Source organism: Dreissena polymorpha, chromosome 12, assembly GCF_020536995.1.
Source record: "Dreissena polymorpha isolate Duluth1 chromosome 12, UMN_Dpol_1.0, whole genome shotgun sequence".
Taxonomy (NCBI): domain Eukaryota; kingdom Metazoa; phylum Mollusca; class Bivalvia; order Myida; family Dreissenidae; genus Dreissena; species Dreissena polymorpha.
Genome location: NC_068366.1, coordinates 50,896,053 through 51,019,178, shown reverse-complemented (window position 1 = coordinate 51,019,178; position 123,126 = coordinate 50,896,053). Strand labels below are relative to the sequence as shown.

The 123,126-nt window shown below is 36.1% G+C and overlaps 4 protein-coding genes across 7 annotated transcripts; 2 read left to right on the top strand and 2 right to left on the bottom strand.

Moving 5' to 3' along the window:
• Positions 1 to 6,560: 6,560 nt before the first annotated feature.
• On the bottom strand, positions 6,561 to 23,917 carry LOC127853405 (molluscan insulin-related peptide 3-like). Its single transcript, XM_052387928.1, has 3 exons — positions 23,672 to 23,917; positions 9,378 to 9,600; positions 6,561 to 6,926 (listed from the first exon to the last, which is right to left on the bottom strand). Exons 2-3 carry the CDS (start codon positions 9,586 to 9,588, stop codon positions 6,700 to 6,702), a joined length of 438 nt encoding a protein of 145 aa, XP_052243888.1. The 5' UTR covers positions 9,589 to 9,600; positions 23,672 to 23,917; the 3' UTR covers positions 6,561 to 6,699.
• A 6,645-nt stretch (positions 23,918 to 30,562) lies between these two features.
• On the bottom strand, positions 30,563 to 41,367 carry LOC127854314 (uncharacterized). Of its 2 annotated transcripts, none has more exons than XM_052389421.1 (3): positions 41,050 to 41,367; positions 36,327 to 36,388; positions 30,563 to 35,655 (listed from the first exon to the last, which is right to left on the bottom strand). In XM_052389421.1, coding segments are annotated over exons 1-3 (2,583 nt in total). In that variant the 5' UTR covers positions 41,052 to 41,367; the 3' UTR covers positions 30,563 to 33,136. The 2 variants fall into 2 exon arrangements, with proteins under 2 accessions (XP_052245381.1, XP_052245382.1); XM_052389422.1 differs by lacking the exon at positions 41,050 to 41,367 and adding an exon at positions 39,257 to 39,402.
• Positions 41,368 to 42,699: 1,332 nt separating this feature from the next.
• Positions 42,700 to 55,007, top strand: LOC127854131 (putative neutral sphingomyelinase). 2 transcript variants are annotated; one of them, XM_052389134.1, is made up of 9 exons: positions 42,700 to 42,848; positions 43,403 to 43,495; positions 45,701 to 45,803; positions 47,137 to 47,213; positions 49,208 to 49,391; positions 50,130 to 50,333; positions 51,072 to 51,192; positions 53,992 to 54,114; positions 54,644 to 55,007. In XM_052389134.1, exons 3-9 carry the CDS (start codon positions 45,792 to 45,794, stop codon positions 54,961 to 54,963), a joined length of 1,041 nt encoding a protein of 346 aa, XP_052245094.1. In that variant the 5' UTR covers positions 42,700 to 42,848; positions 43,403 to 43,495; positions 45,701 to 45,791; the 3' UTR covers positions 54,964 to 55,007. The 2 variants fall into 2 exon arrangements, with proteins under 2 accessions (XP_052245094.1, XP_052245093.1); XM_052389133.1 differs by having other exon boundaries at positions 43,403 to 43,620.
• Positions 55,008 to 73,375: 18,368 nt separating this feature from the next.
• Positions 73,376 to 84,864, top strand: LOC127854264 (otolith matrix protein OMM-64-like). 2 transcript variants are annotated; one of them, XM_052389331.1, is made up of 6 exons: positions 73,376 to 73,574; positions 74,165 to 74,313; positions 75,879 to 76,022; positions 80,176 to 80,286; positions 81,138 to 81,996; positions 83,199 to 84,864. In XM_052389331.1, the coding sequence occupies exons 2-6, from the start codon at positions 74,197 to 74,199 to the stop codon at positions 83,762 to 83,764; spliced, it is 1,797 nt and encodes a 598-aa protein (XP_052245291.1). In that variant the 5' UTR covers positions 73,376 to 73,574; positions 74,165 to 74,196; the 3' UTR covers positions 83,765 to 84,864. The 2 variants fall into 2 exon arrangements, with proteins under 2 accessions (XP_052245291.1, XP_052245292.1); XM_052389332.1 differs by having other exon boundaries at positions 81,138 to 82,277; positions 83,199 to 83,361.
• The last annotated feature ends 38,262 nt before the right edge of the window (positions 84,865 to 123,126 follow it).

Here is a 123,126-nt window from a genome sequence, read left to right as displayed (position 1 = left end):
TTGTTTGTTAATATTCCTCAAAAGCGTATATTCTTTGTACAAAACCCATCAAATTAAAATTACATGTAACTACCGTCATGCACTTCGCTTTTAATAGGGCTTTGTAGTACGTTTATTTTCAATGCACCCCCTTACACTTTCTATCGCTCATTTGTTTATCACACTAGCGTACTCATGCCATTGATAATTATATTTTTATAATTATATGTATTATTATTGTAATTTATTGAAGCTTTTCTGCAAAAAAAAAATAATACGGCTTATGCATAGAGCTCTTTGTTGTGTCAAATTGTCGGCCTTTCAGTCTTCAGATCATCTTAACTTTGATGCTAATGCCCCGTTTTTTTTAAGAGGCAAATAAATGTATTAATAAATTCGTTATGCACTAAATAATATAATTTTGAAATATTATTAAGGTGTTTTTTTCGGAGTGTTTTTCGATTAATTGACTAAACAAGTGTCGTTATCAATATGTTTTGCGTTACTGCAAAGACCTATTTAATACATTTTTTAGTATTTTTAGCTGTATAGCTGTTAAATGATTCCAAGATGAAAATCTATTCAACAAGATATATTCACATCCTCTTTATATTCCGTATAATAACCTAAAAGATCGTCAAGATCAATATCACTCTCTCGTGATAAAAAGTTCGGTCTTTACGTGACATAATTCCAGCTCACAAAATAAAATTTAAATCCAAACAACAATTTTTTTTATCTCTGATATAAATTAGAACAAGAAAAATAATGGAAGGCGTATCAAAAATATCATACTTAATATAATATGTTATGATTTTAGAATTTAGAGTTTTACCAATTAAAACCAATTACAAACAAATAGCGGTAATTAATTTCGCGAGAATCTTTAATAAGTATTAATTAAAATATAATCTGCTTGATGTTGCGGCTATTAAAATCAATACAACAATACATTCATTAATTTTTTGTAACAAGTTAAGGTTAAAAGTCTAATCAAAAACATAATATGAGCGACTGAACCGGCAAATTTTCGCCGATGATTACCACTTGATTACACACACACAAACGAATACACGAAAGCATTTTAAACATTTTATTTGTTACAATCAATCTCAACTTCATACAATAATTTAACAACAAAAATGTGATAATCGCCTGAAAATAATTTATTAAGTAATTTATTTATCCGACATCGGCGAAGCGGGCATTCTCTACGTCTTTGGCTTTTGGAATCGCAGACTCGCACAAGTTAGCAGAAGTGTAATGGCGGACAGTCACGTGACTGACAATATGGCGGCGGTCAATTTATCGATTCTGGAAAGGTCTATATGAAAGAGCAGGAGAATACTGGATGGAGGTCAGCGCGGAGAAGTCGACGATCATGGTGAACACAAGTGCAGACATCACCATGAACGGCGAGAAGCTAGAGAAAGTGACCAATTTTTTGAACACTTCGGCGCAACCCTCTCCAAGGACGGTACCAGTACCGCTTAGGTCTCTATAAAGTTGCCATGGCGACCGTAGCGATTACAAGACTGAGCAAGTTGTGGACATGCAGTTTCATCGGCGTCCCTAGCAAGAACAGGCTCTACAAATCCCTCATAGTATCAATCCTACTCTACGGCCGCGAGACCTGGACGAAAATCGAAATAATTTCTGAATAAGAGTTGATGTTGTTTTTAAAATAATAACCAACATTTTTCTGTTTCTACGCATTTAATAAAACCTGACTCGAGCTATCGCCCTTGTGGCTTTTTTCCTTCACAATCAAAACTTGAAACCGTTGATTATTACACGAATAACCAACTCTTAGTCAGAAATTATTTCTTTATCAAAACGATATGATAATAATGTTTTATTACTACTATGTGTTATGTGAGGGATAATGTGATTTTCTTCTTGCCTTATTACGGTATCAATCTTCTAGTGTTAATCTTGTTTTATTTGCATTGGCTTATTGGTTGATATGTCTCCAAATCTTCTTCAATGTGGCACTTGCCTTATATACACGATTTTCAGGCGGTGTCGAGTGTTTTTATATTGCTGATGGATTCGGGTTGTAAATACTCCTCCCATTTCAGTATGTGGACATGCATCGTGGTAGGTGTAGTCCATTTTTGTTAAATATAGTAGAATATAAGAAACGAGATTTCAAACTTTTGAACGGGATAAACTTGACTTCATGCGCAATCAATAATTAACGTCAAATATCACGTGCTATTGTCTCACTGACTTTGTCTAAAGATCGATCAGTAAACATAATGTTTGAATCGCCAATATTTTTCGGGAATGCTAAATGATAATATACTATTAAAAATACATTTTAGCTTTAGTGCCGTGTGCAGTTCAAGATTAGGAAAATGCAAATGCTACTTCACTTTAATTGCCACTAAAGTATTTTTTTCATTGCCATGACTGGTCAGAATCTACTTCTGTTCTGTGTACGTGATCTTCGAATATGTACCCGCTAATCAACTTTGCTTTCCAAAAGTTTGATGATAACATTGCTTTCAAAAATGTCAAACTTTCAAGACCAAACTTCACAACACAGTTGCAATTCCATTTTAACGATACAAATCTATTTCAGTTGGGTCAACGCTTCATTTTATATTTTTGATAACGCAAAATTTATGACATTATTTTGATTCGATATTAAATGAACACTTCATAACAAGAGCACCGCCTTGCGGGTGCAGACCGCTCATCTATTTTTCTTTTTAAAGGTGAAGGGACTCTCATTTTCAATCACAAAGAAGGGAGGGGTGGAGTGAAGAGGGGTGTATAGTGTGGGGGTGTGGACATTTATTACATTATCTTCCAAAAATGCGAAAAAAATGCAAAAAAGAATCGGGGAGGGGGTGGAAGGGGGTGGGGAGGGATTGTGCGAAGGGTTGACGGTATTTCAAACATAAACTAATAAAAATAAATATTTGTGTTTTTTAACCGTTTCCAAAAAAATAATTTGGGGGGGGGGGGGGTAGGGGGGTGGGGGGGGGGGGGTATAGTGTGAGGGTGTGGTGGTCATTTGCAAGACGATTTAAAAAAAATGGGGGGGAATTCGGGTGGGGGGAGGGGGGGAAGTGGGGGGGATTCTTTCGTGCGATGGTTGGACGGTATTTCATAAATAAAATAATAAAAATAAATATTATTTTTTTTAACCATTTCCAAAAAAAAATTGGGGGTGGGGTGGGGGGGTATAGTGTGAGGGTGTGGTGGTCATTTGTGAGATGATCTTAAAAAAAAAAAATTAGGGGGGGGGGAATTCGGGGGGGGGGGGGGATTCGGGGGGGGAGGGGGGGGGAGGACACGGGGGATGGTTTGGGTTGAGTCTATTGTGGTATGTCAGGTAAGAGTAGTTTTGTCAAAGTATCAATCAAATCTAATCATAAATAAAGAAGTTATGGCAATTTTAGCAAAATTTAATAATTTGACCTTGAGAGTCAAGGTCATTCAAAGGTCAAGGTAAAATTCAACTTGCCAGGTGCAGTAACCCCATGATAGCATGAAAGTATTTGAAGTTTGAAAGCAATAGCCTTGATACTTAAGAAGTAAAGTGGATCGAACCACAAAATTCAACCATATATTCAAAGTTACTAAGTCAAAAAAGGGCCATAATTCCGTAAAAATGACAACCAGAGTTATGCAACTTGTCCTTTTACTGTACCCTTATGATAGTTTGCGAGTGTTCCAAGTATGAAAGCAATATCTATGATACTTTGGGGGTAAAGTGGACCAAAACACAAAACTTAACCAAATTTTCAATTTTCTAAGTATAAAGGGCCCATAAATCCGTCCAAATGCCAGTCAGAGTTACATAACTTTGCCTGCACAGTCCCCTTATGATAGTTAATAAGTGTTGCAAGTATGAAAGCAATAGCTTTGATACTGTAGGAATAAAGGGGACCTAAACACAAAACTTAACCAAATTTTCAATTTTCTAAGTATAAAAAGGGCACATAATTCTGTCCAAATGCCAGTCAGAGTTACATTACTTTGTCTGCACAGTCCCCTTATGATAGTTAGTAAGTGTTGCAAGTATGAAAGCAATAGCTTTGATACTTACGGAATAAAATGGACCTAAACACAAAACTTAACCAAAATTTTCAATTTTCTAAGTATAAAAAGGGCACATAATTATGTCAAACTGCACGCCAGAGTTATCTAACTTTGCCTGCCCAGTTCCCTCATGATAGTAAGTAAGTGTACCAAGTTTGAATGCAATAGCATTGATACTTTCTGAGAAAAGTGGACCTAAACGCAAAACTTAACCAAAATTTTCAATTTTCTAAGTATAAAAAGGGCACATAATTCTGTCAAAATGCACGCCAGAGTTATCTAACTTTGCCTGCCCAGTCCTCTCATGATAGTAAGTAAGTGTACCAAGTTTGAATGCAATAGCATTGATACTTTCTGAGAAAAGTGGACCTAAACGCAAAACTTAACCGGACGCCGACGCCAACGCCAACGCCGACGCCAAGGTGATGACAATAGCTCATAATTTTTTTTTTCAAAAAATAGATGAGCTAAAAACAAAATGTTAATTATGGGTGTATCGCATGATACGATTCGAATTTAGAAAAACGCGGTGTAATAACTGCCAATGTTCATAATTTCTTGTTAACATGACACGTTTGTTATATTGCATGCGAAATATGCAATACACGAATTGTTTTCGAAATCGCTATGGCAATGTGGTTGTTATGGTTATAGATGACATGGTTAAATATATAATTGAAAAATAAATTATCGATCCTGCGATCCCTAAACACGTGTATTTACTAAGTTTGCTAAGCTGGGTTATGTGTAAAGAACGCCATATATGGCACGTGCATTCTCTTTCAGTTTTGTCGATCTACCCATCTGTTTGACCGAAAAACAATCTAGATCTTTCGATGACTCTAGAGTACGTAAGTAAGGTTGATGAAACTTGGTTTTGGATAGATATTCATATAAGGAATGTGCATGTGATGTCAATTCGTTTGTCAGACAACGTAGAGATGGTAATGGAAATAATTGGAAACTCTAATCTGTATCATCCGATAACTAAAAAGCACTCAAGCTAAGCTGGTCAAACTGTGTATCTTAAAATGATTTTGATTTTAAAAAAGCAACATAAAATATGCATATGTACAACACCATAAACACCATCAACTAAACAAACAAATACGATGCTATTAAATAAGCTACTTCAGTAACATATTTTGTATGCAGACCTAAGACTTTTTAAGATATCGGAGTCTGGACACCTGATACGTTGAGCCATGTTGCTAAGACGCAACGTCATTTTGTCGCATATTGGCATAGCATATATGTGTTCAATCATAGGAATGCTTTATACTACGGAAATAACATGTGAATTGTAGCATAGGTGACGATTGTGCATTTCACGCATAATACTTTGAGTGTTTTCTATGAATTTGAATGGAAAACAATCCAAATATTATGTATCAAATGTGTGTATAATATAGGTATATAAGTATGTTTCAGCCGAGTTCCTTATATGATGACGCATCTATATATTTCTAAGCAAGGCTTCATGATTTAATGTTGCTATAAATCTAAAGAAGTGTTTACTTAGTGTCAATAACCAATAATTTGGAAATCTAAACAACATCCTTGTACCGATTAACAAATCACGCAAATGTCGGTTATCAAGGTTTAATACTTATTGATATAATATCAAAAATGAGATTCTTCGTTATTATTACAAACCAACTTATGTACTTTTCACAAATATTTATCGTAGTGTATTTAAATTATTGATTGGATTTCATTATTTATCTTGCATGACTTGCATGAATGAGTTAAACGTCTTTAAATGGAGTATGGCCTTTGTTCAATAAAAATACATTTACTTGATAACGTCGACACTAAAAAGTTCCAATACAATAACAAGCACAGACTTAAACACGGATTGCCGAAAAAAATAATTAAGTTACCCCAAAGGGCACTCGAACCGATATTCTTTGGTTCATACGTCGATCGCCTTAACTAACGACCATATTGACTATAGAACGAATTTGTGCCCTCTTTACACATTAAAAACAGAACCATTCGATGTAGCATAATTTAGCAAAAATAACAAAAACATTCAAAATGAGTCAATCGTTTGTGTACGTAACGCTTTATAAGTTATTTTCAAATGATTTCTAATGAATATTAGTATATGTTTCGCCTGTGTCTGCGGCTGGATATTGTTTATATATATAAGATATTTCACTTGACCGACCAAACACATAATATAATTTTGTCGGAATGAAGAATTAAACGTCAAATGACGTCACGTAAGTGAACGTGTGATACACGTTTTATCATACTGTCGTTTACGTTGAAGTGATAAATTATTTAAAAATCATATGTTTATCAATCTTACACTTAGCAGAAGCTCTATTGCAAACAAAATCCCATAACTTGTTATATAAATATTGCATAAAACGACAACTCGTGTCTGATCCAAAGTATTGTATGATGTTTAATTGTTCTTTTAAAATTGAAATATAGGCATCCGTAATTTGCACACAGATTCCGTTTATTATTTACTTTAATTGCTGCCGTGTCAATTACAAGGGTACCACAAAACCAAAACATGATTAATTTAATGCTGAAAATCAGTCAAAAACAGATTAAACGGCTGTCAATGAAATAATGCAAAATTAAAGAATAATGCACAATAAATCACATACAATAATAAACTGAGCGCTAATCTCTCCTCCTTTGCCTCTACTGTCGATTTCGTTTAGTCAACTGCCGGTCTATGCTTCTTTTAAACAGCCAAAAGTGATCCGGTTCATTCCTACAGTATGACCTCAATTCTGATACGCTACAACTGTTGATGCAACATTCGCAGACGATGCCTTGAAACATGAACGCGGAACGTTTTTCGCGGCCAAGATAAGAGTTTGCTTCCGATTGAGGTATCAGTATGTTTTGTAAACTTCCAGAAGTATCTGAAATATAAAGATTAACGAATTTGAAGTTATCCCGAAAAAAGATGTTTATCAAACAACACTGTTGAATGCCATTTGACATTGTGTAATCATGCACAATGATTAATAGGCACACGTGGTTCATTGTATAATGTACATGATGTAATAAAGGGGTAATCTACATGCGTTAAAAACTGCTAGGTCAATAGCATAAAATCATCTCCAGTCTGAAGCTTCTATTAATTCCGCTATAACGTTCAGATAATCTTTCAATAACAATTAAATAGCCCCTGAAATAAGTCGTTGGTTACATTGAATGTTCACTCAGTAAAAATGAATACCAAACGTCATAACATAACGAGCTATTTGATTGGCTAAAAAGCGGGCACATGCAATTTAATTGTAAGAGCAACTGAATATGAAATCTTATGAGATACAGTCAGATTTCACATTCGAAAAATAACTGAACGTACACTAGGACATGATTTTGATGAGATTGCTAAAACAGGTATACTTTACTTAAAAGTATTTACATTTCGTTCTAGTATGCATCATAACGAGTGACAGTATATAAATATTACATGTCTGACAGGGTGACAGTAAATTTGTCAACTTGAGGAAATACTGTCAACCAAGGCAAAGCCAAGGTTGACAGTATTTTTCCGAAAGTTCACAAATTTACTGTTACCCTGTCAGACATGTACTATTTATTTTATTATACCGAACAAACTATTCAAACATGAACAATTTATATGAACCATGAACACTTGTAATATTCAATAGTTGTTTTTTATTTCAGCAATGAATTAACCATTAAAAGGTTGAGTGGTTCAGATTTTCGGGCCGAGCAAAAAGAACTTCGCTTTAATCGGCACCGACCTTCTAATCGATTTATTCCATCAATTTTCTTAGTCGTCAATTATTTTTCTTTAAAAATATATTACCGAACCAGCTTTCCGCATTTTATTTTCATCACTTAATTACGCAATTTATGACGTGTCGTGTGACGTCATTTCGTTGACGAAACATTTTGGGACAACAATATGGACGTGGTGGTTTTTTAACATTAAAATATTTGTTTAAAGCAACGAACGAATCCAAAACTTATTTCGGATTGTGTGTTTGTCATGCATAGCACCTTAAGACACTGGAAGTGTATATGGTATCGTTGTAACTGTATTGTTATGAGCATTGGATTAAAGTTGCCATTGAGGTAAACGTGTCGTTAATACTAAATTGATTTTATATGACTCCTGTCAAAGCTTAAATAATGGCATTAATCTATTTTACAGCACAGTTTCAGCTGCAATCGATATCTTAATTATCCAAATACAACGGAAATGCAAAACTGCGCATGCGCGAATGGGACAGTATAATTGTTTTACCATTCCGCACGTGATTGCTATGGTAGCGGGCGACAGTATTTTTGGACAGTAAATATTTTCCCGCTGGTGGCACGTGATTGCTAAGGTAGCGGGCGACAGTATTTTTTGGACAGTAATTTTGTTCCCGCTGGGTCTGACAGTATTTCTATGTCACGATGGCCTATGGGAGTTTAGAATTGGTAATAAAAGTGACGTATAATATTATAAACTGCGAACTGCTGAAGATTAGTAACAGGTAAACAACATGATACTGGTGGTGCAGTTATCACGTAAAGATGGTATGTAGTCATAGTACGCTTAAATTACAATCCATGGTTCACATATGTCGCTTGATACATAAAGATATATAAAATTCTCAAAAGGCGCTCTAATAGTCCATTATGAAATACATGATGATTTATAATTCATTGTCCTTAACATGTTTGTTGATTTCAACACGACATCACGCTAGAACTACAAATTCACGCGCCGATATTTCGATTATTATATTAGCTTGTTTGAAGGGAGCCAGTATGACAACCTTTTCAGGGACCCAGTGCGACAACACCTCATATCATATCGTGCAATGTGTAGTTATTTCGTTGTTCACGTTAAAGAGCGTTTGTAAGACATCCAAACGACGAAAAGCAAACACGAACGACGGGAAAACGACAAAGTTAAAAATTATCGTATCGGTGTGTGTTTGTATCGTTATTGAGTGTTTGCTTGTTTTACGGGTGTTGAGGACGCCAAGACCCCATAAAAAAGAACTCAATATGTCACAGTTGTAAATTAGTTGCCCTCCTGAACTGCTGACTAACCAACACACACTCAAAACATGTCGTATATGCGCGTATATTTCTCCTCAAAACATGTCGTATATGCGCGTATATTTGTCCTCTGGCACTTTGTCATGTTTGTGCCTTGCATCCTGGCAAACAAGCCAAAATTGAAGAGCAAAATTCATGCAATATGATTTAATTACCACTTATATGTATACAAAAAAACGAACCGAAGGAATTTTTATGATTTCTATGAATTTAATAAGTTGTTATAGGTAAAAGATAAACCTTTCACAAACACACTAAGTGCTCGTCGTGTCCAATACCTGGCTCGGCTTCGCGCCGCCTTCTGCCTTGCCAGTTGTATCCAAATATGCACATGGATTCTAGAAGTTCGTCAAGTTGACTTCCGCAGACGCCTTTTCTATGATTGAAGAGGGAGCAAGAATGTGACCAGTCTGCTGAAACGGAGTCTATCATCGTCATGGTGATGGACAGCGAGAGAAGAAACCAGGTCGTTTGGTTTTCATAGAACATGATAAATCAAACCTGAAAATGAATAGGGTCATTTAAGTAATAACAAAACACTCTTAATGATTCATCTTAAGGCCAACTTGAAGAGAAGCAAAAATTGATAACAAATTTGTTTATGAAAATGGTTAAAAGAAATCTGAAATCAAACATGACAATGAGTGGAAAACGATTCAAAGTGCATGAATCCCAAATTATCGAAAACTGAATGTATTATATATGCCACAGGTAAACAGTTCACCTTAAATCAAACTAGTAAACAAATGAAAACAATTTTAATTTGTAACATAAATTTGTAATGTGTGAATTTTAAATCAAAATTGAATTGATCGGAGAGTGCCAGTTTATTTTAAACTGAAAAATACGAAGGCAATCATTGCACACTAAAACATTGATAAGACATAGTCAAGATAAACATTCTGACCAAGTTCTATCCGATTTGATATCATGGAAAACCATAGCAAAGTGTAGAAAATCATTTCAAAGCGTAGCAAAATGTTACAAAGCGTCGCGAAGCGTTGCAAAATGTAGCAAAGCGTAGCTTAGTATGGTTTGGCATGGCATGGTATAGCATTGCATGGTATAGCATTAAATAGAATAGCATTACATACAATAACAGATCATAGCATAGCATAGCACAGCATAACATAAACATTATATAGCATAACATAGTATTACATAGCATAACATAGCATAGTGCAACATAACAGAACATAGCATAGCATGGCATGGCATGACATGGTATGGCATGGTATGGCATGAAACGGCCACGGCACGGCCCGACATAGCATAGCGGAGCATGGCATGAAAATGCATTACATGGCAAGGTATTGCATTTTATTGTATTGCAATGTATTGTACTGTATTGTTTTGTTGTCGATGTCCGTATAAATAGTTTTGTTGCGTTTCCCATCCTTATCGATTTGATATTCATATCAATTATATATTGTGTGATCTTATCATAAAAAGAAATAAAAATCGAGAAAGATATGTTAAATACTATCGCAACATTTATGACATGTCATGGCTATATGTCATATGAAGATGCACAAATCATGCGAAAGCACTAACGGAAGGTTGTCGCATCTGTTAATGTACATTTAGTACATCAAATTATTTAATTAGCTACTAAATAATGCTGCATTAAATTATTTCATTATCCAACTGTTTATGAGACAATCAATAAATCCGCGTAAGTGTCATACATAAATTGTATGATAAATTCCTTCAATGTTTAACAAAAATCAGTCCTTAATTATAAGAACCCCTACCTGTTATACACCACAGAATATGGTTTCCAGAGCTAAAATAATTCATACAAAGATCAATATTTCCGTTTTTAATGAAAAGTATCCATCTTGAAACACGTTGCATAAGTCAAATTCAACTTGGAAAAAAAATCCGAATGTAGCACTTCAAAAATAATAATGCATAATTTTCCACTTCTAAGATTCCGATTGAACAGGATCCAACTTCTTTTATTGTACCGCATATAAAACTGAGTGCAAGTTTCAATCTAAAGCAGTTTACAGCAGAGATGTGCAAGTTTCAATCTAAAGCAGTTAACAGCAGAGATTATTTCATAATTTCATGCGCTTTGTCTGCAAGGATTAATCCACGGAACGTTGATATTACACAGCACAGGTGCTTTGAAGTACATTCATGTATGCCAAGATTAATTTGAAATCCAGAAATGTTTGCAAAAACCACAAAATCCACATCAAAAGCGAGCGTATGGCATACACGGAAACTCTGAAGCCTGTTTTCCTTGATGTTAATATTTTCCTTAATTTACTAAACGATAAAGAATTTTCAAACATTCCAATATAACCCGCAATCAAATCATTTAATTATTTGCGAATTTCACTCTTATTTATAAACATAAATATTGATCAAGTGATAAGACCTAGCTATGAGTTATTAGCGTGTGCTTTTGCCCCACTGTTAAGTATGAATTACTCAATGACATATTTGCAATAAATTTGAAATAATTTCATCGTGTTTGATGTTGTTTCCCAGAAAGGTATGCCAAGAGTGTAGTTTTACTACAGAATAAATAGATCAATTGAAGTATTTTTTTTAATTCGCACGAAAACACACTGTGGATATAATTGTGATTTCGTTGTGTTCTCACACATAACAATATGTCGCACACAAAATGATTTATATTTTGTCACACTAAAACAGTAGTATTCAGCTTTAGATGATTCATTTATGATTTAACATTATAAAGAAAAAACTTATTGTCATAATCTAATTAATGTGCATGTTACTAAATGACATCATACAGTGAAATTATGCGTACCAAAATACAGCGCAAGCAATATAAAAGAACTTGTTTCATTACTGTGATCTTCTTTATCAATTATCGGGTGAAGCCGTCGTGAATCACATGTGGTTAGCGTGTGACTATTATATTAACAAGAGCTGTTTGTAAAACATGCATGCCCCCATATGGGATGTCAGTTGTAGTGGCAGCCATTGTGTGAATACGTTTTTTGTCACTGTGACCTTAACCTTTGACCTAGTGACCAGAAAATCAATGGGGGTCATTGGCCAGTCATGATCTATGTACCTATGAAGTTTCATGATCCTAGGCGTAAGCTTGCTTGAGTTATCCTCCGAAAACCATTTTACTGTGTCAAGTCACTGTGACCTTGATCTTTGACCAAGTGACCTGAAAATCAATAGAGATCATCTGCGAGTCAAAATCAATGTCCCTATGAAGTTTCATGATCCTAGGGCGTTAGCTTTCTTGAGTTATCATCCGGAAACCATTTTACTGTGTCGAGTCACCGTGACCTTTGACCTAGTGATCTGAAAATCAATAGGGGTCATCTGCGAGTCATGATCAATGTACCTATGAAGTTTCATGATTCTAGAAGAAAGCGTTCTTGAGTTATCATCCGGAAACCATTAGGACGGGCCGACCGACAGACCGACATGAGCAAAACAATATACCCCCTCTTCTTCGAACGTGGGCATAATTAGTAAAAACATCATTTTCAATCAAACATTATCACATCATAACGAACAATTAATGTTTCTGAAAAACCAGCAAAACTTTATATTACAAGGTATTCAACTCTAAATGAACCGACTATAAGGTGCATCTATTTGAACAGCCATTACTTCATCAATTGTGCAGCGATTTTCATTAACTCGGTTCTTTTAAACGCAAAAAAAATGAATTTCCTTTCTGGGAATGTAACTATCTTGCAATATTTTTACAACTGATGTTGATATTTCGTCATAATTTGATTATTTTTATTCAAAATGACGTTTTACTAATTAATATCATAGCCACACGCTAACCACCTGTGTTGTGAATGGCATACAAGCCTATAAATACAAACATCGCAAATGTTAAGGTCCAATTACTTCTACATTCATCAGCCAGGTTGTATGGCCGTCATCAGGTTGTAAAACACATTTTTAATGTGACACAGGATTAACGGATACATGTCGATTTGTGACAAAATGGAACTATCCGAAAACGCATTCAATTGAAAGATACAGTCTGAGAGTCCGAAAAAATGGAGTAACAAAATGTATTACTTTGGCTAAAAATAGGTTGTATTAACACTTCATAGTGCCCAAACAATAAGAGAAATTGTGCAATTTTGAAATAAATATACACATAGACGTTGATTGATTCGTGTGTAGTAAAATTATCATTATGTGTATATCCCACAACTGTTTGATAGTCAATGAAGCATGCGACGTTAAATATAGATTGCTATTTTTAGCGTTGTCATCTGTATGCAGATGGCAATCTTATGGACAAAATGTGGGGACAGGTGGAGAGACTCGCACAGAACCGAGACGCCTGGAGGAAGCTGGTCTGCAGCCTTTACATGTCCGAGACGGAACCTCAGGCGAAGGTGGTGTGGACAGGTCAGCTGGTAAATTAACTATATCAGTTGAACATTAACGTATAAGGAAAGATACATTCATAATTATGCGAATTGTATTTCCTTTTACCCGACCGATCCTTTTTTTGTTACCATCAGTAATTTCTGGGGAAGAGGACAAATACAACGAGCGAGGCATGGTATGGGGGAGATAACGCTGGGTTATGGTTAGGTTAGGGTTAGTGTTAGGGGTCGGGTTAGGGTTAAGGTATGGGTTAAGGCTAATCCTAACCCTAACCCGACCCCTAACACTAACCCTAACCATAACCCTAACCCTCTTACCCCCCAATACCATGCCACGCTTGTTGTCGTTGTCCGATTCCCTAATTTAAGTAGGTATACTAGATTGAGTTTTCGACCATTTTGCTACATTTGATCATATTTGCAAAATTAACTTTATATAACCAAGTAACACCTTAATTAGTTTGAACCTATTTATTTTAGCTCGATTGCATCGAAAGCCTAAGGCTTTTATAAACGCTCTCGAGTCCATTTTCTGGGCCTAGAACCAGTACTTGGTGTCTATGGGGGAGATCTAAAAAACGCTCCCACGGTGGGGATCGAACCAGTGACCTCCCGGTCGCTAGGCGGAAACCATATCCATTACACCACGGCGACCTCTAACACCTTAATTGAATGTAAAATAGAGATTTGAAATATTTTTGCAAAGCATAGCATATTCTTTTTAAGTGGGACACATTGTAAAAATTAATAGTTATGAATATGAAGTAATAATGTTCAGCCGACCAACGTATCCTAATTTATTGAGCGATGATAATGCAAACAAACGATAAACCTCATATAGACAGATTTTTTTTTTATCAACGGCCATTTCTTTTATTTCAGACAAATCGCCAAAACCCCAAACAATATTTGCATTGTATTAAGCATTAAGATGACGCGAGTATGCTTTATATGTATTTCATTTTCCGAAATATAGGCCAATCATAAAGTAAAGAACTGATAATACATCGTCGAACTGTTAACGTCAATATGCCCAGACAAACATGTCCCTCACATGACTTTCACATGTTGAAATTCCATGTATCCATTCTTGCATAATTTAAATAATTTTAACATGCCATGACGTTTGACCGTAATATACCCCGATCAATATATGATTGTTATTAAAACAAGACGTATAGAAAAATTATTCCCGGTCATTGCAGTGGTTATGCGCGCGCTTTTAAACTCCCCCCCCCCCCCAAAAAAAAAATAAATAAATAAATAATAAAAATAACATACACACACACGTCCCCTTCCCACAGCTCAAGACCACCCCAACATTAAATATGTAAAACCTGAATATCTGGAAGTTTCAGGTTCGTGCGTGAAGTAAGTTAATTAGATAGGAGAGCTAGGTCATACTCTGGTCCTCGTTTAATGCAGCATCAGGAGCGAAACGACTTGCATAATTTTAAATATTTTAATATGACATGACGTCGGAACGTTATATTACGGAATGCCGTTAGTGCCATCGTGGTTACAAATTAAAATCCAGTGGGCGACAATGCGATACTACGACGGCGACAATGCGATAGTACGATGACGACAGTGCGACAATACAATGGCGACAGTGAGATAGTACGATGGCGACAATGCGATAATACGATGACGACAGTACGATAACGCGATAGTACGATGGCGACAATGCGATAATACGATGACGACAATGCGACAATATGATGGCGACAGTGCGATAGTTTGATAGCGACAATATGACAATGCGATAGTGCGATAATACGATGGCGACAGTGCGACAATACGATGGCAACTGTGCGATAATACGATGGCGACAATGCGATAGTACGATGGCGACAATGCGATAGTACGATGACGAAACTGCGACAATACGATGGCGACAGTGCGATAGTACGATGGCGACAATGCGATCGTACGATGACGACAGTACGACAACGCGATAGTACGATGGCGACAATGCGATACTACGATGGCTACAGTACGATATGACTATCGCATTGTCGCCATCGTACTATCACAATGTCGCCATCGGATTGTCGCATTGTCGTCATCGTACTATCGCATTGTCGCCATCGTTCTATCGCATTGTCGCCATCGTGCCATCCAATCGTCGCCATCGCACTATCGCATTGTCGCCCCCTGGATTTTAATGTGTAACCACGATGGCCCTCACGGTATTCCGTATAATATACCCCGATTAAGCTACGAGTGTTATTCAAACACGCCCTGCACATGCTACCATACTTATACAGAAGGAAATAACCCGTTATTCTGCAATAATTATGAAATAACCCGTTATTCTGCAATAATTATTGGCGGAGATTAATACATTCCAAGCGCGCGCTAAAAACACACTGACTGACCACAATAGCTCACCACGAAGAGTTCGTGCTCAGATTTTATTATTACCCTTTAAGAGTTATACAGGTCGACGTCGCTCTCATCGGTTTACAATAGGTACTATGCCCATCAACTGCCTATGATAGTTTTGCGTATTATGATATACGTTTGGCGAGTAATTTAAAACAAAGGCATCGAGTCCGAATATATATACTAGAAAGCTTTTTATAATAACTGTTTTAACATTTTTGGCGATGAGCTTGGAAACAAAGAACTTTTCTGGCGAAGTTCGTGGAAATTAAAAAGTTTTTTATATAATTTTTCCTTGTTTAGTTTATGGGCAGATCTGCGTCTATCAAGTAAGTATTGTCGATAAATTTCGGACTGTCTATCTAAGTTGCTACAAAAAAAACATATAATAGAAATACACATATACCTTAATCTGCCCCTGCAAACAATAAAACATTCTATAATGCACGGAATGATAAAACTTTTAACAGGGAAAGTCTAAAACACAACAAATACAAGTAGGGATCGAAGTAACGAATTGGATCAAAACGAAACAAGATGTTGTGTTCAATAAACGGGAAAGCCGTGTCAGGATTTATATATTGGCCCATTAAAATAGGTTTAAGTCCAAAAGTAAGTCGATGTAAAGGTGACCACGATATAAGCGGATAGTTGTGTGTTGAATGTTGAATGAAAGTACAAGAGCGTTTGGGAGCAAGTATTGATGTTCATTAAACAGTCAATTTAGTTTGCAAGAATTTTGGCCGTCTGAATAAGTCCAAAGGTAGGGCAATGTCAAAGTAAAAGCGAGGGCAGCTGGTGTGGGTTTCTTGTGGTGTGCATAATTAATACAAGCAAACAACAAAGCTACGTAGACAACACTATACGTGTTAGACGAATCGCGTAATTTTATGTTAACCAAGAATTTGTACCGTATTAATTAGTCCAAAAGTGGGTCAAGGTCAAACAACATATGGTCAGGTCATGTGGGTTGGTTGATCGTAATCAAAGACATCATCCAAAAGTATCAATGTACCAAACAGCAATGGCCAAAGAAGACATGCGTCATGCAATCTTCCTAATACGTCCAAAAGGAGACCAAAAGAAGGTATCGTTGTCAATCAAGATCAATAAATGAGGTAAATTTGATATAGGAACGTTGACACTATCAAAACTTTGTAAAAAGTATAATTGACTGTACACGGATTTTGTCATTTTGGGATAACCTGATGCGGAAAAAAAGAAACGACAGGCCAGTTTCTTTACGACCCTCGACATCAGAAGATGCTATGGGGGGCAGGAAATGGCAAACCAACTGTGCTACAGAGCTTGGTAAGACGTTTAAACTATGGTTATAGTGGTTATAGAGCAATTTACTAAACAATAAAGACAAAGAAAAACAAAAACATGTCAAATTCCAAACAAAACAATCAAGAAACATATTATGCATTTTTTTATAAGTGCATCTGTATGCGTTATGTATGCACTGATTAAACTCTTTGCTATGTATGTATTTACATTTTAATCTCATATGTGTTTAAGCACATATTGTCACGTTCAGGCCATATCAAAATATATTATTTTTCATGAAATAGGTGTGCTGATTGCAAAATGTATTGAGTTATTCGCGGGCTTCTCAACTCCCCCCCCCCTCGAAAAAACACGCACATTCACACACACGTCCCTTCCCCACAGCTCAAGACCACGCTAACATGAAATAAGCATAAGAAACCCTTACTATTGGGAAAGCGAAAAGACTTGACAAACTGGGAAATGCATCATGCTCGCGGCCTGATACAGTTGTTTTCTGCTGTTGCTTTTCTTGATGAATTTGTATGGTTCAGAAGCGGATAGATTTACTTTGTTTTGTTTTACAATTAAGCTATCAAGGTTCCGTTAGGAAATAAAACAATCAAGCTAGAATAGTGCAATGTTCAGTGTATGAGCGAATAGTTTACGATAAATCGGGTATCACAAGATCAAACAGCTGAGCGTTATATCACCCATAGCCAGTAATGTGGACTGAAATAGATCCGTACCGCGGACGATATTTTATCGCTATTGTGGACTTTTAAAAATTATCTTGATATCATAGATATACTACTTGTCAAGTGGGTAACACTTACATCTTGACAAATATGTACTGATTAGAATCATGAGTTAAATGCGATAAAGTTACTTGTTTTTAGATGGCCCTGTTGGACATGTTTTCCTGCATAGATTATTCATGTTTCATAGAAGGTGTGCAGGCCCGTTTGGCCCGGCCCCTCCCCCCCCCCCCCCCCCTCATATGGCTGTCGAGTTAAGAATGTTTTATTTATGGGCCTACTGCACTTTTTTCTATCATAAATAGCCCACTTTACACTTTACCACTCTACCCCAAAACAAAAGAGCAGGTGTTTTATAGTCTCTCATGGTGGGATTTGTGCTTATATACTCGTCAGTGGAGATTAGCCACTAGGCAATATGTGTAAGTCAGAGATTATTTACAGGTCATCTCAATGTTTTCGCGACTGTCTTATTAGCTGATCTAATCCTTTGAACTTTAAGGATACAACATTAATATGAGCCAACGTATGTCAAATTTACCCTGCTGCCCGTGTATTCGCCCAAACAGCAATTTTTATCCGGTCCAGATCCAAAGAGACCAGTGCACGGTAGCCAATGACTGCCCGTGTATTCGCCCAAACAGCAATTTTTATCCGGTCCAGATCCAAAGAGACCAGTGCACGGTAGCCAATGACTGCCCGTGTATTCGCCCAAACAGCAATTTTTATCCGGTCCAGATCCAAAGAGACACGTGCACGGTAACCAATGAGATCAAAGTGTGCCCTGGTAGAAGAGTTCATTTCTGGTAGTCGCGTCCTCGAACGGGCAAGGCTGCTTCGCAAAAGAAGTGTTGACAGTCTTCAAATACATCTTCTTTCCGCTCCTAAGGCCCTACGCCGCCTTTCTGACCGCCAACAGTCATCGCCTAAATCCCAGAATGATTTTGTCAGCACGTTAAGCATACTGGTTACCGAGGCAAAAATCTTTATAAGGCTACCCCCCACCCCCGTCGAAGTCCTGTTATGCATCGCTGCTCAAGTCCGCCGCCCGCTGCTCTCATTCCTTTTTCAACGAAGTAGTGAAATTGCTATCCGCCTACGGACCATGAGCATTCTGCTCAGTGATAATTTTCCGAGTTCTGGGAGTCAGCAAGTCAGAGGGAGAGAACGTCCGACTCGATGGATTACGATGCTGGCTGGATAGGCACAGCCGCCCGTTGAAGCTATCCACCTAGGGATCAATAGCATTCCGCTTGGCGATGCTTCCGAGAAGTCTTAAAGAAAACCTTCTGCGGGTGGCTCTCACCCCGGTCGCGTCGTGCACGCTAGAGCTGCTGACCTAGTAGCCCCGGGGCAATGTTTTCTATAGATTTGTATAAACATCCTCGTTCAGTCAATGACCGCCTGCACCTATATGCTTCATCGATCGATGGTTGGTGCAACACGTCGGAAACATTATGTGAATGTGAGAGAAGCAACAGTGCTCTAGGGTTGGTACAAATTGACATAAACACCAAGCCGTTGTGAGTGAATTTACTAAGAAGAATCAGAGAAAGATGGCACTTCCTGACCAGATGTCGGAGCTGTAGATGATTGTGATATCTGTGTTCATGGTTGGGAAAAGTGTAACTGTGTAGTAGATAACAGTTGGAGGTGAACCGTGTGCTTATGAATTCATAAATGTAGTTATGTTCTTATACTAGAAACATACAACGTAACGGTTGCGTTCGTTATTCATTAAACAGTATACATGTATACATGTTTAAAGCGTTAGAATGACGCATTAAAGGGGAATTTTCTCAGATTTCGGAGTGTATTAAAGTTTGTCATTAAATGCTTTATATTGATAAATGTAAACATTCGATCTAAAAAGCTCCAGCAAAAAAAGTAACTCTCAACTTGGCTCGAACCACTCACCCCTGAAGGCCTGGAGTAAAAGTCCATTGCTTAGACCACTCGGCCATCCGCCCTCATGCAATAAGTGATGTATTTTGTACTAAGTATAAGCAATTCTCGCAGTATTACAAAAAATAACGACAACAACAGAACTCTCCAAATTATTCAATCGTTTCGCGTTACAACGCTTTATAATTTTCAGGTTTTTAAATCGTCAAACGATGCATACAAAAGATATTTTAGAGCATTGTATATGTTAAGTATTACTATTTCCTCACAAATATCATAACTGCAACGAAAATGTGCGATTCTAAAACATTTTTTTTAATTTTGTCAATTTACCAAAACGTGAATAGGCCCCTTTAAATGAGAGGGCTTGACTAGGCGAATACTGTCATACCGTAGTAGAACGTTGCTATAGTGTGCATCTTTTTTTTCAACCAAAAAATAAAGGCATTACTTAAAAAATAGACCTAAATCCACACATACTTTATTCAACATAAAATAAAGGGTAAGGACAAGCATAATCTTTAAAAGCTCGATAAGTTGAAAAATAAGTTCGTTTCAATAATTGTTTCTGTACTACGGTAATTCCAATGCCTGTGTCTATATGTTTTTAATTTCGTTGATATATGGTTAGTCCGTAACACATATTGCTGAGACGTTTTAGGACATATGAACGTAGACAACTTCTTTTCTTTTTCTTTCATTATACCAAGTTACATTTTCTGTGCACAGTTTTTAGGTCTAGGCAATACGTCACTAATAAACCATTGAAAATAAACATGTTTTTTGTTTAAGCTATAGTGTTGAACCAGATTTAAAAAATACACAAATAAATAATACGAAATATAGAACATCCACACTAAAAAGCGTTTTGAAAACAACATCCGCGAAGATTATTCTCTCTTAGGGGTATACGGTACATGATTATTCCTAATCAAATATCAAGGCCAGCGATTGTACTAGTCACTGTCAGATTTTGCAGATGCGGTTGTACAGAATGTTTCCACATTTCCATCATCTGGAAATCCGATTAAGCGCTTTACATGAACCGACTCCACTCGTGTAGTATACTTCCGTTTCTTGACCTTTAAGCACTTGTTATGTTGATGTGTTCAACATTGTGTTCAAATGCATATATTTCTATATTTTTGTCATAAACGTGTTTATTTCGTTATTTGGTCCATATGTGAGATACATCTGCTTGTAAAAGAGTAGTGCTGTTTGTGTTCACATTAAACATTAACTCTCATATACTGTATATTGGTTGTTGTTTTTGTATCGTTTCGATATATACTTTCAACATCTATTTTCAAATGAATACCTCTTTATGCTATGCGTTCTATGCGTTTAACGAATACGTTATACTTGTTCCTTCTTTAAAAAACGTACACAATCTGTAAAAAGCCCTCGCCCATATGATGTATTGAACGCAGAGTTTTTACAGTTTGCACTTCAATAGCTTTAATCAAGAATAAAAATATGTGTGTTGGTTGAATCTGTTGATACATCCGACAATACTTTTTGAAATTCATCTTCAACGTGTATAATAGATACAGAAAGTAAAACGGAGGTACAATGTTTCAAAATGTGTGTTCGAACCGAACTAAGTTCACCAATATTAAGTTAGCGTGTTTCCGTTTTTTTTAAGTAAAGCAAGACGGCAATTGTTCCACGGTAAGTTTCATTACACATGTACGTAATAATTATCGCACCAGTGCTGTTACATAAACATAATCAGTAGTGTTGTTACATTATTTTGATATGGCGTCGTCCTCTACATACAATTTAAGTTATCAGCCGTTCCTGTAAAAAACGATTAATAAATCGATGTTATAGTATTTGTATAATAATGGGCTTACATTTGAAAAATTTGTTAAATATATGTCGTTGTTTACAATGTGTTACTTTGTATGGAAGATGTCTTATAATTAGATCGTGTGATGACACAAATCACTTACAGCATGTTAGTGTCACTGTGTACATATGATGTGTAGACGGTTGTGGTATGTTGTTTCTTTTTGGAGTGTTGTTGATATTGATCATGAAATTGTTGTTGTTGTTGTTAATGATTTATATATTTATAAATTTAAAATATTAATAGGTTGGTTTTATTTTCATTGTATCTTTTACGTATTGTTATCGCTTAAACCACAACGAAGTCATTCGCAATAATCCAGAGAGGTAATCACGTGACAAACAAGATGGCGACGTCCATGCCGATATATTTAGTTTTCGCCGTTTTATACCCTTTATTGTTTAAATGCCGCTCACTTTCCAGCCATAACAGCATGAAAGAGATAAGCGTCTATTTCATACTAATATTCGCTCTTTATCTCGACTTTACTCGTTGCGAATTTTCTTAACGGGAGCTGTAATGTGAGATCTCGGAGAAAGTTCGCAGCGAGTAAAGTCCAGATATAGAGCGAATATTTATACGATAAAAACGCTAATCACTTACCTGCCGATATTGCTGGAAAGTGAGCGGCATATTTCAACAATTAATAAAAGTAATAAAGGGTATAACACGAAAAAAATACCTGTCGCGGCATGGATGTCGCCATCTTGTTTGTCACACGATTGCCTCCTCTGTAATCTACGGTCGCATACGAGGCATTTTCCTGTGCACTACAATATTTAATCCGTTTGTGTTGCAATATATATTTGTTACAAACAAAACTCTGCAGCATGCTCTTACGCTGCCGTTCAATATTTCAACAGTAACACCAACTTGTTTACGCCCGCAAATTAGACGAGGATTAAAATGCTAGGTTAAATGACGGTAAGAAATGCGTACAAAACTTTAGCGTAAACCGAAATCATAGTTTAAAGAGTGGCAATAAATTATATAATAAATTAGTCTACATACACACGGAGAATTCACTAGCAATGAGCTGTATTATGTGAGCATGAATTTTATTAGTGACACCACAATGCCATCAGTAACAGTTGTACCAACAGCCGATCAACAATATAAAATCAGTCGTAATTAACAATAAACGCAACAGTACTGTAGTTATAACTTTATAAGTTTGTCTGAGCCATTCATTATAAAAGGCGATTAAAAGCAATGTAAAAGATCCACAAATTATAGAACATCGCATATAAGAGTTTTATTGTGTTAATTTCAAGCAAAACATCTAGATTGCTGTTAATTCGTATTTATTCATACGAAATTTTGATTCAAAAGACGGTTTATCGAAAAAGTCGTTTTAGCCATGCATTAGTTCAGCCAACATATTAAAAGTGACAAGTGAATTTCGTGTTGGTTATGTCACAGATACAAATTGACAAAAAGCACTCAACACAAGGCATTGCTTTAATTTGCTAATGTTTTGAATAGGTCAGCAAAACATACCATATATATATCGATATAGTTGTCAACACATGCTCTACCGGACATTAACGCGGTAATGACAATAAGAGGAAGAATTAATACCTGTGAAAGTGTCGCCGAATTGAAACATTTGATTTCCTTACTAGTTTTGTTGAAACGTAATTTGAAAGTAAATACATTTCAACATTACACAATTTATTAGTATTATTGAAATCTACACTAAAAACTTTACACAATTATCAGCAAAATGCATGTGCTAGCTTGGACGATTAACACTCGTCAAACGACCGGACATGACACATAGTGGTCATGCTGTGATTGAATGTATTATATTTTATAAGAACTAGTTTTTTTGGAGGTTGTTAATAGGGTCGTTAAATAATAAGATCATTTTAATTAACTAATAGTTATACCACGTAAAAATAGTAGCATGCTACTTTTAATTGGTCGTGATTCAATCTTGCGTCAATTACGTTAAAACCACCCATTAATTCATGAAAATCGTTTTGAGTGTAAAATTCGTCCGGAATCTTATATGCCTGGACAAGAACTGCACTAACCTTACGCGCATATATAAATCCAAAAGTCCAATGTCGATATTTGACCATCACCGCCAAAATGATACTTCGTAAGCTAAGGTTTAGGGCCCTTTTTAGCTCACGCCCAAGGGCCCACGTCCATTCTTTCAAACTAAACAGTCTAACAACAAACAGACGACTGCTGTGTAGCGTACTCCAGCACTTGCAGCCCGGTGGAATGCCCCCGGTTACTAGACTACTATCCCGGTCACGGTTTGGTATTATACAAAAGTTGGACCGCTATCTAATCGCATCCACGGGTGCAAACGAACAGAATGTATCGGGGAGCCATACGAATGATAATTTGACGTCGAGATTACCGGTACATACTACGCTGGCTCAGGTTTCGGTTTGTGTACATTTATAACCAAAAGCCGGTCAGTTGGTAGTCGGTCAACGTGGTCAGCAAGATTGACTCCCCGAGATAATACCCTCTTGTTTATACATGCATGCTCTTACCGGGTGGATGGCATACATCAATTATCGTCGCAGAGATTACCCTGGCGAATAATGCGCTATTGCAAAAAGCGCCGTTAATTATTTGGTGGAATCGATATCTCCACATCTGATCAAAGCCGAGGTTGATTAAGATAAGACCAAAATCAAGAGGCTGGAAAACAAAAATGTCGGGAATGTAAATGTACATGCACTTTATATTATTAGTTGTATTTAATCATCATCATCATCATCATCATCATCATCATCATCATCATCATCATCATCATCATCATCATCATCATCATCATCATCATCATCATCATCATCATCATCATCATCACCAGTATCATTATCATCATCATCATCATCATCATCATTATCACCACCACCACCATCACCACCACCATCATCATTATCATCACCATCATCATTATCATCATCATCTTCAGATGTAGCAGTAGAAGCATCAGCATTCCCATTACCATCTTTATTCCCCTCCTCGTAATTATGATCATTTTCTTTATTAATGCTAGCATCAGCAACAGCAGCACTATTTTACTATCGTCAGCGTCATCTCTTATATGCGTGGTGGAAGAACACCACATTTACTGTCATCATAATCAGCAGCAGAAGAATCATCAACGGCATCATCACCACGATCACCACAACAACAACGAAGCCAGTGAGAACACACGTTATCATAATCCCGTCAACATCATCGTCGTATTCATGACCATTAACGATAAAGGCGTTTGACCATATTTAAAGATTAAGATCATAATGATATAATTGGCTTTTTGAGCAAGAAAAGTATCTGAAACATACAATCGGCTTTGAAATTTATATTAAGACTGTATGCGTTTAACAAAGTACTGAGAGAATGAGATGTTTAGTAATATAATTTTTAAATACTTTATACCGGTACACTACATGTTTTGCAAATAGTGTATTCATGTTACGCAAATTAAGACATGTAACGGGAATAGGTTCTGTCGTAATAACGGAACTCCATTTACTGTATATTTTATATGCTCAAAGATGTTGAAATGATTTGTTTTTTATATATTTAAAAAACGGAGGTTATGGTGAAATCATTTAAACCATCGTCCATTCTTAATAAATGAAACAACAAATCAAATATGAATGATAGTTGACAGTACGAGTATGCGATTAAAATTTCCCATATGTTGAATGAGTGGGTTTATGATTCTTTCTTCGCTAATTGATGCGTGTTTATACGTATGATGTTTACAAATGTAAAAGTATTTCCTCGCGCTATAACAAAATCAAAGCGCTAAAGGCACTGAAGTTGTTCGTTTTTGAATAATTTAAGACGAAACTCATTTTTCAAAAGTAATCGCAAATTTGAAATGAACACAAGCCATTCAAATTTATAAAGAGTGTGTCATAACGCACTAGTCGAGAGGTTTAACCACTTTTTATCATCCTATTTATTTTATAGAGATAACTTATACACACTAACAACAACATGACCCTTTTGGGACGTTCTGAAAGCATATAAATTATGATGAAAGTGGTAATGAAAACTGAATATAAAGCAAATTTGCAATCACCATCATATTAAATGAATATAGTTGGAATATCGAATACCTATCTCACTAAGAATATCATTTCATGATGATAATTCCCTGTACAAAACTTTTGATTTTTGACACCATGTACAAATTCAAAATATACAATAAGATAATTGATTAAAATATGTAAAAAATAAATATGCGAGCAATACTTTTTACTAATATATTTGGTAGTCATAAAGACAGCCCTGCTGACCCGTACTTAGTTGTTTATGCATTAGTTGTTACCCTAGCAGTTCACACGTTGTCAACAACTCTGACCTAAACATAGGTATGGGGCACGTATGCGCTTTTTCGGCGAAGCTGTTTTACCCAGCTTTTCACCTTAAATAACTTTCACTAAACGCCAGCAGACACGCATGAATATTTTCAAATATTGCATAGGCTGATTCGAGATAAAACCTCTGAACTTCGGCTAGATCACTGTGTCTGTGCTCAGCGCAAAGGATGTCTGTTCAATGTTAGGAATTCCGGACTACTATCTGCATGTTCAAACGACACAAATTGTGGCCCAGTTACAATTTAGCGTTAAAATCCATCTCGCAGAGTTTCAAGGTCAGAACTCGTTTACCAAATCGTTCGGGGAATATAATTGACTATCGATAAACACAATTTTGCTTTCAAGATGAGAAAACAAACATTACCGAAATAGTTTGCCGTTCTCGGTCAGCGCGTCTGGAAATCGTTCCTGAAAGCCTGGATAGGCTGCCCTTATTTACAAGTTTGCCTTTTTGAATTCAATTTTGTATCGAAAAGCATTGTTCTAAAATATGCCATTTACAATTCGCAATGAGATTTTAAATGACCCTCTTTATGCGAAAATGGGTCTTATTCCACATGCGCCCATCATATATATAGCCCACTCAGCTTGCGCATCTCTCAGTCTGGTCAGGAGATACATAATGAGACCAAAACACATTGAATGATTTTATAGCGAACAGCATCGCCTCTGATCAGACTACGCAAATGCACATGTTGGGTTTAACCCCCCGTTCTCCTAGAGCTTAGACTTTACGACGATCATACGGATCAAGCTACGATCTGGAAAGGGTTTGGATCGGGGCGAATCGAGGCCGATCGGAGTCTAAATCGAGCAATTTGGCAAATAATGGTCTTCGACTTTTTTTTTTTCTTGTTACTTGTTGGACACGATCCCGCTACGCTTGTTTTGAGCATGTTCAAAATAAGCGGGGCGAGAGCTAGAGCTCTCCAATCATGAAGACTCTACCGCCATCATACTGCGCTTATGAAGACTCTACTTCGTTTATACTGCGATTTGTCACGATCGACCACGTTTCCGGCCACGCTTTGATCTTAGTAGAAGCGGCGTTTATGTGTGAACGGGGGGTAAGATACGCTGGCCGAAACGCATAAGACCCATTTTCGCATGACGCGGCTATGAAAGTGTGATTAAATGTGTCGAAAGAAAACTGCGTTTAAATCAAATATTAACATACGATATTTTTCGATAGTGAAGAAATACACTCATAATAAGGCATGTGAGGACACATATGATGTGCACTCCCGTAGTATAATTTTTATCTACTTACACTAATGTGTGGTTTGACAATGATAACACACATTTCATGCGGTGAATATTCGACTTACAAGTGGAAAAAAAACACAATAGTTAAACTTATGTTTTCAATTTATTTATTTAGAAACGTAAATTGCAAACTTTATTTCAAAGTCAGAATTTACGAAGACTACATTCTTCAAGACTACATATTTCTTGTTATATTTAGTTGTTTTTTATATTCGAGACAATACTTTAAAAACATTATAAGGGCGGAAAGTGTTGCCCCTAATAAGACACGCGCATTCAGCACGATTTTCATATAATTATGCTGTTATTTTTAATTGTTGAAATTTTATTTATTAAATTCATTTAATGAAAATTTCAAAATAAAGATAAATTCTTACAAATCCCTTTGAAACATACGGTTGTATATAAAAAGGACCTATCAATCGTGATACATCGACTATCTCCGGAATCCTCCGTAAGATGGGCAGATTTAAGCAATAAATCGTCTGCAGGTCCAGAGTGAAGGACATATGTGTTCACTCTGGACCCAACCGGCTTTTTATTGCATAAATCTACTCTTTACGGAGACTCCGAAGAAGGACGAATGGTTACGATGCAGCACCATTATCACTACAGTTTACACTATAATAAAAGAAGTCCATAACAAATATCATGTGAAAGCCATAACTTAAACATCGAATACAGTCAAACTTTTGCGCATAGAGACCCTCATGGCCCAATGTTTAATTTTTTAAACTATAAAACAGTTCATGCACTTGTAAGAAAAACTTCTACGCGAATCAATTAATGTTATCACATTAAAATGCTGAATACAACGAATAGACTTAATAAATTAGCCAAATTGTAAGAGAACGTCTGATTTTAAGAAAAAATAATACTAATGTTTTCATTTAACTTCAAATAGTACTCCTCCACATATACAATATTTTACCTAGCCTTTTCGTAACCGTGTACGATGCTGCTTATGTTTATTGGAATACTATGTTTATCTCTGTGACATAATTGTTTGTGAAATATCTAGTGTTTAGACGATGTATACTGTGCAAGTTTAAATAAATGAGTCGCGTTCTGAGAAAACTGGACATAATGCTTGTGCGTAAAGTGTCGTCCCAGATTAGCCTGTGCAGTCTGCACCGGCTAATCAGGGACGACACTTTCCGCTTCTTGACATTTTTTGTTTAAATGAAGTCTCTTCTTAGCAAAACTCCAATTTAGGCGGAAAGTGTCGTCCCTGATTAGACTGTGCGGACTGCACAGGCTTATCTTGGACAACATTTTACGCACATGCATTAAACCCTCTTTTATCAGAACCCGACTCAAATATTTGTCGTGTCTTTCAAAGTTCACTGTTTTACATCCATCTGTTTACCGGCTACTGTCAAGTTGATGAAGGTTTCTTGCCAACTGTCTTCAACCTTGATAGTCATGGTACACGCGCTACTCACCAATGCGACCCGGATCCAATCCCCGTTCCCGGAAGCATGTGAGTTTGTGGGAGGGGGGGGGGGGCGGGTTGGTGGTCACCATACCGGACAGGTGGGATTTTCTCCGGGTACTTTCAAAGGCATGGCATATTGATTTCAGGCAAAATCATAAACAACTTACATCGTATAAAGTCCGGAATTACGACATGGGATAATGTCGAAATGAGATAATTGGGTGGTACGGTGGTCGAGTGGTAACACTCTGGTCTACCATTCCAGAGGTCCCCGGTTCGATTTCCGGTCGGGGCACCGGAAATTTAAGAAATGCTTCAAGTGTTTCCCACCCAACTAGAGATGTACTGGTATGAAACCCAGGTAATTCTCGCGTGTAACGGTGCTATACACTGAGCACGTAAAAGAACCGAGGAATCTATTCGCAAAGAGCTAGGGTATCGCACCCGGTTTCTTTGTATCCCAAAACTGTCTCTTCTACTTGATGTTTCTTCAGCAAAAACCAAAAAAGGACCCATTGGAAATAAGTGCTTGCACTTTCATGGGTTATCATTGACTGCAAGGTCTTAAGAAATACATACATACAATGTATGAAATCTCTGTATTCATATGAAGATTAATGTGTATATCTCAATGCTTTTCCACTAACAAAATGTGCATATCGTGTGTGTGAACATTTACTACTGTCTTTGAAGTTATACGAAAATGAGTAGTCGATTGCGCATTCTTACTGTTTGTTGAAATCTTCCAAACAACTATCGCCAATAAAGAGAAAACTAATGAAACTTATAAGATGTCGAAGCCGCTTTTGAAATTTTAAAATAGCATCGTAACGGTCGATATACGGGTACAGTACTAGAACTGTATATGGGGATATTTTATGCAAAGTTATGTACAGAAAACATACAACTATCACATCCTTCACACAAGATAGGAGAGAACAACGTTTCATCTCCTGATGTGCATGATTATGCCGTTCAATGTGTATCATCTACATCGTAAAAACCGTTCATTATAAAGTTGCATAATGTTATGTTTTCTTCCATTAGACTATTTCTAACAATTCAAGGCATGCATGTGTATGCAGTTGCCATAAAATATCAATATGCCGGAAATAACTCTCATTGGACGCGAAAAGCATGCAGATGAAAAAATTAAGCTAATACAGTATTCTAATTAGATTGGGTTTAGTTCCAAATGGTTTGTTATAGTTGCTTATTAACAACAATAGTACAGGAAGGAAAACTAAACAACTACGCGGAAAGCATGTATTAACAAATAAGCAAATACTTTATGCTGATTAGATAAGGTTTTTTATGTTCTAGTTTTTTTTTATCTTTGCAAATACATATTTATCCTCCGAAATATAATAGCAAGCAAAAGGGCAAAAACTCGTATATGACACTTATAAAATAATTATAAGTAGGTGCGTTGAGTTATTTCCACTGACTAATAAATTAAAACATTATATAATTTCATACTTCAACTTTAATTCAAAATCAATCTGATTATGGGTATGAACGTTTGTCGATTATATGTACTACGTTGAAAATTTATCTCATAATTTGCATAATTGTTTTGACATCACTATTAGAGTTTCAACAAAAGCATTGTGAAATATGCTTACATATTACTCAAGCTCAAAACAGTGGAATAAACGTATATTTCTTGATATTCAAGTGTGTGTTATTTTAAACATGTATAAGTATTTAAAAAAAAAACAGAAATAATTTAAATCTCCGTGTAACTCGAAGCGGTTTATTTATTTATGATATGAACATATATAATATCGTAATTTGCAAAAACCAAGTTGTTCTGCGATGTTAAAACATATCACATACAATATAATAGTGTGTGACCATAAATACATAAATAAATTGTTTACAAGCGTAAATATCAATCGATCTACAAAGATTCAACACTTAGATAAATAACTTGTTTACAAATATGAACACCTTTGAATTAACAATTCCAATATGATCGCACCCAACATGTGATTGTAAAAATGATGATGTCTTATCATTAAAGAGTCTATATACGATTCAAATGTAAAATTTCATTTGCTCATACTTTGAACAACACCAGTAAAAGGACAAATTTGATCGAGACAAATTTAACTTAAATCAAAAGCGTACTTATTTAAATCAAAAACCAAATGTTAAATCAAATTTATTATTACACATTCATTCTTAACTCTAGGTCAATCTCAATAAATCTTGTCCATGTAGCGTATGAACGAATCTCGTCCATGTTGCGTATGAACAAATCTCGTCCATGTCGCGTATGAACAAAGCCTGTCCATGTAGCGTATGAACTAATCTCGTCCATGTCGCGTATGAACAAAGCCTGTCCATGTGGCGTATGAACAAATCTCGCCAATGTGGCGTATGAACAAATCTTGTTGATGTGGCGTATGAACAAAGCCTGTCCATGTGGCGTATGTACAAATCTTATCAATGTGGCGTATGAACAAATCTTGTCGATGTTGCGTATGAACAAAGACTGCCCATGTGGTGTATGAACAAATCTTGCCAATGTGGCGTATGAACAAATCTTGTCAATGTAGCGTATGAACAAAGCCTGTCAACGTGGCGTATGAACAAATTTCGCCCATTTTGCGTATGAACAAATCTTGTCAATGTGGCGTATGAACAAATCTTGTCAATGTGGCGTAAGAACAAAGCCTGACCATGTGGCGCATGAACAAATCTTGTCAATGTGGCGTATGAACAAATCTTGTCAATGTGGCGTATGAACAAAGCCTGTCCATGTGGTGTATGAACAAATCTTGTCAATGTGGCGTATGAACAAATCTTGTCAATCTGGCGTATGAAGAAAGCCTGTCCATGTGGCGTATGAACAAATCTTGTCAATGTGGCGTATGAACAAAGCCTTACCATGTGGCGTATGAACAAATCTTGTCAATGTGGCGTATGAACAAATCTTGTCAATGTGGCGTATGAACAACTCTTGTCAATGTGGCGTACGAACAAAGCCTGACCATGTGGCGTATTGACAAATATTGTCAATGTGGCGTATGAACAAAGCCTGACCATGTGGCGTAAGAACAAATCTTGTCTAGGTGGCGTATGAACAAATCTTGTCAATGTGGCGTATGAACAAAGCCTGTGATTGTGGCGTATGAACAAATCTTGTCAATGTGGCGTATGAACAAATCTTTACACAAACCACGCAAGCCGTAGAAAGTTATCAATATTTTGGAAATGAATATATGACTAAAATACTTATGTCTAATACTGAACGAAAACCTATAATTTTACGGCTTGAAGATATACCTTCTTCTTGACTTAAACGAACATTCTTATTTGCTATTTTAGTTTTATTTACTTCTAGAAATATTTTTTTTTAAGAAACCAATATTAAGCTGGCATGTTCTTAATAAGAAAGAGACGATTAGTGTCATTTTTCGGACACAACATAATTACCATGGGCAATACAGTAATGGTGCTGCAAATATAAAGAAAAGTGGCATTCTTACAATTCGAATGTAAAACGAGACTTCTGCGGCCTATATTACATTGTATTGTATATGCAGAAAGATGTGAAATACGGATTGGAAATTGTTATACCATGTCACATCTATTCAAGAAGTTGACAGACAAGTGCGGTTATATTTAATTTTAATGAATTTCAGTCGTAATTCAAATATAAAATAACATTAACAGTTGTTAAAAGTCTTAATTGAGTGAAGTCATCGAGTGATAGATGTGCACGCGTTTGTTAACAAAACGTTAACGCGCGATAATTTTAAAAACTTGAATCATTAGGCCTCCAAGGTGCTAATCCGGCACTGTATATGAGTCATATTAACAAATCTGCAAGGTATAGTGGGAATATCGAAACCGTTCATACTATTGAATATTACTCATGCGGTGTTTCTCTTCAACAACTAACAAATACCGAACACAGCGAAACCATATGTTGTGTTAGCTGAAAAACATGAACACGTGCAGACGATGCCTTCTTGTTGTAACAAATAATAGCTTATGTCCGACAGGAAGACTTTTTGTATGGAACATAAATCTTTACTCATAAAAAATAAAAAAAATATGCTTTTCAAATCTTATAATATGAACAACAAAGATAACACAACGTGCAAACTGTTATTTTTAGCAAATACAATTCTAATCGCTCAAAACTTTGAAACTGCCTTTTATGGACTTGTTTTGCAAGATTTGTATACATGTTACAGCATTTGTTTTGAACTGTTGAAGGTTAATGACTGTACATTTGTCAAACCACATTCCTACTATGTCTATTTAGTCAGAGAAAACCCGTTAATGAACGCAGTACTTGTCTCTTTCATGTAATAAAAAAATATACATTCCATTTCTCAGTACCATACACATGGATAGTGCATTTTCTCAAGCATTTAATGAAAGATGGCATTTAACTTAAATGATTTAAGGGATCACACACTGTGATTGGATTTCAATCGACTCGATAGTTCTATTTCCATCGCTTCCTCGCCATCGCTTGTCAAACTTTCTCCGTCATTGTTTTCTACAATATAATCGCTTAGTCCTGAGCAACTTCTGGGCTCAGAAAGATCTTCAGCGCTTTGACGTCGCTCTGACGTGTGTTCTGAGAGTCTTTGTGACGCCTTTTCCGAACCTATTATATCTGTTTCCATCGCTGCATCGCGTTTATACGATATTGCTTTAGAGTCCGTTTGATTTTTTGTTGCGGTAGAGTAACCATGGTGACGTATTGTCGCTTCATTGCCGATGACGAGCATATCATTTTGCGCGGTTTCTTCAGGTCTTGGTGACGTTGAGTCTAGGCTACCGTCAACGGCACGGCTTTCAAATCGCCTAAGATCTGATTTGTATGCACCCAATTTTGTGCTCATCGTTGCCATAGAATGCCCGTCTTTAAACTCTTCTTTGAATCTCGAGTCTTTCCTTGATAGATGTTCTTTGCTGTGACTGTGTATTTTGCCATAAATGACCCGCGCTCGTTCGCTTGATCTTGAGTATAGGAACGTTTGGTTGGCATTACTGCGAGTAATGTGCACCTCGCCCGGTTCAAAACGAAAGACGACTTCCGGTTTTCGATCATTTACTGGGATGTTTATCTCATCACGTATCACGCCCGTGGTTGAATGCGGTTGTGTCTGATACCGAGTATCTAACTTCAACGATTGTGGTAAATTTACATTTCTAAGCGCGTCAGAACTGCGCACCTTAAACTCCTTGAAATTATTCCTCTGTTGCAGAGTGTTTGCCATTTTACCGTGTTCAGCGAACACTTCAAGCTTGTTAAATTTCTTCAGCGCTTCTTTATTACTCAAAATTGACGAGGATGTGGACTTCGATTCGGAGGTTCTCGATGACTGTGCGGTCGGAATTTTTGTTATTACGGGGCCTGGTTTATCGGAATCTTGATTTTCACCCTTGTCATCTTCAAAGTGTTCAAATGTTTCTTCATTTTCATTGATTTCATTGTCTTCTTTTACCTCATCATTTTCAGCTTTTTGCGCATTTTCAGATTCTTTCAATATAGTTTTCTTAATATGGTGAGGCTTTCGAATCTTTGGTGCTGAATTTGGCAGAGCTAAATTAACAATTGTCGCGGTTTTAGTGCCATCCTTATCACAATGTACCTCATCACCGTCATCATTAAGAGAATAAACTGGCGAATTCGATCTGATATTATAAAACTCACTTGCTTCCCTCATCATGTTTAATCTCTCGGTGTACTCTTCGTAGTTGCTGGTCCCGAGTCTATGCTTAAACCGTTGCTCCCTTTCCGAATAATCAAAATTGTCATTCATGTACACAGTGTTAAGTCCCTTTGCGGTCGGGATTTCAATATAATCCCTTTTCCGTTTGCTCTGTTTTTCGCCATCGCCTTTTTGCTTAGCTTTTGTAAGGGCTAAGGTAGTAAGAGAACGATGCTGTAGAGCAATACGAGGAAGATTCTCGTCCCTGTGAACGTTCCGTTCTGGGTCACTAAAGTCTTTGGTCTTCAAGTGATGCATTGACTTCTGGTGAAGTCCGTATTTCCTAAGTTTATCATGACTGTATTCAGTCTGCAAATGTTTCCCAAATGAATCGACGCGTAACTCCAAATACGTGTTAGGCACACGTTTCATTTTTGACCCTAAGCACACGTTTAGACTTTGATTTGGAAAGTTAATCTTACGATGTCGCTTCCGTTGAAATTCCTGTAACCTCTCTCTGATGCTATCTTCAAATATGGCACGTTGCGCTTTGTCGAACTCCTCATTGGGCATCTCCGAGAACCACTTATCAAGTTTGGAATCTGACCCCGACAGTTCTTCTCTGATTTGTATTAACCGGTTATTCGGCGCCTCATGGCTATTACCGTAATCTTGCCCTCGTTCTTCTGAAATGTGCCTTGGCTCCTGTAAAGACGGGAGCTCAAGTGTTTCTGACTCTCTTTCGCCTTTCTGATGCCTGGTCTGTCGGGAAAGTCGCGGTAAGTTCACAGTTCTCGCGTGGTATTTTCTATCTGAGGTACGTCTGAAATCGTCGACACTCGTTCTATGTCTGTTTAATAAAATCACGTCTAGTCTCTGATCGACATTGCGCATTGCTGAAACATTTAACACCTTGTGATTTATCCTGTCGCCTGACGTTTTGTCAATATCATTCATACTACGAGTTCTTGATAAGCTTGGAAGCGTTCCAGTTAATTGACCGGCTTTGGCTAACTCCTGCTTAAACTTCGCGGCTATATCTTCAATGGATTTCGTCTTATGGGATAACATGTTGTACATTTCACGCGGATTTGTGAGGTCATGGCCCGTCTTCTCTCGGTCGGCGGCAAACAAGGCGGGATTACTGCGCGACATAAGTTGCCGTGGAGTTATGCCCATGTTTTGACGTTCTTTATCAGACATAATGGTGTTTTCGACTCGCGTTACCAGCAAGTCGAAGTCTATATCGGGTTTCTGCCTGCCTCCTAATAAAAATATAGTTATTGCAAGATATTGCGAACAAAGATCTAACTGGATCTAACTCCAAACGTTTGTAGCTAATCAAAAATGCTGGAATCTAAAAGTGATCAGCAAAATAACAAATGTAATTTAAAATTGAAAACATGCTACAACTAACATTCCGAATACCAATACAATAGAAAATTTCGAATTAAGGGAATATGTCTTTCGCACGCAATTAGTAAAGATTTGTTATTAACAAAAAGTCATCCTATTTAAACATGCGTGTTTGCAAAATTGATCACTTATGAAACAAATGACGACGACGCTAATAATACAAAAAAGTAAGAGGTAAGGAGGCCGCTTAAATATTGTTTGTTTCATGTTATGTGACCACAAATAAAGGAGTGAAGTCATAAATATGTTCTGTTATGTATGAAGGAAATGATCCACATAAATATTATAAAACTGAAAAAGATCTCAACATGTTACGAATTTGAGTCAAAGTGTATACTATTTTGCGTTTAATTACAGAAACGACATAAATAAAACAGACATACAATGTCTTGAAACCCATTAACAGATGTCATATAAGAGGGTTCAGCGGAGTCCTTTAAACCAGAAATGAACATGATAACCGCGTATTTTATTAACATTTGTCTGGTACTAAATACGGGAAGGCTTATGATGGCATTACCTTTTGCGTCGATGGACGACTGTGTCCGGGAAGGACTGATTTTAATACCGATGGCCAACGCCCTGAAAATTAAAACAGACCCATAGTCATTGTACACGTCACGTGATAATATGTAGTTATTGCATAATTGTTATACATGTAATTGCATTCATGTAATTATTGTATCTATGTATCCATTCTATATCTTGTTATCGTAACATAATGTTACGCGCTGACACCTCGTAAAATATACTAGCTGTGCTCTGTGAAAAGGGGGTTTAATGCATGTGCGTAAAGTGTCGTCCCACATTATCCTGTGCAGTCCGCACAGGCTTATTAGGGACGACACTTTCCGCTGTTATGATATTTTCTGTTTAGAGAGAGTCTCTTCTAAGCAAAAACAAGTTTAAGCTGAAAGTGTCGTCCCTGATTAAAATCAAATATTAAAGAACATTTAAAAGATTGAATTAATATGTATGCAATAACTGACATTATCTTAACATATGGACTGACGCTTATCTGATTATAGTTTCTTATTCATAAATTGTAATGCAATTTAAATTTTCTTTGCGTTGTTTTATAAACTTGGTCATGATGCTTAGAAATTAAAACACATGAAATTATATGTTCCCAAAGTAAAGTAATGATGTGAAATATAAAATTCGAAATCTCTCGATACGGGTTGTAAAAATGGCAATTTTGTTGACGGTGTTGTCACGGAATCAAAAAAATATATCGCGAAATACCAATTATGAGTAGGATTTATGCTGAAAATAACGCTTCGTTATGACTTCTATCATTTGGAATTAATAAAATTATAAATGGTTGCGAACGCGATAAGATTTATTAATTTTGAATGATTCTTTTGTGTTCGTTAGATTTTGTAACAATTCGTGGATCGTGGAAGTTTTACAAGGTCCGGATGGCCTAGTGGTATATGCTGTAGCCTCTTTGAATCCAAATGATACTGGTTTGAGTCCAGCTGGTGTCCAACTTTTTTGTTTCTTTTCATGTCCCCGAAGGAGGGCATATAGTGATCGGACCGTCCGTCTGTCTGTCCGTCTGTCCTTTCGTTACACTTTGCGTTTAGGTTTCGCGTTTAGGTTTCGAAAAATGCTCATAACTTCTATGTCGCTTCAGATAGCAACTTAATATTTGGCATGCATGTGCATCTCATGGAGCTGCACATTTTGAGTGGTGAAAGGTAAAGGTCAAGGTCATCCTTCAAGGTCAAAGGTCAAATATATGGCTTCAAAGCGGCGCAGAATGGGGCATTGTGTTTCTGACAAACACATCTCTTGTTTAATTGTATTCTTGTACATGAAATTATAAAGACGCTCTATAGTTAGTTCGTTGTTAAAATCTAGCAATTTAAGGTATCTACTGACACACTTCGGAAGATGCCCCATTCTGTGAACAATACCCCATCATTTTCGAAAAGTTTCTTGTGTTGTTTTGATGTACTTAAAATCCGATAGCTGTATTATTCGTCTACATTAAGTTATGCACGCATCATGCTCGTAAACTCAAATTCATGTTTCAAAATCTGTAATTTTGTTGTCACTTTACGTGAAACAAACAAATCGTTTACGCTTAATTAAGTACCGCGCAAACATTCATCGTTATCGATTTATACAAGGAGTAATTTAAAGATTACGAGGATTTTGTAAACGGTTATACTTTAACAATTAAATACCATTGCACCACGGTTCACTCTACAGATCGTGCGGTATTCAAACACGACACATGTTTATATTTTAAACGATTCAAATATTGTTTGCGTTTGAAGATTTTATTTCGTTTGTAATGCTTAAGGTGCTCACTTTAATTACTACCCCAGTATTAGTTATCACTTTAGCATTTCATATTTGTTAAGTGCGGAGTTAAATCAAAGCGCGTGTCACATATAAAGTCGATATTCTTGGTTTTATGTTTTAGATTCGGCGCAGTTTAGTTTACTTGAACCCTGGTGGCAACTTAACAATTGAGTCGAAAAGGTGCAATTGAAACGTATTACAATAAAACAAATTAGTTAAAAAACTACAAGGTGAACAGTATTTTGATGCAATATTACATTATCACACAATAACCACATGTGTTCCTGTGTTGTCTATGATTGAGTTTTATGTATTTATTTCGGATAGCAAATCAACAAATTTAGCAACAGTTGAGAAATTAAAAAAGGGATTAAATTGGTAGACCTTCATATCGTGCGTTCTTTTATATGAATATATCATTATAATTTAATACTAGTGATGATATAGACACGTCCGAAAAGTGCTTTTTCATGTTGTCTTTTCTCGACTTGTGATATGTTGTTGATAATGGTATCTAGATTTCGGAACAGTTGCATTTATATATATATTACAATAAATAATAAATAAATAATAGTTTGAGGTTTGAGTCAAATTTAGCATAGATTGATCGGACTAAATATATACTAACATATATTTTGCTATGAAAATGAACAGTGTTTCATAATCCGGAGTAATTTTGATCGACTTACCATTATTTTGCTTCTTGCTTAGCGAGTATGGTGGTTTAGTTCTTTTATGAGTACATATGAACCTTTCCTTTGTAAATCGGTGACATACTTTTGACATGTTTAATGAGTAAGTGTGTGAATTAGTTACTTTAAACGATTCAACCGGGTCGAAAGGTAACCGATAGACTTTAATTTAGGTCTGTCGTGTGCATACTAATGATCATAATATCCACTTATCAACTTATCGTGTCTGCTAAAAGTCACACGATTGAATGATTATTTCCGCAGTTAAGTTGCATAAACCTGGCGCGAGCTAATGAACATTAATAATTTTAGCAGATTCAAATTCATAACCGGATGAGTACACGTTTGTCCATACATATTCATACTTCTAATTGATAATTAATAATGATCATCAAACATCGCAAATACTATAATTATAATTTGAGTAATAAAATTTCTTTACTTTTACCGTCGTTTTCTAAATGTATTCCATCTTTTCCAGTAATTGTCGCAATAGCGCTTGATATGAGTAAAACTTAAGTAACATAATATCACAAAATGGTCTACATCTTAAATCCGACCAAAAACAATCTATGCACAGGAATGCCTGCGCAGATTGTAAAGGATAGCTATATGAGTTTTCTTTACGCCACTTACAATTTACGTGTGACAACTCATATAATTGATTTTTGATTCCTAACTTAAGATAAAGTGCTGCATTCATTGTGGACAAGACTTTAATCCGGAGTTTGGAAAATGTAATTGACTTCAAGAGTGGTTGTCTGAATTTTTTTATCAATGCTTTAGCCCTAAGATTCAATTATGTCCTATTGTTAAAGATTTTTTATTGGCAGCGGGAAATGGAAATTAAAAAAAACAGCCGAAACATGGTTCACAATGGGTTTGAAATGAAAAGGTGTTCGATTATTGACTATGAAGCATTCAATTACAAGGGCACCACAGTGGATTAATAGAAATTCGGATATCGTTAAATCCCACAATATGTGTCAACGTTTGCCGGGTTGAATGCGAAGAATCAACAATATGTAAGAATGTCTATGAATGTTAATGAAAGTGTGCAAATATTGATACGATTCTCATATTGCCATTGATTGTAAAAGGAACATGATCGGGTAGTTAACGTTGAGTTTGAGGCGAATAACAACATAAGCCGCGTTCTGGGAAAACTGGGCTTAATGCATGTGCGTAAAGTGTCGTCCCAGATTAGCCTGTGTAGTCCGCACAGACTAATCAGGGACAGCACTTTCCGCCTAAACTTGATTTTCGGTAAGGAGGGAATTCATTGAAACTAAAAATACCATTAAAGCGGAAAGTGTCGTCCCTGATTAGCCTGTGCGGACTGCACAGGCTAATCGGGGACGACACTTTACGCACATGCATTTTGCCCAATTTGTACACAGCAAGACACATATGTTTACTATACGACTGCTTTTAACGCGTCCCATATTCACATCAGCTGAGCACCTTTGAAGGTGCCGTTAAATACGACACCAATTACATCACTATGGAGGAACCATTAACTTGTATCGAATTTTAGACTAAAAAGGGCGTTCCGACCATAGGCCTACATAAACTTCGATTAAAGGACCATTGGATTTACTAAGCATCCCTTATTGAGTTATTTCGGTGAAACTATAAGTATCTCTAGTGTTGGGATTGACCGGCATACCCGTTTCTTACGCAACACGTATGCCTATCCCCAATGCCACTTACTGTGTCAAACATGGAAAGGAGCGCATAATTTACATTAAGATTACAATGAAGCTTATAAAATGTGAATATGCTCTGTCCTCGATCATACGGATCGAACCCACAAAATTGCTTGCTCATTAATAACTACTTTGTATGATGTCGTGAAAGTAAGGAAACGACGATAAACATAGTAAAGTTCATAATTTATTAATTTTGATATTGTAATAAGTCATGAGTTTTGTTTACTTTCCGGAATCTATGGCATTTTTAATTTCCATTTGTCAAATCTTTGGGCAGGTCCTTTTAACTACAGTACTAGTCTAACCACAGAGTACCAGTCTTACAATAGTAGCAGTCTAATCATAGTACCAGGCTAAAAAAATCCAAGAAAATAATCAGTTTCAATAGTAAACATCATATTAAGCAGAGTGAGTTCGAGACGTAGAATTAAATTTACCATTTTGCGCGTTTGAAAAGAAAATACATTTGCGGTGTAATCACTGCCTCCATGTTCATGTTTCAAGTTTAATAAGAAATACCTACATGTCTAATTAATCCGCTCCGGCTGTTTAAAGACAGGTGTTTCTTCCTATATCATGCAAGAAATTCAAAATTCACTCGATATGAGCACTCCACAATAAATTAATGCACGTTAATCCACGTGATTGCATTCCCTATTAAGTGATACGTAAATTTAATGCACACCGTTTCAACGTCTTAAAGAAAAGTGATAGCCAAATCACTGATAACAAATTGTGCTATTACAAAGGAAAACTAAAAACGGTTTTTAAATGATTTAGATATCGAAGTCGTCTTAACATATTTACCATTCATGAATTAAATTAACTAAACGCCAGTTGTTCTTTTAACCATTGCGCTCGAACAAAAGCATGTACAACGACCAGCTCTTAATGTGAAAGTGATACCGTGTTTTTTGTTTTGTTTAGACAATAGATTCAATAAACGTGTTGGTATAAGCCATTGACTATAGCAACAATAGCATAAAAGGAAATATAGAAATATAAAGTGTTATCTATATTATGCTAATGGTATGATTATAAGTGTTATGAACATACTGTTATGAATGCAATCATTGACAACGTATAGATCTTTCATGAAAGACTTGTTATCATGCAACGTTTTTTTATAATGATGCGCGATGAAAAAAAACACAACCGTGTTGGCAAGCATATCCAGGACACATCCATACTTCCACTCATTATGTATTTCCTTTATTTATACGATTTCTGATTCTTTTTTCTCTATTGTGTTCTTAATTGGTTTCCTTCAATAATTTAGCGATTGATTGATTGTGATTGCTTGTGTATGGGGCAAGAAGAAGCGACCGCGAAAGCATGGTCCAGATTGAGCTTCTTTATTGAGACAGCTTGTTTTTTATAGTAAATTTTATATATGTAAAAGAGTGGAAATCCCACTCCCATGGATACATTACTCTCAGCAGCACACAATAGATCTGACTGGAAGAGGATTACATTTCTGTATCGTCGTCCCTCATCCCCCCCCCCCCCAATGGCCAAACCGGTTACGGGTATGGTGATATTTAATTGTTTTGGCTTTGTATATAAGGTGATACATCCTTTATTCGATTTCCCTTGCGCACAATTTAAAAATCCCTTTATAGACAATTAATTAACCGGTCTTTTCTTTTGGGCCGGACTGGACAGTATCTCATAAACTTAAGGCAAGAAAAAAAACACTCATTTATCTTGAATGCTAAACAGGTATCGACTGAATTGTTTTGTTCTGTAAGATTTACCGGTATTAAAATTATATAATATACATGACCACGTAAAGTGCAAAGTTAAGCGCTTGTAAAACACTTAAAATGGAGACTTTGTGTCAGCTCGGGATGTCAATGGGCTAATAATTTGTTTTATCTTGAGCTAGCCACTCGAGATAAGTGAGCAACGTTTGATTTACATACGTCTAGAGATCGCTGTCAGTATGTGAATTAACCCATTTATGCCTAGTGGACTCTCCCATCCTTCTTAATTGGATCAATTTATTTCCCAAATAAGGGATGTCTGGTATTTTTTATTTCTATATTTAGAATATTTCTTACAGAAATTCCTTTATGCAAACAGCGCAGACCCTGATGAGACGCCGCATCATGCGGTGTCTCATCTCGGTCTACGCTGTTTGCCAAGGCCGTTTTTTCTAGACGCTAGGCATAAATGTGTAAACATATACTGGTACATGTATGGTGTTTGAAGAGCTCTTTTAAATTGTATTCAGTTACACCGTAACCTTGAGGGGATGCTCATAGCTCATTGATTGTGCTCGGTTAGAATTCGACATCAGTGGTTATTCACTCTCGCAAGGTACATGTATTATCGAATGGTTAATTTGATGTAGTTTTTAATATTCCATGACTGAAGGCGAATTGATTGAATTGCGACTATTTTAAGATAAAACCTATGTTTAGATCTATGTAATTTTTAAAATAAACTCCATGTAAAGTATGTTACGCCCTTCATTGGCTTCGCCAAATAATCAGTTTGAACATTTAATTAGGTAAAGCTTGAAGATTTTACTTTGAAGTCTTTAATGTCACAGAATGGGGAAGCGGACAACGACAACGAGCGAGGCATGGTATTGTAATGCACATGGGGGGGGGGGGGGGGGGGGGGTAGAGGGTTAGGGTAAGGGGTAGGGTTAGGGTTAGGGGTCGGGTTTGGTTTAGGATTAGCCTTAACCCTAACCTTAACCCTAACCTTAACCCTAACCCGACCCCTAACCGTAACCATAGCCCTAACCATAACCCAGTGTTATCTCCCCTATACCATGACTCGCTCGTTGTCGTTGTCCCCTTCCCCACAGAATGTGGTTCCTTGGCCAATGATGTACAACGATTCTCTGGATTAATTGGTTGCAGTACACGAGAAAAACCTGCAACCTCGTTTTTGCGGGACGACGCAACGAACGAGTTGCTGCAATCGTGATACATCGACTTTCATCGGAATCCGCCGTAAGATCGATGTGCAAACGTCTGATGATCCAGAGTGAAGCAGCCGGCGACTTTGATCAATAAATTAACACTTAATTAACTATGTCGACGAAATCAGTTATAAATGTGCTAACGCTGAATTGCTGGTAAATGTGTCTATTTCAGCATAGTATATCATGATATGCTTAACCGATTATTTCTTATTGATTGTGTTGTTTTCATTCTACATTGATTAATTTCTGATTTAAGAAACTGGTATACAATTCGGATAAATTTATTCGGACATTATCATTATGTTTAAAGTGATTATTAATATATGTAATCTGTACACATGTTTAATTTTTTCAATATGTTTATTCATATGGCAAATGAACAAGCAAGTGTGAAAGTATGTTTTAAAAACATGTTTAAGCTCTGTATCGTGTAAGTACCTGTTATCGAACAGCACCTAATATCGGACGTTTTGTTTTGGTTCTGTATGCACATGGGCAAAAGTGCGCATGACGTCACATTGATAAACAAATGGTCACACATGAAGTCCATGACCTACTTGCCTACTTAGCTTGAAACAAATGCGCCAAAAACAGGTTAAAGGAATGCATTTATTGTTATTTACACCGTTTTGTGTGTTTTTTGCTATTACTTTTTTAATGCATTTATCAAAACGTGCATTTACACACCAAAAATCATATTTCCGTTTGCAATTTTTATTTTAGCAGACGCAGATTTGTTCGCCGAGTCCGGGTCACGTGATAGTCATGTGACTTTGTATATACTGGAGTAGTATTTATGAAGTGTCGGGTAATAGGTCATGTTTACATCGGCCGCCATTTTGTTTTGTCTGCTAGAGGTGACAATAATCAGGGAATCATTGTTATGAATTCTTGAAGGTAGTTTGCTGGAAAACTTTACAGATAAATCATTCAATGATTGAACTGTTAGTCATTAGTTAAAACAAAATGTTTTTGTCATTTTAAGTGTTGCAATTTTAAGGTAATTGAACGTAATTTCTTAGGTGTTCGATAACTGGTTCGTCCACCATACAACATTATGTTTTAATAATATTACAAAAGTATGTTCTTTGCAGAAAATGGTCACTTATTTGACTATTTGTTCTAATTAACAATAAAAATACCAAACAAATTATGCATAATACTGTGTTAGAATCAAACAAATTCACAAATTAGTGTCTTATAACAGGGTTTTTTCAGCACTGTCTGCGCCTCCGGGAAACAGAGGCATTCCCAAAGCAAACGGACCCGTTCCCAATAGAATTTTGATTGCATTTTTTCCCAATTCCAAAAAATAAAATCTTCCAAAATCGTAAAAAGTAAACATAATTTTTATCGAAATAGTGACTTCCCTTCATTCGCGACATAATAAAGCCTTTAGTGACACAGATTTTTTGGTGTATTTGCCGGATGCATTTACTCTCAGCGATGACGTTCGAACTGTTCCGCATTATACAAGAGTATATAGAGCTGCACAATACACATTCTATACCATATCTGTAGACGCTTATTTTCAATCATGGCTTCGCACAATAGTAAATATTACATTAAAAAAAAAAAAAAAAAATAGACGCTAAAGGACGATATCATTGATGTTTTCGAAACGCTCAGAATCTTCCAAAATTACTGCCGCGAGTAACCCTGAACAGACAGGCTCGGACGATACGCAGCAAAATGTAACAGCAACAGAAATAATGCCAGGGCCGTCAATCACAAAATCAGCAACTGAATGCTCAGAGCTTTGTAAGAAAGTTGTAGTTCAATCGTCATTTAATAAATTAAAGTATGAAATATAAAACACATGACTCTATTTAAGCTCGGCCAAAAATGTTGCTGTAACTTGTGTTTGGGCAGTGTTTGTTTTGCATGTGTTTATATAAAGAAAATTGTTAAACCACAGACTTATTTAAGCATGATTTATTCATTTTTTTTCCCAAAATGAGCCGTTTCACGAAACAAAAATTCCCAAAATGGGCATTTTTGTCGATATAAAATTCCCAATTTGGTCAGACTCCTTTTCCCAAAGTAGGCAGAAAAAACCCTGTATAACAGTTGTTCATATGTTTCTGATTGCAATCTTGGCTTCATACTATAGTTCCCAGCCATCAGAAATACATGCTTGTTTAATTATAACACAGAAGTATCTATCCATCTGATCAAGACCAAGCTGTTGGTTATAATTTCGTATATCTGTAAACAATAATTTTCTTCTTAGGGGTGTACCAGTTCCATTTGCATGTCAAAAGCGCAGTGAAAGGATTCCAGCTATTGGTGATACTGTGGCAAAGTCAAGCTATGATGTTGTCATGTTCCAAGAGGTAAAAACAATTGTTGATACTCTGAGTAAAACTGTTGTGACTGCTTTACATTTGTACACTTGAAGATTTTTCTAATGCAACACTTTTCAAACTTGAATAACAATTGGACGCTTTAGCATGTGGGGTATGAATAGTTTTGTCATTTTGCATGTGGAAATGATGAAGCGCATAATTATTATAAATTTGTCAAAATGGGCGGTTGTGCTCTTAAATATTCATATGAGTCATACATTTTAAAAACTAGTTTTATGTATTCTGATATAAGAACCCACCTAAAATGATGAAATTGAAATACATTTAGAATAATATTGCACTTCGCCATTTCCACATGCAAACAGATGAAACCATACATACTACAGTTGTGAAAGCATCCGATCATCAAGGATGAATGATTTTATCGTGAGCTTGCTCAGAATGTAGTTTAATGATCTCATGTTCATTTTTTAATCAACATCTTAACTAATACCTCAGAAATTCAAGTTAGAAAAGTCTCAAAGTGTATATCAGTTACACTGGTGTATAGCCTAATTCTCAAAATATGTTATCGTGTAACAACAATACTTTATGTCTAATCTATAGGTTTTAGTCAAGATATCCAATATTTATAACATTGATAAATTCATATAAAAACAGTGCTATATTTTGCCAAGCTTGTCTGAATTCTTATTTGAGTTCAAGCCAATTATAAATCTAAATATCTGTGCAAACCTGCTTTGCTAATTTCCTTTAACAAATGCAGGGTGAAAAAATCCTTTTTGTGGGTGGTTTGGTCAGTTCTTCTTTCCGTCCGACTATATGTCAGTTTGTCCGTCTGTGAGCCTATCTATGTCATTGTGTCGGTGGGTCCCTTGGACACATATATACTCAGTGTTCCAGCTAGGCCTCAATGCAAGGGCGCCAGGCCCTGCCCTCCCGAAGCCTCGCCCTGCCCTTCTGATGCCTTGCCCTGCCCTTTTATTATTCAAAAAGACATTTTAGACATTTTATTTGCATGTTTTAATGATAATGGCAATACTATTCCTACAATTATGAATAACATAAAAATAAATATGCAACAGGGAGCATTCCAGATACGACTGCGTGCTCGAAAGTGCCCTTTGGACAAAATTATGCGCGTTGAAAGTGCCCTATCGACAAAATAGCCCCCCCAGCCCTTTTCAAATCCCAGCTGGAGCACTGTGTACTTATGCAGGGCTTAATAGCTTTCAACTATTTCATAATTTTCAACACAATTCAATGTTATTAAATGTAACAGTAATAATAATATATCTTATCCTATTATTTGTTTTCTTCTGAAATTTACATTTGATGTTTTTTGTTTTGTATCCAACAGATATGGCACAAAGGTGACTTTGAAATATTGAAGACAAAGCTGGTCAATAAGTTTCCATATTCTCACTATTACTACAGGTATGTATAGTATGTAAATGTAAAAAATAGTTCACATATCGTGTGCTTAAGGAGATGGGATCTTGAAGTGAATGATTTTATGTTCCTTCCATAGTCAAATACTAAAAATCACTTAACAGGGATTTCAGTAGATTTTGAAAACCAATGGTCAAAATGACCCAAGGTCTCAAAATAATGAGGGGTCCAAATAAAATTGATAATGGTCAAAATACTGAAGTTACTTGAAATGTTCCTAAATGCTTGTTTAAAGTTTTGTTATATTTTATTTACCATATTAATGAATAAAACATTTTCACAAAAGCTTTATTATTTCCATAAATGATCATTTCTGGTCCTATTTTCAAGTTGGATTGTGGAAAACAAATGCGTCAAAATGATTCAAGGCTAAGTTTTTGCTGGAGTCAAAAATGAGAAAATTGCAACTTGCTTGCATCAAAATGCAGGATTCTGCTTCAATTGAAATCACTGATATAAAACCAGGACTTATAGATTTTATTATTAGGACTTGCCAAATTTAAAGCCACACACCTTGAAATGAACTACATGGCAAATTAAATTTAAGTATACATAAAGATACTTATCTATGCCAATTAGAATATATCTGGTAGTTGCAAGGTAGAAATCTGTCTTTTTTGCGCTTTAAAACTTAAAAATAATCGCGTTTGTCTAAATGAACATATACGTCTAGAAATCCTACTTTCGGTTTTAAAAGCGGTACCGTTTGAAAAATCATGAATTACTTGCTAACTAGGCTATAGATTTAATTTTATCTATGCCAATTAGAATATATCTGGTGGTTACAAGGTAGAAATCTGTCTATTTTGCGCTTTAAAGGGATCTTTTCACAATTTGGTAAATTGACAAAATTGAAAAAAGTTGTTTCATATTCGCACATTTTTGTTTTAGTTATGATATTTGTGAAGAAACAGTATTACTGAACATTTACCATAGTCCAATATAGCCATTATATGTATCTTTTGACGATTTGAAAACCTAAAAATTATAAAGCGATGCAACGCGAAACGATTGAATAATTTGGAGAGTTCTGTTGTTGTCGTTTAAATTTACGAAACTACGAAGATTGCTTATAAAAGGTATAAAATACTTATTCTGTGTATACTCGGCGGAATAGCCGAGAGGGCTAATGCGTTTTTACTTCAGACTAACTCCAGGACTCCGGGGGTCACTGGTTCGAGCCCTGGTACCGGCTACTTTTTCTTCCTTGTTTTAATTTTATTCTTGATTTTTTACTGGAGCTTTTAAGATCCAATGTTTACATTTATAAATATAAAGCATTTAATAACAAACTTCAAAATATGCCAAAATCTGTGAAAAGGCCCCTTTAAAAAGTTAAAATAATCGCGTTTGTCAAAATATACGTATACATATAGAAATCCTACTTTTGGCTTTAAAATTAAAAAAAAAAAAAATTACTTGCTAACAAGGCTATAGATTTAATGACAATTTTGCATACTTTCAAATTGCATCTATATGTATTGATTAACATGTTACTTGTTTTTAATTTCAAGGTGTTTGGCTTTAAGGCTTGTAAGTCAAGACTTCAATCTTTTTAAAGATCGTTTAAGCACTCTTATAATTTATTTAAAACTTTTGAAGGTGAACTCTTCTTTATAGTTTGTTGTTTTGAAAATTCATTGTTGACCCAGCTACTAGATAGATGTTGAAGCAAAACATAATTCATAGCATACAAGAGTTAATTTATTACTTGTACATGGTTTTAACTTGTGTAAATTCAAAGTTCTGGTAAAGTGAATTCCTTTTATCAATGAAACAAAAATATTTTCACAATTACTTTTTTTTTTATCTTATTCTTCTTTGTCATCTTGAAATGCTGACACATAAATAAAAAGTCTGACTTTGACCTACTGGTATACAAAATCTTTTGTGGGCTATATAATTTTAAGGATAAAGTTTTGCATAAAGAATGATCCAATTAAATCATAATAGTTAAAATACATTTGTGTTGTTTTCAGTGGGAGTATAGGAAGTGGGCTCTGCCTGTTTTCCAAGTGGCCAATCCAGCAGACGTTCTATCACAAGTTTGATCCCAACGGTTACGCCCACAAGGTGCAGCATGGGGACTGGTTTGGTGGGAAAGGTGTTGGTATGGCAACCATTAATGTGGATGGTCTACATGTGCATGTATATGTCACACATGTAAGTGGTGCATCTCACAGAGTTTTTAATATTAATATTATTGAACTTGTAATTAACTACAGATAATTAAAATGCTAACGTCTTTCAGCATCATTTTTTCTTTCTTCAAATATAAATCCTTACATTTTAGATAACTATATTGAATAGTAAAGTACACAGTAGAAAGATAATTTGAGTATTTAGTTTGGTATGGCAAATCGGTTGTTTAATGTTAATGTAATAAACAGTGTAACTGGCTGGCAAATAACTGCAGTTTTTTTATCTCTGCTTTTTTTGTATGTAATGCTTTTAAAATCACAAAAAAAACGTTGTTTCTGAAAAATGTCAATGAACAATCATGCGTTTTTGTCTGATGCAATTGTAAGTAAAAAACAGGCAAATTTACCAAACAAGTAAATCATCATTCATGTTTAACTCTTGTAACATGGACAAGTATTGTCATTATGAGCCAAAGTTTGCTGTTGTACTGTTGTTTTTTGTCATGGTAATATTTGACTTTAAATACTTGTGACCCATTGGTTTCTTTAAAAAACACAGAACAACACATTGTCCAAAAAAATATGCATCCTCATGACCCATCATTTGAAACCATAAAAATAATGTTTCCCCAGATTAAAAAAATGATAGAGGATGTCTACTGCAACATCTCAGGACAATCTTTAATAATCCTTTAAATATTGCTGTCCCAGATTAATGTAGGATACAGGATTTCTACTGCAACATCGACTTCTGCTTCAGATTCATGCTGAATACGATCGTGAGAATGATGAATACTTGGCCCACAGAGTGGCGCAGTCCTTCTCACTGAGTCAGCTGGTGAAGCTCACGAGCCAGAGTGCCGACCTGACCTTGGTGTGTGGAGACTTGAACCTCGAACCTGTGGACCTTGGGTACTCGTTAATACGGTGCAATGCATGTTTGAATGACGCCTGGTTGGAAAAGGTACCCTTGCTTTTGTCAAGTTTGTGTTCTTTACCTGTATAAAAAGTTAATTACTACATGTAGCATCTTCCATTGCAGGTTTGAATCTTACCTGGCTCAAAAATATAACTTAAATGTGATTTGATAGTTTGTAAAAAAGATTGTCTTTCTGTGGAATACAGGTCAGTTTATTTAGGCTTAGAGGCTTGGCAAGTGTTTAATTTATTTTCCAAGGAAATTTAATAAATTACCATTTGTCCATGTTTAATTAACCTGAGTATGATGTGCTCGTTGGTCTATTGTTATAGGTAGCTCTCTGCCGGTGACTGTTATCCATGACTGTCCTTATTTGGATGTTATAGCTGTTTTTGTTAGTGTCAAATGGATTTTTGTAGTGCTTATTTCATATGTTTCAATACCTGTTTAAGTGCTCCGTTTTTATTGGATATATTTCATTAGAGATTAACATCAGAAGGGGAGCTGCTGTGTATTATCTATGTGCCATTATCAATCTTTGGAGTGAATGCTGGTGTTTGGTAGAGTTAGACCCAGACTACCATTACTACTGATAACAAAAGCTTTTCTCAAATTTGATTGGTAGGTGCTAATATTAAAAAATGTACTTGATCTCACTGTTGTCATTATGGGAACGTTTTAAATAGTTGTTAAATTGTTATAATCAAATCAAGTATAAATAAATTATATATAATTTTATATTTATAATCTTCAAATAATTTGATTAATTTATTTTCATTTCAGAAATCCTCATCCACTTCCAACAAGGAAGGTTTGACCTGTGATTGCAGAAGTAACAACTTCTGTAAGAACAAGGTATCTGCTGGGAAGCGCATTGACTACATTCTCTACAGGGCAGGTAAAGGTAAGTAACCCAGTGCTGGTAAGAATGAAATCAGATTCATCTCCCTTTGGTGGCAATGGAATTTTTAGAGATTAACTTTATTGTTTCATATACATGTATATTTGAACAACAAAGAAGCAATTGTACAGGATGCTTCATTATACCCCCACAAACGAAGTTTAGGGGGTATATAGGAGTGAACTTGTCTGTGGGTCGGTCTGTCTGTCGGTCCGTATTAAGTGTCCGCTCTCTAATTCAATTAGTTTTCATCTGATCTTCACCAAACTTGGTCAGAAGTTGTATCTACATGATGTCTAGGCCAAGTTCGAACATGGGCCTTTCCGGTTTAAAAACTAGGTCACGGGGTCACTTAGTGCATTTTAAACATTCAGCATGTTGTCTGCTCTCTGATTCAAGTAGTTTTCATCTGATCTTCACCAAACTTGGTCAGAAGTTGTATCTTGATGATCTTAAGGCCAAGTTCGACCATGGGCCTTGCCAGGTCAAAAACTAGGCCATGGGGTCACTTAGTGCGTTTTTTAACATTCAGCATGGTGTCTTCTCTCTTATTCAAGTAGTTTTCATCCGATCTTCACCAAACTTGGTCAGAAGTTTTAGCTAGATGATCTGAAGGCCAAGTTCGAACATGGGCCATGCCAGATCAAAAACTAGGTCACAGGGTCACTTAGTACGTTTTACACATTGAGCATGGTGTCCGCTCTTTATTTCAAGTAGTTTAAATCCGATCTTTACCACACTTGGTCAGAAGTTGTAACTAGATGATGTGTAGGTCAAGTTCGACCATGGGCCATGCTGGGTCAAAAACTAGGTCACAGGGTCACTTAGTGTGTTTTAAACCTTACCATGTTGTCTGCTCTCTAATTCAAGTAGTTTTTATCCAGTCTTCACAAAAATTGGTCAGAAGTTGTGTCTTGATTATGTCTAGGGCAAGTTTGAATATGGGTCATGTCTGGTCAAAAACTAGGTCACGGTGTCACTCAGTGCGTTATAAACATCACAATGTTGTCCGCTCACTAATTCAAGTTGTTTTCATCCAATCTTTTTCATTAAACTTGGTCAGAAGTTGTATCTAGATGATGTCGTGGTCAAGTTTGAATATGGGTCATGCCGGGTCAAAAACTAGGTCACGGGGTATCTTAGTGCGTTTTAAACCTCACCATATTGTCCGCTCTCTAATTAAAGTAGTTTTCATCCAATCCTCACCAAACTTGGTCACAAGTTTTATTTAAATTATCTCTAGGAAAAGTTTGAACAAGGCCCAATTCGGGTCTAAAACTAGGTCACGGGGTTACTTAGTGCGTTTTTTAACATTCAGCATGGTGTCCGCTCTCTAATTCAAGTAGTTTACATCCGATCTTCACCAAACTTGGTCAGAAGTTTTATGGTGATGATCTTAAGGCAAAGTTAGAACATGGGCCTTTCTGGGTCAAAAACTAGGTCAAGGAGTCACTTAGTGCGTTTTAAAAATTGAGCATGGTGTCCGCTGTTTTTTGTGAAGACTACATGCAAAATAATATGTGTCAATGCGGCATGTGGGGGTATTCGTCACGTCTGTGACAAAGCTCTAGTTAAGTGTTTTGTTGTCAAGTGAACAGATTTGGTAAAACAGAGTGCATATAACAGCATGAATATTTACATTACTTTTGTTTGTGTGTGAGTTATTTTTAATACAATATTAGAAATGAACGTGTTGATTTGTTTGTTTGTGTGTGAGTTATTTGGAATACAATATTAGAAATGAACATGTTGATGTGTATAATGGTCTTGGCATTCATTATTTTCTAGCCGGCTTTATGAAAAGCTCGATATAGCAGTCCGAATTGTAGCTAAGTCATTTAAAAGGCATTTTCCATAAAATTACCACAAATGATCACCATGAGGAGACAGCGTGTTGCAAGTAAAAACATCTCTCTACCTCTAAGGGAAACATCACTTTCAAAGGTCAAAGATCAAATGTGCCCATAAAGCAGGTGGGGACTTTAACTTTGTCATTTATCACACATAAATGACCAGTCTTTCTGCCTCAAAAATAAGTAATAGTTATAGATCCAAGGTCAAAATTTGCATTCAAACATCTTGCATGGACTGTTGCATTGTCATTTTACATGCAATTAAAAAACCACAAATGACTACCATGAGGAGATGGCATTTTGCGTCTACCCACCTTAATAAAAGGTCAAGTTCACACTTTAAGGTCAAATATCCAATTTTGCCACAAAACCTCTTGTCCAGACTCTCTCTTTGTAATTCATCATGCAATTGAAATAAAATACTACCAATAAATACTCAAAGGTGCTTGAATTGTGCGTGTAACACCCATCACTCAATCTCAATATCAAGGTCACTCTTAGAAGTCAAAGATAAAATTGGCCATAAAGCCACTAGTCCTGACTTTAAAATTGTCATTCAACATGCAATTTTATAATAACTTACCATAAATGACCACCATAAGGGACCGGCGTGTCACATGTATCATTCATGTCCCTACCTCAAAGGTTTTGGTCAGCTTTGGAGGTTTAATTTTGCCAACCAACAGCTTGCCCTGACTTTAACATCATTATTTATCATATTTGATCAAGTTTTATTACTTTTACTGTGAAAGATTAAGGCACTTTTGTGTTGCACAAAGTTAGGGTGACAATTGTTACAAGATCAAAATTAAGTCGAAATGTTTTACTTAATTTTTACGATATGTATGTAACATTAAATTGGAATTTATCAATATGTACTGAGACACATAACATGTATAAATAATAAAATTATTTAAATATGTCACTTTTGCGATTGTTATCATCGCAGATTGTGTCGTGTCTGTGGAGGAGTGTAACGTTACTATGGGAACCATACCTGGTAAGGACTTCAACTATTCTGACCACGAGGGGGTGGAGGCAGTGATTGTGATGGAGAAGAGACAAGGGGCAGGTAGATGAGTTAGATCAACATATCTTACTTTAAAACTGCGAACTATGTTTAAAACAAGAAAATTAGAGTCTATAAATTGGTCAGTCTGGGTAAAAAAAATTAAATTGCAGTTTTATTTAACCTGATTTAATCTTGCAATGTGCTATTTGTTACACAAAACTTATCACGGATAGCATGATTTTGGAACAAACTGTACACGCCTTTAATTTGTTTTGGATTTTTTTCTAAAGATAATTGGATTTTCTTTTCATTTATCCCCGATTGGGAGTGTGTTTACACATACTTTTTAAGGAAGGAAAAAATGGCTGGAAGCACCCTTACTGTTGATCTGCAAGTAACAAACATACTTAATGGTTAACTGCAAGTGACCAACATACTAATTCCAATGACAAATTGACCCACTTACTGTTTAGTTAATTAAAATTCTTAAGTTGAGTTTGCTGTCTAGAATTTTCTTGGTCCTGGCATAGGGAGTCTTAATCATAAAAATTCGGAATATGAGTTCAAACATTCCACTCATCTATTACAGGGCAGTGCCAGAAACCCAAGGGGTTGAGCCCTCTGTTAGAAGACTCACTTCAGGTGATCAACAAGGGGCTTAACAAGACGCAGGCCAATCGGCGATTCTTTATCATATTTGCAGTTATTTCCTGCATCTTGGCTTATTTAGTCACAATTGTTCACATTCCATATCCGCTGGATTTCTTTGTGACATTCTTCAAGGTTGCATTGGTGCTTGCGACAGGGTTTGGCGTCTTGCAGTCCCTGATCATGATCCGCTCCGAGGTTCACGGCTTGGAGGCGGCAAGAGAGGATATAAAGAAACTGCTGGAGAGTTCACGTGACTAGTTCATAGTGTGTATCTGAGCTGCGTTCTGAGAAAACTGGGCATAATGCATGTGCATACAGTTTCGTCCCAGATCAACCTGTGCAGTCCGCACAGGCTAGTTAGGGACGACACTTTCATCTTTTAAGACATTTTTTGTTTAAATGAAGTCTCTTCTTAGCAAAAATCCAATTTAGGCAGAAAGTGTCGTCCCTGATTAGGCTGTGCGGACTGCACAGGTTGATCAGGGACGAAACTGTATGCACATGCATTATGCCCAGTTTTCTCAGAACATGACTCATATTATCTTATATTTAAGATACATGTCTGGCACGCAACTACGAACATTCTGATTCATGAGTTCAATCTAAGCCTTAATATAAAATATTTGACCAATGGGAATGAAGTCCTGACGATTAAAAAAATTACAATTGGTCAATATTTTGAGTTGAGACCTTGTTTGAGACAAAGAGGGCTCATAGGCTTGGGCCTGGAACTTACGAATGAGGTTGGGTACTTCAGACGTTCTTAATTGTGAAGCCAGTAGATAGCAAAATATTTGTTGACTTTTTGTTTTACAAGCTTATTGCATAATTAACCTAATTAGCTGCATAAAGGATAGTACCTTGCTTTCATAAGATAAAATTTAAGGGATTTATGTTTGTATTCTTTATTTTTATGCCCCCTTTCGAAGAAAAGGGGGTGTATAGTGATCGGACTGTCCGTCTTTCCGTCACACTTTGCGTTTAGGTTTCGAAAAATGCTCATAACTTCTATGTCCCTTGAGATATAACCGTCATATTTGATATGCATGTGTATATGGACAAGGCCTTGCCATATGCACAAAAATGTTTACCCCTGTGACCTTGACCTTGAACTTAGGGTCCGCATTTAGGTTTCGAAATCTGCGTTTAGGTTTCGAAAAATGCTCATAACTTCTATGTCCCTTGAGATATAACCTTCATATTTGGTATGCATGTGTATATGGACAAGGTTTTTCCATACGCACACAAATTTTGACCCCTGTGATCTTGACCTTGACGTTAGGATCCGCGTTTAGGTTTCGAAATCTGCGTTTAGGTTTTGAAAAATGCTCATAACTTTTATGACCCTTGAGATATAACCTTCATATTTGGTATGCATGTGTATATGGACAAGGCCTTTCCATACGCACACAAATTTTTGACCCCTGTGATCTTGACCTTTAACTTAGGGTCCGCGTTTAGGTTTCGAAATCTTTGTTTAGGTTTCGAAAAAAGCTAATAACTTCTATCAAGCGTTTATACGGGGCATAAGTCATCCTATGGTGACAGCTCTTGTTTCAGCTGGCACTTTGGTCCTTTAAGTCGGGAGGAAGCAAATGAAAAGTTGGTTGATGTCAGAACTAATGGTGTATTTTTAGTACGAGAAAGCCAGTCCATAAAGGGCGATAATGTACTTGTTGTAAGGTATGTATAAAATGTTCAGTTTATAAGTTTATAGTAAGGCTGGAACGGTTAAAACAATTTCTTGTGATTTGTGTTAATGGGTTAAATTGTATAACCTTAGTAAAAAAGTTAAACAACATGTGATAGTATTTATATGCCCCTGGTAGGGTGGCATATAACAGTCGCTTTGTCTGCTGGTCTGTCCAAACATCTGTATGTTTCCAGAGTTTTTTCCTTAACACTTTCATATACTGATCTTATTTTTGGTGTGTAAGTCTATGTACATGATCAAGTTTGCATTTTGTTCCAGTCCATTGATGTTTTTATGATGTTTTAGGATTTAACAATTTTCTCTAAAACAAAACTTGCAAGATTGTTTTAGCCTGAAATGAAAATTTTGCTGCATGTGTATTTATGAGTTAACCCTTAAAGTTAGTAAATACAATCTCTTTTTTATGCCCCCTTTCGAAGAAAAGGGGGTATATAGTTTCCACACTGTCCGTCAGTCTGTCTGTCTGCCAGTCTGTCACACTTTTCGTGTTCGCTCTTTAATTCAAATAGTTTTCATCCGATCTTTACCAAACTTGGTCAGAAGTTGTATCTAGACAATATCTAGGTCAAGTTCGAATATGGGTCATGCCGGGTCAAAAGGTAGGTCATGGGGTCACTTAGTGCATTTCAAGGATTAAGCATGGTGTCCGCTTTCAAGTTTATGTGGCTCTTTGATTTATTTTGATATTCTAAGACATTTTTATGCCTCTGAAGGAGGGCATATAGTGATCGGACCGTCCGTCCATCCATCTGTCTGTCACACTTTGCGTTTAGATTTCGAAAAGTACTCATAACTACTATGTCTCTGCAGAAAGCAATTTCATATTTGGCATGCATGTGTATATGGACAAGGCCTTTCCATACGCACACAAATTTTGACCCCTGTGACCTTTACCTTGAACTTAGGGTTCGCGTTTAGGTTTGAACAAAAAGGCTCATACCAAGCGTTTATAGAGGGCATAAGTCATCCTATGGTGACAGCTCTTGTTTTTTTACTAAAACAGCAACATTTCACAAAATGGCAACATCTTGGCAATGAAGTTGATCCAAGTATTGTTGTGAAGCAGAAATTCATATTTTCTAGTTCTTAAATAAATTTATTTATTATATCCCCACAGAAGAAGTTTAGGGGGGTATATAGGAGTGAACTTGTCTGTCAGTCGGTCGGTCTGTCGGTCTGTCTGTCGGTCAGTATTGAGTGTCCGTTCTCTAAATAAAGTAGTTTTCATCCAATCTTCACCAAACATAGTCAGAAGTTGTATCTACATGATGTCTAGGCCAAGTTCGAACATGGGCCTTGCCGGGTCAAAAACTAGGTCACGGGGTCACTTAGTGCGTTTTAAACATTCAGCATGTTGTCCGCTCTCTAATTCAAGTGGTTTTCATCCGATCTTCACCAAACTTGGTCAGAGGTTGTATCTAGATGAATTTAAGGCCAAGTTCGAACATGGTCCTTTCCGGGTCAAAAACTAGGTCACAGAGTCACTTAGTGGGATTTTTAACATTGAGCATGGTGTCCTCTCTCTTATTCAAGCAGTTTTCATCCGATCTTCACCAAACTTGGTCAGAAGTTTTATCTAGATGATCTGAAAGCCAAGTTCGAACATGGGCCATGCCAGATCAAAAACTAGGTCACAGGGCACTTAGCACGTTTTACACATTGAGCATGGTGGCCGCTCTCTATTTCAAGTAGTTTAAATCCGATCTTCACCACACTTGGTCAGAAGTTGTAACTAGATGATGTGTAGGTCAAGTTCGAACATGGGCCATGCCAGGTCAAAAACTAGGTCCTGGGGTCACTCAGTGCGTTTTAAACATCACAATGTTGTCCGCTCTCTATTTCAAGTAGTTTTCATCCAATCTTCACCGAACTTGGTCAGAAATTGTATCTAGATGATGTCTAGGTCAAGTTTGAATATGGGTCATGCAGGGTCAAAAACTAGGTCACGGGGTATCTTATTGCGTTTTAAACCTCACCATGTTGTCCGCTCTCTAATTCGAGTAGTTTTCATCCAATCCTTACCAAACTTGGTCACAAGTTTTATCTAAATGATCTCTAGGACAAGGATGAACATGGGCCATTCCGGGCCTAAAACTAGGTCACGGGGTCACTTAGTGCGTTTTTTAACATTCAGCATGGTGTCCGCTCTCTAATTCAAGTAGTTTATATCCGATCTTCACCAAACTTGGTCAGAAGTTTAATGGAGATGATCTTAAGGCCAAGTTAGAACATGGGCCTTTCTGGGTCAAAAACTAGGTCAAGGGGTCACTTAGTGCGTTTTAAAAATTGAGCATGGTGTCCACTGTTTTTTGTGAAGACGAAATGCAAAATATTATGTGTCAATGCGGCATGTGGGGGTATTCGTCATGTCTGTGACAAAGCTCTAGTTTATTTCTGAGATCAAAGAGATGTGATTAGATTGTCTGTATTTCTAAATGTTTAAGATTTACATGTATTATGTTACACTTAATTACCTGCAATTTAGTTTTACATACAGACACTCGATATATCTTCTTTAATATGTCTTATTTAGTGAAGCTAAATGATATATAAGGATACAACCGATATTACGTCCGCCCTCTGCGTCGTGCTAAAACCATAACATTTTGTTAATGTTTTCAACATTGCCTCTAAAATCAAAATGCTTCAACTTACAACTTTGAAACTTCATATGTAGCTTCATCTTCATGCCGCACCCATTTTTGGATCCCTAGGTCAAAGGTCAAGGTCACTGTGACCTTTAAAAAAAATTCTGACAAGCTTTCATTTTTTTTCAAAACTGCACCCACAGCCAAGCGTGGCACCGGTAATGCGGTGCTCTTGTTAATAATTCTTATTATAGCTAGTATGTGTATTTTTAGACATGTGACTTTTTTTTCAATTGCTTTGTCTTATTGGTTTTTAAAGCAATTTTGATGAGCCTCATATTGTAAAAATGTTTACCACATAATTTCTTGCAGTCTTAAATTTTGTAGATTTGTTCACAATGTTATGACCACACTCTAATATGCAAATCAAGCTGTATATTTTTCAGTTTCTTAAGGATATAGCTTTTTGAATTCATAGTTATTTATCATGGTTAACAGTTAATTAATAATATGATTGAGAAAATCACAATGTGTATGTTAAAAGAACATTTACAATATTTATTGAAATACATTAAATATTTTTTATGTTTTTCTTAATGTTGAAGATTAACATGTATTATGTAACAAGATTAACATGCATTATGTAACACATATTAATTATAATAATAATAGTGAGCGCACTGTTCGTCTGTCTGTCCGTCTGTCTATCTATCTGTCACACTTTGGGTTTTGATTTTGAAAAATGCTCATAACTTCTATATCCCTTCAGATGTAACCTTCCTATTTGGTATGCATGTGTATATGGACAAGGCCTTTCCATACGCACACAAATTTTGAGCCCTGTGACCTTGAACTTAGGGTCTGTGTTTAGGTTTCGAAATGTGCGTTTAGGTTTCGAAAAAATGCTCATAACTTCTATCAAAGCCTTTTTCGGGGGCATATGTCATCCTATGGAGACAGCTCTTGTTTGATAATTCAAAACATATTGTTTAGATATTTACAAAATGATATTTAAAAAAAATTGTCAAGGATTCAACAAATAATGTAAACGATATATTAAAAAAAGTGATGTAACGTTCAAGAGTAAGACAAATATTTTACATGTGTATATGTAAATATAAAGTTGTCAATGTAAAATGACAAAATAATATGTAGTTTGTAACAATTTTCATCCATAGTTTTGAAAATATGTGTATAAAAAATAACATTGCATTTAAACACTATTCAGCTCTAAAGCCTTAACGACCCAGTGGGAGCTCTTTAGATTTTGCTCCTATAGGTACCAGGTTTAAAACCGGGTGAAGGAAATTATTTTATTGAACTCTTGATACTGTTATTATTTAAGAGAAATAGTGTAGTCATATCTAGTTAATACATTCAATCACTTATTTTAATCCTTTCCCACTCAGAAGCTAAGTAAAAATAGCAATGAGCAAACAGCATAAAACCAGAACAGCCTGCAAGTAACTCGCAGTCTGTTCAGGTTTTATGCTATTTGCTGCTCATCAATATCTAAGGGTAGGAAAGAAGCCTTTAAATTTCTAATCTAGTAAGAAAAGAATTTAATTAAATTTAACTTTCTAAGTGACTACAAGTGCGTCAAAATAAGTATTTAAGGGTGTTAAAAGGTTAAGTATGGAAATCTTTGAACCATGCCCTTTAATTATTTATCAATAATCATTGCTTTTACCTAAGACACGGTTTTTCTTTCATTGACAATTTTTTCTGTGATTGTTGCAACTGTGTGTTCAGTATATTTTAAAAAATTGTATCTTCTTTTTGTAAAGGTATCATATATAATACCAGTTATTATGTTGTACATGCTATACAATATGTATTGACCAATTTCAAATTTTCCTTAGGAGTATGAATTTAACTTGTATTATGTTTAATACATTTGATTTCAAATGTAACATGTTTTTGTTGGTGAATTTAATAACATGAAAAAAAACATTTGTTGATGTTGTATTACACTCTGATTGCTGTTCAAATTCATTAACCCATTTATGCCAAGCGTCTATCTAAAAAAAAGGCCTTGGCAAACAGCGTAGACCCAGATGAGACGCCGCATGATGCGGCGTCTCATCAGGGTTTGCGCTGTTTGCTTAAAGGAATTTCTGTAATAAATATTCTAAAGATAGAAATAAATATACTAGACATCTCTAATTTTAGAAATAAATTGATCCAATATAGAAGGATGGGAGAGTCCATTAGACATAAATCGGTTAACTAAACTACTGTGACATGCCATATGTACGCTCTCAGCATCAACGTTTTAAGATATATGCATGCTCCTGTTAATTGCACGTATATGTTACAGAACATCTGTAAAACTAGGAATTTCACGAAATTCCTAATCGATTCAGGATTTTCGTGAAATGATTGTTTCACTTAGGGACTTCACGAGATGCCTGATTTCTTCAGGAATTTCACGAAATGACTGAAAAATGCCTTCAGTCATTTCATGAAATTCCTGAAACGATTTCAGCTTTATTCACAATTGTTAACTGCTTTATAGAATTAATGGGACTGAAATTAAAACAGTTATTTATTCAAAAAAGTGTACATCTATGAAAGCCTTCATCAATATGAACTCTACCAAGATATTTCACGCTGTTTTCTTTTTCACATATTGAGACAGAAGATGAAAATGTTTTCTCATATAAATCAATCTCATCTCTACTCAAAAAATAAAATGTACATATTTGATAGTGCCCATTATAATAGATCAATCTCATTTTACTTCTCAATTTCGAAATGGACACATGTCAGTAAAACAGAAATCGAACACTTGTAAATGAATGTTTGTTACATATTTTGTATCATCTAGGAATTATTAAAACGTGTATGTGTTTAAGTACACTCTTGTGAAATACCACATGTCAATCACTTGGTACATTTATTTGTTTTTACAAGTCATACTGTTATGGCATCATCTATTACAAGTCTCTTGGCCTTAAAACACTCGCATCTCTTAGTCTGGCACTGTCTCTTCCCACGGCTACAGTCGCAATAAAAGAATTCTTGACTCTGTCTTCCTGACAGCTTCACGAAGTGTTTCAGTTTTTTCTATGTCTATATCCCAATCGGTAAGAAGGCGTTGCAGGCAGAGGTCAAATTGGTTCCTGGAATATCTTGTACTTAAAACACCTGACTTCACGGCAATTATGTACATATCATTTTCATCCCTTTTAGTTTATTGAATAACGTATTAAAATAACGATTCACATTTGGTGCGCGAATTCTTCACCCAATTTGTCAACTTATGAATTCTTAAATTAACGTTACCAAACATTTATACAAACATAAAGATTTTTTTTATCCTGTACTACAAAGCTTTTTAATTAAATTAAAAACGCCCACTCCATGCGGAGAACGCAATGTTTTACTTGTCAGCAATGTTTTTGGATTTTTTGTTTTTACGCGATTGAAACTAAACTACAATTAACGTTTGTTTTTGTTTTGCACTTTAAATAGAATATGTAAAATCCAAAGATAACCGCTTAATTAATGTTAACATTGAAAAAGATGGACATTTGAAGAACTAAGAACTCCTGTACATGGATGGATGAAGTGTACCCTGACAATTGACTAATGGTAAGTTCGGTCATACATTGGTTAAGCGTGCTGTCAACAATGGTGATGTTACTTTGATTTTTCTTGGTTGATAATTTGAAGCAATTTTCATTAACATAAGAACTCGTATTTTGAGCCTGAAAGATTACTTTCATATACTAGTTATGAAATTGTATTTCAAGCAGTTTTGTAAGTGAATGCAAGCAAACCTACAAATTATAATAACTTTATAAATTGCTGAAACAAAATGATTTCCATATTCATATTTTAATAGCCCAGGAAATCAATTTGTATTGTTATCAAGTCACATATACAGACAAAACAATATGACCCGTGTCATGCAAAAATGTTTCTTATGACATGAGGCCAGATTAGCTCCAGACAAGCCTGCACATCCGCGCAGTCTGGTAAAGAGCTACCATGTCCGCCAAGGAGACCACGAAACCTTGCGTGACTTTATAGCGGACAGCATAGCTCCAGACTGCGCGACTGCACAGGCTGGTCTGGAGCTACACTGGCCGCGTAGGGCATACAGCCCATTTTCGCATGACGCGGCTTATATGTCAATAATTATAAGATGATAAAAAACTTAAAAAAAAAAACAAAAAACAAAAAACAAACTTATCAATATGTGTTCACAATGGTATCATTTTAACTACTAACTCCACTATTAAACAGAAAGCAATGTATTTATGTAATCATTTAAATCAAACAAGGACAGTTCACACATTTCCTGAATCCTCTTGAATGCCTTTAGTAAAACTGTGTAAAATTGTGTCACCATTTTCAATCATTTCGCGAAATTCCTGTGAAAATAAGGCATTTCGTTAAGTCCCTAAGTGAAACAGTCATTTCACGAAAATCCTGAATCGTTTAGGAATTTCATGAAATTCTTAGTTGCACAGATTTACTGTAACATATAAACCGTTCGTGGGCCTAGATATGACAGGTTCATTTTTGTATTTATGTCATTCCCACGACTTAGTATCTTGTTCCCTCGACTTATTAAGTCCAGGAAATGTGATATATACCTGTAGGGAACGATGTATTAAGTCGTGCGATCTAATTAGTTAGTCGTTTTAATGAAAAACAACAATTCAAATACACATTGTTTTATACATGTTTCAAACAGCTGACACGAGGAAGACAAAATAATTTTGGCTAATATAAAACTCGCGCTATAAATCTCTTTCAAACGGTGTGTATTCTGATTGATTGAATATGGTATTCACACGAGTAAGTTATATCGTTTCCACGAGTAACTAAACTTTTCCCTCGAGATGGCTATGTTGTTACCACGAAATGAGATGGTTATTCCCACGCCGTAGTAAATCGTTTACGACCTGCTTAGTCGCTCTCACAAGTTACTTACACATTCCCTTAAGTAAGTCATCTTGTTTGAGTTACTTTATTGTGGGAAAGAGTTAATAAGTTTTTGGACGACATAACTTTAAACAAGCAAATTCGTTGAATTGATATCCCCCCCACCAATAAATTGTGTTTATATATGGGTGTTTTTTTTCCAAGCTTTGAACGCGAAACTCTACACAATTACCTGTACTTTTACAATTATTCATTAATATACTTTAATAAAGGTTTAATGAAACCTATAAAAGCAGTTATAAAAAAAGCTCCTCATTAACAAATCCGAAATAAAGTAAAATTGTTTAAGTAACACAGGATTCAATAAAAAAAAAAGTGGTGCTATGTAAAAGTACTTAACTATTTCTTCACCTTTTTCTCAGTTATAACCCTTTAAGGTTATTTCATTGTCCGTTGCATAACTCCGTTGTTTTAAAGCATCTATATTGGCATTAGACTGTGAAAAGCAGCACAAAATACAAGAACCGTATAGATTTTGTTATTTTAGGAACTGAATAATTGTCGTTCAAAAATTTGTAAAGCATTTCACTCCACCTAATAAGACGAATCAGTTTAAATTTCATACATAGGCGATGGTTGTTCAGAAGTGTCGTGTGCATTAACATGTTCTATTTGTTTGTACTTTTTTTTAACTCTACTGAATAAGTTAGATTCAACTGTTCGTTTTCGGCTAAAGTCCCTGGGTACTCTTGAGTATCCTACAATTAACCCCGGTTATGAAAAACACGCTCAAAGGCAACCGGCCATACTCCAGGGTACTTGTTAGTCGCGTTTGTCTCTCTTGGTCGATGTCGGCTAAGGTACTACTTGCAAGTACCCTGGGTACTCTTTAAGCATACTTCAATGCACCCCGGGTTCAGACAATAGGCTTAAAGGCCGCGGGCTATAATCCTTGTGTTTTTAGTATATATTCCGTATCCCGGTTATTTCCCCTACCGGTTTCTCCGGAGGGAACTTATGGTTTGCGCTCTGTGCGTCCGTCAGTCCGTCAGTCTGTGAGTCTGTCACACTTTTCTGGATCCTGCGATAACTTTAAAAGTTCTTAATATTTTTTTCATGAAACTTGAAACATGGATAAATGGCAATATGGACATTATGCACGTCATTCCATTGTGTTCCTACGTAAAAAAATCTGGTTGCTATGGCAACAAATAAAAAAATAATCTGACAATGGTGGAGCCGGTAGGGGACATATATTGCTTGGCAATAGTCTTGTTTTGTACTATACTTGAGAGTATACTTTTAAGTACTACCTTAGCCGACAACGTCTAACACATAATAATTCCTTTCTAATGAGTCGATAAGTCGTTCCCACGACTTATCGAAATCATCCACACGAAATTATCAGTCTTTGGACGGAGTTATTAAGTCGTGGAAACGACATACCGATATAAATACAAACATTAACATATCACACCAGTAAAAGCTGTATATTACAGGCGATAGGAATTATTGTTATTTACCCATTTATACGGAAGGCATGAATGGAAGTCATGTTTGTGCGCGCATCCATTTTTCCGAGTTTGTCTTAGACGTCAAATTCGTGTGAGCGGTTGAATGCAGGTTCGTTTCCTTGTTTCTAACAAATACGTTACGTGACGATTTATGATATTCAATGAAGCGTTTATGTTATTACTATGTTATTAAAGGGATCTTTTCACGCTTTGGTAAATTGACAAAATTGAAAAAAGTTGTTTCAGATTCGCAAATTTTCGTTTTAGTTATGCTATTTGTGAGGAAACAGTAATACTGAACATTTACCATGGTCTAATATAGCCATTATATGCATCTTTTGACGATTTTAAAACCTAAAAATTATAAAGCGTTGCAACGCGAAACGATTGAATAATTTGGAGAGTTCTGTTTTTGTCGTTAAATTTTGTGAAACTACGAAGATTGCTTATATAAGGTATAAAATACTTCAAGTATATGTACTCGGCGGAATAGCTCAGTAGGCTAAAGCGTTTTTACTTCAGGACTCTGGCAGGACTCCAGGGGTCACTGGTTCGAAACCTGGTCCGGGCAATGTTCTTTTCCTTTTTTTAATTTTATTCTTGATTTTTTACTGGAGCTTTTACGATCCAATGTTTACATTTATCGATATAAAGCATTAAATGAATAAGTTAAAAAATGCCAAAATCTGTGAAAAGGCCCCTTTAAAGATGTTATGTGGCATATGTGATTGAATACGGTATTTGTTCTCATTAATGTTGTGTTATGTAGACAATAAAACCATTTTTATTGGTACAAAATATACAATTTCATGTTCGACGATTAAGGTTTACGCATATCCTCATATTCAAGACATTCTACTTCGCATTTAGGTATGTTTATAGTGATTGCATGTGTGTTTTCGATGTGATTGATTCTTATACATCGCAAGAAACAAATATGAAATCATTATTGAATTTTAACATATCATCGCTAGATACAATCATGCAATCATAATTGAATGTTAACATATCACTGCTAGATACAATCATGCAATCATAATTGGATGTTAACATATCGCTAGATACAATCATGCAATCATAATTGAATGTTAACATATCATCGCTATATTCAATCATGCAATCATAATTGAATGTTAACATATCATCGCTAGATACAATCATGCAACCATAATTGAATGTTAACATATCACCGCTAGATACAATCATGCAATCATAATTGCATGTCAACATATCATCGCTATATGCAATCATGCAATCATAAATGAATGTCAACATATCATCTCTAGATACAATCATGCAATCATAATTGAATGTGAAAATATTACCGCTAGATACAATCATGCAATCATAATAAAATGTTTACATATCATCGCTATATTCAATCATGCAATCATAATTGAATGCTAACATATCACCGCTAGATACAATCATAATTGAATGTTAACATATCACCGCTAGATATAATCATGCAATCATAATTGCATGTTAACATATCACCGCTAGAAACAATCATGCAATCATAATTGAATGTTAACATATCATCGCTAGATACAATCATGCAATCATAATTGAATGTTAACATATTATCACTAGATACAATCATGCAATCATAATTGAATGTTAATATATCATCGCTAGATACAATCATGCAATCATAATTGGATGTTAACATATTATCGCTAGATACAATCATGCAATCATAATTGAATGTTAACATATCATCGCTAGATACAATCATGCAATCATAATTGGATGTTAACATATCATCGCTAGATACAATCATGCAATCATAATTGAATGTTAACATATTATCGCTAGATACAATCATGCAATCATAATTGAATGTTAACATATCATCGCTAGATACAATCATGCAACCATAATTTAATGTTAACATATCATCGCTAGATACAATAATGCAAACATAATTGAATGTTAACATATTATCACTAGATACAATCATGCAATCATAATTGAATGTTAATATATCATCGCTAAATAAAATCATGCAATCATAATTGGATGTTAACATATTATCGCTAGATACAATCATGCAATCATAATTGAATGGTAACATATCACCGCTAGGTACAATCATGCAATCATAATTGGATGTTAACATATCATCGCTAGATACAATCATGCAATCATAATTGAATGTTAACATATTATCGCTAGATACAATCATGCAATCATAATTGAATGTTAACATATCATCGCTAGATACAATCATGAAACCGTTATTGAATGTTAACATATCATCGCTAGATACACTCATGCAATCATAATTGAATGTTAACATATTATCACTAGATACAATCATGCAATCATAATTGAATGTTAATATATCATCGCTAGATAAAATCCTGCAATCATAATTGGATGTTAACATAGTATCGCTAGATACAATCATGCAATCATAATTGAATGTTAACATATCATCGATAGATACAATCATGCAAGCATAATTGAATGTAAACATATTATCGCTAGATACAATCATGCAATCATAATTGAAGGTTAACATATCATCGCTAGATACAATAATGCAATCATAATTGAATGTTAACATATCATCGCTAGATACAATAATGCAACCATAATTGAATGTTAACATATCATCGCTTGATACAATCATGCAATCATAATTGGATGTTAACATATCATCGCTAGATACAATCATGCAATCATAATTGAATGTTAACATATCACCGCTAGATACAATCATGCAATCATAATTGAATGTTAACATATCATCGCTAGATACAATCATGCAATCATAATTGAGTGTTAATATATCATCGCTAGATACAATCATGCAATCATAATTGAATGTTAATAATCATCGCTAGATACACTCATGCAATCATAATTGAATGTTAACATACCGTGATAAATACATTTTGTGTAAAATCATCAATAAAGTAACACGATTATTAAAGCAACATATTTAAAGACGCTATACAACTAATACACATAAACTATCGGTCTGTTGTTTTCTATATGAAAAGAGATGTAAATTCACTTTATTTTTGCATTTTGCATTTCCCTCGTTTCTGAAGTTAGTGTAAAGAATACATTTGTCATTTTGTGACGCTTTCACCTGCCCAAATAACTGTGCATACTTTCTCACGACCTAAGCAAATGCAAATGTGAATCGTGTGACATTTCATCTAATTTTAATGTCCAAATGTGCACGATTACCTCGAACACGCGGATTTTCATGACCACAAATACTAGTTCATATCTTTACATGAAACGTTGGTTAATACCATATAATGTTATGACTGCAAATCTGCGTAGACATAATTCAAAACTTTGTTCCTACTTACACATACTTAAGTGCAATCTGATGTTGACAAATTTATACCGACGTAAACATTTAACACATAGTTTGCCTCAACATTTGTGTCAACGTGCCCTAGCATTAGAAGTTTATCAAGTTACCCTTTTCCAAATCAGAATAATGTTGCAGATTGTGCAGCTGTTCTTACCTGTCCTCATATTGGTATCTACATATTCTTTGTATGTACTATCCACATCGTTGAATATGTCATGGCTTATGTAAATCTACAGAAAATGAAGGAAATAAGCACATAATAATTACTGAGTATTTGAAAAAAAAGTCGTGCTGGATTTGGCTGTAGTGTGGAAAATACATGGATCATACGTTTCCGGTATGCCGACGGGACCTCGCGTTGTTTTCCATTTACTAGTAACCCTTTGCATGCTGGGAAATTTGTCGTCTGCTAAAATGTCGTCTGCTGAATTTCTTAAATTAGCATTTTCCTCGATTTTTTCAAAGAATACTATCAGAATAGCAAACAGTTTGGATCCTGATGAGACGCCACGTTCTGTGGCGTCTCATCTGAAATCAAACTGTTTGCAAAGGCCTGCAAAATTCGGTTCCAGCACTGAAAAAGTTAAACTGTATTATGCTGTCTTCTTCTTGAAACAGGTGACGGAAGTCTAATCAGTACTTACGCACGTGTAAGATCAACGCTTCGTCAAAATGGTCTTTTTTTTCTAATTGATGAACGCTAAACAAAGAACTTACTTGTCAGACTAGCACGGTTTAATTAATATTCATGAGCTCAAACGTCAGTTTTTACTTTATTAAAAGGTTCCTTATATAGTCAATCATCGAATGTAAATTATAGTGTAAATAATCGACCGCAAACATTAATAGTCAGTACTGCGTGATTTGTTTTGGCAATCAAGCTAGCTTAGATGTAAGTTGTTACACCGGCTCACCTATCAAGCAGGTGTTCGAATTCGGTCCCAGTGCATGTCATCTTAGATCTGATACGTCTTTGATGTATGCTTACCGGACAAAGGAGGCTTCCTACGGAAAGTCTGGTTTCCGGCACAGCACGATACATTTCCATTTTTTTACTAAACGCATAGAATGAACTTATTATGTTTTTTTTTGGACACCTGTCGCCGGTAAGGTTTGGTAAAAGGCACTCTCGAGTATAATTCATTTGTTTCGATGGTGTTGTCGTTTTTGCGCTCTTCGAAGCTTTGTCGTCCTCACCGTCCTCACGTGTTGGTGGGTCGGAATAGCGGAAATCGGCCATCGGAAAACACGTTCGATAAATAAGTTAAGAAGCACGAACAATACTTTCTCCGAAAGTACCTTAAAATGACGTTAGATATGAGAAGACCCGTATGCAGCTAAAGAGGAGAAATTTGGATAGTCGTCCCGGTTATTGTGTCCACGGATCACGTAGACATTGTGGTAGGTGGCACTCTGGATCAGCAGACGATTTATTGCTTAAACAATTTACAGAGGATTCCGGAGATAGTCGATGTATCACGATTGTGGTAGGTGGCTGTCCGGCCTCCGTTGTTGTTTGCCGTGTTTCGGCAACTATAAGCCAGTGGCCCAGATAATTATTTGGGAAATAGGGTTTTCACCCTTTGATTTTGAAAAATAGGGTGATTTCATTCTTGAAATAGGGTGAACTGAGTTATAAAACGACGGATTAAGTCAGATTGAAAACGCATGTATGTCGTCGTAAATTATTTGGTCAGACGCTTTATTTTACTACGAAATCTAGTCCGCAGAGCGTTTTATTTACTTTGACTGTTTCTTGCTCCAACATCCAGGTGCTTGCTGAATGAAAGCATCGCCTCGTTACGATAATACTTCACAAGAGAAATACCGAAAATGAGAAAAGTATTTTCGATCGAAGCCATTGTATAATGCGCATCCCATTTGACGAGTTTGCGTCAAATTGGTTGCGTTTTCAATACGCATGATATTGTATTTCTTTGCGTTTTTAAACATTTTAATAGGGTAAAAGACGCAGATACGCAGCTTATCTGGGTCACTGTATAAGCTTGAAACGTCGTCTCCTTCTTAACCGAAGTGCGGATTGTAACACACATTATCAGTAATAATCAGTTGATGGCACTCTTCCTTAGTTGATATGCTCGTTCACTAGGCTGCGTGTTGGTCAACAGATAATAGCTTTTAATATGGAAAATTATAAACAATATTTGCGTCTCTTCAAAAGCTAGGCCTCAGAGTCAAATGTTTAGTTGTCATCTAAAAAGGTGCTTGAAATCCTTTCCCTGTGGTCGGAAGAGCTCACATGCCCCAAATGAAAACTTAATTACGCAATTAAAAACACACACAATGAAATCGCAAGGCAAAGGCAGTATGGAAGCAGACATGACCCTTACCTGAACGTATACAGTGAACGCTTAAAAATTCTCCATTAAACCACAAGCTTCAGAGGTTTGGATTTTGTCACGTAACATCGTTTGGTTATCCTCAAAATAATGTGTTCAAATCATGTCCGTGGTGTCAAAATTTGCCCCTCCCGCGAGGACACTTGTGTCCTTTATATGTATACATTTATAGTGAACCTTTTATACCGCACGGACCAGATGTTTGGTATTTGGCATGTATCGCCATATGATGGTCCTTAAAACATCATAGGACTTAAGTAAGATTGACCCTGCCCTGGTTGTAACTGTTTCTATTAGATGTATTTAATAAATATTGTTCCACATATTGTAACGAATTAAAGTCGCATGCGGGTCGCAACCTGGCTCCGATGGGCTGACATTATATACTTGGTTGCGGCCTTTGTTTGATATTTTAAATAAAAACTATAAAAATGCATATATTTAATTACAATTATTTTAATTAAATGACCTCTTAGCATTGAAACGATTTATTTCCTACTAATGCAACTGAAGTTTCACTATTTGTAAATTGTCTTACGAACGTTTAGACATTTGAATTACATATTAGTATTTGTAACACCTGGAGTTCATCCATCAAATTGTTCTTTATATCTACGTGATTTTTTTTAAACATAAATCGTGTTTGGTATAACTTGGTAAACATGTTTGCGGCTAATTCAGTGAATGCATTGCGCGTAACCATCGCAATAAATCACTTCATTTTTTGTTTACAAAATATATCTTAACTTGCGAATAACATTGCATTTCACCTTGCTTCGTCACTCGCGGAAATAGATGTGACCACTTATTAAATGATTACCCGATCGCACACTAAGTCAACAAAACATCATAACCTATACGCCATCAATGTTGTCCATTTTCATTTAATTGCATGTATATTCAAATGAATTTCTGAACGTCTGAGATCAATTCCACTTATTCGTTTCTCTTGATGGACGTGCTAAATTTACATAATATATGCAAAACACTGTTTTTTTAAGCGTACACGAATGTTTAAGCCCTCGGTAGGGTGGCATATAGCAGTCGCATTGTCGTCCGTCTGTCCGTCCGTCCGGCATTCTGTTTTCCGGAGGTTTTTTAAGCATAATTTTCAGATATTTTGATCTAAATTAATGCCAAGGGAAGAAGTAAGCTTTAAATGGAGATAATTTGTATTTGGCAGGTACAATATCTGTTTGTGACAAGGATATTAATATTTTGTTGAAGGACATAATCTAAATAAGGAGCTTCTATTAATAGAAAGTAAATGGCATGGGGATTTGACACACCAGTGGACTGAGGGGGGCATCTGAGCCCAATGGACACATGTCGTGTTTTTGTATATTCTTAATACATTTTGCATGGTTTCAAAATTACGGTGGGTATTTAGAAATTCTTTTAGTGTAAATAGGCAGTTGGTAACTCAACTAAAATAAACATTCAGTTAAAGTAAAATAAGGGTTCATCTTCAATGTCGTGTCTTCTTATATTTCCAACAATAGCATTAATATTCTGAGAAAATTAGAAATGTAAATGTCATATTGTCGTCTTATATCGAAGCAAAATGCATGACTACCACCGAGGATTACAACAGCAACATATTTCAATCTGAACACTAAGTTATAAGTATATAAGTATACTGATAATAAAGTATCAATTTAATACGCGTTCTAATAAAAATAAAGAAACGACTTAATGTACACTTAATGTCTGGAGTATGCAATATAATTTGCTTTTAATTAAACATGCTCCTTTCATTTTTTAAGAAAGTTTATCTTGTCATTTATTATTTAAATAATCATTCCGTCCATTTACTTAATGATGCATAATAACGTCATCAACTAGAAATTAAAATATTAAATTACTTTAATCGGTTTGTTTTAGTTTATGTTTAAACTTGTGGTTTGGTAAACATGTTGTTTTCCAAATTTGCAAAGGCAGCAATCAACAACAGAAAAAACAAAGCGTGTATTATCTCAATACTAGCCACGCGAATATAATAGCGATGTGTTAGTTTTCTTTTCGCTGTAGTCATGAAACGTGAAACTTGAGACGAAAATTAACAACTGCGATGTCTAAGCTATTTTGCATAGTTTTAAGTGTGAAAAAACGATATTTTTTGCATAATTATCCTATTCATAGCTACTTTTCTGCGAAACGTTCTGCCTAACATATCTTTCTAAGCGCGTCTCCACATCATGATCTGTCAGGTGGTTATGACTAACTTACATAACGTTGCGCTTGAACATAGGCCCTCTGTGCGTCCCATATTGTCCCTGCAGTCATAAAGACATCTATTGTCTTACGTCACTGCGTGATGCGCGTATATGAACGTTTTCATGATAAACGATCTTATACGTGCGTTTTTACGTTAGAGAACTTCACCAATTCGCAGGGGGCGGATGGATCTTTGTTGCTGAGCTTCCGGATTTTAAACAGTTCTATATTTGTTTGGTAATTTGAATTGAATTCAATCTGGATTATTAAAAATCGGATCGGGTTTAAAACTTTTAAGCTTGTATTGTTGATAAAAGCGCTTCCTACTTTATTTTTTTATCACGATTAATAATTTAAAAAGGCTCTCAACAGTGATAGCATAAATTGCGCAATTTATTTGTAGAGCTTTCACGTCAGACATGCCTAGTGGAATACATTTTAGCTCTAATGTCTTCTTAATTTGAAAGCAAAGAAGTTTAAATAGATATAAACAAATATTATCACTGCAAACACGCTTGCATTACTTTCACATCATACACTGCAGGGCATACATATTACAAAGTTTTAAATTTTAGAATTCTGACAATATTCATATATATTAAACATTATGACAATGATTTGAACCGCACATCTGTCAAGTTTTTAACGTCGGAACTCAACTTGTCACTGTTTATGTCAAACAATCTGCAATATAAATTAACCGTTATTTCACGTCGCCCACTGAATACGTCAACACACTTTTTAAAAAACTAATAATAGCAATCGGCATTCGCATGTTTCCCTTTTCTACATGATTTTCCTTTTATGCTTCTTACGCGTTTACACAGCCCATCCGATCCGCGATACATAAAGCGCAAACATGCTGGGCAATGATGACTTCGGACAGAGCGCTTTAAGTGGCATCAGTAACATGACGTATGAGAAAGGAACATTACCTCGCACGTCGCCTGACGCCGAGAAAGGATTTAACTTCTACGTAAGCAGAGCTTAATTGGTGTTTTATTTGATTTAACTTCTATATACGCATTTGAATGTGCTTTGTCGACCAATTTTAAAACAGGTTCATATGTATTTTTGTTTACTTTCTGATTGTAGTCCAAATGGATCCTGACCAATCTTTAGTAACTATTTTTTAGACTTGCCCCAGTGATTTTTGTAAAATAATTATTATTAGCAGGTCATTATGTTTTCTTTGATTTAGAAGGTTAACCGTCCACCGAATTTACCAAAAAATACGTCGGAAAAAATCCGACTCAAATTCTTCATTTTTTCCAAAATCAGAAATCCACTAATTTACGTATACACGAAAATGTCATTTTTAAAATAAAAACACCAGCTCATGTCTTTGTATATCAATAATTTTACAGTCTTGAATAAACGTAAGGTCCGATTTACTTTTATACGAGACATCTGTTTATTGTTGATAGGATTAGAATGGTGACTAAAAGAGAAGGGAGTATCACTTATTACATTTTTAACATAATGCAATCTGTTTTACAGTGTAAATAGTGATATTGACTATGAAATGACCAGCATTGAAAGTATAATTTAAAGTTATAAATCTAATACTAGTAAAGCCGAGATCTAGAACATTCCCGGAATTTTTAGTTGACTATTTGCAATGTTGTCACTCAAACTTTGCTAATTAATATGCTTCAGATTGTGTTCTTTGTTCTATCATGTACTGTATAAGTTAAGAGTCAATTGCCTTAAATAAAAAGACCAGCGGATGTTAGCACAATTTTTTCATGATGATATTCCTGGAGTTGTGTTATTCCTTGGTTTCATTTTTCGACCACATCAGGGTGCAGGATCACGTGACTTTGTGGGGTTCTCAATCAAACGTTATTGCATGAACACACGCCGGCAATTGGGGTCTTTTTTTTAAATAACTTTTAAAACATTTTTTCTGAAGAAGTTCAAATGATGCATAAAAGATTTTTATGCTGCTTATGGCGGTGTGAAATACATCACAATTTCTATATTTAATAAGCCTGCGTTCTTTAAAAAAAAATCGGTATCTTCTGCATTTATTGTACACGGTTAGTGCATACAAGAAGTGTTTCTTGCAGTGTGTGCCGATATCTTAGGGTTTAAGAATAAATCCTTAATACGTCTGAAAACGGTGACACAATTTCACGCTGAAGGAAGCATAACCGTGCAGTACTGCTCATCGAATTTTCGAACAAAAACACAGACTTATCAAATGAAGTAATTATGATGTATTTCAAATTGCCATAAGCAGCATAAAAACCTGTCTAGTATGCACGAGTTGAAATTAAAAAAACAAACTGTTTTAAACAGTTATTTGACTAAAGCACCCCTTTCTGGGTGATCCTGCACCTTGGTTAAACTATAATACATTACGATTAAAAAAATATTGATGTCTTGAACAATCATGGAGTATACCTGCAAACAATTTATTGACCGCAGCGCTCGTAATTACATTGTTTATCGGGTTTTGGACGGGGTGATCGATCATTCAGATTATATTCGTTTCTTTTCCATTCTAACTTCTGATTAATATAACTTTTCTTTCAGGACGCAGTCTTGAAAGCGAACGCTCAAACTAAGAAATGGATTGCCTACTCCGTCGTTGTCGGGAGCGTGATTGTACTGGCGCTGTCGGGAGTACTCGTCGGTCTCTACTTGTCGGGAAATCTGAAGAACAAGGATCCCTTGCTGGTTGGTTTAGCTGTTTTTGTTGATTGAAAGAATTTATAGGTCGGAATCAGGTTTGTCTGACCATTTTGGGCAAAATGCCAGTTCGAGATGGATTTTTTGGAAAAAAGGCCACTGATTTGGAAAAAAAAATAATTAAATGTAACTTTTTACAATATTTCAAATAATCATAAGACACTTCTGTTATACATTTTTTTGTCGAAATTGGGGATTTCTTTTTACCATCATCATCATCATCATCATCATCATCATCATCATCATCATCATCATCATCATCATCATCATCATCATCATCATCATCATCATCATCAACATCATCATCATCATCATCATCATCATCATCATCATCATCATCATCATCATCATCTTCTTCTTCTTCTTCTTCTTCTGCTTTTGCTTATTCTTCCTCTTCCATTTCTTCCTCCTCTTCGAGATTATATTATTCTCCATTATCATTGGCAATTCAATGTATGATTTGTCAAATTCAAAGTCAATTTGTATGAAAAAACGATGAGACTTATTATTAATTATTTGATTGCTGTAGCTGTGTTTGACAAAGATGATTTACCTGTCTGGAAAACGTGCACGTATAAGTACGTACATGCACTTCTTTACCTTAGCAATACATCATGCCCGCATACAGAGTTCATCTTGATGGACACTGTCTCTGCAAGCGAGACCTTAATTGACCGTAAAATTACGGTTGAACAGTATGCGGTAATTATTTGTGCTGTTGCGGTTTGTCCATTCTGACCACCAACAACAAAAGAAGCAACGCAACGCAAAAAGTGTTCACTTAAATGCCTCATCAATTGCAATGTTGAAGATATCAACATCTATCAACGTGTTTAACATAGCAATACATACTAGATATTTATATTTTCGTTTGTAATGAAAAAAACAAAGTTATAAATAAATCATTTTGTGTTTTTGACAAAATTTTGACAATTAAATTAAAGATTTAGTTTTGAAAAGGCGCGTGAAGGCGACGAAATTAGTACTCATCAATAGGAACATATACATTTGAATAAGAATATATTCAGTAGGGGTAAACACAGTATTTTACCAATTGGTATCTTGGTCAGAGAACTATGAACATTACATGCAAGTAAAGTGACTTTTGCGCATGCGATGTATTTTATTCTGCAAAAATGATATTTTAAGTAGAAAAGTGTTATATGCGAGTAAAATCCTTTTGGTAAATGAGTGAACGTTTTAAAACAAAAGCAAAAACCATTTCAAAAACCGTGGCAGTAGCAGCAGCGACAACTAAATTAAAGAAGCGAAAAAAGCACAACAACCGTCAAACGCCATCATAAATTATTTGGCACATATCTGTCTTTCTTGTGGCCAAATAATGATACATTGTTATTTGGCTTATTCAATTTTTGTTCATCCTTGTACGTCTGTGTCACATGTTGACCGTACGTCATACGCCTTTCTAAATCATGGTTTGTCATTAATTGGATGTTCATTATATGCGTTTACCGACCCGCCGACCTAAGACAAATACACTATAAAGCATACGTGCAACGATTATTTTCTTGTTTGCCATTCAGTGATTATGAACTACATGACAGCCTACGACCATAAAACTGACGCCTGTCCAACGAAATCGCTAATTATATTATTGGACATTTGTTCTGTCAATCATGATCAATGTAATGCGTGTATTGCCGTCGTCAATCATCTTGCTTTGTTCTAATAGATAAATGTTTTTATCGTTTTATTGTCATCTATTAAGGGCGGTAGATGGTAGTGTTTGGTTAAACATGTTTTTTTTTTAATAATCTACGTCTTGGGTTAGCGTTCTTCGTTAATCTTTCAATTATGTGTTTTATTAATTTTTACAAACATCATGACTTTTTTATGTGTGGCGATTTTGCACGAAAATCAACTTAAATTAAAAAAGCTGTTAATTGTTTGTTTCGTTGTAAACGTATTTCAAACATATGTATATATTATCATCGATCGAACCGCAGGACTTAAATTTGCATAATTAAACCGATTTATTAGCATAGAACTTTTGCTTAGACTTCATTGGTAATTTACCAACACGATTATACAAAGAATCATTTAAATAATTGTCGACATCGCTGCATTTATTTTTAAATATAAACAAGCCAGTTTCTTTGTTACAAATATCAACAGTATTTTCAAAGTATAAGTGCGTAAAGATTGCCTTTTAGGTATTGTTCGCAAATAAACTGAACGTAGAGTTAACTATCATCTAACCACAATATTTACATAATTTAATGTTATTTTTCAACATAAAAATTTGAGTATAAACCATAAAAACATAAATGCTGTCATTTTAAACGAGACAATATACACTTGTTACACATACACCTCTTCTGACATTCTGAAATGTATTAAAATATGATGGATCGCCAGTGAATAGAAACATGTGATTAACAAGCAACTGACAGTAATATTTAACCGCTTTTATTGCGGCAATTAATCAACCACTTAAATCAAGTACACTTGTCAAATAACATCACGAATTTCTAGCATGAGGCGTCGAACGTGATCGGACTTTTTACGCAGAATATATGCGGAAACCATTTTTTTGCTGACATATATTCACTCGCTGACACAAGCGTGGACACCCATTAAAAATATTTCGTTGTTACCGCATTATATGCAATTGTAGAACTGAATGCCACAAATTTTACTGAATTATTATTGATGACATAACGTTTGGGCCATTAAAAATACACCTATCTTCTAAAAAATCAAATCGATTGTGGGTTAGAAAACATCGATATTTAAGTCGGATAGCAGTAATTACGACCAGACCGGACAAATAATGGTAAATATTACAAGGCGGTACACTTACTATTCAAATAACGCCACGTGATTACCTCCTCTGAATAAGAAAGCATATCGCGTTCGATTGAACGTTGGTTCCGACGATGGTTGAAACATCCGATAATTAAAACCTATCGGAAAACTTATAATTTACTGCCCGGAAAATTCGTTCAGTCTGACAAATTTGCAAACAGGAATCAATGTACATGAAGATGAAATTAAAATAATCAGGTCTATACAGAATTGAAACCTCTAAAAAGAATGGGTCGTTGTTATAAATCCTAACATTTTTATGAATCGATTGTTTGTCAGATCAACACAAACCTATTTATGATACTTATCAAGTCCGTTAAATATGCAAAAAATAATACACAGGGACAGGGACGACACTGTTTAATTTGTAGAACAAACGATATTGAAGATGAATATCATTTTATATGTTTGTGCCCAAGATACGAAACAATAAAAAAATATATCAAACATAAACAATATAACGCAATTAGTAAATACATATTAATTTTTATATTATAACTACTAAAATCAAGTACAAGAGCAGAAGAATTTCTAAAATCAAGTGACAGATATTTGATGTTTTAGGGGTGTTTGTACATTCATTTTACTAAATGAGTTGTCGTAAATATCATTTGAACGAGTGGCGGATGTACGGTAAAAAATATCAGCAGTATTTGACAATAACTAAAAGTAATCAATATCTTTCGCTAAATATATTGTTTGTTTAAAAAACATAACACGATTCATTCTTTATCAATTATTGACTTAAACGGCGTCATGATAGAAGTTCCGAATTATGTTTCGTTATTTAATTTTTCGATTTTGTTTTCACACTTGCTGGACTATTTGTAATGACGTAATCAAAGCGTAGCATACGAAATATCTAGTTGCTTGCGCGATCATCGTTATTAACATTATCTAAATCTCCCCCCCTCCTCCTCCTCTTTCTCCTCCTCCTCATCACGATTATCATCATCATCATCATCATCATCATCATCATCATCATCATCATCATCATCATCATCATCATCATCATCATCATCATCATCATCATCATCATCATCATCATCCATCATCATCATCATCATCATCATCATCATCATCATCATCATCATCATCATCATCATCATCATCATCATCATCGTGATTATTTTGATCACGACCACCACTATCATCATCATCAGCAGCAGTATTATCAACAGCGCTGCAGCATGTTCGTTATTACTATTGTCTGGTATTAAATACACTGTTAAATATTACACACAACAGTGAAAACATATCGCGTATACCAATTGTAGCATATTTATTACGCTGAATATGTGTATACTTTCAGAAAGTAGTGAACGACCCTGCCGCCTCCGCGGGTGACCGGAACGCTCTGACAGGGGGCGCCATGGGAGGCTTGAACGGCAAGAAGAGTCTTGATGGCAGTCTGAACAGCCTGGTAATTAACCAAGCAGGAGTGGAATATTAATTTTATTTATTTTATGCTTTCCGGTGGTTTATAGAGAAATATCAGTGGAATAAAACTGGTATTTCACTGTTATAAACAGTGAAAAATAACAGTGAAAAATATTGATATTTTTCACTGTTTGACTGTGAAATTACGTCATTTTTTCTAGGAAATGACGTCATAAAACCAGCGAAATTATCCGGTTTAACTCTTTTACCATGTAAATTAACGGTGAAAAGAGCATAAAATAAAAAGACAATTTGTTGGATTCGATTGAATATCGATTTTACTTCACTCGTTATCATAAAAAAATACATATTTTCACTCGTGGCTGCGCCACTCGTGAAATTATTATTTTATATGATCACTCGTGAAATAAAATCGATATTCCATCGAATACAACAAATATCTTCTATATAATAGAGATACTTGGTTTGACTAAAAATAAAAGAATGTGTGCTTTTTTCGTTTTCACCTGAAATCAGATGAACTACAAGCACAACATTAAGAACAACGGCTAGTATGTGGTCCCCTTACCAGGAGGTGCGCTAATAATATTTGGATGTTTCAGCCTGTTGACTTCTTTTTATGACCGTTCTTATTGAATATAAACAACACAATTCAAATCTCAATGAGGTATACTTTTTATAAGAACTTACATAATTATTTTACGTAAACATTTGTATAATGTGATGTCGTTATATATATATTGCTTACATGCACTTCGTGTTGTCTGATAAAGGTGATATTTTGTGCCATGTAGTTAAACATCCATAACGATTAAATTTTCATTTAAGTCTATCATCACTGTCATAGGTTGTTCATTTTGTTTTGTATGTTAGGGTGGTATAGCTCCATCCACTCCGGCACCGATCGACCCAGTGCTTCTGATGGCAGCCGCAGGCAGTGATGTTGTTGACAACGTACAAGATGCAGTCAGCAACATTGTTGGAACTCCCAAGGAAGTCGTGTCTAATGTGGTTGATAAAGTTAGCGATTTAGTTGAAACTCCTCGCGAAATTCTGTCCGATGTTGTAGATAACATCGGCGATGCTTTAGAGGCTCCTAGAGAAATGATTGAAGACACCATTGACACAATATCCGATGTATTAGAAGGACCATCAGAGGTTTTGTCGGACGTGGCCGATTCTGTAGGTGATATCTTGGAAAACGCACAAGATGCCGTAAGCGATGCGTCCGAAACACTGAACGACAGAGTAGAGGAAGTTGCCGATAATATTGGCGACATATTGGAGGACGGTCCATCATCTGTTTTGGAAAACGTAATAGAAAATGTATCAGACAATATTGAAGATTCTATTGAAGGCGCGTCAGATGCTACTGAAGAGATTGCAGACAATATCGAAGATACATTGGAAAATATTGTAGAACCAGACAGCATGGATGATGCTTTTGAAAAAATATTTGGCGATGTTGACACAAATAAGAATGCAAACTATAACACGATTGATGATGATAATGATGATAACACAGATGATGAAGATGATGATAATGATAATGACGACGAAACGGACGAGGAAGATGATGATAACGACAGTGATGATGATAACACTAATGACAATGACAAAAGCGTGTTACAACTAGGAGACGACGATAGAACTGATGATACTGACGATGACGATAATGAATTTGACGAAATTTTCGATGGCCTATTAAAAACCAAGTCTCTTCCATCATTGGGTAAATTGGTTACAAATAATGATGATTTAACAGATGATTTGGCTGATCAGTTTGAGCAAATATCTGACAGTGTTGAGACAGTAAAAGATGGCTTAGGCGATGCGTTAGAAAACGGCGCAGACACATTGAATGACATTGCTGGTGATTTAACCGATAATGTTGTAGATGGTGTGGAAAAAATTGTACAAACCATTACTAATCCAGGGGAGGTTTTGAGAGATTCTATTGGAGAAAGTGTTGACAATGTAATGGAAAACGCAGAAGATATGTCGAGTAGTTTGGTAAGCTCGGTAAATATTGGCATGGAAAATGTATTAGCATTGAATTCACTTAACGGCATATTAAATCCATCTCAAGATGTAGCTTCAGACGTTTCCGGAAGCATGCCTCAAATCCCTGGATTTGAAGGTGTTAGCTCGTATTCAAGCAGCTTCTTTGATAATAATGCATGGCATGAACCAATTTCTAATGTCAGAGAAAGCATGTCTCAAAGCGTCGGGGCTTCTTACACAGATGATGACTCAGACGATGATTAATTGAAGTGGAACTTTTAATGATCGCGTACGGTAGGTTTGAACCCTAGGTCACCAGAAAATGCTATTCTGTTCATACACCACGTTCTCATAGCACATCAACATGTATCTGAAGCAGCACTATGCACTTTGCATTCGTTACACTAAACGTTTTAAAATAACAGTAGTTCATCGATATGCATGTTTGTCAGCATTCCATTGGCATGGGTGGAATGAGGTTATATATCAAACTTACAAATGTGTTTGAGCATGTTTTTGGTGCTTGCTGTAAGCCTGAGGGGCATGCGGAAGTCTTATTTACGCTAAGCTTCATTTGTTGTCTGAACACTGTCATCGCATGCGCCGAATCGTTGATTGCACTGACGTTTGTTGCATGTCTTATCAGCGCTATGTTTTACGAGTCCATATTGTTACTGAAAATATGAATGTTGATTTTTATGAATGAACATAATGGCTAATTATATGCTTAAATGTATTTCTATCGCTGTACAGTTTTCGAGACGTATTCATTTATTTGATTATTTTGTATTACTTTAAAATAATTTGTTTATTTGTTTATTCGTTTATTATAAATAGTTTATATGTAATCCAAAACATGTTCGTCCATATGCATAGTAATTTGTTTATCTTAATTAATTTTTTTTTATGTTTCATGTTTGGCTTTTTCAGACAAAAATGTTGCTGATAAGTTAAGTCAATCAACATCGCTTACTGGTAACGACGAGCTAACGACTGATGAAGACAATGGGCCATTTTCCTCACATAATGTTGCAAACAGAGCGTCTCTACTGTCGATTCAAGCGGGCAGCGTTCCAGCTGACACAAGTTTTAATAGTGCTAACTTGGACTCGAGTACATCATTAGGCTTACGAGGAATGTTTGGAGACAGTCAAACTGGTAAAATGCGGTACCAAGCAGCTGTAACCAATCGGGCTTTATTTGCTTCGCAACCGGTCACAAATCAAAATATCAACATAGACATTCCGATGCCAGACTTTGGCCTTTCTGACACGACTGGTTTCCCCTCTTCTTCTGAGTGGGTGTTCAATGATAGGTCATTAGTAAATAGATTTAACTCACTTTTTTCATTTTTTGATACTGAACACACGACAACAGAGCAACCAATTGCTAGAACCGGACATTGGCAAACATCGTTTCCAACTCATTCTTTTGACCCGTTCAGTTCTTTGATGACGCATACGGCCCCAATATTTGATATGAGGCCTTTCACGTAAGTTCTCTTCAAGGATGTGTATTGTGATTGGAGAAAAGTAATATTTTACGATCTTGGTGAGGTGTAGCCGTTTGCAAACGGATTATGCAGTCGGGAAAGCCAATGGCATCGCAATAACGAACCTAAACATGTTTAAAAATGGTCTCCTCATAAACTTGTTAACTACGATCATTATTCACTGTCTTTCATCAGAACACAGTTACCAGTTGAGTTAAAATATATGCACGATGGTTTTTACTATAATTGTCCGAATAGTTAATGTTAACATGTAACATTTTCTAAGGTTAAAAGAGGATAATGATCCACTGCTCCAAAGTCGCTCTTGATACGATATGAATTGTACACTATTTCCGCAATGTTATATAATGTGCTTAATATATACACCGTTGTATTACAGAACCGTTCTTTATAACCTGTTTTATTTTCATCGAATGTTCCAGAATGTTGTATAATGTTTATTTAACAAAACCATTATTAAAATATCTCTAAAATCATAGTGGTTTCATTGCAGTATTGAATATAAGTGCTTTGTACACAGAGTTAATATCTGCAACGTTATTACTTTTGGAACAAAATAAGAAGCAATAAAGTCCTAACAACATGAGTTTTAATCGGGGTTTTAAGTCATATTTGTATAGAGTTTTAGCATTATTTGAATAATGTATGCATTTTGTGCTGCTCAATAATGTGAGCACATTAACCCAATGAATGAATGTTTATTCACAGTAATGATTGTTTATTTAAAAAAAACAGAATAATCAAAGAAAACATATTGCATTAAATAAATATAATGCTAGTATTCCTTCATTAGAATATTAAATCTAGTTGTCGCATAACTGTTATAAGCATGTGAAAATATTGTTTGTATGTGGATATCATTGATTTAATGCGCTCTGATTCATTCCGCATGCTTGAAATAACGGAAGAACACATAGTGCATGCTCAAAAACCTTTTTTTTTATTATAGTTGTCGTTGTTTTTGCTCGTATAACTATATTTTTGAGAATGTTATTTCTGTTGATTGCATCTTGCTACAATGTTACATCAAGCTTTGCGCGTGTGTTATTAATTGTCTCAAAATACAAACCTATGTTATTATTATATGGAATTGAAATGTTTATATGGTAAAGACATATTTCGATTTAAAGAGATACATTATAATTTTAGTGAAATATAGAGCTTTTTATATACTGTTATATATACAAATAAAAAGTGCTGGTCACTTGTTTGTTAATGGCATTGTTCTGCTTCTGACACTGATCACATTCATATAAGCATACATGGTTTTTGATGGAAATTTTGCCGATCAAAAAACTGTAGTTTCTGAGCGCAATCTCTCGTTGGTGGAGAATTATTTAAAAAAAAGCCAACATTATGTCCGACATCATATTGTAAAGACCTTTACTTTAACACATTTTGACGACGCGTATAAGGAATCTGGCTTTGTTTTGCGATTCAGAGACATGTAATTCATTAACAAATGTACAGATAAATAAATAAAAATATATGTATATATCAAATCGAGACGTGAAGCCCAATATAAGTTGTTACCTGGTAGAATGTAAACTGGCTTAATGATACGCAATTATATAAGTAGTTCCATTCGATTTTAAACAAATAGCTACTTACGTTGAACGTATTGTTTATCTATTATATGTTACTTAAGCAGGAGGTGTAGCTATTCAAGTTATCATTTTCAATATCAATGTTCCTTATACGTCTTGTGATTAAGGTTATCGTTTTATATATCAGTTAAAGTATAATTCCCTAAAATAAATTATAAATCTTCGCACTCACGTTCTTATATCCGACAACCGATAACGAGCTTTCGATCCCTTCTTTAGAGGCGCTAGGAAGATTTTTTATTAAAAATGACATTTCGTCCTTGAGTTACCCAAGGAAGGGGCTAGACAGGTTGTCATTACTTCTCCACAAAAATTCGAAACAAATACCCGCACAGCAAAACTAGTATTATGTTTCAAATCTTACACTTATCTCATCTTATTTTATGTGCAAACATTACAGAAAAACCTAAAACTTACTTTATGTTTGAAATTTATGAAAACATTCCAAAGGAGCAAAAAAATGAAACATTTGGATATAAACAAGACATGCATTGGATTAGACAATCGGCGTTGAAATTAATACTGTAATGTCCTAAATATTATACAAGAGGACCAATATTTAGCGGTTACCTGACTACTCCTACCCTATGCTATACTTAACTTACTAATAGTAATGTAAATGTTTTATTCATCCTAGACAAATGATGTAAAAGTAACACGAATACAATTTTCACGAATTGCGAGACATTTGTTTATTTCATTTTTTATTTTAAAATATGGAACATGGTCTTCTGAAGAAATTGATAGAAAATTCAATATCCAGATGATCAATCTGAGTTTCAACACTTAAGCAGTTATTTTTACCAACTTCACAACAATTCAACACAACACAGACAGGCAACATATACAGATGCATATACCTAGGGTCACAGCCTTGAACTATTTAATCTAACCGTAGATTAAACCGTTCTAAGTCTTTAACCTCACATGTCATCAAACATGATTAACACTCCATAGAGTGTAAATAAAATGACCCAATACAATCGAATTCTAAATCAAACTGAAATCATGTTAATAAATATGAAAAGATAACAGTTTAATTACCATGTAACTACCCACTAGTTGGGTGTAAAAGCGAGCATAATAATGGTTTTTCGAGTTTTAACAAAATCGTAGGAGCCAAACAAAACGAGTGTCAGCAACATTTTTTGTTCTATCATGAAAACAAACATGATTCTTCACATCGTATGATTAAATGTACAGAGCATCATAATGCAATGTTGGAACATGTCGCAGCGATGTTTGTTAACACCCAGTTTTGGTGTGTACATTGCTTTTTGGCTGAGTAAAAGTAATATATCAAAATGTGTGTTGAATAAATACTTCATAATGTTACTATACATATTAACAAATTGAAATCACGATCCGGCCGTGATTTGTTTCTGTAATATAGTCATATCAATCGATGGTCTATATATGGAAATAGTCCGATCGCGTGTCCGTTAACATATCATAATGGCGTCAACTCTCTGTCTTAGGCAATGATCAACAAACTTAAGCTACAAATAATCGACTGATCGAAAAAAAGGAGTTTAATGTATCACACAATAGCAATAATGGAACTATCGATTACAACTGAACCTGTGGTTAAGATCGATTACAAAATTGGAGCTTCAAAAGGAGTCATCTAACCACATTTAATAACTGATACGCTCACCAAAGTAGAAGTTTCAAATAATGCTAGACAAGCACACACTCCCGACATATGTATAAGATGCGTTCGCTGCTCATTTCTGAAACTTTGTTTCTAAACCTATATATATATTTTCCTATACCAAACAAACTTGTGAGAATTGTGGTCCCGAATAACTAGAGAGTATAGCTTAAACTGATGTGTTGCGTCAAAAATATGTGTAATGAGATAAATAATAAATTACGTATTCAGTTGAATGAAACCAAACGTACGGAATCTGGTTAAGTTTTAATGATAGTGACGTAACAGAATAGGTACTAAACATGATAGCATACAGCCAAAGGCCCTGGGACCGTTGTATCAGCAGAGGACCGATTATGACGTCCGGCCCAGATCTTACGGGTGTTTTGTCTATAACTAAAACTCAACATACAGATAGAAAATCAAAACAAAGAACGAGTATGAAGGAGTTGCCGCACCGACAACAGAAAACCAGAGCGAAGTGAACAGTATCAGCCATACCTATGCTAAGGGAAGGTACTGGTGCGGTGTCAATTGTCATTATACGCAGAGATTACGCCACTTAGTCGGTGAACCTATTGCAACATCTACCTATCAATACGAGGCGTTCGTCTACAGATATTGAGGGACTATAGAGCAAGTTTGAAGGCTTTTGTATATTTATGCAAATCATAATATTTATGAAGAAAGCCTGGTCTTTACATATACGGCAATTTTTTCGTATAAAATAATTCGATCGCTTTAATAGTGAAATATAGATTTTAGTTGACAACGTTTTTTCTACTTTGCGTGGGCTGTCAACATCGTTTGGTCTGACACGGGATTTTGAGTGAGGTAGGGTTGTCCCGTTGTTTACGTACTCGGATATTTTTCAGTCTATGAGTTAATGAGTGTGGGTGATCTACGTAAGTGTTTTCCTAGGATGATACGGTCGTTGTTGTCAAACATATTAATATGTGTAGTTCCTCACAGAGGTCGACACCAAGTACTACTTCTATGCCCAGGAAACGGACTCGATAGCTTTTCAATATATCTGAGGATTTCCATGCAATGGATCTAAAATGAATAGGTTTAAACTAAACAGCTTAATACATTCATATACTAAGACTGACTGCTGAATTCAGGTTTGACTGTATGTTACTTGGTTTCTAATCTATTACTTGAATGAAATGCTTGCCATTTCGATCGTCATTAAAAAAATAACAGGAATATTATCTCTTTGGAAAACATAACTGTAATAAAACTTTATTTTTGTATTCAGTTTTGTCTTCTTTTAATTGTGTCACTTAAATAAAATACTAGTGGAATGTAACACGAATTTCTCTATCGTGCTGTTTATGGATTTTCCTCGTTGTAGCTAAATGTTGCTCTTTAAAGTTTTATTGCATTTTGTTAAACTTGAATTTTCATTTGTATATTTAGACTGAAACCATATATTAATTGTTTAATTGTTTAATTATCTTAACTTTATCTTAAGAAGATGTACTCTCGAGGACCAATCCGAACAATTACATGCAATCTACAGTATCTTAGAATGCCAGCTCTGATTTGAGCTTCGTGACCTTCTTAAACTGGCAGTAAGAGTGTCCGTGAACTCTTTTTCGCACTTTTATTCACGCGTCATTTAGTATAGACCGAATTCTCCCATTTATAATAAATATCTTTCGAGTTTTTTTCTCTCTCAAACGAATTCACGGTGCCTATACCACGTGACTTTTTCGGATCTGTGTTAGGAGAATAAAGCTCGACCAAGTTTTTATTTTTAAGGATCTCTTTTGAAATATTTCACCATTTTTAATGGGATAAAGTGGAGAGCCCGCTCATTCGTAAGAGTTTTCTATAGGTATCTTGATCTTTTTAAACAAATAAGTATTGTTTCAGTAAAGTGCAACCGCGCGTTTGAACGGTTAGAAAAATGTCGGATCAGTGTGGGGACTTCATATTCCAAACGCGCGGTTGCACTTTACTGAAACAAATACTTATTTGTTTAAAAATATCATGATACCTATAGAAAGCTTTCACGAATGAGCGGGCTCTCCACTTTATCCCATTAAAAATTGTGAAAATTTTAAAAAGGCACCATTAAAAATGATAAGTGGGTCGCGCTTTATTCTCCTAACACAGATCTTAAAAAGTCACGTGGTATAGGCACCGTGGAATTGAAATATATGAAAACAAACACACAACAAAAGCATCCAAAATATACTTCTTTGTTTTTTATTAGACAAAATATGACAAAATGTGTCAAAGAACTTTCGAAATAAAACACATTTTTTTCAGTTTCATATCAATCCCCAAAACTAGTGTGACTTAATTGCATGATAAGATAATTAATAGTAAACGTGAATGTGACAATGCTGATAATTTTGAATCAATTCTTCAATATGAAGGCAATTTAACATCAACACACAATGCCTTTATGTTCACACGAATATAATATAAACAGGAAGCGAATCATCGATTTACATTTTAGATGATCAGAAGTATGCTATTATATTCACTACATTCTAAAATCGTAGATTACAAGCAAAACAGACGTGTAATCGTATTTGTCGAAGATATGAAACACATTTAAGTATATGTATGTATGCTTTAAAGGTTCATGATTAACACAGACACTCATGAATGAAATAAACAAATTTGAATCCAATTCAATACATATCCATGAAAATGTGACAAAAATGCACACATATATTCACAATCATAATGCAGTTTATGAAACACCAACTCGAAAATATCAATATGTATATTGATATACATATTGTTTGTATATGAAACAAAGAATAAACCGACAACCTGAAACACGATTCGCTGTTCTTCAATGCATCGCTAATTGTCAGTTGCAATTTTGCATAATAAATAAGAAATTTGTTTAAAAAGACAAACGACGAAATACCGCACATTGATTCTTCGAACAGTCTTAAAAACCTGAACAGGCCAAAATCATATTTTTCATAATCTCAGACATTCATTTCTGTACCGGGAGTTAAACGAACGTACACTGACCAAGATTTTACCATTAGAAACTTAATATTAATTATTCACGGCAATAAACTTGCAAAGAAACTAGTAAATGAATTCGTCAGGAACTTAATTTAAATTTAAACAACAACAATTAACATTCGCAATATAGTTCAATCCAAATTCAAATATAAATGTACATAGAAAGAAAGTGTATACATACAATTTCACTATTTTTTAAAACTATCGAAAGGAAGCCCGGAGGCGAGCTCGACATGCATTTTGTAGTTGGTCGAAATGGATCCAGTGAATAAAACTTTCTTTACAGTTTTTAAGTAGGCTAAATGAAACAGCTTTCGCATTATTTGAATAATTATACTATTCTATTAGTGACAAATAATTATTTTTTCATTTTTGTGTCGAGACGAATATTTACAACTTTACTTTCCCTCTGTATCAAGAAATCTAGCAGATGGGGTAATCACGTGATAGTCAAGATGGCAACGTCCATGCCGAGTCAGGGTCCGGTTTAATGAGAGCGACCATGGTCGGGCGACTATAGTTGTACCAGCGAATAATCGTCGTGCGACGATTACCGGGTTTAATAGAGAGCGACGATCGTCAGTTGACCGCGCGTTGTTCGACATACTGTCGAGCGACCGCAGTCCACCCCTAACACCACGACTGCTCGTGATTTGACGCTTTGTCGGCACCCAAACCCCGTGCCAGGGTCCGGTTTAATGAAAAACTACAAAACCCAACTCTAGTCGGTTGACTGTGTGGTGGACCGAAGCTCGTCGGCCGCCAACTGACCACTCGTCGCGTTCAAGAAGAAAGTTGTCGCGATTGTGGTCGCACGACGGTGTGGTCAGTCGACTGCGGTCGTGGTAGTCGCTATTTTTAGGAAAATCACCACTTCCGCCATCAACATCCGACGGCGAAAATACACGCAAAAACTTGAAAACGAAGACAGCACTGATTCGGGTCAGTGCCATTCGTGGTCCAAAAAAGAGATTGATATCCTTTTCGAGCTTTTTATCGAGAACAAAAACCTGCTGGAGGGAAAGCACGGGCCATTGGTGATCGAGGAAAACAAGCGGAAAAAACGGCAGGAGATTGTGGCAGCCATAAACGCGTGTGGGTGGAGTTGATGACAGCAGACACATGTAAAAAAGCTACGGGACATTAAGAGGAATGCACTTGACTGACCACTCGTCGCGTTCAAGATACCACCAGGCAACTCCCAGACAGTCTGCGACGATGCAAGACAGTTTCCCAGACCGGCGGAGCACCAGCAGGAGACTCCAAGACAGTCTGCGACGGTGCCAAGACCGTATGGGTACCTGCAGGAAACTTCCATAAAGTCTGCGACGGTGCCAGACAGGCTCACAGACCGGCAAGGCACCTTCAGGAGACACCCAGACAGTCTGCGACGGTTCGAAGACAGTCTCACAGACCGGCGAGGCACCTGCAAGAGACCCCTAGACAGTCTGCGACGGTGCCAAGACCAGCTGGGCACCTGCAGGAGACCCCTAGACAGTCTGCGACGGTTTCAGAAAGTCTAACATACCGGCGATGCACATGCAGGAGACTCCTAGACGATCTGTGACGATGCCCAAACCGTCTAGGCACCTGCAGGAGACTCCCAGACAGTCTACAACGATATCATGACCGTCTGGGCACCTGTAGGATACTCCCAGACAGTCTGCGACGGTGCCAGACAGTCTTTTAAACAGGCGAGGCACCTGCAGGAGACTCCGAGACATTGTGCGACGGTGCCAAGACCGTCTGGGCACTAGAAGGAGACTCACAGACAGTCTTTGACGGACCAATGCCGTCTGAGCACCTACAGGAGACTCCCAGACAGTCTGCGACGCTGCCAGAAAATCTCCCAGACCTGTGATGCACCCGCAGGAGACTACTAGACAGTCTTCGACGGTGGCAGGACCGTCTGGGCAGCTGCAGTGGACTCCAAGACAGTGCAAAAAGTCTCCCAGCTCGTCAGGGCACCTTCAGGAGAATCACAGACAGTCTGCGACGGTGCGAAGACCACCAGCAGGTGCGCACCGGCATGGTACTCAAAGACGGTCTGCGACGGTGCCAATAACGTCTCGGCACCTTCAGGAGACTTTCAGACAGTTTTTGACGGTGCCAGACAGTCTCGTAGACCGGCGGGGCACCTGCAGCAGACTCCCAGACAGTCTGCGACGTTGCCAGACAGTCTCTCAGACCGGAGGGGCACCGGCAGTTGACTCCCAGACAGTCTGCGACGGTGTAAAGACCGAACAGATACAGGAGATTTCCTTTATGACCGGCGAGGCACCTGCAGGAGACTCCCAGGCAGTGTGCGACGGTGATAGTCTCCAAGACCGGCGGCGCACCTGCAGGACACTACCAGACAGTCTACGATGGGGCCAAGACCGGCCGGGCACCTGCAGAAAAATTCCAGACTGTGCTAGACAGTCTCCCAGACCTCCGGGGCACCTGCAAGATACTCTCAGACAATCGGCGACGATGCCAAGACCGTCTTGGTACCTGAAGACGATCTGCCAGACCGTCGGGGCACCGGCAGGAGACTTCCAGACAGTCAGTGACTGTGGAAAGACCGTCTGGGCAGCTGCAGGAGACTCCCAGACAGTCTGCGATGTTGCCAAGTACGTCTGGGCACCTGCAATAGACTCCCAGACAGTCTGCGATGGTGCATAGACCGTCAGGGCACCTGCAGAAGACTCCCAGACGGTGTCAGACAGTCTCCCAGACCGCAAGGGCATCTGCAGGAGACTCCCAGACGGTGCAAGAAATTCTCCCAGATTGTCGGGGCAACTGCAAGAGACTCTCAGACAGACGGCGACGATGCCAAGACTGTATTGGTACCTGCAGGCGACTCCCAGACGGTGCAAGGCGGTCACCCTAACTGTCAGGGCACCGGCAGGAGACTCTCAGACAGTCTGCGACGATGCCAATACTGTCTGGGTACCAGCCGGAGACTCACAGACAGTCTCCAAGACCGGTGGGACACCTGCAGGGACTTTAAGACAGTCTGCGTCGGTGCCAAGACCGTCTGGGCAGCTTCAGGAGACTCCCAGACACTCTGCGATGTTGCCAAGTACGTCTGGGCACCTGCAATAGACTCCTAGACAGTCTGCAACGGTGCCAAGACCGTCCAGGCACCTGCAGAAGACTCCCAGAAGGTGTCAGACAGTCTCCCAGACCGTCGGGGCACTCGCAGGAGACTCCAACACAGTCTGCAACGGTGCAAAGACCGTCTGGGTACCTGCGGGAGATTCCAAAACAGTCTTTGACAGAGTGAGAGACTGTCTGGCACTGTTACAGACTGTCTTGGAGTCTCCTTAGATTGCCCAGACGGTCTTGGCACGTCGCAGAATGTATGGGAGTCTCTTGCATGTGCCCCGCCGGTTTGGGAGACTGTCTGGCACCATCGCAGACAGTCTGGGAATCTCCTGTATGTGTTCTTACGGTCTTGACACCGTCGCAGATTGTCTGGGAGTCTCCTGCAGGTGCCCCTCCGGTCTGAGAGACTGTCTGGCACCGTCAAAGACTGTCTGAAAGTCTCCTGCAGGTGACGATACGGTATTGGCACCGTCGCAGACCGTCTTTGTGTATCTTGCTGGTGACCAGACGATCTTCGCACCGTAGCAGACTTCTGGGATTCTCCTGAAGGTTCCCTGACAGTCTAGGAGACTTTTGGCACCGTCTGAGAGTCTCCTGCAGCTGCTCAGACGGTCCTGGCACCGTCGAAGACCGTAAAGGAATCTCTTGCGGATGCCTCGCCGGACTGGGAGATTTTCTGGCAGCGTCGCAGACTGTCTGGGAGTCTCCTGCATGTGGCCAGAGGGCATTGGCACCGTCACAGACTATCTGGGAGTCTCCTACTGGTGCCCAGACGGTCTTGGCTTCGTCGCACACTATCTCGGAGTTTCCTGCAGGTGCCCCGCCGGTTTAAAAGACTGTCTGGCACCGTTGCAGACTGTCTGGAGTCTCCTCCAGGTGCCCAGACGGTTTTGGCACCGTCGCAGATCGTCTAGGAGTCTCCTGCAGGTGCATCGCCGGTCTGGTAGACTTTCTGGCACCGTCGCAGACTGTCTAGGGGTCTCCTGCAGGTGCCCAGATGGCTTGGCACCGTCGCAGACTGTTTAGGAGTCTCTTGCAGGTGCCTCGCCGGTCTTGGAGACTATCTTTGCACCGTCGCAGACTGTCTGGGAGTCTCCTGCAGGTGCCCGCCTGTCTGAGAGACTGTCTGGCACCGTCGCAGACTGTATAGACGTTTACTGCAGGTACCCAGGCGGTCTTGGCACCGTCGCAGACTGTCTGGCAGTCATCTGCTGGTGCTCCGCTTGTCTTGGAGACTGTCTTGCACCGTTGCAGACTGTCTGGGAGTCTGCTTCAGGTGACAATGCGGTCTTGGCACCGTCTCAGACTGTCTTTGCGTTTATGGCTGCCATAATCTCCTGACACTTTTTCCGCTTGTTTTCCTCGGTCACCAATGGCCCGTGCATTCCCTCCAGCAGGTTCTTGTTCTTGATAACAAGCTATAAAAGGATATCTATCTCTTTTTATGGACCACGAATGGCACTTACTCGAATTGTGCTGTCTTCGTCTTTCATTTTTCGCGTGTATTTTCGCCGTCGGATGTTAATGGCTGAAGTGGTAATTTTCAGAAAAATAGCCACTACCACGACCGCAGTCGACTGACCACACCGTCGTGCGACCACAGTCGCGGCAACTTGCTCCTTAAACGCTACGAGCGGTCAGTTGGCGGCCGACGAGCGTCGGTCGACCACACAGTCAACCGACTACAGTCGGGTTTTGTAGTTTTTCATTTAACCGGACCCAGGTATTTTTTACCGTGTAATACCCTTTATTACTTGTATTCATTGTTTAAATGCCGCTCACTTTCCAGCCATCATGTCGTGATATAAAGCGAAATAAAAGCTAATCACCTTTTAACTGATAAGACTGCAAAGTGAGCGTCATTTAAAAATTAAACAAACGTAGTAAAAGGTATAAAACGGCGAAAAACCACTGTGTCGAAATAGACGTTGCCATCTTGACAATCATGTGGTTGCCCCCTATGTATAGGTAAAACCCAACTTTAAGTTTGTCAGCTGCGCCCAGAAATTGTAAAAATAAAAGAGATCACGAAATATTGGAAGTGGAACATAAGTTAGTTGGTCGAAACGTGAACGAATCACTCTCACTGAATTAAAAATGACCATCTGTCCAACCTATTACTCTAATCATTGTTATCATCAAATAGTAATACAACAATCTGTCATGTGTTTCCCTGCTAATATTTCATTTGCACTAATACATGATCTGTCATTTGTAAACGCAAATCCATATTTACCAAGAAACGTGGTATAGTAATGATCTGTATGTAAACAGTAATACATTGTGCGTGCAGCATTTCACACTTGATTTAAACACTAAAAACCATTTATTGTCGCAAATATAGCAAGTCACAGCGTCACTTATCAATGTGTTTACACAGGAGAAAGGAAGCATAGAACATGCTAACGGTTTCGGGCTAAGCCGTATATCACTTACATTAAATAAGAACTTACAACATTATAAAATTTATGAGTTTGTCTCTGAAAGCATGGGCATTTTTACAACATGACTTATAATTGTTTCAAATTAACATTACAATGACCTTTATCAGTTTAAAATATTAGTTAAGACACATGGAAGCGTCCAAAAGTATCATTTGCCGGAAAAAAATGTATTCAATTATTTTAATAGCGGACTGGTAAAATGAACATAATATTTTAATGAACTTAATATCCCGAATGTAAAATTAGACACTGAATAACGATAACCTTTTGTTCAACTCTACAGATCTGGTAGAGGTTCGTCTACATAGGCGGTGAAGATATATAACAACAACAACATGGCCGCAAAAAACTGTTATTGTTGACGTCAAATAAATCACTTTCAATAGCCTAAAATAGCTTTCTATTACATAATTAACAGATGAGGAAAACACTCATACTTCCTTTGTAATGTGTATACAAAAGAAAATCCACTTAAGCCCAAGTCTCACTTTTGCCGGTAGAGCCCCGGTCCATCTCGGTTTGCTAACGCCGGTCGACCGGCGAGGACCGGGATGATTCGTAGACATTTTTTTAACGCAGTCACACTATTTCCCGATGCCGCCCCGGTTGAAGCCGTTCAACAGCCCGGCAGAGTCCCGGTCAACCCGGACTGGCTACGGTTTATCCCGGTGAAGCCCGGAAGAGCCCCTGTTGTCGCCGGTAGTGCCCCGGTGAAGCAAGAAGCGTCCCGGCATAGCCCATGTTATCGCCGGTATTGCCCCGGTTGAGCCCCGGTGAAAGCCGGCAGAGCCCCGGTATACCGTAACGCCGCCGGCACTCACCGTGTCTATACCGGCATCAGACCCCGGCAGAGCTACGGCAACGCCCCGGTTTACCCCGGTCGTCGCCGTAAATGCCCCGGCGGAGCCCCGGTGAATGCCGGTGGCGTTCCGGCACAGTGCCTGTTTTCTTATATACCGTAGCTATACCGGGACTCTAACGGCATTCACCGGGGCGTTGCCGTAGCTCTGCCGGTGTCTTATGGGCCCCGGATGAGCTACGGTGCAGTCCCGGTTGTTCCCGGTGCCGCGCCGGTCGTTGCCGGTCCTTCCCGGTGACTCCCGGTTCAGCACGGAGGTATTAAATATTTTAATACTTTCCCGGTGGAGCCACGGTTTTCCCCGGTTCATCCCGGTAAAGCCCCGGTTCATCCCGGTAGATCCCGGATCACGCAAAGGGGCTCGGCCGGCATCATAGTGAGACTGGGCCTTTACCCTGATAAAGAACGGTGTACAGATTGTGTACGTTGTCTTACGTAGAACTCTTCGCGCTCGATTTGCGCGCTCGATCTGCGCAGTGAAATATCATATCCGGTAACTTCGTATATTTCCGAGAATGATCATGAATATTTGTTGTTGTTATTTTCATTTTCTTTTTTCTTGAATGTCTCGTTAACACAAAATAAAATAACAATATCTTAAAATAATATGTTTATAAATACCAAATGTAATGTCTTCAAAAAAATGTATCAGAAAAAAAATCTTCTTACTGTCTCCGTAGACACACGTATCTTTTGGGCCTAAACCGTCAAGTGAGGAACTTATTCTCGCATGAATATGCAAACAATAATAAAAACTATGTCGTAGCCTATGCTTAGCAATTTTGCTTCAATAATATTTTTTACACGTTTCATGACACTGTCATGTTATATAGTGATGTTCTGTATTTACAAGGCGGGTTATTGAGATCTGCGAAGAACTTCTTTGATTGCGCATGAATTACCGCCAAGTGGTGAATCGGACTTTTGGGAATTTATTCATTCGTGGGTTTTGGCAGCCAGCCAATTCTGACTGTCTCAGAAATTTGTATCATTGCTATGGCCTAAGGGCTACGCCCCAGGCCAAAAACCGATTCAGACAAATCCGTTTATCGATCATTAGACATGGTGGATAACATTTATGTCTTTCCGAGCTAACGTTAGATTTTGTGAGCATAAAGTGTTTCTTGTGGAACATTGTTTTGATGAGAAAGCACGTAATCCTCGTGAAACGCGCAGTACAATGATACAATGATTAAACAATACACTAACAAACGCGAAGTTAATACGGGCAGTTTGAAAAAGCCGGACTGTCTATTAATTTGACATGTGTTCAAAATAAAATAAACAGCCAGTGAGCGAAATTGTGTGTGTGAATTGGTACATTTTATTATTCAGTATCTTAAGAAGAGATTCTTATGATAAATCTTAAACATGTGGAAGTTTCAGGGTGATATTAGCTAATTTAAACAATCGTGCATATGTGTTAGTTTCAAATCCGATATTAAATTGTAAATAAGTTTTGTATTAAATATAGCATATCAGAAGAATAAAGTAACTCAAGTTAATTTCACAAACTGTCAAAACCTGTGTAGAAACGTCACTCATTACATATAAAACGAAATCATACCCGCATGTACACGTATATAAATACTGCACTAAAATAATGTAAACAAATGCACGTTGCGTAACTTTTGAAACGAGTTGAAAATATACTTCACTCAGCGGTCTTATTGATGTATTTTTTAATAGCATTTAGGCAGTAAGTAATAATTACAAACGATAATAATAAATGAGAACGTGGGAACATAGCTTGTATGTTGGAAACACTAATCATTTAATATATAAGGTTGTATATATTAATGTGTTTAATAAAATGTATAATGATCTTAAGGTGTAGGGCGTCGAACAACTACACATAAAAGGCTTTGTGCACACTTAGTCCAATACTAGTTCGGACGGCTCGATGCATGTGCGACGTGTTCGGAAGTCGTAAGGGCAGAAACCACTTTTAGGTAGTTTTTGTTCTAAATACTAGTGCAAAAACAATTGGCTTAAAATAAATGTCTAATCATTCTTTAAATTTTAGTATTTGTATGATTTTCGAATTTATTATTCCATTGCCTTGCATTGAAAAACAAACGCATCTATTTACTTCCTTAAATATTATTATTATCATATTCAGTTGAAATCATCGTTCTTAAAGCACTAGCCATCGATCACTAACATACATTTAAATAAATTGTTTGCACGACTTATATATCGAACTGCGTCAAAGCACCGACATAGTTGTCTTATTAACATTTTGTCCTTCATATGTAATTTACATTACGTTGTACATGCTATTCACAATATTAAGACGTAGCGGATTGCTATCAGCCTGCACGCTTGTGGATATCATGGCAGTGTAAGTTATACACACCGATTTTGATTATTTGTTTATATGCGATAGTCTAATTGCATTCTGCCGCCTTTCATTTACAACTATCAACATAAAGTACGGCATGGGCATCGGTCTAACCTACCCAATTTTCAAATGCATTTCTTATAATACCATTACCATACAATACCATACATGTATCTCCGTAAAATACTTTTATATGACCCCGCTAGCCATTCCAATTAGTCGACGTTGTATGAATGCTATATCAGGTGTCTTAATGTTTTTCCAACGACTGGCTTGTTTCCGAAACACGTATGCCAAAATGAAGAGAACACATGATGATTGGGAACTGCTTAACCATGAAATATTATTAAAAACGCGTGAATACTCACATACAAGTGCCCATGATACAGATACAATAAGTTCATGCGAGAATTTGCATCAATTGTAAACAATACCAAAATGACACACGACATGAGAAAAATATACACATAATGCTCGTACGATATTATTTTTAAAGATTTCGTCACCCGCTGCATAAACTCACTGGAAACCTTTTAAGGCGCATCTAGGTATCACAGATGATCAATAGTGCTTGCAATGTGCGCTTCATACATTTGTTTGTAGCTTATGTGACGATCTGCTCGTTTCTATTTAGTAAACTGTTCGAGCGTAAGCATTTTAATCGGTTATTTATACGGCAATTTAACATTGATAAATAAGCATATATAATTTATTCATGTTTTGATAATCATTCTATAAAAGTTAATGCATGTTAATTTTATTCTGGTTGCTCTTAGGAGGAGCGCCTTTCGATATATTGGTTAAGTACTGTTTAATCCCCAAGGAACGGACCAACACTTTTTGTCAAACACGATACATCATGCATAACAGCTATTGTATGTATTTCACAAATGCACGTAAATATGGTTTTGCGTTAATTGTACATGAACATGCATAAACATAAGCTTCTTTAAAAAAAATAATAACATCTCAACGTTGAATTCTTTTTCGCAAAACACGACGATTGCTATATAACTAAAACGAAATCTATATGTTAAATAACTGTGATTCAAAAACAGTGTTGTTTTCAAAATTGTACATTTATCATCCGAATTATTTATATTTTGGCAACCATTTTTTCTTTGTTTTGACATTGAACCAATTGTATTCCCATCAATTCGGATACAGTAACGTTAAATGTCCTGAAGTTCAAACATGCGTGCCAGAAATAACATTGCTTTAAAAATATTTATTTAGTTATTCGTGAACAATATAAGCAATATAGTAAAAATTTACATACTTCTTTAAAAAAAATATGCTTATCGGTATTACTTAAAAGCACAATTAAACAGACTTGAGAAAGAACCTTGCGGGTTATACTATGTATCTCTTTTGTCAGTTGGAATGCTGCTTATATGGTTTTAACTATGAAACTTTTAACCACCAAATACAGAACGTCTTGACTTAAGTATAGTAATGTGAAAATGGTAAAAAATATAATGCAAAATGGGCCACAGATTAATGAATATTGCGAAAAAAGATCAATTTGTAATATGCTATGACGAAAGTGGTAGAGTGTTAGAAATAAGGGAATTGCGAGAAGACAAGGAGGAGTTTTAGACCAGGTCATCGTGAGCGGAATAAGGTCTATTATTGAGATGCAAAAATGCTTAAATATATGCCTTTGACAGATGAACGACTGGAAATGCTATAATATCAATCCGTTTTTACATTGAATAGAAGGAGTTGCAAAGTAATGAGTTTAGCACTTGACATATTGTTAAATTGGCTTTTTCATTATAAATTAACAAGTGAAGAAAAGCATATATTGTTGATGGTAATAAGAACCGTGAAAGCCTTGATGCATACACGGAATGCATCAAAGATCGTTAGAACTATGACGTTAATAAGCCGTTCTTTCACCCACGCTATAGGGAAACAGTTTGCACAAATACGGACTTGTGTATCCCAAATCAGCGAAGGGTATTTAACCTTATGCCCAGTGTAAACGCGTATCTCAAATAAGCGAAGTTCTTTTCACCTCACACCCAGTGTTAAAGTGTATCCGAAATCAGGTAAGGGTATTTGACCTTATGCCCAGTGTTAAAGTGTATCCCAAATCAGCGAAGGGTTTTTGACCTCATGCCCAGTGCTAAAGTGTATCCCAAATCAGCGAAGGGTATTTGAACTCATGCCCAGTGATAAAGTGTATCTCAAATCAGTGAAGAGCTTTTGACCCCATGCCTAGTATTGAGGTATACCCCAAATCAATGAAGTTTTTTTTTACTGTATGACGTTATAATTAACAACTTATCTATATAGACTATCATGTCATTCTATCGAATGTAAATTTAACTTAGTCCTACCCTGTTGCTTTACGCAAATTCTATAAAAGGCCTTATACCATCTCACTTTTAGCCCAAAATAGTTTAGTTTATTATGTTCACATTTTTACTTCTACATGCAATTTAAAAATAATATGTTTTCCATATCAAAGGTCAAGAGTTGCATAGGAACGGTGATATTGAGTAGTACACTACTATAGCATTCTTAAATGTTAAAATGCTTATGGACAACTTAATATATAACAATTTTACTGTTTGATAGATAATAGAACAGTTTTCATTCTTGATCATGAGGCACATTTTTAGAAAAACAAATATCAAATATGCGCGAATAAAACATGGTTTTGTATTTTCAAATGATACGTAACAGAGAGCAATCAGCAAAAAAATTGTCTCACACATTTAATACGCCATACAACTAAACATTCTGACCTAGTTGGCAGCTTTGATGCCACTATTGGCGTTATTTAACATTATTATTTGAAATATGGATTAATACTGTAACGTGCCGAGCGGTTCTTTTTTTTTCCTTATTGCAATGTGATAGCGGGCCTACTCTTGGTGTCAAACCAACTTTTCTTTCATTAAGTTGTATTTAAACATTTTAAATAAAATGGACTCTGTTAAAATAAACTGAAGATAATAGTCTGAGTCATTTAAAGACTCTCAAATAATAATTATAATAAACAACCAAATAAAGTTCAACAAATTTTTATTCTTAACTAACTTGCATCAATAGTACATCAATTCATTCAACAGTTTATCATAAATAATACAATTCTCAAACTCACATTTACAATGCTCCATCAGTCTTAAAACTGTAGGATAAAATATCCCTATACCTTAGTCTTTAATCTTATTAAAAAACTATATTATATGCAAAAATATGTCAAATGTTTCTAACTTACTTTTAATGAAAATGCCTAAAAAAAATTTATTAATTAGAGAAAAATTTAGTAATGAGAATGTGCCTTTAATTCCCAAAAAAATCAGAGTCCTTGACTGTGAAATTAACAGGGTTTATATACTCAGGCTCTGAGCAGGTCCGAGCCTTGCGCGGTCCTAACATTAATCCGAGCAACAACTCAACCGCGCACCATCCGCGCATCTTCCGAGCGTAACCGATCACCTCAAAATAAACAAGAGTTACCGCCTAAAGTTTAAACATTAAAAACTTTGTTAAAATGACTGGACATGTTTCTTTAAGTATAATAATAAAGTTTAGAACATATAAATAAATACACATGACTGTAATTATTTGATAAAAATCAAACCTCCGCATGATGAAGAAAATGTACTGCGAAAATGAAAGATTAAACCGTCTGCTGACAAGTTTGACAGAGGTCGTCAATAAACACTACCCATAATTAAACAAAAAGGTCAAAAGTCTCTTCCTTTAAATATGGCGTCTATCCAAACATGTGATTGTAATCACCAACAAAAATGGATTTTACATGGATATGAACCGTACAAATGGTAAATTAAGCATAGTAGATATTGATAATAAGATGTTTAGTTTTGCATGCAATAAGAAATTACACTTGACATAGAGTTAAAATGTCAAACATGGTCATACAAACAAACATGCACTCGTGACCTATTTAATAAAAATGTCAACATGGGGTCATGACATTACCCCCTCCTTAACATTAAAGGTCCCTCTTTAATGCCTCAAATCATTTAAACTCATGGTTACACACAAACACATGTATAACAATCTTTAAACTTTAACAACAAAGTTCAACATCTTTAATATATTTACAAAAATGTCAGCACCAACTTTGTGCACTTAAAGAACTAGATTTTCATTTGAGCATCGTTAAATTCACAATACAATTATAATACTTATTATCTTCTAGATATATAGAAGATCATTTATTAATGCACAGGATACAAATACATTAGATATTAGTGTAGTATATAGCAATGTCTGTGATAAAATTTACAAAGTTAAGTTTTATTATTATTTATAAATTACTGTGATACTATGTAACTATTTAATTGTGCCCTTACACTGACTGTGATAAAACAATAAACTCTGTAATAAATGTTCATTAACATCATTTTATAATCTTCTATTTCCGGTGCAATGGACTGCGATCCCGGCGGTGGTAGTGGTTGCTGTTCTCCTTGTGCCACTGTGGCCGTCTGTTTTCTTTGTGGTCTTGATGGCGACCGCGCTCCCTGATTCCTTCTTCTACTCTCCGTTGTGGGGCCTATGTCTGCATTGTAGGCTGTGTCACGGGAACGGCAGGAGGCATCTGGGCAGGCTGTGTCCGCATAGAGGTGATGGCTCCCGCGAGATTGGCCTTGGTGTTTCCAGCCTTGCTGCTGATGTTTTAGGGTTGTAAGGTCCTTGTATACATTGCTGTGTCTCCATCATGTTGTCCAGAAAGTCCAATTCGTCTGGGAATGTGATTTCCACTGCCCGTGACAGCGTGTCTTCAACCACTGGAGCAACATCCCTTTGTCCCACGGTGTATGGGTTCGGATTCCTTACAAGGTAGCTTTCGCTATCCTCCACCCCCTTCTCTCGCAGCAACATCCTTAGCCGAGGAAAATTGGTGACAATCCTCAAGCTGGAAGCAGCGGAACAGGTACAGCTTGCAATGGAAAGGCGCCTGATCCAGCGAAAGGTGCTGGCGTAGAAAATGGTCCATGATCCGGTACCAAGGACCAACTATCTCCTCACCAGTCACATGGTAGCAGCGTAGACACTGATACCGTTTCCGGTCGCTCCACTCATTGCCTGACTTCGTCTGCTCTTCCATGATTCTAAAACAAAAGATTGAATTTACTCTAACCCCTGTATACTAACATTTTGCATTAAGTCTGTTTCATATGCAGTATCTGGACGGAATAGTTGCTCGCTCTTCAAGTCCTCTCTCTTCCCTCTTCTCTCTCTCTCTCTGTACTCCTTCCAATTTTCTCACACCGTTTGCACCAGCAAACATCCTGTCTGCTACTTCTTATAATATTAATACCCAAACTGTATTACTCTCATACTGCTCTCCGCCATACTTTACTTTTTCCCAAACATATACAATTTCCTATTTATCTCGCCAAATATCATTGTATCACAGGATTCTTGTTTTTCTACTTTTCACAAGTGCCTTCATAACAGCTTCACATTAGTTATATTTTGAAGTACTGATCCCTTATATGCAAGTTATAACATCTGATTGAGCATTATTTACAGCAGTAAAATACATAATCAATAACACAATATAGTCGCAGCAAACACATATCTCCTCAAGTAGGCATCAAAATATGAAATGACATTTCCATCACAAACTGGTATTTATCAATGTCTGCACGTGTTTGTGGAGAAACTTCATTGTAAATGACATCCATGAAACGGCAAGTTGAAAAATCTTGTACATATCGCATCTGTAAACTCACATGAATTTTGTAGGACCAATATCCATATACAATACAAAAATGTCAAGTTATTGAACATCAAGTTGATATAAGACTTTACTACACAAAGTAATGAACTTTCAAAACCACACTATTCCTTATTCATCTTGAGTTTTCTTCTTTCAGTTTGCAGCCACTTTGCTGCGTTGGTGCCCTCATACGGCTTCAACTTGTTGTGATTGACGACTTTTTCTTTTCCATGGCGATCCAACAGTATTCTGAAGTTGACGTTCGACAGCGACTGCATTACAACAAAAGGACCTTCGTAAGACAGCTCCAGTTTATGTGTAATCCCAGGTTTCCTTGACTCTTCAAGCAGTCATACAAAGTCTCCAGGCTCGTATGAATGCATACATTGTCTTTTGTTGTATATTTCTTTCTGGCTATTTGTTGCTACAGATAAATGTTCCCTTGCCACCTGGTGGGCGTGGTGCATCTTCTCTTTAAGTGCCGCAACATAGTCACCATATGACGTGGTTTCTTCGCTGTTGGGGTTACTGCTGAATACTAGCTCGGACGGGATTCTTACATCTCTTCCCATCATCAAAAGGTTTGGTGTCATGCCAGTTGATTCATGGGGTGTTGACCGTTAGGCTGCAGCTAGACATCCTAAGTTTTTGTCCCACTGGTCCTGCTCACCACAGAGGTATGCCTGTATCATTCTTACCAGAGTTTTGTTGAACCTTTCTGCTTGTCCGTTGCACTTGGGGTTCTTTGGGCTGGTTCGTATCTTCCTTATCTCGAGGATTTTGCACAACTCTCTGAAAACTGAACTTTCGTAGTTCCACCCCTGGTCACTAAGTATTGATAATGGGCATCCCCACCTAGAAATAAAATTATTGAGTATCCTTGATGCACAAGTTTCTGCTGTTTGATCAGGAACAGCTAAAATTTCTACGTACTTAGAGAAATGATCTGTCAAAACCAGAATATATCGGTTTCCCTGACTTGTCTGTGGAAAAGGACCGAGATAGTCTGTTGCTATAATATCCATCGGAGCGCCTACTTAAATTGTACCAAGAGGTGCTCTGGGTGTCTTGGTTGGTTTCTTCTCTAATGCACATGTATCACATTGACGAACATATAGCTCAATATCCCCTTTCATCCTATACCAATAGAAATTCTGTTTGATGCGTTCACATGTTTTTTTAACTCCAAAGTGCCCTGCTATTATTGAATCATGGTTCTCAAATAAGACTTCCTTCCTGAGACTGTGTGGTACTATGAACTGCCAAAATTCCTTAGTTTTATTCTGTTTTACAAATCGTTTATACAGTAATCCGTCTCTAACTTCCAATGTGTCCCACAGTAACGAATATTGTCTTGTGGCAGGGCTCATTGATAGCAACTCTTCACTTGTGGTTTTGGTGTCGTTACTTTTCGCTTGTAGTATAGGGCCAATGTCTGTATCTTTGTTTTGTAACTGAGTTAATTGGTTTGTTGACCGCCCTCCTATTGATGCGAAAGATAACAATTGAAAATGTATTCTCTCTCTTTTACTTGTATCGTCTGGTGTTTTAGAGGTACTTGGTAGATTATCTTGGTCATTGTTGACTGCTCTAACTGTATTGGACTCTTTGCAATCATTGTTTGGTACCAGTGTACTCTCTTTTCCTAAGATATTTGCATACGCCCCCGATGAAATCATGTTGTTTGAGCGCCGGATACACTTTTTACATGGTCCACATTTTAAAATCTCATTAGTGTCCTGCCTCAGACATGCACAATCTTTCGGGTTTTCACCTAGACAAAGCATCACAGTGTCCATTCTTATTTCCGGGTCTGTACTCTATTGTAAAATCATAGTAGGAGAGAATTTCGATCCATCTAGCTATCTTGCCACGAGGTTCATTGAGTTTGAAAAACCATGTGAAAGCCTGATGGTCACTCCTAACTAAGAAATGTCGGCCAAGTAGATACTGCCTGAAATATTCAACAAAAAACGTATGGCTAATAATTCTTTTTCTGTAATGCAGTTGTTTTTCTCGGCTTTGTTTAAAGCCCTACTAGCATACGCTATCACTCTTTCTCTGGCTCCTTGTACTTGATGTAAGACTGCCCCAATTCCAAGATCATTGGCATCTACATCTAGTCGAAATTCTCCGCCATCATTCATTGGGTACCCCATGATTTCTGGGCTGATCAGTTCTCTCTTGAGTTCTTCAAATGACTGTTGGCACTTGTCATCCCACTTGAACTTCTTGTCTTTCTTTGTCAATTCCGACATCAGCCTAAATTTGCTTGCAAAATCTTTCACAAACCTCCTGTAGTATGAACCCATTTGTATGAACTGCCTTACTTCTTTTGCATTCTTTGGTACTGGTCATTCTACTATTTTTGCGATGTTTGCAGGGTTTGGCAGAACTAACTCTTTTGAGACAATGTGTCCCAAGAATACCAATTCCTCTTTCAACATCTCACTTTTGTCTGGGCGCAGTTTGAGTCCTGCTGCTTCAATTCTCTCTAGAACTTGTTGTACTCTTTCCATGTGTTGTCTGAAGTCAGAGCCAAACACGATAATATCATCTATATAGATTAGACAGCTTTCCCACTGCAATCCTTGTAATGCTAATTCCATAGTTCTTTGAAAAGTACTAGCCGTGGAGTTTAGACCGAATGGCAGTCGGAGCATTTCAAATTGTCCATATTTGCACACAAAGGCACTCTTTGGGATGTCCTCTTCCCCAAGTGGGATTTTGAAATATCAACTTGTGAGGTCAAACGTACTAAATAAAGTGGCATTTGAAACTGCATCTAAGCAATCTTGTACCCGGGGGATAGGAAACCCATCTGGTTTGACAAGTTCATTGACCTTTCTGTAATCCACGCACGGTCGTATTGCCCCATTTTTCTTCTTGACAAGTACTATTGGGATTGCCCATGGAATTGTGCTTTCTCTGATAACTCCCTTGTCTATAGGCTCTTGTATAGCTTTTTTTTTTGCATCGGCAAATGCCATTTGCACGCGTCTTGGTTGCTGTCTTATAGGTGCTGCATTCCCTGTATTGATTGAATGTTCTGTTAGGTGGGTTACACCGAGATCAAGGTCATCTTTGGAAAAACTATCTTTGAAGCGGCAAAGTAGCTTTGCAATTTCTAACTTTTCTTCATGACTCCTGTTTGTGCATGCGTTTTCATACATACTTTGTTAGTGGCTTGGCACCTCAAAACTCTCCTTGGTGTTCATCTCCGTGGCTCTTATTATTGTAGGCTCATCTTGTTTGATAGTAACTCTTCGTACGCTTATAAAGTTGTCTTCCTCGTCACTATGCTCTTTTTCTACCACTGTCCCTTTTATATGATCTATCTTCTCTGCTTGCCCTACAATGGTGTCTTGCATGAGGTCGTCGCTTTCTAATATGTCTACCATGACATCTATTATGGCCTCGCTCTGTCCTGATGTGGTATAATTATCTGCAGCCTGAACTTTTCCGATTTCTTCTTTCAGGCCCACTTGAATACATGGTATTTCTATCCCTTGAAAAAGTATCACTCCTCTTGACAGTAATAGGTCTGCTGGCCCTCCTTCGTCATTTTGTAAGATGTCAATTCCTAACAATGCATCATCTTCTATTTCTGCTACTATGATTTTTCTTGTCAAACTGATGTCCCCCAACATAATGTTAAAGTTTGCCTTTCCAAATTCTTTTAACCTAATTCCCCCTGCCCCTGTTTAACAAGCTGTTTTTCTTAATTCCGGCCTCTTCTTGGGATCGATCTTATTGTAAATTATGTCGGAAATTATTGTTCTTGTGGCTCCTGTGTCGGCAGTAAAAGTCAAATTCATCCCTTGTATAATGCCTTTGACATATACCCCACTACTATCAGGCTTTCTTCTTCTAATGATTTGCCCTTCTTTCTTTTATTGATCTAGGCCATTGTCTTCTATTGGGACCTCCCCCCGGCCAATTGGTTGGGTCCTTCGTAGTTTAAAGGTTGTTGAAAGGTCTGTGCATTTGGGTTCAATGGCTGATTGCTTTGTATCGGGTTTGGATAGAGGTTATTTCTGTTGTTAGGGCCGAAACTGTGGTATAATGGTCTGTTTACTTGCTGGTGTTTATTTGGACACTCTCTTGCAAAGTGGTTCTCTCCGTTGCAGTTGTAACCTCTCACAACGCTTCTGTAGTTGTCATCTTTTGTTGATTTATTATTTGCCGTCTCCACCTTCTTGCTTAGTTCTTCTATTTTCTGTATCAAATCATCCTTGACCGCTGTGTTGGTCTGAGCCTGATTGACATTTGTTTTCCTTACTGTTTGATTCTCTTTTCTCTTAGTTTCAGTCTTTTCACGACGCTTGACTTGTCTCTTGTTTGGCACCCTGAATGCATAGTCAACTATGTCCAAGTCACTTTCATTTTCACTGTCTGCTTCATCTGTCTCTGTGCCACCTGTCCGGCGCACAGGGCGTTGTCTCCGATTAGAGCCTATTTGATGTCGCTTCCTAGTTTGAATGTAGTTAACTACGTGATAAACTGCCTCATCGATATCCCTGGGCTCTTTCACATACTCTACTTCCCACCTTCCCTTTCTTGTTGCTCCATCCCGACGCTTGTGCGCTCGATCATACAGCCTTTAGAGTTCAGCGGCGTAGTCTTCTGCTGTTTCATTTTGTTTCTGGTCTCTTTGACTAAATTTGGCTGCAAACGTTCTGGGAGTTTCTATTATTCTAAATCTGTTGTTGATATCTCCTACTAGTTAATTATAATTCTCTAAGGTCTCTTTGTGTAGTTGTGTGAAAACAAAATCCCCTGCTGATCCTTGTAGTTTTGGTAGAAGATGGTCTTGCTTTTCTTCATCATTCCATCCTTGTCTATTTGCAAACGTTTCAAACCTGTTGAACCATACTTTCCATTCATCCTTCCAATTGAATGCTTGATATCATCTTATTGACTCCTCCTAGTGTTTCAAACATTTGGCCGTGCATGTGTACTAATTTTCCAAACGCTGCCTTTAACCATTGATCATACTGTTCAGTAGGTTCTTGTTCTTCGTGGACTTGGTTCTCATCTTGATGGCTAGTTGTTCTTTCCCTTTGCTGTAATTCATCTCTGAAGAAAATTTCATTTTCTTGATCTGTGTCAGTATCTGACATTTTCTTTTGAGGTGTGAAGTCAATCACTGAAATAAAGATGTTACTTTATCCCACCGCTGCCACCATAAATATGTTACGTGCCGAACGGTTCTTTTTCTTTTCTTTTCCTTATTGCAATGTAAAAGCGGGCCTACTCTTGGTGTCAAACAAACTTTCTTTCATTAAGTTTTATTTAAACATTTTAAATAAAATGGACTCTGTTAAAATAAACTGAAGATAATAACCTGAGTCATTTAATGACTCTCAAATAATAATTATAATAAACAACCAAATAAAGTTCAACAAATTTTTATTCTTAACTAACTTGCATCAATAGTACATCAATTCATTCAACAATTTATCATAAATAATACAATTCTCAAACTCACATTTACAATGCTCCATCAGTCTTAAAACTGTACGATAAAGTATCCCTATACCTTAGTCTTTAATCTTATTCAAAAACTATATTATATGCAAAAATATGTCAAATGTTTCAAACTTACTTTTAATGAAATGCCTAAAAATAATATTTATTAGAGAAAAATATAGTAATGAGAATGTGCCTTTAATTCCAAAAAAATCAGAGTCATTGACTGTGAATTTAACAGGGTTTATATACTCAGGCTCCGAGCAGGTCCGAGCCTTGCGCGGTCCTAAGATTAATCCGAGCAACAACTCAACCGCGCACCATCCGCGCATTTTCCGAGCGTAACCGATCACCTCAAAAGAAACAAGAGTTACCGCCTAAAGTTAAATATTAAAAACTTTGTTAAAATGACTGGAAATGTTTCTTTAAGTATAATAATAAGGTTTAGAACATATAAATACATATGACTGTAATTATTTGATAGAAATCAAACCTCCGCATGATGAAGAAAATGTACTGCGAAAATGAAAGATTAAACCGTCTGCTGACAAGGTTGACAGAGGTCGTCAATGTACACTACCCATAATTCAACAAAAAGGTCAAAAGTCACTTCCTTTAAATATGGCGTCTATCCAAACATGTGATTGTAATCACCAACAAAAATGGATTTTACATGGATATGAACCGTTCAAATAGTAAATTAAGCACAGTAGATATTGATAATAGATGTTTAGTTTTGAATGCAATAAGAAATTACACTTGACATAGAGTTAAAATGTAAAACATGGTCATAAAAACAATCATGTACTCGTGACCTATTTAATAAAAATGTCAACATGGGGTCATGACAATACATTATCATGGCGAGTACAGAGATAAAAAAAAAACACACTATTAGAAAGCGACAAAACAGAATGAACTAGGATCTGAAATTAACGTATAATTGTACATATTTTGCTTTTTATCTCACTACTGTTCAATATATATTTGTAAAATAGATTGTTCAGAAGCTTATACATCAAAAAGAGGAATCACTATAATAAACGTGACGTCAAAGGACAATTAAATATATATATTTTCATCGTTCGGATCTAACGCAACAAAAATACATTTGCGGTATTCGTAGCATAGACGTTTATAGGATAGAATTGCATTGCTTTTAATTGCATTTTCCTGATGCGATTATCCCCAGCACTTTGTCAACCCCATTAAAGCGCTCAGAGATAACTGTTATTGTCGTAATGACATTTGAATGTATTCGACAGACAAAATAAAATGTACTTTAGCGTGTAGATTGTTTAAAACTGTTAAGGTTATGACAGATACAGGAACATTTACACAAGTCTGTAACAAATCTAATTTAATCGTTGTTATTGTAAGAAAATGCAATTTTCTTGTCTGACAATTTGTTTTGGAAAAAAATCCGACAAGAGCAATGTTAGTTTTTTTTAAACTATTTATGGTTTGAAACGACTACGTAACATGTACTAAACTATTAATAACATTTGTGATATTTCTCAAAAGAGAAGACTCGTTTAAAGTGTGCGCACTTTGTTCGCAAAAGTACAAAACGGTTCTGTATTTATTTTCATGTTATTTAAAACTAATGCTCTAAATATCCCATGTTTTAATATGCATTGACAACACCTATTCTAAACATCTTTGTTAATTGAAAAGATAGTTTAAGTTACTTAAAGATGCGAACGTTTTTATTTATTTATGATCTTTGATTAAAAATGTATTCTTACATAAAATGGTGTTCACAAACTAAAAATATTAAAAATACTCTGCTTAGTTATGCGATATCACTTAAATGATGTCGGGTGAAACCATCGGTTATTACCGGTATACACAGTTATTTATTAAATAACGCAAATTAATGTTATGGTACATTGCCCTCGTGCATTTATCTGCAAGATTTTATGACCTTAATCAGGTTGTAAAAACCCGTAATCGAAGGGTCATCAGATAAGCGAAAACAGTGCAGACATCTGGTAAAAATAGCGGTGTCAAATATGATGTCCGAAAATTAAAAGATGTTGATTATGTGCGAAAACCCGTATGTCTGAAAATTTAGAGTCAAGAAAAAAGTTATATATTATTAAATGCTCGTATTTTAAGTTAAACCTTAATATTTATGGATAACCGTTATTTCTAATTAGTTATTAGACATCGTTCTGATTTAGAGTTTGGACGACAACATTGAATTGCTATGCTAATTACGTTGTATTAATTCAAATTTTCAGCATTCGATTTAGAATTTATTTCGTTTTGTAGTTGTGATGTGAATGCATTTTTGAATTTACGGATGTCCGCTTACTTATAAACATCAAGCGTATGGTGGCATTGAACATTTAAAACCAACTACTGAGAATTGAAGTTCGACCACGATTTACTACATGTTACAAATATAATACTGTCATATAATCATGAAACAGTATGAGTCATGTTAACATGTATGTGCATCGGGTCTTTCGATTCATTAATATTCTTAATAACTGCATATGTTAAAACTGCAACAAAAATCTCGGTGTCAGTTATGGGTAATTTCAGCCAAGTGTTTTGTTCAGTAGATATATCTTAGACAGGCAAGCAGAGTACGCTAGCAAGATATGGTTTGGCTTTTTACTTTGGAGGATCGCTGGGCTACATATCCCAGGATCACGTGGTCTGACTCCACCCACATACGTTTCGTGGGCATTGTTTCGAACTAAGCAACAATTTAGCGATATCCTTTAATTTAAAACGGTAAGTTGTCCGTAAATAGCATAAACATGAGCACTTAATACTGGTCAAAATTCTGAAACAGGGAAATGTTGCGTATGTTTATATTTACAGCCGTGATAAGATAGAAACCCATTTAAAACCATCTGAACTAGCCTTGTACCACACACAAACCCCTCTCCTCTAGACCCAAATACACCGTTGCCAAAACGGATTTGCTAATTCTGATTTTTAAGTTAGATTAGGAGGGACTATTGTGAATCATAATTACCCTGTGTGAATTGAATGGAGTTTAGCCGCATACAGCAGTCAAGCTTGAAAATGAACAAAAGATAAAAAATGCAATTATGGTATTACTAGTTGGGGCTCGTGTTCACTGCACCTTCTTTCAATGACATCTATTTAAAAAGGTGCATGTATATTTATATTTCGCTATGTTATCGAGCCAAATCATAATCGAGAATTTTCTCACGACTCTAGTTGATTGACAGCAACGGTATGGCTGCATTAATGAATTCAATTAGTTACCCTTATGGAAATCTTTATCAAGCGCCTCAATTTGTTCTCAACGACACGTTATTTCCTGAGCCTACCTCATAAATAGAAATGTGAAAATTGAAGTCCTTTAGCTTAATCAATAATGCATACAAATTGGTACTTCCTCTTAAAACGTAATTTTCATTTTCTCATCGTCAATGAGAGAGAAACGAATACGTGGATTCGACTGTGCAAGGTTATTATCAACTGACTCTTATATTGTTATAATTGTTATCACAACATGTATAACTGTTTTTGAGCATTAAATCCGTTGACCTTCATATTAGATTTTTAAACAATTGATTCGCCCGGACACATTTAAAGTTTTATAAACCAAAAAACTGTGTTCTGTTGCTTTATTTTAATCATTTATTTTATACCTTATAATACAATATGACTTTTCTGCAGTGAAATAACAGCCGTGAAATAAACAAATTGTTATTTTCACCGGTGAAAATAACAAATTTTCGGAACTACTTTTTCAATTTTTTGATTATCATATCAAGACTATCATATTTTTTATGATCACGAGTGAATTAAAATCGGTATTCCACTAAATCCAACACATCTTCTTTTTATTTTATGCTTTTTTCACCGTTTATTTACATTGTAAAAGATTTTAACTGGAGAATTTCACTGGAATAATGACGTCATTTTGTGTATTGAAATGTATTGAGGAACGCCATGGGAGAAAGGGTTACTTTTCAGCTAAAGGGAAACAGCTGTTTATTATTTTCTTGAAAAAGGGACATAAAAGAAACAGAAAATTTGGTCATGTCAGTGTAAGATCGTTTGTTATTTCACTCGCGATCATAGATTTTTTTTCAACCGTTGCTGCTCAACTCGTGAACATATATTTTCTATGATCACTCGTGAAATTACCAACGATCTAACACTGACATGAACAAATATCCTCTACCGTATATCTTTGGTTATAAAATTAAGTGTAGGCGTCATTTAATTCATTTCATGGATTCTTTACAGGTATTGAACGATCGGTCGCGACCGAATATAGGAATCAGTCAGAGCCATGAAGCCCATGAGTCGTCAAGTGTTACTATTTAATATAAGTATTTATATGTACAAGATGTAACACAGTTTGCCAATACATAAGTTGCAATGTGAACGTTTTGTTCTGCTCTGGTAAAGAGAGCTCCGTTTTTGTATGGTGATAATTACAATAAACTCTACGATGTTTGCATTTGCGTTTCTGACGGCAAAGTAAAAGTACACATGGCCGGATGTATTATTTTAAAACCACTTATTGATTTAAAAGTGCGACATATACTGTTTTTGCAGTTTTAAACAAATATTAAAATATGGGGCAATGGCTAGCTGCAACGCATGTGTGAACATGTTTTCCAAATTGCATGATCCGGTCGTATTGACGCTTTGTAATAAAACACAAAAAAATTGAAGACAGACGGAATGGAGGATGATATTGAAAACAATACATATTGGAAACATACACCTAAATGTGTACCAAGTTTCATGATAATGTGTTAATTACTGTTTGAGCTATGAAAAACTCTATTCAGTATACCAGAAACCTGACATTTTGCCTCTGGTTAAAGATGAGTTTTGAAAATTCATACATCGACTCATTCCATTCAAGTAACTCAGAAAGTTTTTTAGAAAACGCATTAACAAGTTTAATTGCATTCTTATTTCTTGAGTTCTTTATTCTAATGTTTTTAATAGTTACGGTTTGATCTATTAACCTCGTTTTCTCATTGTATTAATAACACCTTCTGTGTTAAGAATGATTCTTTTTCTAATGGTAATGTGTCAGATGTGGATAAAAAGTATTGTATACTGATTATAAATGAATAATCTAGAAGTAAAAAAAAGTTTAAATGCGCGTTCGGTGACACACATATTACTACAAACCTTCGTTTTTCCTTTTTCATGTACATCACCATACAGGTTTGATGTACGTATATTTGTACGTTCATCAAGGCATAAGTTCGTCTTTAAAAACCTGCATATGAATCCTTGATTAATAATACCAAGCTTCAATCTTGTATTCGATTTTTTGTGTATTGAAATAACATTTTTCAAAAGGTTCACATAATGCACTACGCTGTCTAGCAAGTTAATTATTCAAAATTCATCTGATTACACCATTTGAAGGAAGCCAGCAGTATGGCTTTGTTAATCAAATCAATTAGTTATATACATGTCCGATCTATATAAGGCGTCTTAATTTATTGAGATATCATTTATAAAGATTCAGCCATTCCTGTACTAGACTGTCAAATCGGAAATCAAAAAGCTCATTGAAATGCAAGCTGATTGTAAGGTTCTTTTAAAACGCTAGTGTTTTCTTTTTAGTGTCAAAAAGCATATATTTTCTTCCTATAAGCACACAGAGAACATATCGTTTAGATAACGTTTTGCCCAGACAATGGCTTATGTTATTTCTAAATCTGAAATGCAACTTAACTACGCCTTAGTCTAAACACTTGATAGTTGTGTCATCACACTATGTTGGGTTAATTTATTGGCGCCGATGTCCGTTTAAAAAAAAAGTTATTTATTGACTACATATTGCTCCATCACAACATATATTATATACCGTCGGTTGTTTGCAGTCCATTGTTATCATTAAAAGCAACGTTACTTTCTCCATGTACATATCGTATTATATTTATAAACATTTTTGGTAGGTATATATTTACCCGTTATTCCATTCACACAAGAACTTACTTTCTCGTTGTATATTTTATATTATTATTTATAAATGATGTATTGATTACTGTATGGAATTAAAACAAACGTGATTTAAAAAAAACAATCTTTTGTTTTCCTTGGGTGCCATACAAGTTCGATTGGTTCTTAAAATGTTTAACCAGGGATTATACATTCAACTATTTTCATGAGAAAGATTCTTCTTAATAAGTATTTATTTCACCTGACCTGCAAAACACTTTCCAGAACTTCATGATCTATGTTTTTATTCATGCGTACACAATTCTATTTAATATCAAATAGAATAACACCCATGTGTTTTTGTCAGAAAATCGTTGATATTATATCGTATTCTGTTTGGTGACACATTCTATTTTAAATGTACGTACCAAGTTATTTAGTAATTATTAAATGTGATTTCATCATAAACCGATCTTAAAAGACCGAACTTCGTTCTCATAATTTGCTACTGACATTCGCCTTCATATTATGGAACCAAGACTGCAAAGGGTTTTATATAACAATTATGTATGTAACGCCTCCATAACAGACAAATTGTCAAGAAAACTTGATTAATGCATTTACAAATATTTAACGTATGCAACTCATACGATCAACATAAGAATACACACACACGAAAAACAAATTTATGTAACGCATTTCAGTAGGAAAATTAAAATCCAAATAAACGAACCATGCTCAATAAATGTAGATATGTTTCGTCTAAGATCAATTTAGATTATTAATATCGTGCGTAGTTTTTACCATGATACGAAATATATCAATATTCAATTTTTTAAAAATCTCATTTTAGAGAAATTTACTTTTTTCTCCATTAAGTATTTTACCTTACACACGCTGAAAACTTCAAGAAAGTTCTCTGGCGTGTTTTGTTTAGGGAAATTAATTATCAATTCATTGAAGTTGAAATGTATATCATCTCACATGTAACGCATCAGACATTTTTATGTAGCAGAAGTAATGTTATAGGTATTTGTGTACCATCTAATGTAAATAAATAATTAAATGTTAGCATTGACTTTGATGTTTATTAAAATAATATGACAAATTGAAGACTCAATGTTACGCATATGTAAATATAGTTCAATTTTTTAAGTAATATTTTTTGCACCGTAACATGCATTTAATCGTGCATTGACATAAAGCTCAGCGTGAATATGCCTGTAATGAATAGGTACACGACGATTTTATTTTAATATGTTGTCATGGCACTTAAATAAACAGACTTTTACCTATCTATTCATACCTATAAGTTGAAATTAACTTTAGCCATGAGTAGTTTCCTTGTGCTATTCTGCAGAGCCATCAATGAGTATAGAAGTTTCGTCGGCAAATGGTGACAATTTTTATTTCTATGTCATTCATTTTAATTCCTTTAATCTCAGTATTTGACCTTTCTTTAATGAGCAATATTTTAGCGCAGAGTGTTCATTCAGGAATTCCAGTATCCTTGTTCTTTTATTCAGACTCGCTTTAAATGTATAACTTTCTAGGTTTTTTTTTATATTACTTATTTCGCCATCTGGGTTCAAAAAGGTACAATGTGACATAAAAATTAGAAGGCACATGACACCTTTATGCACCAATATGGCGATATAATGGTTTCTTTCAAAAGCCAAGCTGTGAAATTTTCTAAATAAATTAATGGCTTATGGTCATGTATTTCCTTATATAGATCAGCTTTTGTTTGCAAAAAATCAGATCTTAAAATATAATTTTAGATATTAAATTGTATCCCGTAATCGTACTCGCATTAACGCGATATTGATTTAAAAAGGTTACTGCCCTACCGTGTGGTAATATACCAAGAGGATCTAGACAAAAATTCGTGCCGAGCTTGTTATACTACAGAATGATTGGGGAATAACCTGTTTTTCTGGTAAGTACGACTGTACGCCACCTTTAATAAAAAAATCATAAGTAATTCCTTCATATATGCAGTAGTTACGGGAACGTATTTGTTTAACAACGGAAGAGGTATTAATAATAACATTCTGAGTACTTGAACCTAATATTTGCACAATTAAGCTGGGTTTGTTTGCTCTTCATCGATACCTAATACATTTTAATATTAATAATCTAAACAGAAACTTTGGTATTACCTATCTGTGAACATGTCATTTTACATAGTTTTGACTATTCAGACAAAATTATATGAGACTGTATAATTTGTTTGATATTTTAAATTTGTTGATGGTGTGCTTTGAAACTATCTGAAATAGCCATAAACCAAACCCAAACCCCTCTCCTCTCGACCCAAATACATCGTTGCCTAAACGGATTTGCTAATTCTGGTGTATTAATTAGATTAAGAGGGACAATTGCGAATCATATCCTGTGTCAGTTGAATGGAGTATAGCCGCATGCAGCAGTCAAGCTTGAAAATTAACAAAAGATAAAAACATGCAGTTATGGTATTACTAGTTGGGGCTCGTGTTCACTGCACCTTCTTTCAATGACATCTATTTAAAAAGGTTCATGTATATTTATATTTCGCTATGTTGTCGAGCAAAATCATTATCGAGAATATTCTCACGACTCTACTTGATTGAAACCAACGGTATGGCTGCTTTAATGAAGTCAATTAGTTACCCTAATGCGAAATCTTTGTTAAGCGCCTCAATTTGTTCTCAACGACACGTTATTTCTGAACCAACCTCTAAAAGAGGAAATGTGAAAAAAGAAGTCCTATACACGATGATAGGGCGATTACCACAACTATTCCGCTCACCGTCAAAATTTTATACTTCTGACAAGAGCACCGTATCCTTCTGACGAAAAGAAACATGGCGAACGAAGCAATATCAGGTAAGTGGGTGACAAAATGTTTTATTATAAGACACTACAAAATGATTGCCACTTGCGAAGCACTCCATCGAATTTCTGAACCAATATGTCGTCTATTTAATAATTTACCAGTCGTGAAATATTAAGCATGACTTTGAAATAGTGTTTACAAAAAGTCGTGTCGCGCTCGACACCATTCGTACTTGTGAGAAAAATGTAATAATCAGAAGAGTGTCGATGTGGCAGACCTGATGTGACAGACTTAAATTATTGTATATATAAAAAGAACAAGTAATACGAACCTGTTCGTTTAAATATCTGTTAAATGCCTATTTTTTTGGTGAAAACATGCATCACTTACATAAATATCTTTGCACCGCGCAACACTGATTATAAACACCGTATTTATATTCCGTGTCACTGAAATTCGTGGCACCGCTAACTTCTGCACATGGTTTTAAATAATAAGCTAGAACGAGTCATCGTGTGCTGAATTTATTAACGATAATCTTCCATTAATAATAGTTTTATGTCCCAGAATTTATCTTGAAAATGATGGCATGCTTGCACCAAAAAAGGTTCACCGGGATCGATTGTCTTGCTTTCCAGTACGTGATGGGTACATGTTTAAGTCTCGTGTTTCAATTTATCTATATTGGTGTGGTAAAATACAATCATTTTTGATTATTATTATTTAGTGATTTCAGATTCATAATCAGTAAAAAAAGATGTCCAGCTACGATTATAAATGGTATGAGCAAATGTTTGTGTAAAACTAACCGAAGGAAATAATAAATTTAGTTATGTATAGAGTGTACAAAGTGGTTTTGCATTGGTTAAATTTACTGAAATATGAATTTGATGTTTGTGGCCAAAACCAAAGATATATACCAAAATGTTCCCGACTTCTTATATCAGAAACAAAGGGGTAACAATTATACAAAAACTTTTTCGAGACTGTCTACAGAAGCTTGTGAGTGCATGTCTCCATAGATAAGACATTACAGCGCGGTCCGTTTTAACGAGATGTAAAGGGTTCGAATCATATATAGTTATTTCCGTCAGGTATTTAAAAAAAAACAATTGAAAACCAGATATTTTCAAAGTACATTGTAATTTTCGGCACAAGGAGGAAAAAGTCTCCTTTTCTTGTTTTTTGGTTTGTTCAAACATACATTTGAACGTCTCTTCCTTCTGAAAGAAAAAATATCAGAATAAAGCGGTGCCAAAAAATTATAAAAATGCGGTGCTTTTACGGACATTGTTGAGCAGTGTTCATATTTCTATAATGTCAGTGTTGAGCGGTGCATACTTGCTTATACGTGTACATGTAAAAATCATAGTTATATTCAATAAAGCATGCCAATATGTGTTGTAAATTGATTCTTCTACCATAACATACCGTTTAACAAAAAAAATTATTTCATTTAAAATGTTTAAAATCTGCAAAAATACGATTTTTCGAGTCATGAAAGTCAATTCTTTCACGATATGCTCAAATTGTTTTCACTATTTTGAAGTTAATAGCCACTCAATTTTGATGCGGTAAACGGCAATAAGTTGTAAAGTATATACTTCGTTCGATGGAATATCTTTTTATTACCAACTTATCTTCTTTTGTCGTTTTTTTCTTTCATTTCTGGACTCGCTAAAAAGTTTGCGGCCACGTTTTTGACAGAAGGATACGGTGCTCTTGTCAGAAGTATAAAATTTCGACGGTGAGCGGAAAAGTTGTGGTATTCGCCCTATCACCGTGCTAAAGCTTAATCAATAATGCATACAAGTTGGTACTTCTCCTTGAAACGTAATTTTTATTTTCTCATCGTCAATAAGAGTTACACGAATAGGTGGACACGACTGTGCAAGCTTATTATCAGCTCTATTATTCCTATTAACATCCGAACATGTACAATTATTTTCGAGCATTAAATCCGTTGACCTTAATATGAGATTTTAAAACAATTGATTTGCTCGGACACGTTTCAAGTTTCATAATTAAGGTTTTTCAGTGAAAAAAGTTCATATTTTCAGTTTATTCGGCAATAAAATTCCGCGATGTGAAATCGAAAGTACATCACGAAAATATGTGACATAACGATATACACACTATAAATAACGCAAGTAGATTGATTATTTTATATATAAAATATATAAAATTCACTACGCATGCACAATTTGCATCCCTGATTTTACCACGTGACGATGATGATCAATCTACTTGCGTTATTTATAGTTAACCGGTAGTTACCTGGTACCTGTACCCAGTATAATTTATTACCGAATATACTGAAAATATGAAAACTTAACAACTTTTTTCAAGTAATGTAATATACCAGTCGTGATATTTTAATCAATATAAACTAATAATTGTAAAAATACGGTATTTTAGAACTTTTCTTTTATCGTCATTCGTGGTTGACGGTCCCTTTAATTTTACTTACATCTTTGGTTTTAAGACTAAGTGTAGGCGTCATTTAATTCAGTTCATGGATTCTTTACAGGTATAAAAAAATCGGTCGCGACCGAATATATGAATCCATCGGAGTCGTAAAGCCTATAAGTAGCAAAGTGTTTCTATTTATATGAACAATATATTATGCAGTTTGTTAATACATTTCTTGCCATATAAACTTTCTGTTCCGTTCGTGCCCAGTCTTAGTATGGTGAATATTTATAATAAACTCCACGTTTTCGCATGTGGGTTTTTGACGTCATTGTTACAGAAAAGATGGCCGGTTATATTATTTTATAAATACTATTTTTTAAGTGTTTTTGCAGTTTTAAACAAATATATTAAAATGTGGGACAATTGCTATCTGTAACGCACCAACACATATACAAGCATACCTGCGATATACAAATCTCGGCAGAATTTTCAACAAGCACCAAACGTTGTACGTGCTTTATTATAAGAGGAGTTTTGGTAGTTAATAACCCCTCAATGCCCAATAAAAAGCTATTGTAAACTTTTACCCACATGCATTGACATAGAAAGAAGGCTGAAAGATCATCTATTGGAGACGTCTTGAAGTTTCCATTGTTGTAACCAACGTATGTAACGATAAATATCATCCACAAGAACGTGAGCAAATTATCAAAGCATAAAGTGCAGAATGTACGAGCTAATGTAAAACACAAAAAATACATAAAAAGATAAAGAGGCTCTTACAGGAGTTCCATACCGGTCGGGTGAAAACTCAAACCAGTTTGATTTGTACTTGACGTTTATACTGCCCTGTATCTATACACTTGTAATAAAATAATGAAGTACAGTGTCCATTTCGAATGAAAATGTGTTTGTAACATCCACCAGACAATTTTGGATTGGTAAAAACAAATTGTGAAAATTATCGTCATATTACTTTTCATTTATAGATTAACATTGTTTTATTTTCGTTTATTTAACTTTAGAAAAAAGCATTATTTTGTATATTACTTATTCAGTAACAGAAATAGGACATTTTATTTGTGCAGACATGGCAGGTTATGCATATTTACCTTTTATTTTAAATACATATATCATGTTTCATAATCATATTCTCTGTACTTTTCAAGGCTGTGATTAGTTTGCATATGAATTGGAGAACATAGGACGGGATTGACATACAGCCGAAGTGCAACAAATAGAAAAATAATTATACCAATTTTCATAATAACATCTTTTGTAGTTGATTAATATTCTCAATATTAAGTTCTGTTCTATTTTAAGTGAAAGTTACCTCACTTTTGACCTCTGATAAAACAGATCTCATAATGTGCACATTGCCATTCATAAGTATATAAGTTTTGTCCAAGAATCCTTTGCAAATTTGAGAAATTAAACAATCCATTGATATTATCAGGAGAAGAAAAGCATACCAACGAAAAACAAATAGTTGAATGGATATTCCAAGTTTCATGATTCGGGTGACATTACTTTTTGAGTTATAACAATATTTCATTTTTTGCACACAGACGGAAAGATAAACAGAGGATGATATTGATTACAATACATATTGGAAACATGCACCTAAACGTTTACCAAGATTCATAATAATGCGTAAAGTACTTTTTGAGCAATACAAACTCAGTTTTTTCTATTCTAACAGGGATCTGACCTTTGACCTCTGGTTAAAACACGAATCTTGCAAATGCATACATCGCCTCCTACCATCCAAGCAACTTATAAAGTGTTTTTAGAAAACGCATTTACAACTTAAATTTAGTTATTTTTTTCTTTTCTTGGAACTAATGTTTTTAAAATGACGGTTTGATCTCTTACCTCGTTTTTCTCATCGTATTAATAACACTGTCTGAGTGAAGAATGATTCTTTTTCTAATGTTAAAATTTCAGAAATGGATAAAAAGTATTGTGTGCTGATTTCTAAAAAACAGTTTACATGCCTTTCGGTGACTAAAA

Coding starts and splice junctions, on each gene's coding strand:
- LOC127854264 (XM_052389331.1), top strand. CDS start 74,197: ATGCTGGGCAATGATGACTTCGGACAGAGCGCTTTAAGTGGCATCAGT. Junction 76,023..80,175: donor AGAACAAGGATCCCTTGCTG/GTTGGTTTAGCT, acceptor GTATACTTTCAG/AAAGTAGTGAACGACCCTGC. Junction 80,287..81,137: donor ATGGCAGTCTGAACAGCCTG/GTAATTAACCAA, acceptor TTTGTATGTTAG/GGTGGTATAGCTCCATCCAC.
- LOC127853405 (XM_052387928.1), bottom strand. CDS start 9,588: ATGTTCTATGAAAACCAAACGACCTGGTTTCTTCTCTCGCTGTCCATC. Junction 6,927..9,377: donor GCGGCGCGAAGCCGAGCCAG/GTATTGGACACG, acceptor TTTATATTTCAG/ATACTTCTGGAAGTTTACAA.
- LOC127854314 (XM_052389421.1), bottom strand. Junction 35,656..36,326: donor GTCGTCCATCGACGCAAAAG/GTAATGCCATCA, acceptor TATTTTTATTAG/GAGGCAGGCAGAAACCCGAT.
- LOC127854131 (XM_052389133.1), top strand. CDS start 43,577: ATGTCGACGAAATCAGTTATAAATGTGCTAACGCTGAATTGCTG. Junction 49,392..50,129: donor TGCATGTATATGTCACACAT/GTAAGTGGTGCA, acceptor CTTCTGCTTCAG/ATTCATGCTGAATACGATCG. Junction 50,334..51,071: donor ATGACGCCTGGTTGGAAAAG/GTACCCTTGCTT, acceptor TTTTCATTTCAG/AAATCCTCATCCACTTCCAA.